The following is a 144,179-nucleotide window of genomic DNA, read 5'->3' as shown; positions in this document are numbered from 1 at the left end:
ATTTAACACTTTGACACCACTGCAAAAATCAGAGCATTGTAGAAACATAAATTCTGAATTGTTGCTAGATAGCAACATCTATTATTTTTTTGTTGCTTATTATAAAGTATAGTTTTTACTCTGATTTTTTAACAAATAAAAGCAACAAATTTTTGATTTGTTGCTATTGAAAAATAGTTATTTTAGTATTTGTTGCTAAATAGCATCATTTTATCAATTTCTTGCCATTTAACAACTACTACGACAACATATATTTTGTTGACATTAGAAACAATTAATTTTACTAATTGTTAGTAGATCATATTTCCAATTTGTTGCCATTTAGCAACAAATTACGACAATCAATATTTCATTCGTTGACATTACAAAATATTAATTTTATGATTTGTTGATTTCAAAGCTATACTACCTTTAGCTTGGCGTTTATCATATTTTCAATTTTTTGCCATTTAGAAATAAATATGAAAATAGATATTTGATTTGTTGTTGTTGGAAACAATATATCTTATTATTTGTTGCTAAAATAACGTCAGATTTTTCCTTAAAATGTGTCCCACTTCGAAAAAAGATTAGCCAAACTACCACCTCATATGCATGTTATGAAGTTTCATACACTATTATCAATTTCTATTAGTACCATTATGCAAATATCATTCATAATTCTAAGTGGACTGACTCTCCTTATGAATAGTGCATTAGTCAAAGATAACTCTATAACGATTAAAAGTTTGATTCTATTTTTAGCATCCAATGTCAATAACTTGTTGCAAATTTCTAGCAACACAAAAAATGTTTTAGATTTTGTAGCTAAAATCATATGCCAACAAGCCTTTTAGCACTAACTATTTTTTGTTTCCAATTTGTTGCTAACGTAAGTTACAACAAATTTCTCATGAATAGCAACAATTTTTTATTGTTGCTAAATCAATTTATTTTTGTAGTGCAATTTACAAACACCTACAAATACCTCTCTAGAAAACTCATACTATCAAACATATACATTCAAAAGACTTACCTTCCTCAAGCATCATGATTGCTCGTCTTGAAGGATGTCAATCTCTCATACCCAAGCCACTGTATAATTTGAGGTTACTAATTAAGAAGGATTTCTTGCCACGATATAGATAATTAATAAATAAACGTTCTTATTGTCAACCCCTTTTCTCTTATTGTTTATATATAATCTCCATGGTGTTATGATTGTCCTATGCATGATATTCATCATCTCATATGCTTATTTTTGCTAATCAAAGACTTATAGAACTGTTAATATTAATCAGATCAGATAATTTGAACATGTTAGGTTCGGTGTAATTTGATTGCATAATAACATGTCACTAAAAATAGTTTTTTTTTATGTGTTTCCTGAACCAACTTAGACTAATTATTTTTAGGGTGCATGAAAATTCTTTATGGTTATTCTTTGCATAAAACTTGAGATTAATCGATATTAAGTAGAGGCCAGCAATGGGCAAATGTGGTTTCTAACCGTGTTCGTACCCTGACCCCTGAACTCAATTTATGGTTCACTGACCATCTATGGAGTCAGGACGGAGAAATCCATATTGGATAAGTCCCTAATTTATGAGTCTTCCTTTAAAGACTTGTTGACGACTTCTTTCAATTCAAAATATTTTGAATACAAAACCTTTACAATGTGATAATCAAATATGCGCTCACCCCACGTAGGTAAAATAAAAACACGCATACAATAGCAAATTACTATATTTTGCTCAACCAACATTTTAGAGGAGGGGGGAGAGAGAGAGATAAAGGGTGAGCATGGTGGTTATGGAGGTAAGGAGGAAAGAAGGAGCGGAGGAGGTCTAGCTAGGTCAAGGAGAAAGAAGGCGGGTGGTTATTGAACAATAGTGGGCCGATAAAAAGATGGTGGTGGGTTAAGGTGAGAGAAGATAAAGAGGGTAAGAGAGGAGGAAGATGGTGGTTGAAGGGTTGTGGTTGAAGGGTGGTGGTTTAGTACATAAAATGGTGGTGGGTTGAGGGAGAGAAAGGGAGGGGATGAGGTTGAGGGGTAGTTGATCAGCTCAGGAAGATATAGGGTGGGTGATTAAACCTAATTTGAGTTAGGTGATTAAATTGTTGGGTTTATAAAATTAGTAATGACAATTTTATAATAAAAGCAAGATAATTTTTCTATTTTAAGCTATTTGTCACTTATTGTGTCATTGTCATTTATTAAAAAAACGGAGTAAGTTTTTTTAAAAAATTCAATTATTGGCATAAAAGTACGTGGAAATAATACTTAAACCTCATTCTTTTGGGCTGAACTAAGCTGAAACTGTAATAGAAAAGTAATTGAACTAAACTAAAATTGTGGCTAAAAGAATGGAGCTTGAATATTTGTTCTGATGGAATGCTTAGCTTGCAATGACTTGTAACTCTGTAAGAGTAATAAAGAAGTGAGGCATAGGAGTGAAGTTGTCAAGTTAGCATAACCGTGCACCTCATGAGCGTTTGCCATGTTTGTTTTCGCTGAATTAAGGGGAGCCATAAACTTGTCTACTTGTCCGTACTGCTGACTATCAAACATTCATGTTGGTCTGAAAGTTTGTTATCTCCACGGAAACTAACTTATTAATGTTGCCTTTGTTATTGCCCTAGTAAAAATACGATTAGTGGCTGTCTAAGAGAAATAGCTATTGAGTGATATTAAAGAGTTTTTTTTTTCTAAATCGTGGAACATCTTTGATTCCTAATTTCCTATTGCAATTTTTTTCTCTCCCATAATAGGCTTCCGCAAAATGTCCTTCTGCCTCTATTCTCTCCATTGTTTGCTTTGTTCTATCTTGTTGTTCAATGGTGCTTTAATTATGCCCTGCTAGATTGAGATAGTACTCAGATTAATAGGATTTACAAAAAGGCAACCACAAACCTGTAACCTCTAATTTGGATAAAACTACTAGACACAAGATATGTGGGTATCTCCCAGGCTAGCCGGTATTTAATTTAGGTATTGGAGGTGTAATGGAAATTAATACAAACAATATGTGTTTCTAAATCAGTAATACCTATAAGTGAGAAGATGAAACACTTATACTTCCTATATATATGCAACTATAATTTTTTCGTTCGTTTAAAAACTATCCGCTTTAATTTATTCTTATTATAGGTAAAGAAATATATACTTCGCTAATTCTTGCCTCACACTCTAATTATCTCTTCCACTATCTATCTCTATCTTCCTCAAGGTATAATAAACCCATACATTCTCTCCTAAATAAAAGAACTATCCCTAAAAAAACGAACTAAGTGGATCCAACTTTTTCCACTCTCTTTTCAGTTGCGTGTGCACCAATAACAGATTTACAAATGAATTGTCATTTAAACATGTTGTAAACATCATGATACTTCAAAGCTTAATTTTACAAATCTCAAGCGGAATAAACTTTTCGGGGACTCCAAAGATAGGCAACCTTCATGAGCGATAAATTATGTAATCTAAATGATGCCATCAATTATATTTTTCTGTCTCATTCATCAGGATTTTTTTAAGGTAAGATGAATATCCTTGCGCAAGTGGGCGAGAATTGGGGATTCTCACTTTGTAAGAAGGAAAAATCGAACCATATCACCAAATGGAAAGAGGACCTCTAACCAATTAAGCCAATCTTGATTCTTAACACATTCATAAGGATCATCATATGTCTGAGGGCCCACTGCCACCACAAGATTAATCCTAATATATTGTTGGGATGAGGATTCGAACCCTGGGCAATACCATGAAATTCGAGGTGGTATCCCATTGAGCTACCACCTCTCCCTAAGTCATGATGATGAAATTGGATTCTTTCCGTAAAAAGGAGAGTCACAAAGGTTAGAGACATAGTCTGCATCTACAAGACTTTAGCATTAAAGTAAGTCCCATTGATCAATACATCTAGTGTTTACAAAATAACAATTCTAACCATGTTAGGAATCCACATTATATAGGAATTATACAGAGATATCCTAAACCAATGAGAAAATATTATCTTAGATATATTCTCTATCACATCCCCACAGTCTTAGCAGGAGAAAGTCGGAAGCTCAGACTGCATCTGAATCATGCATCGGACGATGGAGGATAATATGATAACCCAAGATGAAAGGCAGAGCAACAATAACTTAATAATGACGAGGGAAGCAACAACCACAATCTACGCAGAGAAGAGCGCTGCTGACCAAAGGAGATGGGCACGCGTTGCGGAGCCAAATATATGGCTATCATCGAGGAGGCATTGCTGTTGTAGAAGAAACAAAAATAGAAACTGCCACTAATTATGTTTCTAATAGGAAACAACTAAAACACTAAATGTTCCACTTGAAAAAAAAACATGAAATATGAAATTTTGAAAAAACAGATCAAACCAACACAATTGGGAGAAGCTATCTTGCACAAACTTCAAATGACAAGCTTTGCGCTGATGAAGCTGCAAACTGGGGAACAACACGTTCAGATAACTCCATATAGTAGAGCACATAATTGAAAAACTCGTTGTTGCACCCACGATAACTTAAATATCTTGCACTCGCTTTAACTATTATAATGGGTTGAAGGACGGTCCAACAGTGGAGATGGGTGGGTCTTTTCTATGCAACATTGGTATAAATGGTGTGTTGGTGTTAATTTTTTAAAAAAAGATCAAGATTTTTAGAGGTGGAAAAAATAATGTGTTTTTATGATTGTGAATCCCGCTTGTGGGTTTGATCTGCAAACCTAAATTTCTCTGGATTATCCAATGATCTAACACGCTGTTGATACCAATGTTAGATAATGTAAAGTTTCCCCATCTTGGAGTATTTCCATTGATCAATATATATAGTGTTTACAGAACAATAAAGCTAACCATGTTAGGAATCGTACGTCCAAACTATATAGGGATTATACAGATATATCCTAAACCAATGAGAAATTATTATCGTAAATATACTTTATCAGTAAGCTTACCAACACTTAGCAAATTGTGCTGGTAACCAGTGGCAGATCCATGGTTATTTCACCCACGTGGGTTCGGAATCGATAAGTCGTTAAACAAAAAAGGACCAAATTAAATTGGTTAAAAAGATAAAATACTTCAATTCAATAACTAGGGGAACAACTTATTAGATTACATGAAAAAAAACTAAAAATCCATTCTACGAGTTTTTATACTTTGAAACCGTTCTAATACATTATCATCCCTAACTTGACCGAAACGATCTATCTTAAAAAATGTGACTAAACTAATAAGTAATAAAGAGGCGCATTAATACTCATTTACTCACATGTGGACCATTGAACCAACATTTATCTAACTGAACTATTACGTGCGATCTTTGTTTTAAGTAATTCTTAATTTAACTTCATTTTTCAGATTTTTTTTCTTCTTTTTTTTCAAAATTTCGTGGATTTAATTGAACCCATGCTAGATCCGCCCATGCTGGTAACCCAAAGGTATTATCAACAACAATGAGACTAACTTGAACATAACTACATGTCTACATTTATATTATTAGAAGTAATGTAGATTTTAAAATAGGAAGGACTAACTACAAAAAATAAAGCAATTCTTTTAACTACCTAATTACAAAAGAAAATCCCTTATAGAAAGGGAAGGGATCTTTCCAACAACAACAACAACAAACAAAGAGAAAAAAAAAAAAATGTTGCAGTTGATGAACCAATGTCAGTACAAGTTTAGGCCAGTTCAGGACCACTAGGCAGTTCTTCATAACCATCATGGGTTTTAGCTGGTGACCTAAGGTTGTCAACTGGGATACCTTTCAACAACACTGCTATTAGCAAACTTACTGCTCCAATGCCGATACTTAGCAGCCACAACCTCAAGTTTAGCGGAACTGTATCGGCAAACGTGCCTAGAAACTCCACAATGATCACCTGGAACATTACTGTGGAGGATAAGATTGCCAAGAACACCCAGTTTCCCAAAATTCCTTTAATCACATTTATCTTCTCCATGTCTCTGCTATTGATTTCATTGAATACCTGAAAGCAGTGTGACAAATTTATATATTGGTGTAGTGGAAATACAAAATTTTTGACATGACCTGGAATCGATCAAAATAATCTGACCAAGGTTGACACTCTCTGTCTCAATGGGTTTACAAGATTTGGCTTTCACGATCTCCAAAATACATATATAACCATTTACCAACTCATGTCTTTATTAGTTTACCCATTTCTTTTGTATCTATTTGATGAAAGTTAATCTAGAAAACTCTAGATAGGTCATGTAATGTAAGGAAAAATCTTATATGCATGTTTTAGATTTGTCTAGAAAAATCTTGTAAAATATCTATGTAAAAAATCTAAGTTTAGAATATTTTAATGTGTGTTAGAAATATCAAAGTCTAGAAAAATCTGATGATGTAATATTGGGTCTATAAATACCCAAGAGGTGATGTAACTCATTTTCAAGCAATGAATAAAAGAAACTATTTCATGAATTAGTCCACCACTCTTCCCTAATTTCTATCATGGTATCAGAGCCGGAACGTGATAACGCCAACATCCGAGTAGCAAGAAGAAGACAGAAGATGCAAATTATCAAGTTAAAGGTTGAAGCAAGATAAAAGAAGTTGAGAAATATTTGGTGACATGAGCACCAAAAATATTCACAAAAAGAGACAATTTCAAGGAGCAGAATTGCTGGTGACAGGAGCATCAGTAAAAAAGAGTAAGGAAGATGGTAACACGAGTACCGATAAGAAAAAATAATAAAGAAGGAAGACAAGCTAAAGTTGGTGACAAGAGTATCAACACAAAGACAAAAACAAAAATCAAGATTGGAGATCGTTGATGACAAGGGCATCAACGAAAGATTAATTTGAAGTACAAGAATTTTCAAGATTAAGGGGGAGTGATGAAAGTTAATCTAGAAAATTCTAGATAGGTCATGTAATGTAAGGAAAAATCTTAAATGCATGTCTTAGATTTGTCTAGAAAAATCTTGTAAAATATCTATGTAAAAAATCTAAGTTTAGAATATTTTAGTGTGTGTTAGAAATATTAAAGTCTAGAAAAATCTAAGTTAAATATCTAATTAGTGGAACTTAGTAGAAAAATCTAGATGATGTAACATTGAGTTTATAAATACCCAAGAGGTGATGTAACTCATTTTCAAGCAATGAATAAAAGAAACTATTTCATGAATTAGTCCACCACTCTTCCCTAATTTCTATCACTATTTTTGGAATAGGACCACTAACTTTCCATCACACATACATTCAACTTCAACATACAATAATAGTTTTTCTTTCCTTCTATGTCCCATAATATTGTTTCTCCTAAAACTTTGTGCAAAAGAAACGAATAAACTAATAAAGAGCGAAAGGAGTATATATGTATTTCTATGATAGGATGAAAATTCAAAATCAAATATCTGAGAATGCACATTGAAAGGTATCAAACAAGATTTTATATGATATTTTTTTGGGTTTTTTGTCCCAAACTACCTTTAACTTTTATGTTTTTGCGAGAAACTACCTTATAAAAAAATTGTTGTCCCAAACTACCTTACTTTTACCATTTTGTTGTTGACAACTACCTTAGGCCGATTTCCGACGTTGACTTTTTATTTTTTCCGCTTTTTTATTGTCACATTATATCACTTGACCTCTTCAAACCCTTTTTTTAATTTTCCCCATCCTAATTTCCTCATTTTCCGGTGTGCGCGCGCTCTCTCCCTCATATCTATGTGACACTTTATACCACCAATCCACCATTAAATTCCTCTTCTACTTAAACTAAAATTGAAACAATCACCCTCCTCAATTCCCACAAGGGTAATTTTGTTTTTCCCACAATTTTGAACTGAAAAAACAAAAGTCAACGCCGGAAACCGGCATAAGGTAGCTGTCAACAACAAAATTGTAAAGTAAGGTAGTTTAGGACAACAATTTTTTTATAAGGTAGTTTCTCGCAAAAACTTGAAAGTTAAAGGTAGTTTGGGACAAAAAATCCTATTTTTTTTTACATATTGTTGAAACTTATGGTTAAATTATGTGAAACATAGTAAATGACCGACGTAAACTCAACCCAACTTGCTCTGAATAGCATAAATTGCACCTAACTTGAGCACATGACCCAACCAATAAAAACCCTTCCAGATTCAAGTTTGAGGTGACTAATGCACACATTATATGAAATATGCCGGCTAATGTAGTTGACATCTATTGAAAAACTGATATTATAGAATCTTATTACCTGACAGAACACAAAGGTATTGAATATGAAGGTGTTGAGCGTTTTAGTGGCATCAGGCCCTGTGAGATTGAGGAGGTGTTTTCCGTCGAATTGGAGAACTCCAAGAGCTACCAATTGGTAGATGCTGTGACCGATGATGTTTCTCCACATAGTGTTGGTTATAAAATGGGCGTCTCTGCCAACAGGTGGCCGCTTCATTAGTTCATCATTAGGTGGTTCAGTGGCTAGTGCTAAGGCTCCTAAGGTGTCCATAATCATGTTCACCCAAAGCAACTGAACCGCTGTAAGAGGAGCTGAACCTGCAGTATTTTCAGAATTATGCACAAGATAAATAGCAATCAGAAGATAAATTCACAACCAGTGAAGCGAAAAATAAGTAAAAGAAAGGAATTGATGTAAAATGGACCTGAAATGCAAGCAGAGACAAAGTTGATCACCAGAGCAACTATGTTTACTGTTAGCTGGAACTGCACAAACTTCTGAATATTTACATAGACAGATCGACCCCAGCGAGTAACATTTAGTATGGTTGTGAAATTATCGTCCATGATGACAACATCAGCATTTTCTTTTGCAACCTGTGTGAAGAAGAAATGAAGAGCATATTATAAATTAAGGGAAAAGAATGAATCAAAGTGATCATATCTTAAGCACAAAATGGAGGGAAAGAATATGTAACAATATGAAACCTCAGTTCCTGCAATTCCCATAGCAAGTCCAATGTCTGCTTCATGCAAAGCTGGAGCATCATTAGTCCCATCCCCGGTTACTGCAACAATTTCTCTGAAATGTTGCCTCAATTGGGTCACTAGTGTGTGCTTGTCCAATGGCATTGAACGAGCCATCACCTGCAAATTCAATATGAACATTTCTATATGGTAAATCTGAATTTTATTTCTATTAATTATTTTATTGTTTGAGCTAGGGATTAGAATGGAGCTGCTAAGTGTCTAGATTCATATGAGCAACCCAAATGATCGGAGACTTTGCGTAATAAACTTTCTAGACATCGACAAGAGTACTAGAGTGATTCGCGTAGTTCTAGCTGAAACCCTGTTCTCTACACCTTATATTTACTGATTAAAATTGATTTTTATCTGTCAAAACCTGATTTTACTGATTATAACTATATTTTTTTGATGAAAAACTAATGTTTTATTGGTTACTGTTTATTTAAAGTTGAAGAGAACAGGACTTGATTGACAACTTAGGAAGAAAACTTGGTGCTTCTGTAGGAAGATATAGAAGGATTATATTGTGGTTTGATATGCCTTATACCTGCAAATTTGGTATAATGTCTTGCATTTCCTTAGGGCTTTTATTGCGAAACTCAGGCCCTTCGATTGCCAATCCATCACTAGTCAAGATCCCACATTCTCTAGCAATGGCTTTAGCCGTGTTAATATTATCCCCAGTAACCATCCTCACAGTGATCCCAGCAGCTAAACAAGTTTCTACAGCTTCCTTAACCCCAGGACGTACAGGATCCTTTATCCCAACAATTGCAATCAATGTAAGGTTGTCTTCAGGAATGTTGCTATCAGCACTAGCTTTCTCTCCGATATCTTTGTAAGCTATGCATAGTGTTCTCAATGCTTCCGAAGAAAACTTGTCTACAACCTCGGTAATCCTTAGTCTCAAATCTCCAGATAGTTTTACCGGCCTCCCATTAGGATCCAAAACCTGATCACACATCTGAAGTATAATTTCTGATGCACCTTTGCTAAAGGCTCGAACACCACCTGAAGGGAGAGCAACAAGAACCGACATCTTTTTCCTTGTAGAATTAAAAGGCTCAACCTTGATTATCTTCGATTCATTTTGTATAGTATCAAAATCGCCTCCTAGAAGCAAGCCAAATTCAAGGATCGCTCTTTCAGTGGGAGTGCCTAATATCTTTGGCTTCCCCTCGGCCTCTCCTTTAACCACTTCGGATCCTGTGTTGAGGAATATGGCATGTAAGAGTAAATCCAATACACTATTACATATCCATGATTTTACATCATCATCTTTCTCGCTACTTGTGCTTGAAATATCCTTTACTTTTCCATGTACCCATACTTTATTAACCACCATATGATTTGTCGTCAAAGTCCCTGTTTTATCAGTACAAATACAGCTTGCAGAACCCATTGTTTCACATGCTGAGAGATGTCTGACAAGCGCCCTGTCATGCATCAGTTTCTTCATCGCAAATGCAAGACTTAAAGTCACAGCTAATGGCAGTCCTTCAGGAACTGCAACTACAATTATGGTAACAGCAGTTGCAAAGTAGTTTAACAGCTTCAAAGCATCCATTGAAGTCCAATTCCTCATCTCATGGTAAACCATTTTCTGCACCATGAACCGACCTACCAAAACCAAAAATGTCACTACTGCAAAGACCAACCCGATCTTTCCAATAATAGTTGCTACCCCATTTAACTTAACTTGCAAGGGTGTCTCTTCTTCATCTCCCTCATTAAGTGTAGCCATCAGAGATCCCCACTCAGTCCTCATACCAACAGCCGTCACAAGCATTTTAGCTGAACCATCTTGTACTTTAGTACCCGAGAGAAGAAATGGTTTATCTTTTGTTACTTGAACAGGTTCACTCTCACCTGATAAGCTCGACTCATCAATCGATAAGTTATAGCCCGACATGAAAAGCCCATCTGCAGGAACTTGATCCCCTACAGATAAGTTGACAACATCTCCAACTACCAATTCATAAATCGAAATTTGCTGCCTTTTTCCATCTCTTGTAGCATGTACCATGATGTTTTTCTTTTCTTTATCCAAGTCTTTAAATTGCAAAGATTGCTTATAATCACTAATTGCTGTTACCATGACTACTAACATGATACTAAGTATTATTCCTGACCCATCATACATTCCTTTTGGCCAACCTTCAGTTGCTAAACCCACTCCTACAGAAACAACAGCACATACCATTAGAATAATTAAGGTCAAGTCTTGCAACGCATCCCAAACAAAGTTCCAAAAACTTTTAGAAGGTTTCTCAGCAAACTGATTAAACCCAAAGATGTCTTGTCGTTGCTTAATTAAATTCGAGTTGACACCATCTTTAAGGGATGCAGAAATCTTGCTCGCGATTCCCTCTAGTCCGCCATGAGCTTTGAGGTCACGTAAATTGTGACCACGTACAATGGATGCTAGCTCGTCTGCATGAATGGTAAATCCAGCTTGTTTTGCATCTTCTGGCACTATGTATTCATCTTTCTTAGCCGCTGTGCATAACAAATTAAAGTTTGAAGTATTAATGAATAGAAGAAGATGAAAGTTATTCAAATATGAAACTTCTACACATAAGTAGTTCTTGTACCGTCAATGAAATGTAAGGCGGCTTTTTGTACGTACAAAGCAACTCGTATTTTTTCCTGGATGATCAAAAGAGAAATAACAATCAAGTTATTAGATAACTTAATTTCCCTTGAAAATACGATCTAAAAAGCTGGATTATACTGATTGAATTACATTTTATATACTGAATTAGGGTCAATTGCATCTTACAACTACTTTGTAAAAACTGTGAGATGTAGGCTTAGATAAGGCAAAATTTGTCAATGGTTACGTTTTGAATGTGTCACGGAGCCTTTTTCAAAAGCATTATAAATTAGTTCCTTCAAAAAAAAAAGCATTTTAAATTAGGAAAAATTGTCAAAAACTGCTTATTAAAGACACTTTTTTTTTTAAAAAAAAACTACCTTCTATTATGTTTATTTTACAAAATTACTTCATAAGTGGAAAAACTTTAAAAAAACACTACCAAATTCAGAATTTACTAACCATGTTAACTATTCCATTCAATTAACCCTCTAATATAAAATTACTATAATACCCCCTTAAATTACCCTAATCCCTCTTTGTTTAATGTCTTTTTTATTTTTTAAACTAATTAGGTAGTTTCCTTTTTTATTTTTAAATTTTTTATTTTTTATTTTTTATTTTTTATTAAGGTAAGTAGTTAGAATAGAGATGTAATGAGGGTAAAATGAGGTTTTTAATAATTTGGTGTCCTACCCCTCTTCCCATATAGAATAGAGATAAATTACTACCTTTTTAAGCATACATTTTGGACATACCTATGTAAGTTTTTCACCATTTACCATCTCACGTTTCTATTTCGACCTGTTGGACCCAAACTTAGTTTTCCGGTAACTTTAACCACCCCACTAACCCAAGGTCGGACTTTTAAACTTTAAAAATTAATAAAAGCATTAAGCACCATATGAGGTCCCAAATAATGCAAATTCGAAAGGTTTAAGTCTAAAACATATACATAGTTTTTCTTACACTTATAAATTCAATATGAAAGTATTTAAATTGTCGCTATAGCTGATACATACCGAGTCTTGTGAATTGATGTAATTCATTCCGTTTAAACGAAAAAAAAAAAGAAGGCCTAATGTTTCATTCATACGTACTGCACAAATATACTTTGCTACGGAAAAGATAGAGACCTAAGCTAACTTAACTATTAAACAATGCAATTACTGAAGTATAGCAATAATAAAGGATAAACTACAGTTAAACGATTTGTTAGCTGTTAGCAAAATTAGCGGTTTTAGTAACTGTTAGCAGTTCTAGTAGCTGTTGGGAGTTGCAATAGTTGTTGGGGGTAGCTGCTAGCTGTCTACTAGTAGCTGTCAACGATTGGTGATTAAATTAGTTCTTCAACTACAAGTGTTTGACAAAAGTAGCTGTTGAAATTGTAAAAGAGAATAAATAAATGTTCCTTCAATAGTTCAATTCAAGATTTATTTTTTCAAAAAAGTTACACAAAATAGAGTATACAACTTTTTAGCTGCTCAAAGAAATGTATTAATTTAAGAAAATATTCAACCCTCGAAAAAACTATATTACCAATTATACTAAAATACTTGTAAATATCTTATTCTTAAAATAAATATTTAACTTACATCTTTGCTATTGTAAAATAAACATTGAATTGCCATAAAATAAAACAATTAATAAACTGTATAAGGAAAAAGAAATAAAAACACTGGTTAATAATTCTACCTTATGCTATTATATAGTGTTTATTTGTTTATTTGCTAGAACGCTACCTCTAAATCTCAAACGTTACTTGTAGTAACGTTCCACAACCGCTACTCATAATCTACCCCAACTAGGGGTGTTAATGAGCCAGGGTGGCTCGCAAACTGTTCGAGCTCGGCTCGGTCAAAGCTCGGCTCGAGAAGGCTCGACTCGAGTTCGAGATCGGCTCGCGACCTTAACAAGCCGAGCCAAGCCTAGTAGAGTTCGGCTCGAAAGCTCGCAAACATTTTCGAAAAATTTTAAAGTATAAATTTTTATATATTAATTTCTAACCCAACTTGAATTACAATTTGAAGTCCATTTTAAAAATATATACCAAATTAAAAGTTTTAGCCCAATTAAAAGATGTAAACTAAGGGCTTTTTTCTCAGCCCAATTAAAATTTAAAACAAACCAACAAGAAACACCAAAAACAAAAAAACTAAGCACTTCAAGTCATTCAGCCGTTTTGCGCTGCACTCCTTCAAGGGTATTCGAAAACCCTAAATCCCCAATCCCAGTTACTTAACGGCGGCGACCAGCATCTTCGGCGGCGAGCAGCGTCTTCGGCGGCGAGCAGCACTGCGGCGGCGAGCAGCATTTTGGCGTCGAGCAGGATGACAGGTCATGTACTAATGTTAATGGTTTTCGTTTTTTTTTTCGATTTAATCTGAATTCGAAATTACTATGTGCCATTGTATGATGAATTCGAAGTTTTTCTGTTTAATCTGAACAATTTTTTATACATTAATTTTAAATATGTTCGAAGTTTTTGTATGAACCGAAGTCATCTTCTTCATCCATTCTTTTAGTATGAATCGAAGTTTTTGTATGAATTGAAGTTTTCGAGCCGAACAGTTCGCGAACTTTTTCGAGCCGAGCCTCGAGCCGAGCCGAATTTTTTTTTTCGAACTCGAGCCGAGCCCAGATTTTCGAGCTCGACGAGCTTCGAGCTCGAGCCGAGCTCGGACCCTCACATTCTCGAGCCGAGCCGAGCCGAGCCCTGTTCGGTCTCGGTTCGGCTCGTTAACACCCCTAACCCCAACTACTACCCGCTACTATAACCACTACTTACCGAACACTCATAATTTTCTCAAGTAGTGTTTTAATCTTGTCAAACCACTAACCGCTACCTCAAGCGCTAGTTCCAAACACGGCCTAAGACTTGGATAAGAATTTACAATAAATCTTCCTCTTAAAAAAAACCAAGAATTCAAACAGATCAGCATCTTGCCAAGAGATATTTAACAAACAATATTTCCACGTAAAAGACTATCAATATATGTAATTATCAAATATCAGATATATTTTCATTTATTATTGCTACCTTTTGCCATTTTCAGTAGATTGATCTTTAGGCAAAAACCACAACTTTTTTGACATACATTAGGTTATCATTCTGAGAAAAATTGATTCACCGAAACTTTGGCAAACCGCAAATAGAACCAACTAATAAAGTGTTATATGACTTATTTTTTTGATAAATCTATAAGTTAGAATATGAACCACTGAAAAGCTAATGATTGTTATGAAGTGAAAATTTGTATTCCTTTTGTTATTAACAGAATTTTACGAGTTTTCCCCTTCATATCATGGTACAACGCTTCACATTCTCTATGTATCATCTAGCTTTTATATATGACTACGTACATGAGTATATATATAGGTAGATAATATGAGAAGGTGTAATACACTCGAGTGTAAGATGCAAATGCAAATTCTAAACTTCCGCAAATGGAAGAAGAATGATCTAATAAGTACAAGAAATAACCTGAATTTTAACGCGTTTACGAGCGGATTCTTGGCGCTTAGCTAGATCGGCGACCATACGAAACCGGCGCCGGGGATTTTTGACAAGCCAAACAGATGATCTCCATCTCCTTAAGGCTTCTTCTGAAGGTCTCTTTGGATCCACCTCAAAATTTTCTCTCAAATATTTCTCCATTTTATCAAATTTCCTTATTGCTTAGGAATGTGATAAAGACATACACAATCGAACAGTAAGTTAAGATCAATGTAATTTCTTATCTTATTCTAAATCTAAGTTTTACCTGAAAGAAGTGGCAAAACTAGTTGATGGTGCATGTGTTAGGCGCAAATAGAGGGAAAGGAAAGGTGAGACTTGAGAGGCTTAATAGCAAGGAAGAGTGACTTAAACATTCGAGTGTTGACATGTATATTTTAATTCTCCAACTGAAAGATCCGATTCTAAGGGGAAGATTAACTATTTCTTTTTTTGTTTTTTTCTCGAAGGGAACTATACATCTAAATTATTTATCAGTAAGTAAGACGGTACTTTACAATACGATGAAATTTTGGAAAATTGACCTACTGCTTTCAATTCAAAAAAAAAGAAAGAATCCTGTTTAATTCACTAATTTGTGAGAAGATACTAAGTTTTTTTATTTGAAAAATGTTTCAGGAAGAATCACTGAAGTCGATAGCTATTTATATTTATATAGTAATCCTTGATCATAATTTATGATATGAATACTATTGCCCAACACTAAACTTGTGATTAACAGTAAAACATCGATTCTTCGTTTGAGACTTAATTCTATCTTCATAGATTTCCCGACATATTTTCTTATGAAGCTTTGTTATACCATCTATAACAACTTCTGGATTAGGTGGACAACCCGACAAATAAACATCCACGGGAATTAGTTTATCCACCCCTCGAACAATACAATAAGAATCGGTACTGAACATCCCCCCTGTAATTGTACATGCTCCCATAACAATAACATATTTTGCTTTCATTTAATCGCACTAAAGAAGGGGTCATTTTCATTGTTACAACACCGGCTGTTAAAATTAGGTCATTTTCATTGTTGCAATAACGTTCTATTTTGTAGTTGGTTATAAATGGTGGTGATGAGAATGAATTTGTTCGTAGATTTGTGAAGAAAATCATTATTCATTTCTATGGTAATGCTAATTTATCCTGAAGTGTCTATATATTTTGCTTCTTAAATTTTCATTTTCATCCAATACCACTTTGTAGGTGCTAATAAGTTGTAATGAAAATTGCTCACCTTCGAGGAAAATACACAAGTTTAGGGGTGAGATTGTTTCTCCATGGTGAAAAGAATACAAACTCGAGAGTTGAAATTGTCTCTCACTCGAGATTTTGAGTGTGTTTCTCTTGTAATATTACACTTAAAATTCATTCCCCATTACTAATATATATCAATGACTAATAAACGAGCCGTCAAGGTCATAATGTGGTTGTTTTCCAACTAGAGTGTGATACATTTATCATACATTCGGGTGTCTCATGCACTCAAGGTTATTTTTTTGCTCATTTGGATATTCCCAAATGAGCATCATGACTAGTGAAAGCTCCAAATAAGTATTAAGTAGAAAAAATAGCGTTAACTGTATGGTACACTCGGACGTATGATAAAGATTATACTGGAGTGTATGTGTGAGAACAATAATACTATTGTATGGATGCTGTCAAAGTTCCCTACCGTTCCATGCAGATCGTCAAAGACCGTCATGGTAAAATCATCCAGATATTACCGAAGAACTAGGATAAGAATCTATATGATGCCGGTATGCCTGATATATATACCGGTCCTTATTGGGCACCCAACCGGTGCGTATTGTCTGGGCATCCTTGAGGAGCCTAGGCGTGATCCATTACTATCTTAGCAAGGCTCACGGTCGTAAAGGAAGCATGAAAAGATGATAGAATTGTATTCAACCATAGGAGAAGTATCCTACCTAGTTTGGGACACTACCGGCTCCAATAAATACCCCCTGATTAGAGCCATAAAGGTACGTTCACAATCATAATTAACAGTACTTGAGAGCTACTAGCTTTATCTTTACTGATTTAGGCATCGGAGGGATGTTACTCGGATCAACCCCCGAGGTTACTTTAATTTACGTGTTATGTACGTTACAGGTCCTCAAACCGGCTTACGTGATACCGGTTCATTCCCAAAACATTTATTTCATACCAGAACAGTTGGTGCTAAAAGGAGGGGAGAACCAGAGGTGGGCATGGGTCGGGTCAGCACGTGGGTCGGCCCGACGCGATTTGGGCCCGACCCGTTGTCCGCTACGTAGGCCGCGGGCCTGTCACAGTCAAGAAATTTTATTTCAGGCCCGCACGAGCCCACCTAGATGCCCCGTGGACCGGCATGCGGGCTAAACGCTCCTTTCCTTTGTTTTTTTTAACCTAGAACTGGCAAAAAAAAAAAAAAACAACATAAAACACAGGCCAGCCAGCAGGAGGAACGAGACCGGCTCGCGGGGTTGGGCCGAGCCGTGGACAAAATCTAAAAATTTCGGGCACGGCCCGACACGTCATTTCCTCAAGCCCGCGGGCCGAGCCCGTGAACAGGCTCGGCCCGGCCCATGCCCAAGTCTAGGGAGAACTATACCTTACATAACAGTATTAAGCCACAATCCTGCTTACCAATCAAACCCATGGATCCTAAGCAATTAGCAATAACCGGCAAAATATTCTCTGGTATGGAGGCAACGGAACCGAGAACAATAAGGTTCTTGAAGGAGGCCCTCTAGGCTTTAACACCCCCCACAACCGGTGGTTGGTTCGTCCAAACCGGTGATAGATAAGGGCAAGCCGCCCAAACGGTCAACGCCCCTCATCCCAACATCTTTGAACCCCTAAAACGTACATTCGAACAACTCCAGAGTGTTGCTAATGTATTTCAAGCCATGGCGAGTCATACTCCCCAGGCCGGTCGCGCTAGCAAGCGTCTCCTGAATAGGCCACACAATCCTGTCAAAAAGATAGGATCTTTCCTTAGTGGTCGACTGGGTGAACAAAGCCAGCGTGATCTAGATCATAAGAAGTACTCAAGAACCACCAGTGAGCAAATTGGAGCGAAGAAGATGATCCTAATGGTACTGAAATCCAAGAGTCATCTCATCCCAAAAGAAATAGCAAGGTTGGTTGTTGATCCTAATGGTACTGAAATCCAAGAGTCATCTCATCCCAAAAGAAATAGCAAGGTTGGTTGTTGCCAAGCACCGGTTTTACTTCGTTCTTCTCCTTTTTCTACTACCATGCTCCAAGAGCATGTGGAGAAGATTAAGATGCCGACATGTAAAACATTAACTTATGACTTTAACCTGAAACATTTAGGGAAACTGCCACCCACCAAGTGACAGACCACAAATGACAAAACAACATACACACACATCAGCAAAGCTGGGTACTAAACCCGTAAATATATTTAACACATGCTTTGGTGACTTTTACTTTGAAAACGACTCTCACACAATCACCATAAGTTCAACAATCACATCCATCACGGCATGCTTAGCAACAAATCTTGTTGAACATACATATTATATTATTATTCAATTATTTCTTATATAATATACCATTATTCACATCACAACAACGCAACCATGCGACTTCCAAGCATCACAAAAGAGGCATATTGCATATATAAAGAAATTTACTTAATCTTTCAAACATAACAATCTCTTTTTTAGAAATCTAAGTTTGCCAACTCCGATATATATAAATAATATACTTTATTACCTTTCATTGATTTCTTATCAGAAATCCAAACTTACGCTTTCACTCTCCATCAATCATTTTCTTATATTGTTATAAACAAACCGTTATCAAGTAATGAATAACATAACAACTTTTAGTATAACCACTTCTTTTTGGAAATCAAATAACAAGATACGATTCCTTACCAGGAATCCAATAACAAGATACGATTCCTTATCGGGAATCCAACATCAGTATAACTTAGCATGATGTATACTTCCTTATTTGGAAACCAATATCCATATTCTAAAACTGAAAAAATATTCATTATACTACCAGATATGATTCCTTGTCGGGAATCCAATATTGAAATTTACCATGATACGAATCCTTATCGGGAATCTAATATCCAAATAGCTTTCCACAATATGATTCCTTATAGGTAATCTAATATCTAAACAACTTATCACGATATCATTCCTTATCAGGAATCCAATATCAAAATAACTTTCATAATTTGAGATAACTTTCTTTTGACCAGGCGAAAGAGAACGCGGCGGAGGAGACAAAGCTTACACTCAGACAGTGGAGGCCTTCATCCAACCATTCGCTTTACTTTCGGCCAATAATTGCGACTAGTCCGAAGTTCATTTTTCACTGATCAAATCAGCAATCCACAAGTTTCGCACAGAGCAATGAGCAGGTTACTCTGTGAGGTCCCCAAGTTTCACAGTCCATATGGGGCACTATTCGTGTTACCTCATCCGTCGAATGAGACGAGACTACTTTCACCTTAGATTACATTTCATTATCGTTCATTACAACATCAAATCATTCTTGGAATTCATCCATAGTTATAATAATTCTTGAAAATCTTTGAACAATAAACCAATCAGGATACTTCATTCTTAGAGAGCTATAATTGCTTACGTTAAGGCTAATATAGTTATGCATCTAGATTCATTTCAATTACAATTATTAAACATACCTACCACAATGAGTAAATAATCATATTCCGTAAAATATTAACCACAGCGACAACAGATCTCTCACTTTGAATTAACTAACAAGAGTTACTAAACTAGTTGCATGGTATTCATACTCTTGCATATAAAACGTTATGCTCTTTGCACTTCATGATTATCAATTTAGATACATCTCAACAATAATATTCAAAGTGTTATGAAACAATCATAAAACTCACAATAGGTCTCTCAGCTACAATTAACTAGCGAGAGTTAACTCGAACTCTATAACTCAAGGCTCATTACACGAAGATTAATTCAAGGTAAGTAAAATACTGTTCATATTATATCATTGGTTGGATTCTAATTCACATAATCAATAATAAACCATTAGCGAACCAAACTCATAATTACATAGAGTGAGTCGAGCTCATATATAATAGGAACTACTCAAACTTATAATAGAGGCTTAATTAAAGCAATTATGAACTTACACTTACTTACATGTTCAAATTCATGACTACTTGTAATAGAATACTAATCAATCAATCTTACTTATACATTGAAATCCATGTTGAATACGACCTCAATAATCTAGTCCATAACTAACTAAACTGTAACCAAAGGTCTCAATATTAGCAATGATTGATTAATCTTTTTCCAATTTTTAGATGAAGAGACTAGTTAAGGTAGTTCTCTTTAACTCTAGTTGAATAATTCTTACTCAATCTAATATCTGAAAATTTTAATCAAATAATATACTCTTTTTAAAAAACTAATTCTTTTGGCTCTTGAATACACATTATTGTCGAGTTCTGTCTAATTAAACCTCTTAGAGGTGTATTAACCAATTTATGAAATCGTTTTAGTTTACTTGGAACGTCATCACATAATTCACTTTTTGTTATAACAAGCTTTCAATCCCCAACAACTCACAATTAACGCTCTTATTCTATATTATGTATACTACCGTTCCATAACTCTAGTGGTGTCAAAACAGGTTCTCAAACAGGTTCTGGGTCGAACACATTTGAACCATTGGATTTCCGGGTGCCGGACAGGTCTGAGCGTTCCATTTACACGTCGATCCATTCCCGGGCTATGATTGCCATTGACATTTTTTTTGCCGAGTTTGCGAAAGTCGTATTTAGTTTTCATGTACGGTTGAGTTAAATCAAATGCACTCGGGTTGAATTAGTAATGACCTTAGTTCGATCATTGTGAAACATCTGGTCCATTCGCTATTTAACGTCAATTCAACTTTGGGTAATTCCTAGTCGGGTCATCTCGATTTTGTTATGTATTTGGTAAACGAATCATATTAATAAAAGTATTAAGATCGATATATATATATATATATATATATATTATATATATTATATAATATATATATATATATATATATATTATATATATTATATATATATATATATATATTATATATATATATATATATATCGATCTTAATACTTTATTATATATATATATACGTATATATATATATATATATATAAAAGTATTAAGATCGATATATATACGTATATATATATATATATATACGTATATATATATATATAATTATACGTATATATATATATTATATATATTATATACGTATATATATATATATATATATATACGTATATATATAATATAATATATATAAATATACGTATATATATATATATATATTATATATATATATATATATATATATATATACGTACATATGTGTGTATGTGATAAATATAAGGATGACAATGAAAAACCAATAAAAACACTATATTGATTACCGTGATGTTTAGTGTATTGTCTAAGTCAACTCTTATTTCTAATAATCAACTGCGTAAAACGACTCTAATGAGTAAATGAGTAGAACGACTCTTCATATGTTTTAATATTATATATTATAACCAACGACAATAATAATGAGTAGACGATCGATTCCAAACTTTATATAAATGATTTATTATTATAAGCATTATGATTGATATATAAGTTTATAAATAACTATGATGGTAATGAGAATAATAATACAAATAAACACAAAACGAAAATGATAATAGGTAAAAAATACAAATAATAACAGTAATAGTAGCAATAGTAATACAAATAAGAACATGTAACAACCATAAGATAAGTAAAATAGTTAATCATAACTTATTAAAATAAGTCAACTGTTAACAAGTAACAACCATAAGTTAAATAAAATAGTTAACAAGTAGTAACTTGTTAACAACCATATAGTTTAGTACTAGTATAAGATTAACAACAATAACACTCCCTTATCTTTATAATGTAACATCCCATCCAAATCAAAGAAAAGTGGAGATCTATAGCAAAGAAAATGATACAAATAATGGCAGCGAAAATACCAATGAGACGGAGATGCTACTCTAAGGAGTAGAATATTAAACTATAAATAGGTAAAGCCTTCAAAGACATTAATCAAACTCCAAATCGTTTATATAAGAAGGGAAAATGAGGTCCCATACCCTCATTTCAACAATTCTCAAAATGTCATAAGATCACCATAAGAAACCTCAAATAGAGTAAATTCAAACCAAAAACTGAAATCCGTGGTTCAAAACATAAGACAAAACTAGAGGTAGCTACTTAAAACCAACTAAGTAACTAGTCTTAATTCCAGCTTCAAAGTGCTCGTCCACTATAACAAGCACCACTTTCTTGCTCACATGGTTATAACGCACAACCCCAGTCCAAACTGTGACAATTCTAAACAGCATCACCATCTGCACAATAATTCAACAACTTCGACAATCAGTGGGGAGTAACTAGCAGTTCTCCCAGCTCAAATAGAAACAGCTAAAGAACTTAAATAATTAGAAACAACATCAAAGAATACGTTATCAAGATACCATACTCACTACGAGGTACAATCGATCATAATAATAAATAAGGCAACCACTATCACAACAAATCCCCGTCAACCATGCAACAAATGCGGTCAACAAGCTCAAACACAACAGACCATGCCGCCTGTGAGTAGACTTATTGGACCATGCCGCCCAAGGCCTACGTTGCTTATTCGAGGAACCATACCGCCCTTTTCGAATAACCTGCATATTTGAGGAACCATACCGCCCTTTTCGAATAGCTAAATTTTACGGATCATACCACCCGTAAATTAAACCAATGGACCATACCGCCCAAGGTTAGTAACCAAATCCTAGGACCATACCGCCCTTAAGATAATCAAACATAAATTCCTAGGACCATGCCACCCTTAGGACAATCAAACTGAAGTTCCTAGAACCATACCGTTCTAAGGATCACCTGATAGAGACCTCTAAAACCATATCGTTCCGAGAATCACACTACTCAACAACGTACAAGTATACGTGTCAAGGTATACGCCAACTAATCCAAATTCAACTTTCAACGTATTTAAAACAAGTTATAAGAGCAAACCAAAACAATCTTACTCATCAAGGTTCCATCACGAGCTTACATAGCCAAGCACTAGCAACCGACCCATTTCAAGGCAAATAACCAAAAGCTACCCAACACAATTGGGCACATACCCTTAATGTAACACTTAAACCAACCAAAGTTTACTCTAACACCCTTAGTATACATACCTAAGACCAACCAAGCAAAGATACATAGGCTGTAAACCAAAAGGAATTTAAATCACAGTAGCACGACCTAGGGGACAGGCCCCTCGTCGCGGGTCGTGACACCCAGCCATCGCGAGTCGCGAGGGGGCTCGCGAGTCGCGAGCAGCTACTGTCATGGCCTGCGAGCTTCGCTCGTTCGCTCACTGAAAGCCCCACGAAATATGCACTAGCCTCCTACGTCAACTCCAACTCAACTCACGCCAACACACAACACCAAACACCTTCACATGTGTCTAAACTTCACCAATAACAACAACAACTCAAATCCAAGGCAAAATCAAAGAGAACCAATCAAATAAACTCAACCACAACCACCAAAAAGAAGACAACTAATTGACATGTCCTATCAATATGATCATAGTAGAAATCCAAAATATGAAAAGAACACCAACAACCATAAAAACCACATAATACTTTGTTCATACAATCCTCTAGTTCCACCTAGCATGATACTACATTCTCTAACGCATTTCTAACAACCTAAGTTCAAAATCTATACCCTACCGAACTAGAATAACGCTAGTGTCCTTTTCTTGCAGATAAACGTAGTAGAAAGCTTCAAATGTACTCTAAACACCTTGTGGAATATCACCACCTTCGACTCCTACGAACACAAACACAACGATCTCAACACGTGCTTGAAAACCGGTGCAAAAATAGCTTGAAATCAAGAAATGTGGACTGATTTTTGTGAGAAAATAGTGAATGAAGAACCAAGACTTTTCCTCTCCATTCTCTTTGGTTTAGGCGTGTGAAAATGAAATGACAAGGGGGGAAATTTTCTGATTTTATTTTCAGAAAATGAAGGTGAAAAGATGGTGATTAAAATGTGCATTAAGGGAGGTATATGAAGGGATAATCTCTTGATTATTGTAACGTTACAAGAATTCAAAATAAAGCTGTCCAAAGACTCTTCGTATACTATAAATAAAAAACAGAAATTTCGGACCTCCTAATACACACACAATGTACGACAGAAACACTAGTACAATGTAAATTTCAGTCACCAAGTAAAAACGTTCAAAAAATAATATGTATAAGTAAGTATTTTCAAAATTAAAAATTATAATTACTAACATAATGCAATTACGCACGCACTATACTATCACATTTTATACTCGGCACAGACACGAGCACCACATTGTCCGTTCGTATAAATAACGCAGATACAAACATTATACGACTAACAACAATGCCACACAAATAAAACACATTATAAACACATTGAACAATATCGATTAAAATAATGTAGATGTAAAAATATATATTTATACTTTCTAAAAATATATTAGTGAAATATAGTTTAACACTCAAATAATAATAATTAACGCGTGAAAATTTCAGAGATATTTCGGGGTGTTAACTGTTAACAAGTAACAACCATAAGTTAACTGTTAACAAGTAACAACCATAAGTTAAATACAATAGTTAACAAGTAGTAACTTGTTCATAACCATATAGTTTAGTACTAGTATAAGATTAACAACAATAACACTCCCTTATCTTTATAAGCTATAAGATTATTTAAGTTAATTGTTTTTATGTTATACTATAGTTTAATACTAGTATAGTATTTGTGATCTTGTCTTAACTTTGTATATATATGGAAACGAATCGTATTAATAAAAGTATTAAGATCAACATATATATGAATATGTGTGTGCAATTAATATATGGGTAATAACGAAAAACCAACAAAAACATTATATTGATTATCGTGATGTTTGTGTATTCTCTTAGTCAACTCTTATTTCGACAAGTCAACTGCGTAAAAGATTTATTATTATAGTAATACAAATACGAAGAGGAATAATAACAATAACAATAACAATAACAATAACAATAACGATAACGATAACGATAACGATAACAATAACAATAACAATAACAATAACAATAACAATAACAATAACAATAACAATAACAATAACAATAACAATAACAATAACAATAAATACAATACACATAAAATGATAATTACATCATAAAGATTTACAATCGACAGTTATATAAGCCTACAAGTTATAACGAGGGTTCATATATTGCACAGTACTACTAATAATAAATTATATCCCTAAATCATTATCCCATATAAAAGCTAACTATAACTTATTAAAAAGTAACATCAATAGGTTAATTGTTAACAAGTACTTACGAGTTACTAAATATAGTATTTATGGTATTCTCTTAACTTTGTATATATATGTGACTATAAAGAACCTATTTTATCAATAGGCTTAAATATATTAGGACGATTATAATATTGGAACCATTATAGCGAATACGTGATTGATTATTAACGAGTATGAGGAGCATCGACTCTTAATATGCTCTAACAATATAACTACCGATAATATAATGAGAATTATATATTAACTACAAGTATACGATCAATTCTAGATTTATATAAAATATAAATGAATCGATTAGGGTACGCATTACGATTTGAAATAATAATAATAAAATAACATGATAACAGCAACAACAATAATGATAATAATAATAATAATAATAATAATAATAATAATAACAATAATAATAATAATAATAATAATAATAATAATAATAATAATATTAATATAGCGTTAATTGGTTATTCAATATATTTTTTGCCATAATCGATAAATATTATCGTTACTCAAATCTCATTGGTCAAAAAATAAACACATGAATCCTAAATTATAGCCTTTGATTTGTAAAAGTGAATAATCTTGTTGATCCAATGGTCTAAAATGATCCAATGTCCCCTTTATTTTCAAAAATCCTAATCTCTCCTCTCTTTCTATCATAACCGTTAGATCTAATCCAACGGTTTAAAACGACCCTTTAAGCAACCTTCTATAAAAACCAAACCCTAAAATGAAAACCTATACCTAACTCTCATTTGTGATTTCTCTCACAAACAACGCGTCTCTCTCTGTCACAAACAACTCACTGCTCACTCTCTAGTCTCTTCTCTCTCTCATCATTCATCAACTAGCTTTCTCGCTGGAACTTCTTCATTAATTCACTCTCTTGCCTCATCCCATCTCTTCAATCGTTTATTCTTTCATTCTGTCTCATCAGCGACTCCTCTAACTTCTTCATTTATTCACTCTCTCGCCGGAAAACTTATATATCTCGTCAGAGAGCATGTTATGTTCTTGAGTTATCGCTGGTTTCGTCTCTTTCTCGCCAGAAAACTTGTATATCTCGCCAGAAAGCATTTTATCTTCTTGACTTCTCACTGGTTTCTTCTTTTTCTCGCCGAAAACTTTAAGATCTGGCGACAAACTTGTAGATCTCGCCAGAAAACGAAAAGATTTTGCTAAAAAGCGTAAAGATCTTGCCGGATAGCATTGGGATCTCACCAGAAAACACAAAAACCTTGCAGGCGTTTCTCTCTCCTCGTTCGACTGCTGCTGTTTCTAGCTTTGTATTGTTTCTGCTTGAAGCTTTTGGTTGTTACTGTTGGCTGCTTGCTGTTTATTAATTCATCAATTTGATTTTTGTAAATTCCTATGATAGTGACATAGGTATTCTATTTTTTGAATTAATTTATAATATTAGATTATCTCGATTCAATTGCCTAATTTTGTTCTTCAATCAAATAAGCTAAGTTCTTAATTATATGTTGCATAATAATTAAACTATAATATTTTATGGAAGCATTTACATTATGCAAAGCAACAAGTAAATTAATAAGACGACATTAGTAAGTACTAAGACACTAATAGCCAAAAAGGGATCAAATAATCCTATCCACAGTTACAAAACTGAGAAATACTAAATTACATCAATGATTTGGATAACCAAAAAAGATATGTACTAAAATTAAATCAAAGATTTGGATAAGCAAAAAATGTTAATATACTTTGTATATACATACATTATGCATGTTGACATTGTGACTTTAATAAGATGCATCAATAAATCTATACAAATATATTAAAAGGCGTGCGAAACAACGTCGATGTGCCACGTGGCATCCTCCTCCTGCCACTAGAAGTTTGCCACGTTTTTGTTAACCAACAAATGGGCTAGAACCCCAGACCTTATGTAATGATTTTCAAAGAATCACCATTTGATCTAACATCTCTTAGTGATCCATATCTCCGAAAAATTATAAATATGTGTTGTAATTAGTTAATGTTATTTAACATATCCCTTGCATCCTTAAAAATAAATAAATTTGCATGTTCATTAAAATTAATTATGTATGTATGATACCATATTTATTGTAATACTATAAACAAAATTTGATCATAAGTCTGTATTAAATACGGGCCTAGGCCGCATCCACGTCTAATATATTGAGAAGCATTCCTTAGAATGTATATGTGCCATGTGTCACCATCCCTTATTGAGTAACATTCTATCCACGTCTTTCTCATATAGTAAAAAAGAAGCATACGTGAACATTCGATCCCACAACCTCAAGTATAAAAGAAAGAGATACAACCATCACTCCACTATACTATTAATGCTTATTTAATCAAAACTAATGATGATGTTTGAAAAGAGAACTTTCGAAATCCGTATAATGAATGGCATAACTTTTTAAATGATTATGAGATGACTTATTTAACTACTATTAAATTGTAGCACAGATTAACCCCGAGGCATCGCCCGGGCCTAAACACTAGTGTCAAATTAAAACAAGAGAGTAATGTACATAAATAATTCAAAAATAAATAAAATAAAAATATAAACCAATACATAATATTGAAAGTGTAGCCCTTCAAATAGTCAAATTGAAGGTAATTTAATTTTTTATTTAATTAATTATTAAATGTAAGCAAATTTATAAATTAACATATTTAAATGATTTTGTAGATATAAAAAAATAATTGAATTTTAATAATATCTTGTTGATTACGGTCGGGTTCGAGTTTGAAAGCAGGTATGTCTGAACAGGTCTGGATATAATCTTGCCGGGTGCCGAGGTCAAGTTTCGGTCAGGTCTGGAGACTGACCTTCACAGGTCGAACTAGGTTCAAGTCAAGTCAGAATCAGGTTGACCCATCGATCAAATCTTTTTTTGACACCACTACTAACTCAATAAAACATCACTACATTATTCTGTCTGATATTTAAGTCATCTATAAATACTAACAAAAATCACTTATAACCATGAAGCAACATGACTCCAATTTAGGGGTTCAACCACTAATCAACACACCTCGACCTTCACATAATAAAGTCATTATCATCTCACGACTTCGCGTTCAATACTTTAATACTAGAATTTTTTGCACGCGATGCGTGCTTGAATTGTTTTTCGAAACAGAAAACTCGATTTTTTTCGACATAAGAGTTGAAAATTAGACATACGAAGTATAATTGTTTTTAGTTGCAAAATTTGATTAGTTTAGTTTCTGTCACTTTAGTCTCTCACCATTTTTTTTGTTTTTTTTTTTACTTTTCAAAGTTAAATTCTATGAACAAAATAGAAATTTTATTGAATTTATTTATGATTTCTAATATTATAATTTTTTAGTTGATTTTTGAATTAAGTACAATACTTCATAAATTGTAAAGAAAGTGGACACTTTGATTTCAAGTCAATTTTTTCAGAGGTAGTAGTTTGCGAGTGATTGTTATAATTATATTTTTGGTATTTTTGTTTGAAGCCCCATTTGATTTGTATGTGAATTTGTAATTTAGAATGGGAAGGGGGTAACATAGTCTCTTCATTTGGGAACACCATAGCTCCCCCCTTCTCTTATATAATAGATATATGTTGTACTTTAATTCTTGAATGATATTTTACATAAATCTTTTTACGTTGATAATTAATTGCTATTATATAATAGAAAAAGATAGGTCCAAATATATGTAGATTTTTTATTATATATAGGAAACACTATAAAAAAGTAAATAATTTTTTTTCTTGTCTAGCTTCTAATTCTGATTTTACTACAAATACAACTCTATTTTTTATCATGACCCATATTAATTGTGAATGGTTCTTGAGAATAGTGATTTGTAAGTAAATTTTTGTAAATGTTTTTGTATGTATTGACGTTCTAGGTTATTAGTTTTAGTTTGTATGTTAATTTTAAGTTTTGATAAAGTTTTCTGATTATTTGAGTGATTTGCGTGATTTTTTATAATGTGATTTTCTCAATTGTATGAGTGATTTGTAAAGTTCTTCAAATTTATGAGTGAGTGAGTGTTGTAAATTAATTTTCGGTAGTTTTTTTTTAGTGCCAATTTTGATTTTGACAATCCTTTTGTAATTTAGAAAGGGAAGGGGAAAAATAGGCATTTCAAAAGAGGACACCATTGCTCCCCCCTTCCCTTATATAATAGAGATTAAAGAAATAAGGAGTAGAATCATAATTCATATTATATACTAGCTATACTAATACATCTTTCTATTGTAATTCCATATTTATAACTATATATAACAATTCTAACTTTTTACAATTTACTTAACATCTACTAATGTAATTGAGACCTCTTTAATGAAATTGCCAACTTATATCTAATTTAGTAATTGAAATTCGCATATTAGTTAGTCTTAGTAAACATAAACTACTAGTCATATTTCAACATATAATATATTTAAAAATCTTTCTATTCATTCATACTTAATTAATTACAAAGTGATAACAAAGTCTTTCTAATGGAACTTATTACTTTCTAAAAGTTACTAACAAAGTAACTAACTCATGTCATCAATTCATTCCCAATAAGAAGCTATCAATTCATTACAACGGGATTCTTAGTTTATTGTTAATGTTCATACTCCTTAATTACCAACTATCTCTAAAAGTTAACTCAATAAATCAACTAACTAAATGCATACCATACACTAATTTTTAGTACTTCACTTATTTGCGTTAATAAGACAACTATTATCACACTAACATTAACAAGTTCATTAAATTAAGTTAAGACAACTATTATCACACTAACATTACATGTTTGCGTTAATGTTAGTGTCCTACCTATCTTGCGACACTATCGCCTCCTATAAATACCCATAAAAGTACGTTCACAATCATAATTACACAGTACTTGCCTTTATCTTTATTAGACTTAGGCGTCAGAGGAGTTTTCCTCGGATGAAATATGGACCAATTATAGCCCGGTTTATATGGTCTAGCCCAGATATCTTAGTCAGTCCAGATCTTGATTATTAACTACTAGTTTGTAAGCATTTTATCTTTTGTCCTCTAGTGTGAATCATCTTAGGGATTGCTGATGATATCACTATATAAATAGTAGGTGTGCTGTTGTCTAAACAGATTATTACCTGGAATGAAATCAACTTGAATGCACCGCAATTCTCTCTTGCTTACTGTCTTCTTCCTTGAGTAACCATGCCTTACTCAACATGGTATCAACGTTACTGGTTCGTCCAGTAATAAGAGAGAAATTGTAGGAGACCTTTCTCGTGTTCAGTTGTTATTCTTCAACCTCTTCTTTCAAAAAAAAATAAAAAAACCTCAAACTTTAAAACCTGGCAGAAATGGCTGGTGGAAAAGAAACAATTAGCCTTTCAGATATCCGACATCCACTCTATATCCATCCTTCTGATGACCCTAACTCAGTCTCTATAGAAAAATTGCAAGGTTCAGCTAACTACAGATCATGGAGAAGGTCTATGGAGATCAGTCTTGCATCTAAGAGGAAGTTGGGGTTTGTAACTGGGTTGGTTACAAGAGATAAAGAAGATACTCAAAAGCAAGAACAATGGGACACTTGTAACCACATTGTCATTGCTTGCATTCATGGTTCTATCTCTGAACAGATCAAAAAATCCATCTTTTATCTTTATACAGCTAGAGAAATATGGCTACACCTGGAGAGAAGCAACTGTCAGACAAATGGGTCTACCAAATATAGACTTAATAAAGGTGTATATGAAACAAAACAAAATGGTGGATTTGTGAATGACTATTACGCTAAGATGAAAGAAATGTGGGAAGAACTTGAGTCCCTAAATCAACTGCCAGCTATAACTAGTGTAATAGCTGAAATCACTGCCTTTGTTGAGGCTCTGCAAACTCACAAAGAAGAGCAACAACTGTTTCAATTCCTAAATGGGTTGGATGAATATTTTATAGCTCAAAGGTCTCAAATGCTTATGCAATCCCTCTTGACTTCTATAGAAACATCTTGTTCATCTCTGCAGCAAGAAGAGTCTCAGAGAGAGATCCTGAACATATCCAAACTCAACATTGAAACATTTGCAATGTACAACAATGGTGCAAGTCATGAAGGAGGATAATCTGTGTGCGGTGGAAAATATCACAATGATGAAGCTTGTTGGCATGTCATTGGATTTCCTAAAGGACATCCTAAGAACAAGAAGCAGAACAAATACAACAACAAAGAAGAAACATCCTTTGGAGCAAGTAGAAGGTGGAACAAGCCTAAAACCAACAAGATGGTGGTTAATGTTCAAAGCCAGAATGAAGCTGGACCTACTGTAATCAGCCAACATCAGCTTGAACAACTCCTAAAATTGCTCCCTTCAATCTCAAAGACTACAAAATCTGGTTCAGAAACTGAGGAAGAACTGGATACTACATTTGCAGGTATATGGTACCATGTTATTCAGCTTCTAGTAACATGAATGCATGGATTATTGATTCTAGAGCTTCAGCTCACATGACTTGTGCTTTGAGCTTGTTATCTGAGTTTGAAGAAACCAAAAATAAACCTAAAATAAACCTGCCAAATGGAAAGACTGTTGCCATCACACATATTAGTGCTGTGAGGCTGGAAAACAATCTGAAATTACATATTGTGTTGTGTGTCCCTAAGTTTAAGCACAACATGTTGTATGTGAACAAGCTTGTGCAGTAGGACATATGTAGAGTGATATTTTATCGTGCGTTTTGTATCATCCAGGACTCAGCTTCTCAGATCATTAAAGGAATTGGAAAGGCTCAAGGAGGGTTGTACTACCTGGTGAATACTCTATTGAAGAAGGTGTATGGTGAACTCGAGAAGTTAGCTTCTTCCTTAGCAGAGGCAGGGAAAGAAGATGAGAATAAAGTAGAAGTTAACATGATTACATAAATGGAATAGCAGATCTCAAATGTAAATCATGTAACTAGTAAAAGAAATGATTATGTCTTGTGGTATAAGAGATTAGGAGATGCACCAATGAACAAGTTAAAGTTAATTGAATGTATTGCAGATGCTTGTGCTAAATCTAATGATATTTGTCTAACCTGTCCAATGGCTAGATTTACAAAGTTGCCTTACTCTTTGAGTGACTCAATTGCTTGCTTACCTTTTAACCTTGTTCATATTGACATCTGGGGGGCCTTATAAGGTTTGTACTAGAGAAAGATACAGGTACTTTCTGACAATAGTAGATGATTATTCAAGAGCAACATGGGTTTATCTGCTAGCATTGAAGTCTGATGCATTGAGTGTGATATTGCTGTTTGATAAATTTGTTGAGAATCAATTTGGTGTGTCCATAAAGATTATAAGGTCAGACAATGCCTTAGAATTTAAAGAAGGAGAATGCAAGGAATTTTTTGGTGATCAAGGAATTATACACCAAACTTCTAGTGTGGACACCCCACAACAGAATGGAAGAGTAGAGAGAAAACACAGGAATGTGCTTGAAATGGCTAGGGCTTTGAATATGCAAGTTGGGTTACCTCTATCCTATTGGGGTGACTGTGTATTGACTGCAATGCATATTATAAACAAATTGACAAATTTAGTGCTTGGTAATGTCACTCCTTTTGAGAAATTATCTGACAAAAAGCCTACATATGACCATCTTAAGGCTTTTGGGTGCTTAACCATGGCCAATAACCCAACTAGAACTAGAGACAAACTGCAAGCAAGGGGGATTCCTTGTGTGTTTCTAGGATACCCTAGTAATTAGAGAGGTTACAAGCTGTTGAATCTGACAACCAACTAAACTTTCATCACCAGACATGTGAAATTCTATGAGCATATCTTCCAATGTAACAAACACAACCAAGCCCAAACACACTACCTTCAACCACAACCTATCTCTAAGACATCAGATAGCTTAGCCATTAAAAATAACACATACACTGAAACAGAAATAAACCTTAAACCTGAGCCTAATCTTGAACCAAACATTATACACCCACCACCTACTTAACTTGGTGATAATGAACCTGAACCACAACAACCACCATCACCTGCACAACCTGTAATTCATGAACCATCCTTGAGAAGATCTACTAGACAAACCAAACCACCAACATGGCTTGATGATTACACAACTAACCTGAAGAGTGGATATGCAACGACTGAGTCATCTACTCATGTTGCCAACATGGCTGAAATAAGAATTGATTCAAAGTTCTTTGCATTTCTAGCATAAACAGCTCAAGTCCAAGATCCTACCGATTTCAAAACTGCACTAGTGAAACAGAAGTGTGTGCAAGCAATTAACCAAGAGCTACAAGCCTTGGAAACTAGTGGTACATGGGAATTGACCACTATCCCCCTTGGGAAAAGAGCTATAGGATGCAAGTGGATTTTCAAAACCAAGTTTCATGCTGATAGGAGTGTAGAAGAGCACAAAGCTAGATTGGTGGTGCTGGGATGTAGACAAAGAGAAGGCATAGACTATGCTGAGACTTTTGCTCCAGTGGCAAAAATGACCACTGTGAGGTCCCTATTGGCAGTAACTGCAATAGAAGATTGGTGTGTACACCAAATGGATGTGAAGAATGCTTTTCTTCATGGAGATTTATTGGAAGATGTGTTTATGAAGGTACCTCCTGGGTACTCTGGTCCTAATGTACCCATTGTGGTTGGACAGGGGGAGAAAGTCTTTGTAGAAGCTCACCCCACCAAAGTGTGCAAACTGCAAAAGTCACTGTATGGACTCAAGCAGGCACCTAGGCAGTGGTTTACAAAGCTATCTGTTGCTCTCATCAATTTTTGCTTTGTACCATCCAAGGCAGATTATTCTCTCTTCATCAAGAGAAAACATACTCAAGTCATCACATTGTTATGCTATGTAGATGACCTGTTAATTGATGGAAACAACTCACAACTCATAAGTGAGGTCAAAGGCTTTCTTGCATATCAATTCCACATGAAAGACCTTGGTCCTCTTAGTTACTTCCTGTGAATTGATGTACATAGGTCCCATGATGGATTCTTCTTGTCCCAAAGGAAATATGTCATGGATTTGATCAAGGAATATCACCTGAGTGGCAGCAAACCTTTGAAGCTTCCTGTAGACCCTCACATGAAACTTACTCATGACATGGGGCCCTCTCTCTCACAACCTACTGACTACCAACATCTAGTAGGTAAACTCATCTACTTGACCATAACAAGACCAGACATAGCTTTTGCAGTACACAATCTGAGCCAATTCATGCAAAGGCCCACTTCAGTTCATATGCAGGCTGCAAAGAGAGTCTTAAGATACCTCCTAGGCAGCCCTGGACAAGGCATTCTACTAGCTGCAAGATCTTCTGCTCATCTCACAACTTATATTGACAGTGATTGGGCTGAATGTCCAATCTCTAGGAAATCCACCACTGGCTTTTGTATTTTACTTGCTGATTCACTTGTACCCTGGAAAAATAAAAAAACAACAGGTAGTTGCAAGATCCAGTGCTAAAGCTGAATATCTTCTCTATCAAATACATCAATTTGATTCTTATAAAAAAAAAAAGGAAAAATGGATCAGAATACCCCCAACTTTGGCCCGTCCGCTTTTAATACCCCCAACTATGAGTTATTTTTAAATACCCCCAACTATTGAGGAGGTCCACCAAAAATGCACCCAGATGACTTGTAACCTGTTAACCAGGTAATTTTTTTATTTCTCGTTTATTTTTAATTTCGACTCCTACCCACCACCACATCAACCACCCTCTCCCCACCCCAGACCCTCCCTCTCCCTCCCGGCTGCAAACCCTCTCCCCCCACCCCAGACCTCCCTCTCCCCCCACCCCAGACCCTCCCTCTCCCTCCCTGGCTGCAAACCCTCCCCCCACCCCAGACCCTCCCTCTCCCCTCGTCGGCTGCAAACCCTCTCCCCCCACCCCAGACCCTCCCTCGCCCCCCACTGCCCTAACCCCCGTCCCAACAGCACCCATTCCCACCCCATTCGACACCACAAGCATCCAGCCCACCCCCTTCGACCCACCACCACCCAAAACCTCGACCCAACCACCTGCACCAAAAACTCGCCTTAACCACCAGAAACCCTGACCAACCACCCACCACCCAAAACCCCGCCTTAACCACCCGAAACTCCATTTCAACCCACCCCAACCACTAAAAACCACTCAAAACCTCACCTCAACCCACCATTACCACAACCACCGACTCAAAATTTGAGCAAAAACACCCCCATGTTGGTGAGAATGGAGATTGTGGTGATGTTGCTGTGGTGAAAGTGGAGATGGTGCTGTGGTAGTGTAGGTGGAAGGTGTGGCGGTGTGGCGGTGTGGCGGTGTTGTGGTGCGTGGCAAGCAGTGGCATGGTGGGAGGTGGTGAGGTAGATGAGGAAAGAGGAGGGGGTGGTAGAGGAGAGAGAAAGGGTGGTATGGTGGTGGTAGAAGAGAGAGAAAGGGTGCAGGTAGATGAGGAGAGAGGAGGGGTGGTAGAGGAGAGAGAGAGATGAGCAGAGGGGGTGGTTTTTTGGTTTACCAGTTCATCCGGTCATAACAGGTAATGGTGCATTTTTGGCGGACCACCCCAAAGTTGGGGGTATTTAAAAATAATCCAAAGTTGGGGGTATTAAAAGCGGACCGCCCAAAGTTGGGGGTATTCTGATCCATTTTTCCAAAAAAAAAAGAAGTTCATCTATTTCATAATACTAGCTTGCATTATCAGACAAATTTTAGAGTAATGATGTTCGAAAAAACTCGTTCTATTTGCAGCCTTTCATATCATTCTTCTCATGAGTTGCTAAATGAGGTCCTATTTTTCCTAATAACACCCTAAATGCACCAAAATACATACATGGTGGTTGGAATTGGTCCTTCAAAGTTTCTTCCTAGAGTTTAGGAACGTGGGTATTGAAGTCAGTAGATTAGCATAGCATGCTTGGAGTTAGTGGTTAGTTAGTTTCTTTATTTTAAGGTTAGTGGTTCATGAGTTTGGTTTGTTGGTTAGTAGAGTAAAATGTGGGATTGCATTACCAATTAATTAGCTTAGTATCAACCTATATAATAGGCAAGTTACTAACATTGTATTTCATGAGAAAATATTGAGTTACGAGTTTGAGTTTATTTTTTTAGCTTCCTTTCATTATTCTTTTCTTTCCTCCTCCAAAATTAACATGGTATCAGAGCTAATCCAGGTTCGATCCAAAACATAAAAAAAATATAATAAGATTTATGTGAGTTTGAGTTGTGAGTTCTACGTTTTTTTTGAGTAAAAACTTTATGAGTGTGTTGTTTGATAACAATGGCAAGTTGTGGTGTTAACTCGTCGTCGCAACCCTTAATACCAATATTTAAGGGGGAGAATTACCATCTATGGAGTCTCAAGATGAGGATTTTGTTCAAGTCTCAAGAGTTATGGGATATTGTGAAGCAAGGGTATGAAGAACCAAAGGAGGTTTCGACTACACCCGATCAAAAGTTGCGAGAAAATCGAAAAAGATATGCAAAGGCTCTTTTGTTCATTCAATCGGCATTGGATTTCCGATGAATTTCCGATGCATCTACATCCAAGAAAGCATGGGAAATTATGAAGCAAGAATTTTTTGGTGATAAGAACGTAATTGTTGTTAAATTACAAACACTTCGTAGTAGTTTTGAGAGTATGGCAATGCAAGATAAAGAACCAGTTCAAAATTTCTTGTCTAGAGTATCAGGAGTTTTGAGTTAAATGAGAATATATGGTGATACTATCACCAATGAGACTATTGTCAGTAAGGTGTTGAGAAGTCTTAGTAAAGTAAAGAATTATAAGCATGTTGTGATTGCCATATTGGAGTCTAAGGACTTGGTAACTTATACATTTGATGAGTTGACGAGTTCCATGATGGCTCATGAAGAAAAAATTGATAAGGGTGATTAAGAAGTGGAAGAAAAAGCTTTTCAAGTGCAAGGAAAGTTTGAGAATAGTCGTGATTGAGATCGAGGTTGGGGTCACGGTCGTGGTTATGAATAAAGTGGTGGTCGTGGTCAATTCGAAGGACAAAGTTCATCCATGAGTAGCATCCAATGTTACTATTGCAAGAGGTATGGTCACAAAGAAGATAGGTGTTGGGATAATTAAAGGGATTAGCAAGTGAAAGAACAGACTAATTATGCTCAAAAGGTTGAAGAAGAAGAGAATGAGCTCTTCTAAACTTGTGTGTCGCGGGTGTGTCGTGAAAGTCGTGGTTGAGGTATCTTGAGTGTCGAGAATCAAAGTATGTCGAGTTCAAGTCAAGGGTTCGTCGTCGTGTGGTCGTGTTCGTGGTTGCAATCCAATTCAGATAAAAGTTATGAAAATTTTGAGTATCCATGGCGATATGGGTAATCAGTCTCGTTTTTTTTTATTATTATTGAACTCCCAAACTTTGAAGGAAGGGGTTGTGTTGGAATTGGTCCTTCAAAGTTTCTTCCTAGAGTTTAGGAACGTGGGTATTGAAGCCAGTAGATTAGCATAGCATGCTTGGAGTTAGTGATTAGTTAGTTTCCTTATTTTGAGGTTAGTGGTTCATGAGTTTGGTTTGTTGATAGTATAGTAAAACGTGGGATTGCATTTCCGATTAATTAGCGTAGTATCAGCCTATATAATAGGCAAGTTACTGTCATTGTATTTCATGAGAAAATATTGAGTTATGAGTTTGAGTTTCTAATTTCCAGCTTCCTTTCATTATTCTTTTCTTTCCTCCATGCATTTATACTCCTACTCCTATACCCTTTCACATCCCCTTTTTACATTCCCCCTCCATGCCTCCTTCTCACCTCTTCCATTTTCTTTCATCTGTCACACTCACTCTCTCTCATCACTTTCTTCCATTGGAGGGAGCTTGACATTCTCTCGCGAGTGTGACTCCTCTGGCGACACATCATCTTCTCCGGTAAGTGACATTATCGTCGACAACCGAAAAAATTGATTTTTTAAAAATATATGGGATTCTATAATAGACTCCCCACAGTAGGCTCAGGTGTCCATGGTAGGCGCCTACACCTATGGTGGGGCGTCTATAATAGGCACTCCACCACAAGTGCAGGCGCCTACCATGGATGTCTGAGCTTGTAGTGGGAATTGGGGCATCTACCATAGACGCCTCGCCATATTTTTAAAAAGACGATTTTTTTTCAATTTTTGGGATTTACTAGTGGAAGATGGAGAATGAAAAGGGTCCCACATCAAAATAATTCCATTATAGTTCTAAAAGCTTCAGCTAGGAAAGGTTTGATTTGGTTTGTCGTTGTTTTTGAAATGCAACATTCTAGAGGGAAATTGTGAGGTATGTTTGGTTTAAGGGAGAAAATTGAGGGATTTTGATTTTTGAGGAGTTGTGTTTTTTGGTTAGGAGTTATTTGGAAGGGGAAAATGTGGAAAGAAAGAGGTTGCGTTTGCACAATCATTTTTGCGAGAATTGAATTGGAAATTGAGGATGAGAATTTTAAGTTTACGTGGATAAGTATGAGATACAATCGTTGACATTTTGACAAATACTGAAATCTAGAAAAATAAAGGGAAAGGAAAAGGAGAATGAAGGAAAGAAATGTGTAAATATCTAAAATACAGGGTTATCATTGAAAAAGTTAAGGTGGCATTGAGCAAAATTCTTTTTTTCAATTCTTTTTTTCAGTTCATTACATGAACTTAACTTTTATATTTTAATGAATTCTATTTTCCATGGTATATCCTAATTACCTTTCGGTATTATTATGAATATAACCTTGTCCTTTTCAACTTATTTATGCTAATCTAAACTAATACTCCATCCGTTTCATTTTAATTGTTACACTTTGACATTTAACATTATTCACAAATTGCATTTTAACCATCGTTTGTGATTTATACGTGAATAAAAATATAGTCATGTGGTATCTTGTTAAATTTGACTTAGTATGTATTTTATTAATATGTACTTTTTATAATTTTTACAAATATAAAACTAAAGATATATATGTCCTCAAAGTTTTGCATTGACATGCGTGAAAAGTGAAAATGTGTAGATTAAAATGAAACGGATGGAGTATAAACTTATCTATATTTATGACACCTTATCTGAACTTGTTAAACTTTATATTTATGAATGTATAAAACCTTATTTTTACTAAACTAAATTATCTGAACTTACTAGATCTTATTAATCCTCGTTTAAACTTAATTTTTTTATGCGGACTACAAATAAACTGAACATAACCTGAGTCCAGACCTATATTGGGCAAGTCAATATTAATCAACCCTATTTTCCTTTTTGAACTTCTCAATGGAAAAAATCATTAGTCATTAATAAAATAAATTATAGAATATCTTTAAATAGTGACATACTGACATAAAATAAATACTCAAGTTGACAGTCAAATGTCAACTAATGATTTAACATTGGTAATAAAAAAACATAAATGAACCCGGACACACTAACTTAGTGTGCATCGGGTTGGTGATTGATATTAACTTCAATTCATTTCTTAGAGATATAGTAAACTTATATATAATATAGTTGATTTTATTAACGGAAAATATATAGTGAAATTATATGTGATATCTTAGAGGATATAATTTAATATTTTAACATGCCGAAGATAGAAGTTGTGTATTATATCGTGACATACACGTGCTTTAACATGTTAGATGTAGTTTCTGCATGATATAATGAGTGTCTAAGTGATTGGTGAGTTTCTAAATAATATAATGAGTTTCTACATATATAGTGAGTTTCTAAATGATATAGTGAGTTTCAAATGATATAGTGAGTGTCTGAATAATATCGGACATCGTTTATAAATGATGTAGTTTCTGCATGATATAATATGTTTTTAAATTATATACATAATGCGTTTTTGTGTGATATAGTGTGTTTCTCCATGATATAGTAGATCGTTCAAAAATAGTACGTGATTTTACCTTTGTGCACACCAATGTTAATGTGAACTAAATTCACACAAATTGAGTCATCCCATTTCACGCATGACCACATTCCATTTACATTTGGAAGTTCAACACTTCTAGATTTCCCATCATTTAGTGTTTCCATTATTTAAACAAACAGAATGAGTGAAATATACCTACACAATCAAATTGAACTAATTCATAGTTTAACCAATAGATTATAAATTTATAATACTCAAAAACATAGAAAAAAAAGACGATGATTAAGAATACGATGATTTGCTTTTTTACGTTTGGCGAGACGCATCTAAGAACGTTAATATCTATTATTGGATGTAAGTAAAAATTATAAAAATTTAATATTTGGAATCCTTGCATTGAGACGAAATCAACAAGACCCCACTTGACTATTTTTTTCTTACATAATGATGCGAGATAGTTTAACACAGTTGGTTGATGAATAGTGCAACAAAAGCAAATGTTTTAACTAAAAAAATACGGAGGTAGTATGAGTTGCAAAAGCGAATTTATCGAGGATATGATTGAAGAAAAGCAACTGAAAAAGAAGAAATTGGCGATGTGGGCTAGCTTATGAAATGGACGACATTTTCTTTATTCTAATAAGGTCTCATTCTTTTGGACTAGACTGAACTGAATCAAACTAAACTGAACTGAAATTAACTGAAATGAACTGAACTGAGTAGAGAGAAATTGAATTGAACTGAATGGAACGAAACAGAAATGAACTGAAATGAACGAAAATGAACTGAACTGAAAATAAGTCCAAAAGAAAAGGAGTCTCTTTGGTGTAATTTTTGGACATAATATTGTGACTTTGACTTATATAATAACAAATTTTATTTATTGTTTGAATTTTATGGCATTGATGAAGTATGTATACTCATGATAATTGAATATATTCATACAAATATTAATTCAATTGTCAATTGATGTTTTAATTTTCTCCTTATCTAATTATTATTGTTATTATAATAACTAGTTGATGTCCCAATCGATGCCATGGATCATTGTATATAATTTGATTGATTTTTTAAAAATTAAATTATGTGGAAATAGGAGGAAACACGTGGGAACTTACATCTTTTTTCCATGATTTTTTTATTATATAATATTAAATTATGTTGTTCATAATTTAATTATTCTCTTATACTTTTATTATTTAAAATTTTGACAAAGTGCAAGGATTCATAGTTAAAATTAGAATTTGGTTATATATTAGAAATGCAAATTGATATAAAGATCATAATATTTAAAATAATAGGTTAGTGATTTGAAACTTGTGCAAATATTTTGATCACGTTATTGAAGAATGCAATGTCAGCATGTGAACATCGTGTACGAGATGAAGTGAAGCCATGTCAACATATGAGTTGGAGCGACACATGAAGGCTTACAACTTCTCAACGCCTTTCAATGATATTTTAGTTGCTAGGCGCCGAAGATGTCCCTGCTTGTTATTTGATAAGGCACAAATATATATTTTTTGGGTTGACAATTTGTCACAAGTAGAATTTGCAGCTTGATAGCTAGATAATGACGCACATACATTGAGAAGTCAAGAGTTAATACCACTACAAATATTTATTTTAATTTAGGAGTAATACTAATTTTTTTTAAATAATTATTTCGCGAGATAATAACACACATTATAAGAATTTGAGTAAGAGGGCAACACACGATAATAATTTCTTGGATGGATTAGGCCCGCTCATACTTAATTATAGTAGATGTTCCGTCTATCTACGTCTCTATGGGCAAGTTCATGAATTCATGGCAATCGGTCTCTCTACCTACGTACCTTCCATCGTCAGGCAAATGTGCTCGCTTCTTGGCTTCGACTTCCGGATCTAGTATACTCCTGAATAAGTTTTGATTTCATCCAACCATTGTCCTAATTATTGAATACTTGACAATGTTATACATCATTATCTAACAAATAACTTCTATTCAAAAAAAAAAAATCTAACAAATAACTTATGGTTGGCTATAGTTAAGAAGTTTAAATAAAGATATTCCTTATTGATATAGTAATTTGGGGGTAATAGAATGAGGGTAATTAACCGTATGAATCAAAAAACCTAGCCTTTTTCTCTCTCTTTTTCTCTAAAATCCTAGCCTTCTCTACCCATTTTTCATCAGTTAGGGACTTCCATGGATGATTTCATCCATGGTAAGCCCCTTTTTTCCTTTTATTTTCAGTTTTTAGTTCATTTTCTTGTTTTGTTGAATAAATTAGTATCTCTCTATGAGATTTCTTCAAACCTTGTTATAGGGTTTTTAGTCTCTATTGTGGAGATCTCCTTCTCCCCTATGAGAGTTGTGATGTGATTTTTTTGTTTTTAGGTATGAGAAATTATTCTTATTGGTTGAAGTTCGAGACTCAACATGAAGATATTGGAATATCGGATGCATTTAACATGCCTTGATCAATAATGTTCTTCCCAAACTATGTCAGAATGATAGACTTCCTCATTAATAGCTGTTTGATTCAGCAAATACAAGGGGGCTGCATTGTATTGCTCGATTAGTTCATTATAGTTTCTTCGAAGGCGAATTTGATTTAACCTTATTTAATTGTATCTTGTTTTTCTTTAATATCTATCGTAGATATCGTTTGACCTTCAATTAATGAATTTTCTCTTTAAAAAAAAAGTATGAATCCAATAGTTTCAATCACAAATTCAAAAGACAAGAAAACAATATGAGTATAGGCTGTAATCTAGGGAGTGAATTACGGTGAATTTAAGTTACCAATACTGATTGCCTAAAACTTAATTTGTATTGGATTATAAAGTAGCATCCTACCGTTATTTGAGGTGCTCCAGCGGCACCTTCCAGTACGACTACCTTGTTACGACTAACTCCAGTCACTAGCCTTGTCTTCGGTCTCCCCCTCCTTGCGGTTAAGGTAGTCCAAAAGACCCATCACCCTAGAGTATAAGAGGGAGTGAAGGACAACTTCTCGGTATTATTTGATAGAGATGATGGAGCTTACTCGGCCATGGAGGATTTCGAAGACCCCCTCCTCTGCACGTTTGCCATGGACAATCTTATATAGTGAGCAGTATATGATGTTTCCTTGGGGTTTTTTGTGATCTTGGAATCAATATTGATATATTTAGGTTTACTTACAAATAAAGAGATGTGTTCTACAAATAAAGAAATGTGATTTGGTGGCATAATGACGAAACTCTCAACTAAAGAGCTAGGGGATTAAACTTGTTAAATAATTTTTAAAAAAAGATGAAAAGAAAGGTGACATATCATGCCTTACGCGAATCCATGTAAACATGTGGAGGTTGGTGACATGTGGCAGACTTCAACCATTCCTCACAAGTAGGGATAGCAATGGGGCGGTCTGGGTCGGGTCCACCTGGACCCAGATCCGTTTATTTTTTGCAGACCCAGACCCGCCCCAGATCCGTTGGGTCTAGATTTTTCAGACCCAGACCCGCTGGGTCTAGCGGGTCCATGGGTCTTTACTGGGTCCTAAATGGGTCCTTTTTAGTTTTAAGTTCTCATCACATTTTTGAATATATGTAATTAAAAAATTTCGCCTTAATATATATAGGTTCTTGTATCCATAGTTAAAGTATTATCTAAATAAAATTCTAATAATTAACTCATAAAATATTAAAATGTTACAACTTATAAAGTTACATGTCTTAGTGGAGTTACAACACTAACGAGTTCACAAAATCACAACTCATAAAATTTTAGAGTTTAGGTAAAAAAAAAAAAAAAATATGTAAATGGGTCCATGGGGCGGGTCTGGGTCTAGCATATGTGGACCCGAACCCAGACCCGACCCATGCTCTTCGGGACCCAGACCCAACCCAGACCCATTGGGTCTAAAAGTTTTGGACCCAGACCCTTATAAATGGGTCGGGTCCTAGCGGGTCTGGGTCGTGTCCAGGACCCATTGCCATCCCTACTCACACGTTTTAATAGTATAACTAGTGAGTGTCGTGAGAAATGTGTAACACCCCGAAATCTCGCTCCTAAATTTTAGCGTTATATTTTGCTTCGTTATTATTTTCCATTAAATCTAGAATATTATAATTCTTAAAACTATCATATATACAATTTTTTTTTCAACTCTTAAAATGTTAAATTACTAAATTTGACTGACCCAACTCGAATCCAAAAGGATAAATGACATTACAAACTCAACCCACCGATGACCTAAACCAATAAAAGGATAAATGACCCTATATGATACCAACCCAAACATCAACGAAACCAATAAAAAGATACAATGACCCAATGTGATCAAACCCGAACATGAACTAACCCATCGCTGGCATGAATACCCGAATTGACAACTCTATGCAAGCATCCCAATTTTAATAGACTTACTTGCAAATACTAGGCTACTTTCTAAAGCTTTACACTCAGCTATATTAAGCAATTACAATCTATCAATAAAAGCTTATTATTTAAATACGAAAGAAGCATTATTTACCGAGCGAAGGAGTACAAGCAATTTAGAACAAGCCATTAGTTCCGCTCACAATAAGCCTAAACAGGGGACACTGAGCAATTAATTGAAGCAGGGGAGAAATCTAGTGTACTATCTTGAGAAAATCTGTTGTGTCATCCACTAAACCTAGATAATATATAGCTATGATAGAACTTAGAAGTTGTCATCATCAGAAGAAGAAACAACAAACAGCCTACAAAGGGAGAAAGATAGCCTATGACTAAAAAAAAAAACAATAACAAAAAACGACAGGTCAAACATACAGCGATAGACCTCGAATTGATGAGTCCAGGTAGTGAAAACTTTCTTTAAGCTCCAGAGCATAAAATATCACCACATAAGAATAAAAGCTCAGAAACTTATATGGCATCACAAAGAAAACTTCCCATATACTATGCTTACGATGATCCTTGAGAATTTCTTCGAACAAAAAGCTTGTTGATATCTTCTGTGACAACATTGCTCCTGCATAATTTAACCAAACACTAAGCAAGGACTTCATGCAATGTATTGACGCTGATTATAGTATAAAAAACAAGGAAACAAGCACTCGATCTAGATATTTCAAGAGTCAGAACACCAAGAACCAGCAGTAAGGTAGTAAAACGCAATAATTCATTCACAACATAAGAGCAAAGCGAATAATCGTATTGAAATACAAATATCAACTGGAGCCTGGAGGGACTTCTACTATTTCCATATAAGAACCACATATTGAGGAAGTAATGAGTTTGACCTAAGCTCTCACATTTTAAAGCTTTAGAAATCAATCTTTATGAACAAAAGAAGTGTAAATCCCTCCCCTCTACTCATGCTCCTACATACTTCCTCTCTTCACTTTTACTTGCAACACTTCCCTTTCATGGCAACTAGTCTTATATGCACGCTATGCATGCGTGGAATGTAACGGTTGTGCAAGATTTTTTTTGGAATTTTTTTTCCTCCAAACTAGAGGACTTCAGTTTGTATATTCTGTTCTAAGTAGGGGTATATTGGCCAAAAAGGCTGGACTCCGAAGTTCTGAAGAGTTCCCTTATATAATAGAGATGTTAGATTACTTGCAACACTAGTACTTTTGGCATTGATTTCTCTCTATCTCTCTTTTCATCACATGGGTTCCACTTTTCATCTCTCTATATCTTTTTTCTCTCCTTGGTTCTTATGCCTTCCTCCATATTGCAAATAAAGTGAATACAGAAAGTATATATTGAATCATCCCTCATGGTCTGAAATTATTCATATTCATATTCATCTTCATGATTAACATAAATTATTCATTCTTATCTTTCCTACACAAAGTGGTTAAAAATGTGTGGAAGTACATCGAAAAGAGTGCCTAGTCACATGTCTTAAAAATAATGGCCATTGGTAACTAATATTAGATCTTTATACTTCCTCTGTTCTGTTTTAAATGAAATATTTTTTTTCATGCAACCCAATGCCCTTTTTTAATCATTAATATCTTTAGTTGTGCACACGTAAAAAAAAAAAAAAAAAGTCATAATTTGATAGTATGAATCGGGACGAATCTAACAAGATCTCACTTGACTATGTTTTTCTTTATATAATGGCATAAAATTTGGAGTTAAAATTGATGAATGAATAATGTCATTTCACACAATGTTTCATTTAAAACAGAACGGAGGAAGTATAAAAATAATAGCAGTTAGATATCCAAGTAGTCCAACTATCTATTAGCACGCTTTCTGGTGATGTATAAGCTAGTACACGACTTTCTTCATCAAACGATCAGTTTGTTGGTTGATCATCCCATGGCCGCCTATGTGCTACTGTAGACCAGTTTTCACTTATTCATCAAACAAGTTATTCAAACATCCCATGAATAATTGTTTTGTTCACGGGTAAAATTGGCCTAAGAACAACTCTCTAGAGTCATCTAAATGTATAGAGCCTAATTCATATTGTGGCAAAAAAAAAAAAAAAAAGCCTAGATATTCCACAATGACAAGTAGGTAATAGTACTATGGCTTTCAACCTAAATGGTTTCAATTCAACCTTATGGTTTAGGCATCAGATGTCCAAACATACAATTTGATGGTCAGAAGTCAAAACCTGTGGAATATTGAACATGATGACTTTACTGAGAAAACCTACTTGCCTCAGGTATCCAGCGACTGCACCACAACCTAACAAAACATCTCAGCTGACTTGCCAAATTGTATTGCTAATGTAATACAACTTCAGAGCCACATTCTTACAACTCCAAAGCTCCAATATAAGATAAATGCAGTCCTCCACTATCAGGTGGCCTTGATTAGTCCACCAACTACCAGAACATCTAAGCTGACTTGCTAAATCATCAAATGTGTTTCTAATGTAATCCAACTTGAGCGTAAATTTCTTACAACTCCAAAGCTCCATTATAAGATTAATGCTGTCCTCCATTGTTAAGTGGTCTATGAATAGTCCACCAACTAAATCTCAACAAAGTTTTTCAAAATAGCAGTAAACTCTGCCTCTGTATTCAGATTATTCACATAGGAGATACTTTCAAGCCCCATTCATGCAGTCATGCTATACCAGCATACTTGATGGAAATACTTTCTCAAGCCACACATGGTAAATCAACTAAACTCTACTCACTGCTTTATCGATCATGAGCACATTAACTCTATTTCTTGCTCTTTACAAAGCTTCAGTACAGGGTAACTTAAGCTGCCCCACTAAAGTTGAGTCACACTATACGTGCCACCTCATCCCATCAACAAAAGTTAACTCTGCCTCAGAAAGATCGATTTCTCTTACTATTCTTGTAAACAAGCAGAGTAATCCGTGTATGAAGGACAGAATAAGTGCATGCCATATAATAATAGACAAAATAGCCATCAATGACTCCTTAGACCAGGAAAAAAGGCATTCATGATCCAAATATAGGGTGATCATCTTTCTTACATATGGATGGATCATTTAGCTAATGTGAAATTAAACCAATGGCAGAGAGGAAGAACACAACATGTAAACAAAGAGCTTCCTCATTTCAACTCAAGAATATAATTGCTTTCTGAATCTCGGCAGCTAAAGAACAAGGAAACTCAATTATTTGGTATATCATATATCATAATGTTTTGGATTCAGGATACAATAAAAATATAGTTAATCACAGTATTGTCAACTAATACAGAGATTAATATGATTTCACATGAATTGAGAGCACGACAAAGAATGGAGCTACCTGTCTCAATCTGTAGGAGTTGATGAAGAAAATTAACATTGCTAAATGTTCATATTATTGTCAGATTCAACAAGCTATTTCTACAAGTTGCATGTTTAACTCTCGTACTTAATCTAGAGACAAAAATCAAAAAATATGTCAGAAGTATCTTTCTTGTACTGGCAAAACAAGACAGGAATTCGATTGAACAACATCTAAATCTCAGTTGTAGCTAGTTAAATCCAGAAAACATGCTAAAACTGTCAACCTCGTGATCTTGTTCAGCAAGAAACTATGGCAGATCCTACTTTCCTAGTGTTCTGTCTGACATTCTACTTGCGCCAAAAGTCTAGCCTATATCTCAAAATAACATGTTGGCTTAGAAGCATACAGTGAGTTTACTCATCTCAGCCACTAGAAGGAAGGAAACAGAATACATTCTCCTATAAGAAATTGCTGCACGCGTCAAGCATTTTTGTAATGGTTTTCCCCAATCCTTTTTAAGAGCAACGAATGAACCATTCAAGTCAAGCAAACTAATCAAGAACTAAAACATACCAAGCAATTTGATGTTCTAAAAATAATTCAGTGAGCTCACCAACAGAGACCACAAAGTTATGGCTAATGATAAGCACGAACTTTCAACAATAAGAAGTCAACAAAATCAGCAAACTAGAAAACTCACCTTCCAAGACGAAGTTGGGGAGGCATCAACAAACCGCTGCTAGTATCTGGAATATTCTTCGAATGAGGCAAAATCCCTTTTGGTATTTTTCCACGAATATATGAAGAATTTGAACCATTTGCTTCTCTCTTGCGTGACAGATTATCAGCCATAGCAGCTGCAACTCGAGAAGAGTGATCACTGCCAATTGGCTGCGATGATAAAGGAGAACTTAAGAGCAATGAAGCGTCAGGAAGCTTCTCAACTGGTGCAGATGACATAGGTGACACATGTTTTGATGCTTGATCTGATAATGATTTATTTGAACTGCAGAAACAAGGTCTGACATGGTCAAGCAATCCTCATATAACCTCAATCGATGGAATAACAACACTATTAGTTTCATGAACAATCAACAACCAATAACTCAAAAAAATACGAAATCAACAACTAAATAGAAAAATACAAACTAAAAGGTTAAATCTGACAGTACTTATCAGATACAACCCACAAAAATATTAACAAGCATATACACCAAAGAGCAAGGGGAGGAAAGGAATATAGCTGTTCAAGATACAGATAAAATCCTGCTACGTAAAAGTTAGAATGAAAATGTAAAAGTGGGGTTTTAATCACTGAAACAGGCAGTAAAACCTAATCCTTTACAGGATTATATTAGGCAATGAGAAGTCAAGCAGTAGTAGTGTGGCTTGTCGATGACTGTTGAGCTACTCAAAGCGAGGAAAGTCCATGTTATACATTTGTTTCATATATTTCTATATCTTAATTTTCACACTTTCGGCGTGTTAAACCACAGTCATAACAAAACCAAAAGGTTCTATAGTTGGATTGCTTCAAAAAAGGTGTCAAAACATTGAGTAAATCAGTATCGTAGTAAGGAAAATATTTCCAAAATCTAGGACTAAAAGATGGGCATTATGCCAAATCACAGAACTCCTCATTCTCGGAAGCTGGTATGTACACTGTAGATAAAGAAATGCAGTAACCACATCAGCTAGACTCTCCACAGCAAGCAATTAAAACCTCATCCTTACATCGAATTCCTTATTAACGCCTCTTAAGACAGAATTAGATCAATATATGACCCAATAAAGGAAACTCATAATTAATTAACAGTAACAGGAACTATATTTTGAAACAGAGGGAGTAATTCATTTGTCTATTTACTTGTAACCGCTTGACTTGCATGCTTGCCAATGCATGACTACAACAATTAATATCTTTTATTACTAATAATTAAAAATTATGAAAAAACAGATATTCAAAAAATATACATTGACACGAATCTAACACGATCCCATATGAATATATTTTTCTAGTATAAGCACATATACACACTTATATTTCATTAGTCTCTATTCAAAAATCCCTATTCTCCCCCAAGATTGTTCCCAAATCCGCGGTTATAACTTATAACAGTTAGGAATACGTTATAGCTCGACCTAATATGGCTTATAAGTTACAAGTTATAACTACATCAAAAACTCACAAAAAGTTTAACTAGCTCAGCAATGAAAAACTCAATCACATTTTGTCATCATATTCGCGCGTTCAACAACTGAAAAAGCAGTTCTTCAATCTCGAAAATATACGAAGTCAATAGAAAGCAACAGCAGCAACAAAAGTCTGTATCCAAAAGGATGAAAAAGAAAAGTACGCAATCTAGTGATACTAAGATATGAAACAATAAAAAAAAAAAATGATATTAAGCATAAAATTGGGTCAAAAAGAAATCCCTAATCGAAAGAATAATTTGAATTTTCTCTCTTAATTGAAATTTGCAAATGGAAAGAGAGGGGAATTACTGGAATTGACGGGGATTCTGTGAGTTGTGAGAAGTAGATGAGGTTTTTGAAGGTTGAGGAAGGTCGTGTGTGCGTTGTTTAATGGATGAGTCTTCATCTTCTTCGTCGGACGATGCGTAGTCTACTAGCGACATCTTTCTCTCTCCTCTTTTACAGTCTACCTCGCGCTCACCCGATTCTTGAGCTCAAACAAGACCCGCAAAAGTTGGGCTACATCCTACATGTGTAATTTTTTTATATTTCCTTGGGTTTTCTTAATATGCAACATTTGTCTATTTTTACGATGCTGCAAGTCAAAACGAACACGGGAATATTTATTAATTTTCGATAGATATTAAAATCTCTATTATAATATCATATACGGCAATAGAGAAAGACTTGGCGTGCATTTTAAATTACATAAGTATCCTTATAGAAAACAAATAATTCAATAAATTACTACATCATCTCAAACTTCTTTCTCTATCTCTAACTCCTTTCTCATCATTAATTGTTTTTCACTGAATTGTGTCCATATAAGACTAGTAACTGATACTCTATCTTTTACATGAGGCCAGCTTTAACTTTTTTTGTTGTCATCTGAATGAATTACGTTGCGACAAATGGTAAATTGAGCAAGTCCAAGAACATGGGGAGTGCAACTGAATTGGAGAGGTAGAAATATATTTAATGGGAGGTGAGGTGGAAACAGAAGTTGTGGAGCAAAAGAGAAGATAAAGTGGAGAAAGATGTGCACATGAGTCATGACTAAAAGATAAAGCATGTGTCATTTAGACACCTAGGTTAAATTTACTAACAATATGTGCAGCTCACATGTTATATATTACAATTCATTTACACTCTCTCTCAAGATGAGAGTGTGAAGAAGCTTGGACTCTCATCTTGCCTGGAAGTCTCTTGTGCTGATGAACATGTAAGGTTTTGGTTAGAACATCTGCTAATTGTTCTGAAGATGGAACATAGGATGGCTGAATAATGTCTAGATTAACTTTGTCTCAAATGAAATGGCAATCCATTTTTATGTGCTTCGTTCTTTCATGATACACAAGATTAGCTGCTTGGTTGTCACATTTCAATGCTGTTGCATTCATTTTCTTTAGCCCTAGATTTTTAAGTAAGGACATAAGCCAAGTCAACTCACAAGTGGTAAGTGCCATGGATCTATATTCAACTTTTGCTGATGATCTGGCAACCACACTTTGCTTTTTTACTTTTCCAAGATATAGGAGAAGTACCTAGAAGAATGATCTCCGAGAGTAAGGGCCTGATTGCCAATCTGAGTCACAGTAGGCAGTGAGCCTAGCTGCTGTATTGCTTGCCAGGAGTATACCTTGAGCAGGTATTTGTTTGATGTACCTAAGTACCCTGAATGTTGCTTGCATATGAATAGAAGTGGGAGCTTGCGTAAATTGGCTAAGCAACTGAACAGAGAAGGTAATATCATGCCTTGAAAGTGTCAAGTAGATCAGTTGACCCACTAGTCTTTTGTATGTCTCAGTATTAGGTAAAAGATTACCCTTTCGAGGCTCCAACTTGAGTTGAGTGTCTAATGGTAGTTAGAGAGCTTTTTGCTTGTCATCATCATATTCTCTCAAGTGCATATTTCCTTTGTGAAATGAAGATACCTTGAGAGGTGGTAGTAAACTCCATTCTTAGGAAATAGCTTAAATTTCCAAGGTCCTTCATAGAGAAAAGAAGTACTTAGAAATTGTTTAAGCTGGTTAGTGTCATGTTTACTATTGCCAATGATGATCAAGTCATCAACATATATTAGGATAGCTGTGAAGTTGCCATTTATCTCTTGTACAAGTAAAGAGTAATCTACATGAGATTGAACATGTCCAAAAGACACCAAGTGTAATCCCCCACAATTTTGAAGAATTTTCATAAATATATTAAAGTATTCATGTAATTATATTTAAATCCAAATGAGTTTGGAAAATGATTTGACTTTTAAAAAAGGTTGACTATTTTAAAAGTCAACTAAAAATAAAAATTGTAATGTTTTAATTAAGCATGTTTTAATAAGAGTTTTAATTATTAAAAGCATATTTGAAAAGAAAGCTTAATGGAATCGAAAGCCCAAAAGTGATAAAAAGGGAAAGGATTATTTGATGACTAAAGTCCTAATGAGCCCATCTTATTAGTCATCAAAGTTTTATTTATTAAATCTCTTTTCCTAAGCCCAAAAGGAAAACCTCTATTTAAATATCCTAAAAACCCAAATTTTACCCTCACACTTTATTTCTCTTTCCTCTTCCACGTGATTCTTTTTCTCCTCTCATCCGGCGCCTTCTTTTCTCTCTCTCCTTTGTGCGCCATCTTCGTTTCTTTCAAAATTGTTTCTTCTTCTTCAAGTAACGTTTCTTGTTGAACAAGAAACGTCACAAAACTTTTGATTGAGCCAAGAAACCGCCGCGCCGGTCCTGTGCTGCTGCTATGGCCGTCGGCTTCCTCTTCCTCCTTGTTGTGGTTGTTTATCTTTTCTTCTTCTCTAAGATTCCATTAAAGTATTAGTTTTTATATTATTTTATTATTTATTAGCATGTTTATAATTTAAATTATTGTTTTATATGCAATATATATTTCGGCTATCAATATATAAAATATAAATTTCAGATTTATTATTTAAGTATTTCAGTTTTTATTATGAAAGTTATAGTTTTTAGGGTTTTTAATCACTAAGAACTATATTTATAAATATAAATCATGAGATTTGGTTAGCATATATTTTATATGTATTAAATATATTTTCAGAAGATTTATAAAATTTTATAAGTGCTGTAATTTCAGAAAATATGTATTTTAAGGGTTTTAAATGATTTTTAATCACTAGAATAGTTGTACTATACTAGGGATTAAAAATAACGAAAGTTTGATACGTAAAAAGATTTTAAAACAGTTTAAGGAGTTTGGGTCGTTTTTAAAGTTGCTGTAAATTTTTAGTTCAAGGTATTTATTTCATTATTTTATTTTCTAGGCGGAGATTTCATAGTAGGAGACTTTTAGAGCATAAAAGTGGCCTACAGATTGTTTATACAAGGTACGTACATTGTCTACGTGCTATATGATTTAGAAACATGCTTTAAGGATGTTTTATTTATTAGTATCATGTATAGGACTCTGTTGTTCATATATATGATTTACTGGAATTGTTTTACATGTTATTTGCTGTGTGCTACATGTAAACTAGAAGTATTTATGAGTATAATGTTTGTATGGAAGTTTGATGCAAGCAGATAAGTCAGTTTATGTATTAATTCGTGAGTGAATTAATGTAAGTAAGATTGAATCATGTGTTACATGGATTCTTGAGTATTATTTATTTATCTTATAAGAATCGTGGATCTTATTTGGTAAGTAGTAGTTATACCTATATAAAGGTAAAGTTTACTGTTGGCTAGATTCAACAGGCAAGTTAGTAAAGTATAAAAAGAAGTTAAAGGAGTCTTGATTGATAAGTTGTGAACACTTGTTAATTCAAAGATAAAAAGGATTTATGTGATGATTATGTGATTATTAGTTATGTGTTATTTGCTTGGTTGGTGTCAACACAAGTATTAAATTTATCAACGTAAAGTGAAACGAGAATAGGTTATAGACTTTAGACTGGTGCACGTCTAGAGTTGGACACTAAGGGTTGGGTACATGGTGGTAGCCCTGCTTTTCAGGATTGGATTGATCACCTTTCCTCATTAGTTAAAGGTTCCTCGATATCGCAGGTCATTTGGATTACGGAGTCATGACCGTATTTCCTATTTTAGTATAGACAACTCGTCCAATAACTATTCCATTTAAAGAAAGAAATAAAGTGTAGAGTCTTGTTCAGTAAGAGTCATCTGTAGATTATTATATGTTTTATTATTTTTTATTCCTGCAAGTTATATTTTTGTAGTATCATGTTTAGGGTTATGTATGTCTGATATGTAGTACTCAGCTTTGCTGATTACGTGCTTGTCTGTGTTTGTGATCATGGCTTTGCCTATTGATCCTGTGGTGATCCTTCGGGGAGCAGAGTTCAGACGGCATTGACATTACAGGTTCGAAGATGCATATCATTGGGGAAATCTGGAATGGAGAGGCTCTTGTAATAATAGTTTATTTAAGTTGTTTTCTAAGAGTTTATGTTTTCAGACAATAGTTTAAGTTGGTGTGTTTAGTTTTGACATTGTCATTTGGTTTCGTAAGTTTCAATAAAGTTGTTTTTAGTAAATTGTTTTCCGCTGCAAAATTATGAGTAAGCCGAAACGTTATCACACGGGCGATAATGCCTGGGTAATTCTCTAAGGTTATTATAAAAGTATTTTCTAGAAAGAGAGAATTATCGGGGTGTTACAGCAAGACACTAGACAGTTTGGCAAACCACTATCTAGGGGCTTATTTCAGCCCATACAAGGCTTTCTTGAGTCTACACACTTGAGTTTGTTGCTCCCTCTGTCTTGCATACCCATAAGGAAGATTGTAACCCGATGGAATATGCATAAAGATTTCTTCTTTGAAATCGGCATGTAGGAAAGCGTTTTGCACATCCATTTAATAAATATCCCACTTGTTCATAGTTGCCACAACTAGCTGAGGCCGAATCATACTCATTTTTGCTATAAGTGCATAAGTTTCAGTGTACTCCACACCTTCCTTTTGGTTACAACCTTGTATAACCAGCCTTGCTTTCTTTCTTTCTATTATGCAATCAGCCTTGTACTTAGTCTTGTACATCCACCTACATCCAATGGCTTTCCTGCCAGGTGGGAGAGTAGTTATCTCCCAAGTTTCATTCCTTTCCAAGGCCTCAAGCTCTTGTGCGTTGCTACCACCCATCCAGGGTGAGTAGCTACTTCAAAGTAAGTTTTTGGTTCATCTACGTCAACAATTTTGTTGACCATGTTTGTAAAGTGTTCACCAGCACTAGCTGTTACAGCTAGTGAAGCCTCTCTTGCTTGTTCACTAGTACTTTTGTTCTGTGGAACAGTGACAAAGTCATTAAGCCATACAGGTTGCTTACAGACTCTTGTGGACTTTTTTGAAAGGTTTAGGTGAACGAGTAGGTTGTTCCGTGGTGATTATTAGTGGTTGTGAAGATTGTGGAGGCATAGGGGTTGATTCCGAAGATGTTATAGGAGAGGTAGGCTTAGTAGGTTCATTATGTATAATTGGATGTGAGGATTATGTGCTTGTCACACCTGATTCTTCATCAGTTGGTGTGTAATTAGGAAGGTTAATAGGCATAGGGTTCATGAATTTATGGATTGTGGGTTTACATAGGAAAGATATGTTCATAGAATTGAACATCTCTTGACACAAATTGCTTCTTAGAAAGAAGATTTTCAAGTTTATACCCCTTTTGAGTAGTTGGATAGCCCATGAACAAACATACTTTTGTGGTAAACTTATTTTTCTTTCTGTCAGGGTTATATGCCATAGCAAAGCATCCAAAACTCTTCAAGTGAGAATGATTAGGCTCTTTTCCAAACATTAACTCATAGGGTATTTTGTGTTTCAATACAGAGGAGGGAAACCTATTTATGATATGTGTTGTTGTAAGAACACCATCACCCCAATAAGCTAGGGACAAACCTGCTCTAAACCTCAAGGCTCTACTTATATCAAGTAGATGCCTATGTTTTCTTTCTACCACACCATTTTGATGTGGTCTATTAACACAGCTGGTCTGCTGAACTATACCTTGATCTGTGAACCAAGATACACATACTTGATCCTTGAATTCCAAGGCATTATCAGATCTAATGACCTTTATACTCCTGTCAAACTGAGTTTTAGCAAAAATACAGAAATTCTTGATATTAACTTGAGAATCTGATTTATTCTTTAGCAACTGAACCCAAGTAGCCCTTGTGTAGTCATGTACTGTGGTTAATAGAATATGTATTTCTCTTTGTAAGGAACTCTATAAGGTCCCCATACATCAATATGAATAATTAAGTCAAAAGGGTTTGCCACTGAGGTATTGCTCAAGGGAAAGCGCAATTTTGTGAGTTTAGCCATATATAGGACTACACATATCTCATTTTGTGATTCTTTTAGGTGTTCTTTTAGACAGGATACGTGTTGCAATTTCCTTGGAGGTGCATGACCAAGCCTAACATGCCAAAGAGAATGATCAAAAAAAAAAAAAAAATCATTGCAAACGTTAAAGTCATTACACACTTTGTTAGACAAAGCACATCTTGAAAAAAAAACAGGTTTCTCACAACCGTGAGTTACATTCACACTACTACAATGGCTATTGTTTTCCTTAGGTCTCTTAGAAGCATAGGTTAGTTGTTTTGCATGAGTTGATTTTTGTCTAAAACAGGTTCTTGAATCTTGGCTGGTGATGGTTTGATTTTAAAGATAATAGAGCCCCCCAATGGGAGTTCCTATATCCTTAATTCTTTTGTGTTGTGCAGTCCTGCAACACACAATAATCTTTATGAAACATCACAAAGCACTTGTCATTTTCACACAATTTTTGCACAAAAAGTAAGTTTTGTTTGAACTCAGGCACAAACAAGACCTCTTTAAGTTCAATCAATACATTTCCTATGTGAGTCACATATGCTACTTCTCCATTAGGAAGATTTATCTTGGGTCTATGCACCAACTGTCTCACATTGTGCAATTTCTCTAGTCTTGCAACCATATGATCTTATGCTCCTGAATCTATGATCTAGGCATCACTCATATTTTTTACGAAATGACAGTAAACCATACCTCCAAAATGATCATCTATTTCATCATCAGGGTCATCATTCTTCTGCTTACTTGCTAGGTTACTTGAGCTAGGACCCAGTTTCATCATTTCTTTCAGTTGCTGAGCAATAGCAGTTTCAAGGTCAGCATTTTCACCACTCATCTGAGCACTATAGCCACTTTTCTTCTTATAATTATGACCTCTAGCATTATGGCTTTGATTCTATCCTTTGCTATAACTACTTCTACTCTCTTGAGTACCTCAGATTGTCTGTTTCCTTGCTTGTTTTTGCTGTGATTGATAGAAAACCTATCTTAAACCAATACTTTTCTGCAGTGTGGTTGTTCTTCTTGCACACAGTGCATTAAATAATCTTGTTTTCATTTTTACTATAGAGACCTATACTAGCAATTTGTTCTTTTTCTTTTCCTGCAGTTTCATTTTGTGATTCTTCCTGCTGAATCATAGAGACAACACCTTCTACAGTAGGTAAGGTACTCATAAGCAGGATATGACTCTTCAAGGGTCCATATACGACAAGATTCAGACTATTAAGAAATTGAGAAAGTTTTTGTTCTTCCTTTTACTGATTAATAGCCTCTATGTATGCTGTAACTTCAGAAGTTACACTTGTAATTGCAAGGTAGTCATTCATTGACTATTTCTTCCCAAATCACTCTTAGATCTGTATAATAATACTCAGATACAGGTCTCTCATTTTGTTTTACCTCATAAGTGAGCTTGTTTAGTCTATACTTCCAACTCCTATTACTCACAGTGAATCCATGTTTAAGACTACTTAACTATATCTCCTTAAATGACTTCATGTAAATCACATACCTTCTTATGAACTATGTCATATTGTTGAGAAGCCAAGTTGTAACCATGCTATTATAGGCTTCCTAAGCTTCTTTCAACACAGAATCTGAGCTAGGCATTGTTAATACTTCGATAACAAAGCCTAGTTTTCTCTTGGTAGCAAGAGATATCTCCATGGATCTATTCCATGGTATGTAATCTGTAGCCCCTGTCAACTGACATTCCACCATCAAGGTGTTTGGACCATCAGAAGGGTGCAAATACATAGGGCTATTGCACTCTATGGTCATTTTTGAAGACTTTTTGTCAGTCATGATGCAAGAAGAGAAGATAAACAAGCAAAAGTTTTAATCTTTAGCAAGGAAAAATTCACTACTAACTCAGACTACTCAGTTGTACGCTAAGGAATCAGATTAATATAATTTCTACACTATATAAAAGCAATAAACTTTAACAGATTCCACTTACCTCTCTTAGCTCTAATACCATGTAAACTATATAAAGTGGAGAGTTTGATGAAATCAACTAAGTATAGTGTAGAAGAGGAAAGTTTAGATATGGTAGGTAGCTCAATGAAGGCTCCTTTTTCTATATTTATTTTGTTTGTTTACCTTTTACAACTGACTATAGCAGGCTTCAAATACTAGGAAATAATTAGGGTTGCAATCCCTAGAAAGATGCGCACATGACTAAAAGATAAAGCATTTGCCATTTAGACACAAAGGTTTTACTGATAACATGTGCAGTTCACATGTTATTTATTACATTAATTTACATTTACATTTAGAAGAGGAAAGCTGCAGTCCCAAACTGCTATCCTATCGCACTTAGCATTCACTTGGAGCAAAAACATAACTTATCACCCAATCTTGGACATGTGGATTATGGACCAATAATACAACAATCCAAGATATATACAACCTTTATTAAATTTATCTAACAAAATCTCCGAAAGAATACAATGATATACCATAAGAACTTTTTTCTTTACTATAACCCACATAGTCTTCAACATAGCCCACCCCAAAGACGATTGTCTTGTCACCCTTGTCAACTTTGATCACCTGTGGAGCTTGTCAACATATACTTCTTCTGTTTTTTCAGATGACCTATTTTGACTTTTGATACTATCTACATATGTGATTTTGACTATCTTTTGTGAGTTTTACTTAAGGAAAAATATGTTCATGTGGGATCTTGTTAGATTCGTCTCAATGTATATTTTTCAAATATCAACTTTTTGTAATTTTGCTTATTGAACATTAAAGATATAAATATTCAAAATAGTTCATTTGCATGTGTGTCCGGAGAAAATGGGTCAACTAAAAAAAAAGAGGAAGTACAAAATAACTAATAATGAACCCTACCCTCACCAAGACAAGTTTTAGGAACAAAATCAGTGAAACTAAATACACACCGTGTTTTCAAAAGCTCATTTTTGGTGGCTTAAAACTTATTTGTGTGGTTTAATAATTTCGATAAATCAACATCAGGGCTATCCTAAACAATTTGGAGGCCCTATGCTAATTTTAAAATTAGGCCCTAATAATCTATTTATAGAATTTTAAAAGTTTCTAATTATTTCCTCCATTTCATAATACTCACTACACTTTTCATTGTGAGAAGTATCACATTACGTGCTATACACTTCCTTTTTGGCAATAAACTCTCTCTATCTCTCTCCTCTCACATGGGTCCCTTTTCTTTTTATTCTCTACCTCTCTCTTCTCCAAAAATTGTCTAGGACGGAGTCCGTGAATTGAGAAATGTAGCGACTAATATGAAACGGGGAAAATATTATTTTTTAATGATACAAGTTATATGTAAATAAGTTTTAGTAAAAATTACACACTTTTGTTCTTATTGTATATTTGATAATCAGCATCCTCTATAATAGACGAGTTTCTAATTTTAACAAAATCACTTTTATGTCCAATCCCTTTTTGTTTATTATATTATTATTTTTTTTGAAAGAGAAATTTCATTAATTGAAGGCCAAACGACATCTACAATAGGTATTAAAGTAAAACAAGATACAATTAAACAAGACTAAATCAAATTCGTCTTCGAATAAACTACAATGAACCAGATTGAACAATACAGCACATCTCTCTTGTATTTGCTGAATCAAGCAGCTATTGATGAGGAAGTCTATCATTCTGATATAGTTTGGAAAGAACATTCTTGATCGAGTCAGGTTGACCGCATCCGAGATTCTAATACCTTCATGTTGAGTTTCGAACTTCAACCAATGAGAATAATTTCTCATACCTAAAAACAAAAGAACCATACTCACAACTCCCATAGGGGAGAAGGAGATTTCCAAACCAGAAACTAAAAACCCCATAACAGGGTTTGAGAAAATCTCATAAAGAGAGACTAATTTATTGAACAAAACAAGAAAATGAATTAAAAACTGGAAATAAAAGGGGAAAAGGGGCTTACCATGGATGAAAACATCCATGGTAGCCTCTTATTGAAGAAGAAGGGATAGGGGAGGCTAGGGTTTTTTGTTTATTATATTATTTCATTATATGGGTTTTTAGAGGAATTCACGTGAACACCAAAGTGCCCCATGAATTCTCTTATATAATACGGAATAGAGATTAGTGTTAATATTGGATGGAAAAAATATTGTGAGTTGATTCAATGAACAAAAGGGATATTAACTCCCATAGTAAATCAACTCACAAAAGGAAAATTCACTCACATATTAAATCATAACTTTTGAAACATACTCTGTAGATCTTTTGTAGTTGCTTTTAAGGATACAAAAAACAAGCCTTTAGGGAATCGAACCCCTAACACTTGATAGCATAGCAAGCACCTACGCGATGCATATCACCACTGAGCCACAACAGATTTTTTGCTACTTTAGTATAAGATATAATCTATATTAGTAAACAAAATTGGAGCCCCTTCTCCTAACGAGGCCTGTGCGGTAGGGCTGGTTGCACAACCTCATCACCGGCCCTGATCAACATATAATATTTAGGAAACAGAAAATCGAGACGAATTAGAGACGTACTTGAGAAGTACAATTAACGTACTCAAGAAATTCTTTACAACACCTTAGCAAGTATATTAAACTCTCAAAGTTAAATTAAACATACATTTTCAGGAAACATACGTATACCTACAAGCTCCCAAATCAATACAATATTCTTATGTTTACATACTAACTAGTATTTTAGCCCGGACAATGTCCCGGGTTAGTTACAATTATCAAATATATTACTATTTATAGATTTTATAATTGATTTTATTGACTTTTCTTTATATTTTATCTAGTGCAAAATTGGAAAATGGACGTTATGGCATATAATAAGTTGCTTAAAAAAACTTCTAAGGAATTGGGGATAAAAATAACAATTTCAATGGAATTTGGATAAAATAATGTTATTATTCAATAAAAGGGTTAAAGATCAAAAAAATTTATCTACATGTTTTTATAATTACATACAATTATTAGACTTTATATGTTTTACTTTGAAACATTAAGCATTGAAATTGTAATAGATTAGTGGTTAAACTCTCACGTTTCATTTCAAAGGTCATGTGTTCGAATCCTAATTACTACACATTGTTAATATTTTTGATTGAGCTTAAAAAACATGTGTATTAGAAAGAAGTTTGAAAGGAGTGCCCGAGGGGCATAAAATCATGTCTCTAGACTTTTGAGGGACGTCTCCCCATCTTTTCACATTCTGCTTGCACGGCTTTTAGGTTATGATCCTACACTAATGAGTATGTAATACCGCTCTATAATTCATAATGAGCAATACCCGCTCCGCGAATGTTGTTAATCATTGCATTCACAATTACTTCCCCCCATAAAACAAAGCTTATACTTATACTTAATTGATAATACTCAAATACTTATACTTAATTTATAACACCCAAAATACTTATACTCAATTCATAATATTTTAGTTAAACACATAATTTAATGTATTCAAAACTTATATCATATCCACAAACTCAATTCATAAGAAACTCGTAGCCATTGTTCTATAATAACTTGCATTAAAATCAATTGACAAATTAAATATATTTGAATCTTTATATTTACAATTCCAAATCCGAGTTCTCAATTTCCTCAAACACTATAGATTAAAGAAACAAAACTTATTCAAGTCAAACATACTCTGAAATCGAAACCCAAAATGTAACTAAGTTAACTCTAAGAGTTTTTAAAACAAAAGATTAAGTGTTCGTTTGGTTGAAAGGAATTTATGTACGTAATGAAAATTTCATGATTTTTTCATTTGAGAATTTGTTTGGTTGACGAGAACTTGAGAAAATGGGTGCAATAGAAATTCCTGGGAAAATTGAAAATTTCATAAAATGTGGGAATTTAATTACTCACTCCCCCCTTGGTCAATCAGAATTCCCATATGAATTGCGAATTTCATGATGTCAACCAAACAAATTCAGGCCATTTCCTAGTAATTACATAAGGGAAGTAATTTTCTAGAAAATAAAACTTCGTACAAGAATTAAATTCCCATGTATACCAAAGAAGCACTAAATACTTATAACTCAAAATGTTCGAATGATTTAATATAGCAATAATTAACTGCTTTTCTACCATGAAATGGATTAAGAAAAATTGACGTGAATAATTTCAACTTTCACCAGTCTTCTAAAAATAATCTCCACTTTTGATTATTTTAGTATAATTCCAACTTTAGGGAGTACCTTTTTAAAATAATCCGAACTATTAATTTTCTATATATCTATACAAATATATTAAAAGGCGTGTGTGAGAATGTATACACGCCACATGTCACCTCTGTTACTCCACTAGAACTGTCCAATGTCCAATGTGTAAATAAGTCATGTCAATTAACAAAAATAAAATTAGCTTGCAACAAGATTTAAACCCTTGACCTCTTGCTATTATATAGGACATGATTACCATCTCAACTAACTTTTAATCATGCTTTAAGTATCCACATGATTATATTTGTACCTTTTAAATGTTGAGTTTTCCTTAATATATTTTAATTGGAATTGAAAAAAATGCATATCAAGTTCGAAAAACAATACCAACCTGGGACAACGCTTGATCCCATGTACTAGTTATAGACCTAAAACGGATTAGTATAGGCAAGAAAAGGGATACTTTGGTTTATTTTGAGAAGATTTCCTCAAAGTTAGGATTATTTTGGAATAATCCAAAGTTGGGATTATTTTGAGAAGATAGTTGAAAGTTGGGATTATTCCTGTCAATTTTTCCTATTTACAATGTAATTTGTTTTGTATATATTGTATTTTTTTTTTACATGTGTTTGTATCTAATATTTACATATTAATGCAAAAATTCGATTGCGATTTTAAGTCATATTGTGGGAATTATTTGCATTTGGAATCATGTCTTGATTTACCCAGACATATATATAGTGAATCAAAACATGCAATACTGTGAGTTTGAGAGAAAAAGAAAAAGCTGAATTTTTTTTAAAAAAAAAAAATCAAATTTCACTCATTTGCGTCGCACCTAGTGCCACATGCGACACAAATTACTATTGCTAGCAGCTGCTGGTCTCCAATTTGTGTTGTATGTTGGGACATGTGCGACGCATATGATTAATCATCTGTGCCATGTGCTGGTCCGATGCAGATACTGTCTCTCTCATCTACGTCGAGACCTGTGACGTCGGACCTATGTCTGACGCAAATATGGGTCCTAGGTCCGACACAAATCGACCTTTCTCTACTAGTGTATGGGCGTTCCACCATTTTCAATCTCAACTAAAGATTATTTCTGAACAGTCCCAACTATGCATCATTTTTCCCAAAATTAATCCCAAGTGACTGATTATCTGTTTAACAGGTTAAATTGTTTAAAAAAATTTTCTTAAGTCGGTTTCTTCTTCCTTTTTCTTTTTCTTATCTCCTTCCTCCCCTGCCATCCTTCCCCCAGCCATCCCCTCCCCTGCCATCCCTGAAATCCATCCTATGCCACCCCTCCCCTCCCACCCATCCATCTCCCCAGCTAACCCCTAAAATCCCATCTCTCTCCCCTGCCATCCCTCTCCCACCCACCCCTTCCCCAGCCACCCCCGAAATCCATCCCCTCCCCTGCAACCCCTCCCCCTCCCACCCACCTCCTTAACTAACCCCCAAAATTTGCCAAAAGACCAACCCAAACACCCCCATAATTTACCCAAACACCCACAAAGATTAGCCAAGCACCCACATAATTTACCTAAACACCCACAAAGTAATTCAATCCATCATGAAACCACCTGATTTTCTCTCTATCTCAGATTCTTCGTGAGCTAAAATTGATGGGCAGATGGTTGCCTTTTGGGTGGTGCGTGGCCGGTAGTAGGGTAGAATCCGGGGTTAGCTGGTTTGTTTCGTAAGTGATGGTTGGATGGATTTCGAGTGGGTTAAGGTGGTTTCTGGCTTTTCGGGTGGTATATTTCTAGCGGTTTAAGGTTTGGGGGGAGGGGGGGGGGTTTCGGGGTTAGGTTTGATAGTTTTGGGGGTGGGTATGTAGTAGAGATGCCTTGTGGGTATGTGCAGCGGCGCTTTTCGGTGGTGTAAGTGCTTGATGAGTTGGCGTTGGTTCGTAGTGATATGATGAGAGAAGGAGATAAGAGAGTGGGTTGAGACTAGGAGGAAAGGGTGGTGGGGGTTCATGTTGTTGCTTAGTGGTGGTGGACCTGCCAGGAGGGTGGCACGTTTGGGGGTTGGGGAGGGGGTGTCGACCGGAAGACAAGTATGGGTTGAGATGGGGGTAGTAGTGGGGGTGAGAGTTCTGAAGGTGGGGATGATAGGGGTGGATGCCCACTAGATCGAGGAGAGAGAAAATGAAAGTTAGGGCAAAAAAATAAAAGGAAATTCGTTTTACCTGTTGTAGCAGGTCATTAACGTGTTGGGATCAAATTTGGCAAAAATGATGGATAGTTGGGAACACTCAGAAATAATATTTAGTTTGGACTGAAAATGGTGGAACACCCATAGTTGAGATTGTTCCTATAAATTTTTCCTTGTAAATATATAAAAGAATGTAAAATTAAAATTGAATCTAGTAAAGGAACATTGCAACGGCTGACATATTTCGATGAGCTCGAGGGAGACGGCTTCGAGAAGAACCCATTTCAGATTTGAAAGTTAAAAAGAAAATTCTATATCTGAAAATAAACCATAAAAATGCCAAAAAGTAAACAAAAAAAATTAGATATAAATATAAAAACGAAAGGATTAATGTTTTTTTATTTTTCGTTTGCATGAACTAAGTTTTTGTTTTTCAGATCTGAAAATGAAAAACGAATTTTCAGATTTGAAAACTAAAATAGAAAATCAGATCTAAAAATGAAAAAACATATTAGATTTAAAAATTAAAACAAATTCGAACCTGTCAAAGCGAGAGAGAAAACAGAAGAAAAAAATTTGTTCACCAATATATTCATTCGCCAAGATGAGAATTCGTTCACCAATATGTTTGCCGGAGTGTGTGAGAGTGAGAGTAAAAAAAGGGAAGATGATTTGATTCGTCGGAATGTGAGATGGCTCGACAGAGTGAGAGTGAGAGAGGAGAATTTGAGAGTGAGAGTGAGAGAGGAAAATTTGAGAGTGAGAGAATGTGAGAAGGGGCGTTGGAGATTTAGAGAGTGTTGAGAAGGGGTGTTGGAGATTTAGAGAGTGTTGACAAGGGGCGCTGGAGATTTCGAGAGATTTAGGTTAAATGTTTGGTTGGGCTAGTATAGTGGGCCGCAGATCTGTGTCGGATGGGCCATGAGGTCTGACGCAAATCGTTTGATAAAACCCAGTCATGTGCTAGTGTGCGAGAGAGAGAGAGAGAGAGAGAGAGAGAGAGAGAGAGAGAGAGAGAGAGAGAGAGAATCATCTGCGTTGGATGTGAGGGGGGCGGATGCGACGCTGATGACTATTTTGTGTCACACGTGGGCTTCGTGCGACACGCATAGGTCATCTTTTGCGTCGATTCCTTATTGCATGCGACGCAAATGAGTCATCTACGACGTTTGTCCTGTTGTGCGACGTAGATGGTGAGACGCAAATCGTCGTTTTTCTACAAGTGATAGTTGGGATTGTTCCTATCAAATTTCCCATTTTCTTAAACATTCATAACTTTTATAGAGTACTATACTCCCTCTGTTTTTTATCGTTCTCACTTATAATATTGACACTATTCATACTTAGAGAGAATCTTTTCAATTTTTCCCAAATTATAAGAATAAATATCAGGGTCGTCTTAAACATATAGAGGCCCTGTTCTAATCTTAAAAATTGGGCTCCTTATATTTAGAAAAATAAAATTTTCAAAATAAAAAAAGTATGTATTAAAAAATTTATCAACCTAGATATAATTATATTCTTACAAATTGAATATACAAAAACATAAACTACTTTATTTAACTTAAACTACTTTATTTAAATGGTAAATAAAATCTCAATACAGCTTAAAGCTATTATTAACTTCCTACTTTTTTTTAGGGGTATTAACTTCCTACTTAAAATCAGCTATTACTAACGCTTTTTGAAGCAAATTCATCAGCCTAAAAAATTAGTCAATTACTAACTAATAATTTCAACCTAAAAAATTAAGGGTCCGTTCGGTATTATTAGTTGCTCAATTGATGAAGAACATACTACATACACAAAACACAACTCCACTAACCCTTAAAATATTACATAATTTACATTACATCATTATCCATTAACAAATTACAATAGGAGAGTTATCTTACCAGTCAATTAGACAATTAACATTTACCACCTAACTCATGACTCATCTTCTTCTTCGATCTTTAATCGGTTCACAGTGGCCAACCTATCAAACATCCAAACTAAAAAAAATTAATGAAAAAACTGATTAATACAGTTGAACAGTATCAAACGAAGGTAATTTTCATTACTTTGTCTCTGCTTTCTTCTACCTTCGGTCTTCGTCAAATACTTAATTGCAAACTGTGAAGATTGAGAACGAAGTGCCGATCCAAGATTGACAAAAGTAGGAACAAAAGCGAAATTCTCCAAATTTCACCCTTCTAGTATCTCGTTCTTCTGGTGTCATCTTCCCAAATTCGCAAAAACCAAAAATTTAAGGTATGAATCTTAGTTTTTTTTGTTCCACAATTATTTGATAATTGATGAAAAATATATACCGGCTAGGCTAGAATTATATATAGAGTAGAAAATTTTAGTCGCTAATTGAAAATTTAATTGAGAAATCAAAATTGTTTTTCCATATTCTTCATAACCGTTGATGGAATGAATGAGAGAATTTTGGTTTTTAATAGAAATTGAAAAATTAAGAATATGCAAGATTTTCAAAAGATAACAAATTTTGGAAAATTGCGTGAGTCACTGATTGTTGGCAATGATATGGAGCGAGAAATTAGGGGAAGTTAGAGAGGAGTTGATGATGCCATTATTCCTGTATGTACGGTGGGAGAGAAGACATTTTTTTTTAAAAAAAAAGGCTGGGCTTTGATATTTTGTGCACTCAAAATTTCGGGTCCCTGTGCTAATGGTATGTTTGTACAGGTTATTGGTCGGCCCTGGTAAATATAGTCATGTGGGGTCTTCTTTGATTCATCTCAATTAATACATTATTAATATTCAATCGTTATAATTTTTACTAATATATAATGGAAGATATTTAAGTTCAAAGATGTGCATTGGGAGATGCGCACAAGAAAGTTAGAAAGATAGAAAAACATAGGGAGTACCATGGAATTCTTCTCTAATCACCACGATTCGATAATGCCTTACTTCGTATTCCGTATCATGAATCAATACTTCATCCGTTCCATAATAAGTGAAATACTTAGTACTATTTACAATGTCTCAAAATAATTGAAATATATATTAAATGGAAAAAAGAAAGTGACAAAATGACAAGAATACTCATCACAACCTTATGTGGTTTGCTTTTTTCTCTCCTCCTTTTAATAATATAAGGGGTATTTATGACATTTATTTGGCATTCGAAAGTGATGATTATTAAATCTTGTACCTAATTCCTATATTTCACTTACTACTATTATAGAACGGAGAAAGCATATAATAATCAAATTATTCGTTTGAACTTTTCTATTCTAGTTAAATAACCCTATAATTCAAATTAATGTTTAATTTATATCTCCATATTAATCAATCAATAACACTAATTACCAAGCGCTAGCTCCATTGTACAAGAACTACTCGTAAAGACTACACATACACCGGGTGTATATGGGCCACACGTACACTAGGTGTATGTATTACTAGTAAAATTTATACCTTGTGTTACTACTAAAATGCATGTTATTACTAAAAATATTACAAACTTACAATGTTTTAACAAATAATTTTGTTTTTGATGATTTATTTTTTTAATCTTTGTTTAAAATATCTATTTTATGAAATTTTCTTTGTTTAGATTTGTATGAATCCTTTGTTGAAAACAAAAAAAAGAATTGTAATTTTTTTTTTTCAGATTATTCATATATTAGCTTCATCTTATTCATCTTCACTAGTTTTTTACTATTGATTTCTACTAAATTTTTCTATCGATTTCAATTATTTAATTTCTTTGTAGAAAAATAATGTTATATTTTTATCCCTACCATGTATTAAAATTCAATTCGAATTATAGTATTTCAATAGTCTATATATTATGTAAATTCAAATACCGTTAAACAACAAAACATATTCAAATGATTGTAAGTTTGTAATTTTTTTAGTAACAGTAACATTTTAGTAGTAACACATGCATACAAAAGGTATATATTTTACTAGGAACACATACATCCAATGTATGTGTGACCCACATACACCGAATGTATGTGTATCATCTCCTACAAGATCTATACTTCCTGACTTCCCATTCTTTAATCAGACTTTTCCGATTAGAAAATGATACTTTAAATTCTTCTACTTTTCCCAGTTTGATATTTATAACATAACTTTCAATTTTTTTTTATTTTTTTTTTGGAGGGACATAACTTTCAAAATTAGTTATAACATCCACTAGTATAAAAAATACATTCAATTTAGTAGGTGTTTGGTATGGAAAATTTTGATGTAGGAAACGGATTCAAATAAGTGTTTCCATTTCTAATTGTTTGGTATGAGTGTTAAGTAACAAATACCGTTTCCAAGAGGAAACATAATCCCCCCATTTGTTACCCTTATCAAACTAGTGGAAACAAATCATGTTTCCTTCCTCAATCATAATCCTCTCAATTGTTTCCATTCCACTAAGATACTACCTCCGTTTCCTAAAGGTCTTCCTTATTACTGTTCCTACAAATACCAAGGAGGATCCATTGTGTGGGGGTGTGGGGTGGGTAAAGTAGGAGAGAGAAGGGGGTTAAGATAAATAAACAAATAAAAAGGGGTTAAAGTAGAAGAGAGAAAGGGAGTAAAATTGAATTAATAATGTAATGGTGGACCATATGATAGGGACATGAGAGGGTAAAAAGGAAAAAAAATCCAAATAAGGAATAAAGTAAAAGATGGATGATCTTTTGGAAACGCACTTAAACGGAAAGAAGGAAGATCTTTAGAAAACGGAGGGAGTACCAAACAACAATTAAAGGTAACGATTATTATTTCCATTTCCCCTCCTTATTCAAATCCTTTCCATTTCGTTTACGTTTTTCATACCAAACACCCTCTTAGTGGTGTACTGGTGTTAATACTCCTTCAACCATCAGTCCATCACTCAACTCTCGATCTCTATAAACTAATTATATGAAATTCACATATCTAAGTTTTCTTCTTAATATCTAATGTCTCTCATCCCCGATTTACTTGTTTAGTCATCTTACTTTGACGTTTGCATTCCAAGACTTTCAAACTTACAAATCTTAACTTCTTCAAATAACAAGTTGTGTACTTTTTAATATATATATATATACAGGGCCGGCCAATAGCCTGTACCAACAAACTATTAGCACAGGGCCCCAAAATTTTGAGGGCCCAAACTATCAAAGCCCAGCCTTTTTTTTAAAATAAAAACGTCTTCTCTCCCACCGTACATACAGGAACAATGGCATCAGCAACTCCTCTCTAACTTCCCCTAATTTCTTGCTCCATATCATTGCCAACAATCAGTGACTCACGCAATTTTCCAAAATTTGTTATCTTTTGAAAATCTTGCATATTCTTAATTTTTCAATTTCTATTAAAAACTTCCCAAAATTCTCTCATTCATTCCATCAACGATTATGAAGAATATGGAAAAACAATTTTGATTTCAAAATTAAATTTTCAATTAGCGACTTAAATTTTCTACTCTATATATAATTCTAGCCTTGCCGGTATATATTTTTCATCAATTATCAAATAATTGTGGAACAAAAAAATTAAGATTCACACCTAAAAAATTTCGGTTTTTGTGAAATTGGAAAGATGACACCAAAAGAACGAGATATTAGGAGGATGAAATTTGGATAATTTCGCTTTTGTTCCTACTTTTGTCAATCTTGGATCGGCACTTCGTTCTCAATCTTCACAGTTTGCAGTTGAGAATTTGACGAAGACCGAAGGTAGAAGAAAGCAGAGACAAAGTAATGTAAATTACCTTCGTTTGATATTGTTCAATTGTACTAATCAGTTTTTTCATTAATTTTTTTTGGTTTGGATGTTTGATAGGTTGGCCACTGTGAACCGATTAAAGATCGAAAGAAGAAGATGAGTCATGAGTTAGGTGGTAAATGTTAATTGTCTAATTGACTGGTAAGATAACTCTCCTATTGTAATTTGTTAATGAATAATGATGTAATGTAAATTATCTAATATTTTAAGGGTTAGTGGAGTCGTGTTTTGTGTATGCAGTATGTTCTTCATCAATTGAGCAACTAATAATACCGGATAGACCCTTAATTTTTTAGGTTGAAATTATTAGTTAGTAATTGATTAATTTTTTAGGTTGATGAATGTGCTTCAAAAGGCGTTAGGAATAGCTGATTTTAAGTAGGAAGTTAATACCCCTCAAAAAAAAGTAGGAAGTTAATAATAGCTTTAAGCTGTATTGAGATTTTATTTACCATTTAAGTAGGAAGTTAATACCCCTCAAAAAAAAAGTAGTAAGTTAATAATAGCTTTAAGCTGTATTGAGATTTTATTTACCATTTAAATAAAGTAGTTTAAGTTTTTGTATATTCAATTCGTAAGAATATAATTATATCTAGGTTGATAATTTTTTTAATACATACTTTTTTTTATTTTGAAAATTTCATTTTTCTAAATATAAGGGGCCCAATTTTTAAGATTAGAACAAGGCCTCTAAAATGTTTAAGACGGCCCTGTATATATATACTCAATCGACTATTTTACCAACAAAAATGCATTTATGGCTTCTCTAAATAATTATTCATACCTATTAGCATGGTTAAATCCCTAGCATGCCAATCTACTTATTCCTGTATAGAAATCCATGCTCTTAATTGAAATATTCAAATTCATCAAAATCCAACTCCCGTCGTGATCAATACATAGAAATCATAACAACTGCTAGTCATCCTAATCTAGTATTGTAATATTTACAATCAATTAAGCAACAACAATTAGACAATTAATTTGGGAATTTAAAGAAATAATCATGGATAAGGGTTAAAGTTCACTGTACGGTTTGGATTTCAATTTTCGAAACCAATTAGAGTTTGAGTCCAAACCAATCCAATCTGAATTTTGAGACATTAGATTGGATCCAATGCGAAATATCATTATAAACTCTATATATTTCATGAAATAATTTAGACACGAACATTGAAACAAAGCATTTGATGATACAAATTAATTCATACGATCCCATAAAAATTTAGTACTAACAAATTAATAATTCATACAAACCCATAAATCTGATTGAAAAAACTTAAGCCCAATCCCATATTATATATATATATATATATATAATACAAATCTTAAAACTTTTTTTTTGGTGAAGAAGGGCAACCAATAAACGCTTAGAGTTTTACAATATGAAATTAAAATTTGCATACAATAACTAGGGGGATCGAGAAAATCCTAGTTGCAATACATTCTAAAGTTGCACGAAGTTAGAGAATTTGTCACAATGATCGATTTGCTGAATGACATCCACTGCAATCCTGCAATCTGAATATATAATGGACCATGGGAGATTGTGGGCCTCTGTAATATAAAGAACCTCTAAAATTGAATTCCCAAATCTTGAGCCTCTATAGAATCATTATTGTAAATTTTTTTTTTTAACCAAAATCCAGAACCCAAGAACCCTCGTTATCCTTCACAATGCGCCCAAAGCCCACAATATCAAGAGGAACAATAAAGGAATCATATACGTGTATTATACCATATTCTCGCGGATGGACGAACCGAAGATTGCCAGGGTGAGGAATAGGGGGTTTTAGCGAAAAGGAATGCATAAGGTCACGAGCACACCCAATCACCTTAAAGACATGGATAGGGGAAGGATCAGAATTCCTTAATCATTTTTATCTTTCCAAGCCTCATGACAAACGTAGGGGAAGATAAAACATCATTCAAGGCCACAAAAGGACTCATTGCACATCATATTTTCTTTGAGCCAAGATCAAAAGTCATTAGAAGGAAAAGTGGGGCAATCAGGGAGGTTCAAATTAGCGAGCTTTTAGGGCATAACCTAATCAAATGATTCGAGTCCTTAGAGACTAGGGAGCAGCAAGGGCACACATGATCCTGTGTAAGACGACGAATATAAAGGAGTTTTTTATGAGGAAATTTGTCATGCCCAAGAAGCCACGTGAAGAATTTGATCTTGGGTTCAACTATCCCCTTTCAAATCCAAGAAAGGTCCTCCAACACCGGGTAGGAGGAATTTGTCCTGTATAAGGCAGCCCTAGCGAAAATCCCTGATACATAACAAAGCTAGGGATCATGCGATCATCCCTTGCATGACTAGGAGGGGGGCTACTCAAAATACGATGTAAGCTAATGGATGGAAATAGATAGACGACTCAGATCCACTTGGTCCCCATCTACAAGGCTATCTACTTTTTTTCTATGGCTCTCTTCAGCAGTACGCGGCCGATGGACCCATCCATGAATAGGTCCAAGACTTACCGAATTATCACGCCAAAATTAATAGTCGGGCTATTACCTAAGCTCCAAGCACTATACAAAGCTTATTTGTTATATTTTACAGAGAGAGAATCTCTGGCTTCTCTCTAGGAATGGAACAGTAACCTTGACATTCACACTCACATTTCTTTTCAATACCTTAAGTATTGTAGCAATAACGAAGAAAGAGAGTGGCAGTGGGCAAGGTAGTAAGCACAAAAATATGATAGTGAAATCAAAACCGAAGGGTCCAACGTCAGACTCCAAAGCTCTAAGAACAAGATCAGTGGAGGAGGTTCTAGGCATTGAGGCGTTGGATTTTGGATTAGGAATTGGATAACCTATGACACCAGAATCATCAATCCAGGAGTTGAGACAACAGTCTGAAATCCGTTGTACTTTCAATGAATTGCTTCAATCCATTCATCGAAGCTTAGAGACATAGAGAACACAAACTTTTTGTGGAAATGCAACATTGGAAGGTAATGATGTTCCTATTTTATAGCAATGTAATGATGTGATTAATGTTGAGCAAATTAATATTGATTTGCCTCAAATTGAGGATGAGAATCTGAATGAGCATGATAGGAGTAAGATCCAAAGTGAACCAGTAGTTATAGACATGGAGGATATACAGGATGAAGTAGATTATTAGAATTCATCCCTAATTTGCTACGTACTAGGAGCAAATCCACATGTGCAAGTCATGGAAGGTTATTTTAGGCGAATATGGAAGAATCAAGGAGTGGATAAAGTAGCTATGGTGAAAAGGGGAAGTTCCTAGTGAGGTTTAAGGCAATGGATGCAAGGGATCATGTCTTAACGGGACATTACTTCTTTGACAAGAAACCTCTGATTATGAAATAGTGGCACTCAGATATGGATTTTGAGAAAGATGACCTTAAAACTGTTCCAATTTGGGTATAGTTGAAGATGAATTTGTAATATTGGGGAGAGAAGTTAGTGCACAAGATAGCTGCTCAGATTGGAGATCCCATTAAGCGTGATGAAACCACTAGAAATCGTGACAAACTACAATTTGCGCGTATCTTAATTGAGGTTGAGATAGATCAACAATTAGCTGATAATGTTCATTTTTGGAATGAGAAAGGGGAACTTACAGAGGTACATGTGACATTTAAATGGCTTCCTAAGCATTGTTTATATTGCAAAGGATTTGGCCATAGTGTATCTGAGTGTAGACTGAAAAAGGTTAAGTAGGTCTGGAAAACAAAGGAAAGAGGTCCAACTACAATTGTTGAGCAGCCAGTGAATGAAGCAACACTAGTAGCAGAGAAAGTAGGTTAGGTGGAGATGGATCCAAATGGTTTCCAAAGAGCTTTGAAGCCTATTAAAGTAAGGAGTTATGTAAGTGCAGTTACCAGCATACATATATCCAATCCAAGCTTTAATAGAAGAAGAGGGAGGATTGGTGAATGTGCAGAATGCAGGGACTGTATTAGAATGGGGAGGGGGGAGCGTCCCATTTTAAATGGATAAAATCCTATGCTGGAATGTAAGGGGTATCAGTAGCATCAGGAAATAGCTGGATGTGAAGCAATATATTTAATCCACTGTTGGTGTTATTGGCCTCTTAGAAACCAAGGTTAAATCCAAAAACCTTCGAATGTTATACCAAAGGATGTTTTCTGGATGGTGCTTTACATCTAAATCATCCTTGATTGATAAAGGTAGAATTCTGCTAGCCTGGAAAGCTACTAGTTTTCATCTAAATGTTTGTCAATGTTCAGAGCAGTATATCCATTGTTTCTTGAGACATGTGAATGCAGATAAGGGGTTCTATGTGACCTTCATCTATGCTTATAATGAAAGAAGCAAGAGATTGAAGTTATGGAGGACTTGAAGAAGCTTAACATAACCGAGCCTTGGTTGTTATGTGGTGACGTTAATAGCATAATGAGCACTGAAGAAAGGATAGGGGAACCAGTTAGAGAAGCTGAAATGGTGGATCTTGCAAATTGTATGTTGGCTTGTGGTTACAGGATACCAAAGCTTCAGGGAACTTTTATACTTGGAACAACAAGCAAGAAGGTGTGCATAGAGTTTTCTCTAAAATAGACAGAATGGTGGCGAATCAAGCTTGGCAGGATAGTTATCCTTCTGCTGAAGCTTCTTTTCACAATGAGGGAGAGTTTGATCACACTCCTGTTATATTGACTATTCATCCTGATAATCATGGGGGGGGGGAATTCTTTCAAATACTTTACCATGTGGAGAACTTCCCCTAAGTTCCTGGAAATAGTTGGAAGAATTTGGAGTAAAGAAATTCACGGAACAAAAATGTCCTAAGTGATACAGAAACTAAAAGCTATTAAGATGGAGTTAAAAGTCTTGAATAAAGAAGGGTATTATGATATTCAAGCTGCTGATATCCAAGCATATAAGCTCATGATGAGTGCTCATTAACAACTACATGCTGACCCTAGGAACATGGGATACATTGAAGAGGAGATTCTGGCAACTCAAGATTATAAGGTGAAGCATAGAGCTTATATGGAGTTTTTATCACAGAAAGCCAAAACAAACTGGATCAAGGAAGGTGATGAAAATACCTCCTTGTTCCATCAAAGCATCAAAGCTAGGAAGATGCAAAACATGATATACAACATTTATGATGAAAAGGGAGTTTGGTGTGACAACCCATAATCAGCATCTCATGCCTTTTTATCATATTATCAGGCTTTGCTGGGTGGAAATGTATCATCTAGGAAGGTGGTATTGCAACAGCTAGTTCAGGAGGGTCCAGTTATTACACCTGAACATAGAACCATTCTCACATCCCCATATACTAGAGAAGAGGTGAAGAAGGCTCTATTTGACATACCAGGCTCCAAGGATCCAGGACCAGATGGTTTTGGCACTTAATTTTACAGAGATGCATGGACTATAATTGAAGATGATGTTATTGATGCAGTTATGGATACACTCCACCATGGCAGAATCTTGAAGAAGGTAAACACCACTGTCATTACTCTCATACCTAAAACAAAATGTCCTAAAAATGTTACATAATTTAGGCCTATATCATGCTGTAACACATTATATAAGGGTATTACAAAAGTCATATATAATAGGATAAGGCAGGTATTACCTGATTTAATTATGGAAAATCAGGGGAGTTTTGTTCAAGGGAGGAATATCATTCATAATATCATGGTAATTCAAGATTTAGCTAAACACTATTATAGGAAACAAGCAAAGCCTATTGTTTACTAAAAATTGACTTACAAAAAGCATATGATACAATTAATTGGAGCTTTTTATCAGAGCTGCTAATGAGTGAGAATTTGGTCTCACTCATATGCATATTTTGGCAAGATTTACATGATAATTTTGAATCCAAATGCACTTTTTCCCCTTAATTTCATCATTTTTCATCCTCTAACGATGCATGTTAGGTAGATGAAATTTCATGGTTCTTTCCCCTCTCCTTTGACCACTAACTATTGTTGATGTGTTTGTTTATGAGGAAAAAGGCAAAAAGGAAAACGGAGCGGGCGCTCCTTGTAAAAGAGGAGCGGGTGCTCCTGCACGTCCCCGTACATGACAAAGGAAACCAGAAAGTTGGAGCTAGGAGGGAGCTACCAAGGAGCTGGAGCTCCTAGCATGAGGAGCAAAGGAGCGGGCGCTCTCAAGGAAACAGGAGCGGGAGCTCCTTTATGCATTGAGGATGGCAAAGGAGGGCAGAAACTTTGGAGCTACCAAGGAGCTCCCATTGAGTAAGCGCTCCTTGGAGCACATTATACAAGGAGCGTGCGCTCCTTTATATTGAGGAGCGCGCTCCTCACCTGCTGGGCAGCCACTTTGTTTGGTAGAAACTTTGGAGCGACCCAGGAGCTACCAAAGAGCTCCCGCTCCATCGCCTCATTTTGTTAGGAGCGGGCGCTCCTGTTTTACAAGGAGCGGGCGCTCCTTGTTATTTTCGCGATATTTTTATGTTAAATGCTGATTTTAGCCTCGTTTTTGTGGGGATATAAATACCTTTTTCACTTAATGACGAATTAACTTTAATTCCAGTAAATCATTTTTAGAGAGTTCTTAGCTTAATCTAGTGAGAAAAGTAAGGTTCTAGAGAGAGAAAGTAGATTTCCATGGTTTTGTAGCTTGGATTATGACAAAAATTATGGTTTTTATGCAAGATCTTTATTCTTCTTCATGGTTTAAGTAATATCTCCTCTTCTCTCTACTTCTTATACTCTTATCTTTTTGTTTATTTAAGTTTTGTCTAAAATTAGTTTAACCCATGTTTAGATTTTAGTTTTTATCTTAATCTTGATTTAGTTGGTGTGTTGATTGTTTAGTTGTTCATGTTTGATTCATTTTCTCCTTCTATTAGTATTATTATAATGACTATAATGATTATTGAGTAGTTAATTAGTTGGGGATTGGGGTGAAAACCCAACCATGATTGATTTTGGTATTTGAATAAGAAGATAGGGGTTCTTTGGGTTTCTTAATCGATCAATAGCATAACTATTATCTACTTGCATTCTAGAATTAGGATTTTTGTTGATTTATGCTTTAGTCAAGTTGAGAGAGGAGACTAGAGTTGATGCTTATGTTATTTTCTTACTCAATTGCTCATGAGAGTGAGAATTGAGTGAGGGTTTGTTATTTGATCCTTCCCCCTACACTTCGCATTTCTTACTTCCTAAATCATGATTGGATGGTGTTTATCCCCTTCTCCCAATGTTTTTATCAATCAATTTCTTGTCTAATCATTTAGCATTTTCTTAAGACCTTAGTTGATTACTTAATCTAGTTCTTAGTTTAACAAACCAAAATCTTCGTCTTAGCTTGCAACAATTAGCAACATTAGTGTTTTTCTTGCTATTCCCTGCGGATTCGACCCTTTCTTATCACTTTACTTAGTCTAGTGATTTAGTTAGGTTTGTTTGATTTTAGGAAGCTAGTGACGACCTAGTTTTTCCTTTATCAAAATGGCGCCGTTGCCGGGGAATAGCGTCTAGCATTAAAACGTTGTAAAGTTGTGTGAGTCTAAGTCTTTTACTATTTTCATTTCATCTTGTTGCTTGTTGTCTTGTTATTGCTAACTCTTTGCTTAGCTTTATATGCCAAGTGGACGTGCCTTTCCTTTGACTCCATATAATCCAGAGTTGGAGAGGACAGTCAAGGCCATACGACGAGGGCTTAGAGCCGCACGACGAACCCATCAAGCATCATCTTCCACTCCGGTCAATATTGAGGACTTTGTACACGAAGAAGAAGTTACCACTCCAAGATCTTCTCAAGGAAGTTCTCCTCACTCTTCTAGATCATCAAGTCCTACTACTAGTGATCGCTCAATGGCGGATCCCCCTAGATACTTGAGAAGCTATGGTGTTTCGGGTCCTTTTGAGTCAAGAAGCGCCATAACTCAACCCACTACCCAAGCCAATGACTTTGAGCTTCGCCCCGCTTTGATTGGCTTGATAGAAAGGAATCAATTTAGTGGAGCAAAGGATGAGGATCCACAAGCTCATTTGCAAACATTCACGGACTATTGTTCTACGGTCAAACACAATGGTGTCTCTCAAGACTACTGGTCGGTCTTAAATGTACCTTAAAATACCGCAAGTGTACGGGTCAATTAAAATAAATATAGGGTAAGCAAGATATCGTTTCCCACAAGGAGGTATAATCAACTACCAAATTAAGAGATACTAATATTATCTAGACGATCTGAAAATAGTGATTGGTGGTGATAAACTAGACTAATAAAATAGACAATAGGTATAAATCAAGTATAAGAAATGGTTCTAGGACTTAGATTTCGCCAATTAACTTCTACAATGAAATTAAACTAATTGTAGGATAAAATAATTAGATCACAATGGTCGAATTCCTAATGTATATTAACCCCTCTTCCAAGGCGGAAAACGTATATTTGAATACTAAACTTATGGCTACTTCCGTGGTCATAAAATTTAGAACAAACTCATTAAGAATAAGAATTCATATAAAAGACCACCCTAAGAATATAACTATTCCTAAAATTATACTTCTTAGCGTTTAATAATCTCACGGACTAATATTGAACTTTCACTTCCGCTAATAATCCAATACCTTAAACATACAATTGATAGGGCCCTTATCAAAAGTAAGCAATTGAACTCAAGATTATCAAATTGCAATTAAAATTAAACTAACCCAACAATTATTCAATTCATTGACAGAAAATTAAAAGACTACATCTAGTCCTAGAACATGGAAATTTAACTAGACATAACAACTAAATCAACCCAACTAAATATCCATGGGCAATCAGAATTTGACATGATAATCTAACAAAGTATAACAATTGAGTCAAAATAGACAAGAGAAACAGAAGAACTCCCAAAGTAGATGAATTTTTGACTTCCGTCAATGGCCACTGCAGCCGTGGTGGAGTCGCGTGTTGGCGAGCCTCCGTCTTCTTGTTCGTCGTCTGTTCCTCGTCGCCTCTTTTCTGCGTCTCTGTTGTGCTCCCCTCTTATGCTGCGTACTCCTCTTGTAATCTTAGGTTTTCTTTTTTTTTTTTTTTAACTCTTTTCTTTGCTGCGTGCTTTTGTTTCACTAATGGATTTTGGCCCATCTTCCTTTACTCCGTTCGCTTGACTTCACAAGAGTCTTGAATGAGACTTCTTTTTCTTTTATTTGTTTTTTTTTCAATTTTCCTACAAAACAAATACATAGTAATAACTAAATGGGTTCTAAAGCAAAATATTTCCATAGTAAAAATATACTACTATTATAAATATTAAAGTAACCAAATTAGCATATATAAGTAGTAGTAGAATCAAGTAAGTAATTTATTTGCATAATTTTCCATATTTTAAATCAACTTTATTACATAAGTAACTTAACTCTTAAAACGTTAAATAACAATAAGAAAACCTATTATAAGTCTCAGAACTTATACAAAAGAGTAATAAAACAGGCAGAAATCATATATAAAATAGAGCCTTATCAACTACATTCGCCTAAGTCTCTTCAAATTCTCTTTAGCCGGCAAAGCAAAGCAATGGTTGAAGAAACTTGAGAATGACTCTTTGGTTACATGGGCTCAAGTCACTCAAGCTTTCATTGGCAAATACTTTCCTCCGGATAAGACAGACGATATGCGCTCTCAAATTATGACATTCAAGCAAGAGAGTGATGAAACATTACAAGAAGCTTGGGAGAGGTTCAAAGAGTTATTGAGGATATGCCCTCATCATGGTTTCAATGAAGGTTTTACACTCCATTGTTTCTACCATGGTCTCATAAAAGCCTCTAAGACAAGTCTTGATGCGGGTGCCGGTGGTCCAATCATGAAGAAGCCTCTAGCGGGTATATCCGATATTATTGATGATGTGGTGCAAAATGATTCGGATTGGGTACATGATCGCAATGAACGAAGGGGTGGAAGGTACGATGTGGAGCCCATCAATATGCTCTCTACAAAGCTTGATGCCTTGGTCACTCAATTACAAAGGTCAAATATGCTTTCCTCTTCCTCTTCTACATCTCATCCCCTCCCAAATCTCCTAATGCACCCATGCATGCTCATAATGTCTCACATGTCAATTCTATGCCGATGGATATTATGTTTTGTGATTTGTGTGGTTCATATGAACCTTATGCTAATAAATGCTATTTGATTGAGACCTCATCTCCTACTTCCCCTCAAATGGAACAAATGAATGCCTTTCAAAACTATTCCAATCCTAGAAGGGACCCCTACTCTAATACTTTTAACCCGGGTTGGAAAGATAATCCTAACTTTATTTATCGGGGAAACCAAGGGCAAGGACCTAGCAACCACTACTACCAAAATCAAGGCCAAGCCCCTTCCCACATGCATAACCAAAGACCCCCGGGTAACTACCAAAGTAATAGACCTCCCTTCAATCCACCTCCCGGTTTCCAACCTAAGCAACCCCCTCCTGAAAAGTCTAACATGAAGTTGATGATGGAAACTTTTATGGCCCAACAAAGTGAAGCAATGAAACAAGTAGCTCAATTGTCACAAAAAGTGGATTCCCTTAGCACTCACAACAAGATGCTAGAGACCCAAGTTGCCCAATTAGCTACTTCTTTTCCTAGAAATTTCGGATCTTTGCCTAGCCAAGGAGTGCCACCTAAAGACCAATGCAATGCCATAGTTACTAGGAGTGGAAAACAACTTGGGGAGGTGGTGGATACAAGAGTTGAGAAAGAGCATGAAATTGAAAGTGAAAATGAAAAAGCCATTGATATTGAAGATGATACAAGCCCCAAGGCTAGTGAAAAGGGCAAGAACTTAGAAGAGAACCTTAGGATTGTTGAGGAAGCCAAGAGTTACCTCCACCCTACACACCTAAGCTTCCCTTTCCCTCTAGGTTTGCCGGTTCAAAGCTTGATGATCAATTTGCCAAGTTCCTTGATGTCTTGAAGAAGCTCTACATTAACATCCCTTTCACCGAAGCCATTAAGCAAATGCCTACCTATGCCAAGTTTTTGAAAGATGTTTTGAGCAAAAAGAGGGCCTTAGATTGTGTGGAAACCATTAATCTCATGGAAAATTATAGTACAATCATCCAAAATAAGTTACCCACCAACCTTAAGGACCCCGGAAGCTTTTCCATCCCTTGTGCTATAGGAGACATGGTTATTGACAAGGCTTTGTGTGATTTAGGTGCTAGTGTGAGTCTTATGCCCTACTCGGTTTGCAAGAGATTGAACCTAGGAGACCTTAAACCTACTCATATCTCCCTTCAATTGGCCGATAGATTGGTAAAAATGCCTATTGGAAAGCTTGAAGATATCCCTCTTAGGGTTGGGAAGTTCTACATTCCCGTTGACTTTGTTGTCTTAGAAATGGAAGATGACCCTAATGTGCCAATAATTTTGGGTAGACCATTTCTAGCTACGGCGGGGGCTATCATTGATGTGAAAAATGGCAAGCTAACTTTTGAGGTAGGTGATGAACATGTAGCTTTTAGCTTCACTCAAATTATGAAATGCCCTTATTATATGGATGATTGCATGCGAATTGATATACTTGAACATGTTATCCATGAAAGTCGGAACATGCATTTGCATAATACTCATGATCCTCTTGAGTTTGCTTTGTTGAATGTCAAGGACTATGATGAAGAAAAAGTGTTACATATGGTTCAAGCTTTGGATGTGATGGAACATAAGAGTTTGAATACTCAAGGTGAAGACTTGGAGAATGAATCCACCAAGGAGGTACATAAACTTGATCTTAAACCCCTCCCTCATCTCAAATATGTGTTCTTGGATGAATCTAGTCCGGTTATTGTTAATGCTAACCTCAATGATGATCAACTCTCAAAACTCCTCACGGTTTTAAGAGCTCACAAAAAATCCATTGGGTATAGCATTGATGATCTAAAAGGGATAAGCCCGGACTTTTGCATGCATCGCATTGCCCTTGAGGAGGGTCACAAGCCTTCTATTGAGGCTCAATGAAGGTTGAACCCCAATATGAAGGAAGTGGTGAAGAAAGAGGTCATGAAACTACTTGATGCGGGGATCATTTACCCCATTTCAGATAGTAAATGGGTTTCCCCGGTTCAAGTAGTTCCTAAGAAAGGTGGAACAACGGTTGTTAAAAATGATTCAAATGAGTTGATTCCAACCCGAGTTGTTACCGGGTGGCGTATGTGCATTGACTATAGGAGACTAAATACCGCCACCCGGAAAGACCACTTCCCTCTTCCCTTCACAGATCAAATGTTGGAACGTTTAGCCAAGCACAAATTCTTTTGCTACCTTGATGGATACTCCGGATTTTTCCAAATCCCAATCCATCCGGACGACCAAGAGAAAACTACTTTCACATGCCCTTTTGGTACCTTCGCATATCGAAGGATGCCTTTTGGGTTATGTAATGCTCCGGCTACGTTTCAACGGTGTATGATGGCCATATTTTCTGAATTTCTTGAGAACATAATGGAAGTCTTCATGGATGACTTTAGTGTTTATGGTCAAGACTATGATTCATGTTTGGCTCACCTTGCACAAGTTTAAAAAAGATGTGAAGAAGTTAATTTGGTGTTGAATTGGGAAAAGTGTCATTTCATGGTACAAGAAGGTGTTGTTTTGGGTCATGTTATTTCCCAAAGGGGTATTCAAGTTGACAAGGCGAAAGTTGAGGTTATTGAGACCTTCCCCCTCCCACAAATGTCAAAGGGGTGCGGAGTTTTCTTGGTCATGCAGGGTTTTACCGCCGTTTTATCAAGGATTTCTCCAAGATTGCCAAACCTCTTACTCATCTCCTTGTCAAGGATGCCCCATTCTTGTTTACTGATGATTGTCTTGAAGCTTTTTGCAAGATTAAACAAGCAATTGTCTCGGATCCAATTATTCAACCTCCGAATTGGGACTTGCCATTTGAGATCATGTGTGATGCGAGCGACAATGCCATAGGGGCGGTTTTGGGACAAAGAAGTGACAAAGCCCTTCATGCCATCTACTACACTAGCAAGACTCTTGATGGGGCACAAGTGAACTATGCCACCACCGAGAAAGAGCTTCTTGCCATAGTGTATGCCTTGGAAAAATTTCGTCCCTACCTCCTTGGCTCAAAAGTAGTGGTGTACACCGACCATTCGGCTCTCAAGAATCTTCTAACCAAGAAGGAAGCCAAGCCTCGCCTTATCCGTTGGATACTACTTTTGCAAGAATTTGATTTGGAAATCCGGGATAAGAAGGGGGCCGAAAACTTAGTGGCCGATCATTTATCAAGACTTCGAGTTGAAAAGGGAGTGGGAAATGTTTTTGACCCTCCTATTGATGATTCATTTCCGGATGACCACTTGTTTTCCATTGAGAGTAAGAAGCTTCCTTGGTATGCGGATCTTGTAAACTATCTTGCTTGTAGTGTTTTTCCCCCGAATTCTACAACTCAACAAAAAAGGAAATTGAAGCATGATGCTAAGAGATACATATGGGATGAGCCTATCTTGTATAAAAGAGGGGTGGATGGCCTCCTTAGAAGATGTGTGCCGGATGAGGAGGTGTCTAGTGTCCTCCAAATGTGTCATTCCTCACCATGTGGAGGTCACATGAGTGCTAACAAAACGGTAGCTAAGATCCTTCAAAGTGGATTCTTTTGGCCCACACTATTCAAGGATGCTTGGGTCCATGTTAAGACTTGTGATAGGTGTCAACGCACTGGAAATATTTCACGAAGAGATGAAATGCCTCAAAACCCCATACTTGAGTTAGAAGTCTTTGATGTTTGGGCCATAGACTTTATGGGGCCATTTCCTTCTTCATATGGCAACAAATACATCTTGGTGGCGGTTGATTATGTGTCCAAATGGATTGAAGCTATAGCATCCCCAACCAATGATGCCAAAGTGGTGATGAAGTTGTTTAAAAAGACTATTCTCCCCCGATTTGGAGTTCCTAGGGCCATAATTAGTGATGGTGGTTCCCACTTTGCGCTTTTGGCCAAGTATGGGGTGCACCACAAGGTGGGTTTGTCATACCATCCCCAAACTAGTGGTCAAGCGGAAATTTCTAACCGTGAATTGAAGCTCATTCTTGAGAAAACCGTTGAGAGGCATAGGAAAGATTGGTCTATTAAGTTGGACGATGCCTTGTGGGCCTATAGGACGGCTTTCAAAACTCCTATAGGTACCACTCCCTACAAATTGGTGTATGGAAAATCTTGCCACTTACCGGTTGAGATGGAGCATAGGGCGCTATGGGCAATCAAGACTCTCAACTTTGATTTGGCTAGTGCGGGTGAAAAACGTCTATTGGAATTGCATGAGTTAGAAGAGTTAAGGATGAATGCTTATGATTGCGCTAGTGTCTACAAAGCAAGAACCAAGGATTGGCATGACAAACATATCAACAAGAAAGAATTTCATGAAGGCGACAAGGTATTACTCTACAATTCAAGATTGAAGCTTTTTCCGGGCAAACTCAAGTCTAGATGGAGTGGCCCTTTTGAGGTGAAAAAGGTTTTTCCACATGGTACGGTTGAGGTTTGTGGCAAGGACTTGGAATCTTTCAAAGTGAATGGCCAACGCCTCAAGATCTACTATGAGCGTGACACACTTGGAAAAGTCTTATCCCTTGAACTCAAGGAGTTCACGTCTCCACCATCCACTTGATTGCAAGGTAAAGTCAAGCTAATGACTTAAAACTAAGCGCTTACGGGAGGTAACCCGAATTCTTTCCCTTTTTCATTTCACTATTTATTTCTTTCTTTTTCGAGCATCTTCATGTCTTTATTAGTTTTTATGCACTAACCTTTTTGTGTTATATTTCTTACCAAAAAAAAAAAAAAAAAAAAAATTCAAAAACGCTGCACAAAAAAAAAAAAAGGAGCGGGCGCTCCTTGAAAAAAAAAATAAAAAAATTTGGGTCTGTAGAAAACAGAAGGTAGGCAGAGAAGTTGGAGCTCCCAAGGAGCTCTCAAAGAGCGAGCGCTCAAGGAGGAGCGGGGGCGCATACTTAGAAAGGAGCGGGCGCTCCTTACAAAAAAAACCCTGCAAAATATAAAAACAGAAGGTGGCAGAAAAGTTAGAGCGCCCCAAGAGCTCCCAAAGAGTGAGCGCTCTCAAAGGAGCGAGCGCTCTCAAAGGAGCGGGCGCTCCTGAATCCGAAGGAGCCGGCGCTCCTTACAAAAAAACCTGCAGTTTGACAAAAACAGAAGCAAGGCAGAAAAGTTGGAGCGCTCAAGGAGCGACCAAGGAGCGGGCGCTCTTTGGCCCAGCAACTTAGGAGCGGGCGCTCCTTATTTACACGGAGCGGGCGCTCCCTTCATTTTTTCCGCCCCTTCTAACTTTTTTCGGTCTCTCTCTCCTCTCATTTCCTTTCTTCCATCTCAAACCCTAACATTTTCTCCCTTCTCTCTCCTTCCTCCTACCTTCTAATCTCTCCCAACTCCATTAAAATCACAATCTCCTCCATTTTTCTTCATCTCTTCTCTTCAAATACATCTTCTACTTTCTTTTTCTCCACAAAAATCTCACACATCTCCCACAAACTCTTCTCTCACTCGCAATTTGGGTTTTGCTTGAAGAAATTGGGCACATATCAAGATTTGGAGTACATTTGTCAACTACATTCAAGTAAAATCATTCTCTTCCTTCTTCTTTTCTTATTTTTCGCATTTTATTTTTATTTTTCTGTTTTTTTTAGTTTTTCTCTTTTATTTTACTTCTACATAGTTAGTTTCTTTTTCTTTTTGCTTGTGATTGTGGGATTAGCTGGTTTTAGATAGTTTTTTTTTATTTCTTAGGTTTTTGTAACTTTTGTGATTTTTGTGATTTTTTGTGTTTTTTGTGTTTTTGTGATTTGTGTGTTCTTGTGTGTAATTTCCTTTTTAGTTTTATTTCATAGTTTATGTTGTGATTGTTGGAATTGTTATTAAGAAGCACCTTTGGGACCTCCCTAGGATCATTTGAGTTGTTGGAATTTTGTTGGTGGATATAGAGATTTTGACTTTGTTGAAATTTGGAGATTGCATTGTTTATTTGTGATTGTTTAAGTGTGTGCATAGTGGTTGAGCATTCTCTTTAAACTCCACAACATGACTTCACGCACTAAGAAAAATAAAAACCTCATAAATGCCAATCCCTCCCCAAATGACTCTATCCATATTCCTAACCTTCGGTTTGACCCCGATTCTAATCATAAAAAGGTTTATGACATGCTCAAACACCGAAAAATTAACCCAACCAAATTCTATCATGGCCCTACGCTAGAGGCACTTGGCATTCGCCAAGATGTTATAGCGTGCCTAACGGACCTAGGTTGGAATCGTTTTTCATCTATGCATGCCTTAACATATGAGCGGGTCACCCTTGAGTTCCTCGCCTCCCTTGAGCGAACTCTAAACGGGGAGGAAGAATTTGACATTTCATTCCAACTCTTCAACACTAAATTTCGAATGACCCTAGCGGAGTTGAATGGGGTTTTTGGTTGGCCCTCGGAGGCGAGAATTTATCACCCTCACCTCCAAAACTTTCCCAACTACAACCAAGAAGCCTTTTGGAGGCTCATTTCGCGCCTTTCCAACTTTCAATCTCGGTCCGTCTCCTCTATGGCCATTGTCTCTTCTATCCTTCGGTACACCCATCGACTTCTCGTTAAATGTGTTTTTACTAAGCAAGAGCTTAGTAAAATGACCAAGGAAGACCTCATCGTTCTTTATATGGACACCGAGACCCCCGACCGCTTAGGGGGTATGCTAAACTCGGGTTTTCACTTCTTAGAACGATATGTAGAGATCAAAAAGGGGGAACTCTATAAGGGAGACATAAACATTGGTGGCATGATTTCCTTGATAGCCATCAACAAGGGTTTTGGGGAGCATCTAAAGCAACTCAAGGCCATTGATAATAACCCTTTCCTTGACCTTGATGCCTTGCAACGGATGCAATAGATCCGTCCTACCCATGACCCGGAACGTTGGAGTTGGTTTGTTAAGGGTCACCACCATTGTTTTCTCCCCAACCCTGAGGCCACTAGGATCGACCGAGAGGCTAGAAATGTTTGGGATGTAGCTAGTGAGCCCGAAAATGAAGATCCCCCACCCCGTGTCGAGCATGTTGTCCCCCCTCCCCACGGTTGCTCCACTACACAACTTTCTTCCTCCTCTTCTTCCTTCGATCTTGAACATGCCATTACATCTCTGTCCCTCACTCAAAATCGTATGCTTTCTATGATGGAAGGCATACGGAGTGACTATGATGGCATGATGGTGCAAACCAACCAAATCTACAACTACCATGTAGAACGCGGTGATTTTGCACCATACATGAATTACCCCCATTGGCCCCCTCAACATGGGCCGGTCCATGGTTGGCAAAACAACCAACCCACCTACCCCTACCACCCCCACCGTGATCCACCTTATGATTATAGGGAACCCGGTGGCACAAACCCGGTTGGTGATCCCAGCTATCCTTTTGTGCCTCCTCCCGATAACGGTGGTGGTAATAGTAGTAGTGGTATTCCCCCACCCCCTTACTATGGGTACCCTCCCGGATACTCCGGCGGTTGGGACCCTCATCCGATGCCTCCCTATGGCAACTATGGCGATCCTCGCCCGCGGATGGACTAGACCCATGGTCTAGTCATTGCCCTTCCCCCCGTCCCTCATTGTTTGTTTATGTTTTATGCACTAGGGACTAGTGCAAATGCTAAGCTTGGGGGGGTGTTTTGATTTGAATTTGAATTAAGGGATTTGTATGCATGAGGGGTGGTGGTGAATAGTTTGGGGGGTAGTCAAGTTTTGAAGGAGTGGTCTTGTTGAGGAAATAGGAAGATTAGTGGTAGTGAGGTGGGTGATCTATGCTTCTTGGTTTGTATGAAAGTTGTCCCACCAAGAGACAATGGATTGTTAACAATGATACGTACATATTTTTATTTTTGTCAAACTAACAATTTATTGTCTCTTTGATCCTTCTAATGATGATTCAACAATCCTTCATGGTAAGCTTCTCCCACTTCTATCTTGTAAATAGTTTAAATTGCTTTCATAGACTAGTTGCTTGAAAAACATTTGCATAAAAACAAAAACAAATCAAAAAAATAAAAAAAAAGGAAAAAAAATAGAAAAAAATTTGGTTCTTGCCCAAGAATAACTTTCGAGAATGAGTCATTTGGTTCCCTCTCTTTGAAGTTAGAGTGCATGAATAGAGGTTTGCTCTAGAAGAATGTGGGCATGGGTTAAGTCATCTAGGAATTGCTTAATCATGATTGCATTAGAGTATACTAAATGAAGCTAATGAACGCTCAATTGCTCGTCTAGTCTTGAATTTTGACTAAGTTGCTCATGCTTGGGTATTCTTGCTTCTACTTTGCGGTCCCATGTGTCCTTGAATGCACTCCTTGTGTCCCGAAATAAAACTCTACAAGAAACTTAAGCTTAATTTTTGTCATTTGTAATAAGTGGCACAAAAGCCACAAGTGCTTATAGTCTTCTATGCAAAGTTAGTCTCATATTTGTGTAATGAAGTCCCATAATAAGGGAACAAAAGAAAAAGCCAAAAACAGTTAAAAAAGGCGTGAAAAAGAAAAAAAAAGTGCAAAATGAAAAGCACAAAAAGAATAGAAAAGTTCAATAAAAGAGGTCAATTTGTGGATGCCTCCCACACTTAGTTTCTTTTTCTTAAGTTTTGAGTAGAGTGGAGTCTAAGGCTCAATTGCGTGTTTAAGGAAAGTGGACTAGCATTTGGAATATTTTTGCCTTTGAAGAGCCCTTGTCTTTAGAATAGTTAGAAGTGTCTCTAATGAGCTAGTAACAAGCCTAAGAAAGTGTCCTAATTGCAATCTTGTTTAGTCTTTTCCTCCACCATAACCTTTGAGCACATTTGGAATGAAATGATCTTAAAAATTTGCTCTTTGTTCTTTGATTGTGGACCATTTTCTCATTACTCGATTTGGGCGAAACCGTAAAAAGTACTTTGGTTTTTTATAGCTCTTTATCATGTATCCCTTGCCCTCTCTTACATGTATCCCTTCTCTAGTTGATTGCTTCAGGACAAGCAATTGGCAAGCTTGGGGGAATTTTGATGAGTGAGAATTTGGTCTCACTCATATGCATATTTTGGTAAGATTTACATGATAATTTTGAATCCAAATGCACTTTTTTCCCTTAATTTCATCATTTTTCATCCTCTAACGATGCATGCTAGGTAGATGAAATTTCATGGTTCTTTCCCCTCTCCTTTGACCACTAACTATTGTTGATGTGTTTGTTTATGAGGAAAAAGGCAAAAAGGAAAACGGAGCGGGCGCTCCTTGTAAAAGAGGAGCGGGTGCTCCTGCACGTCCCCGTACATGACAAAGCAAACCAGAAAGTTGGAGCTAGGAGGGAGCTACCAAGGAGCTGGAGCTCCTAGCATGAGGAGCAAAGGAGCGGGAGCTCTCAAGGAAACAGGAGCGGGAGCTCCTTTATGCATTGAGGATGGCAAAGGAGGGCAGAAACTTTGGAGCTACCAAGGAGCTCCCATTGAGCAAGCGCTCCTTGGAGCACATTATACAAGGAGCGGGCGCTCCTTTATATTGAGGAGCGCGCTCCTCACCTGCTGGGCAGCCACTTTTGTTGGTAGAAACTTTGGAGCGACCCAGGAGCTACCAAAGAGCTCCCGCTCCATCGCCTCATTTTGTTAGGAGCGGGCGCTCCTGTTTTACAAGGAGCGGGCGCTCCTTGTTATTTTCGCGATATTTTTATGTTAAATGCTGATTTTAGCCTCGTTTTTGTGGGGATATAAATACCTTTTTCACTTAATGACGAATTAACTTTAATTCCAGTAAATCATTTTTAGAGAGTTCTTAGCTTAATCTAGTGAGAGAAAGTAAGGTTCTAGAGAGAGAAAGTAGATTTCCATGGTTTTGTAGCTTGGATTATGACAAAAATTATGGTTTTTATGCAAGATCTTTATTTCTTCTTCATGGTTTAAGTAATATCTCCTCTTCTCTCTACTTCTTATACTCTTATCTTTTTGTTTATTTAAGTTTTGTCTAAAATTAGTTTAACCCATGTTTAGATTTTAGTTTTTATCTTAATCTTGATTTAGTTGGTGTGTTGATTGTTTAGTTGTTCATGTTTGATTCATTTTCTCCTTCTATTAGTATTATTATGATGACTATAATGATTATTGAGTAGTTAATTAGTTGGGGATTGGGGTGAAAACCCAACCATGATTGATTTTGGTATTTGAATAAGAAGATAGGGGTTCTTTGGGTTTCTTAATTGATCAATAGCATAACTATTATCTACTTGCATTCTAGAATTAGGATTTTTGTTGATTTATGCTTTAGTCAAGTTGAGAGAGGAGAGTAGAGTTGATGTTTATGTTATTTTCTTACTTAATTGCTCATGAGAGTGAGAATTGAGTGAGGGTTTGTTATTTGATCCTTCCCCCTACACTTCGCATTTCTTACTTCCTAAATCATGATTGGATGGTGTTTATCCCCTTCTCCCAATATTTTTATCAATCAATTTCTTGTCTAATCATTTAGCATTTTCTTAAGACCTTAGTTGATTACTTAATCTAGTTCTTAGTTTAACAAACCAAACCTTTTGCTAAATCTTCGTCTTAGCTTGCAACAATTAGCAACATTAGTGTTCTTCTTGCTATTCCATGCGGATTCGACCCTTACTTATCACTTTACTTAGTCTAGTGATTTAGTTAGGTTTGTTTGATTTTAGGAAGCTAGTGACGACCTAGTTTTTCCTTTATCAAAATGGCGCCGTTGCCGGGGAATAACGTCTAGCATTAAAACGTTGTAAAGTTGTGTGAGTCTAATATTTTCATTTCATCTTGTTGCTTGTTGTCTTGTTATTGCTAACTCTTTGCTTAGCTTTGTATGCCAAGTGGACGTGCCTTTCCTTTGACTCCATATAATCCAGAGTTGGAGAGGACAGTCAAGGCCATACGACGAGGGCTTAGAGCCGCACGACGAACCCAACAAGCATCATCTTCCACTCCGGTCAATATTGAGGACTTTGTACACGAAGAAGAAGTTACCACTCCAAGATCTTCTCAAGGAAGTTCTCCTCACTCTTCTAGATCGTCAAGTCCTACTACTAGTGATCGCTCAATGGCGGATCCCCCTAGATACTTGAGAAGCTATGGTGTTTCGGGTCCTTTTGAGTCAAGAAGCGCCATAACTCAACCCACTACCCAAGCCAATGACTTTGAGCTTCGCCCCGCTTTGATTGGCTTGATAGAAAGGAATCAATTTTGTGGAGCAAAGGATGAGGATCCACAAGCTCATTTGCAAACATTCACGGACTATTGTTCTACGGTCAAACACAATGGTGTCTCTCAAGACTACATTCGCCTAAGTCTCTTCAAATTCTCTTTAGCCGGCAAAGCAAAGCAATGGTTGAAGAAACTTGAGAATGACTCTTTGGTTACATGGGCTCAAGTCACTCAAGCTTTCATTGGCAAATACTTTCCTTCGGATAAGACCGCCGATATGCGCTCTCAAATTATGACATTCAAGCAAGAGAGTGATGAAACATTACAAGAAGCTTGGGAGAGGTTCACAGAGTTATTGAGGATATGCCCTCATCATGGTTTGAATGAAGGTCTTACACTCCATTGTTTCTACCATGGTCTCACAAAAGCCTCTAAGACAAGTCTTGATGCGGGTGCCGGTGGTCCAATCCTGAAGAAGCCTCTAGCGGGTATATCCGATATTATTGATGATGTGGTGCAAAATGATTCGTATTGGGGTCATGATCGCAATGAACGAAGGGGTGGAAGGTACGATGTGGAGCCCATCAATATGCTCTCTACAAAGCTTGATGCCTTGGTCACTCAATTACAAAGGTCAAATATGCTTTCCTCTTCCTCTTCTACATCTCATCCCCTTCCCAAATCTCCTAATGCACCCATGCATGCTCATAATGTCTCACATGTCAATTCTATGCCGATGGATATTATGTTTTGTGATTTGTGTGGTTCATATGAACATTGTGCTGTGGAGTTCAAGGAACTTGTCATATACAACCAGAACTCATCTAGTCCTATCAGTATTATTGAGTATACATCAATACACTAGTAGAACAAATGGTATTTGCTGCGGTGATATTGCTGCGGTTTTACCTATACGCAGCAATATAACACGCAAAAAGAAAAGAAAAACTGAAAATAACAATATTGCTGCGGTTCCCGCCCAAAACCGCAGCAATATTGTTCAACAGATACATTTTTAAAAATTAAAGGGGCCTGGAGAGACTAATATCGCTGCGATTTTGGGCGGGAAACCGCATCAATATAATAAAAAATATTTTTAAAATATATTGCTGCGATTTCCCGCCCAAAACCGCAGCAATATTGTCTGCTCTAAAAAAAATGGACGCGGCCCAATTAGGGTTTATTTGTTCTTCCTTTACAACTCCTCCAGCTGTTTTTTCTAAACCTTCACTTTCTCTCCTCTCTCTCTCCTCACTCTCTCCCTCTCTCTCCTCATATCTGGTTCTTTGTCATTTTTTGTTCTTCGTTTTCATTTTCGGTCGTCATATCTGGTTTGTAGAACTCCTCCAACCGTTTATTTCTTCTTCGTCGTTCGTCATTTTTTGTTCTTCGTCGTCATATCTGGTTCGTTCGTTCTCTCTCTCTCCTTCTCTCTCCTCATATCTGGTTCGTCATTTTTTGTTCTTCGTTTTCGTTTTCGATCGTCATATGAGGTTCGTACAACTCCTCCAGCCGTTCATTTCTTCTTCGTCGTCATATCTGGTTCGTTCGTACAACAATTTTTTCTTCTTCGTCGTCACATCAACAATTGAGTCTTCGTTCGTTTTCGTTCGTACAACAATTGATGAATAGCGAAGCTGATATGCATTCGTTCGAGCCACGATTTTTCATATGCGTTCGTCGTTCGAGCTTCTTCATATGAAACCAGTCGTTCGTCGTTCTTCATATGCGTTCGTTCGAGCCACGATTTTTCAGATCTGGTTCATTTGAGCTCGACTCTGGATTTCGGCTTGGTTGCTAAGATGATATCTGTGCTCCTTATAATGTAGCTGGATGTGATTATTTTCTACTAGAAAGTCATAATTTTTTTTTCGTGTAATTTTTATTTTCGCCAGATCTGTATTTTATGTGTAATTTTTTTTGTAATTCGTCTTTTATTTCTGTTTTGTTTAATTACCGGATCTAGATTTTTTTAGTTATTTCATATTCTTTCTTTTTGTCAACTTTGTTGTTGATTATAAGATTCTGTGAATTAGGTGATGGTGGATGGATTAATTGCCTGATTTTAATTCAAATTTGATAGCAAAATGCAAAAAGAAATTTTTTTTTTTGTTACCAAGACCTATTGCTGCGGTTTTTGGGCCAAAACCGCAGCAATAGTTTAACATATTGCTGCGGTTTTGGCCCAAAACCGCAGCAATACTCTCTGTTAAATATATAATAGATAAAAATATTATTCCGGTTTGGCCTAAAAACCGCAGCAATATTTGTAGATATTGCTGCGGTTTAAAACCGCAGCAATATAATTAATACCTATTGCTGCCCCCTTAATTGCTGCGCGCCCAAAACCGCAGCAATAGGGCACTTTTTAACCGCAACAAATAACATTTATTCTACTAGTGATATTGGGCTCAAGTATTTGTTCTACCTCAGCAGGTGCTCAAGAAGATAACACAAATATGTATAGCTCTCTTGTGGAGTGGGCAATACTTCACACTCGAAGCAGGGTACATGGCATGGGAGAAAGTTTGCACTCCTAAGAATCAAGAAGGTCTAGGTTTCAGAGATGTGAATAAGTGGAACCTTGCCTGTCTTGGCAAGTATGTCTGGGTTATCTCTACAAAACAGGATAGTGTATGGCTTAAATGGATTCACTCAGTTTATCTAAGAGGGGATGATTGGTGGATATATAGACCTAGAGCAAACTCAAGCTGGTACTGGAGGAAAATTTGTCAAGTGAAGGAACAACTAAAACAAAGCTTTAGTGAAGCTGATTTGAAAAATATGATACAATACTCAGTCAGAAAGGTATATGATAAACTGGTTGGAGAACAACCAAGAGTTTACTGGGATAGAATAGTTTGGAATAGGCTGAATCTTCCCAAACATAGATTAATAACTTGGTTGGCTTTTTAGGAGAGACTACAAACTACAGCAAGGTTAGCAGCCATTGGTATCCGCAATCATGATAACTGCCTTCTGTGTGCACTGCAGAGAGAGGATCACCAGCATCTCTTCTTTAGTTGTCCATTTAGCAATGCATGTCTTATGGTTTTAATGGAGTGGATGAGATTTACTACCTCAACAACTAACTTGAAGCTTCTGATCAGGTGGATACAGAACAACAGAAGATCCAAATTTCAGAAACAAGTCACGTTTGCTAGACTTGCTGGTCTTGTATATATAATATGGCAGAGTAGAAATAAGGTATATTGGGAGTTATGTGCTCCTAGTGTAGATTCTACTTGTAAGCAACTGAAAAATGTTGTGAAAACTAGAGTGAGAGTTGTTTTACCACAAAAGATCACTAGGAAGGATCAAGATTGCTTCCTTAGCCTTCAACTTGCTATAGTTTAGTGAGTTAGTACTTGAGCTTATTCAAGAGTAAGGGGGTCCAACCTAGTTGGTTTGCCTTCTCTTGTTAGCTTGGATTATTATAGAATGTGTTGTAAGCTGCTGCTTTGTTTGTGCTTTTCCTTGGGTTGGAGATCCAACCTGGTTGGTTCGCCTTCCCTTAGTTTAGCTTTGGTTATAAAATTGTGGTTATATATATACAACTCTCACTTGCTTAGCAAAAAAAAAAAGCTTATTTGTTGTTTGGTTATTTTAGATTTTTGGATCCAATCACCCTCAATCCAGGCCAATCCCAAAATCTAAAATTTTAGAAAAACTCAATCCGAATCAAATGTGAACATGGTTCAAGTCCCAATCTAAATTACTAATTCGATTCGGTTCAGATTGGATTGGATTTTTGTTTTTATCCGACCAACTTTCAACCCTAGTCGTCGTAGATTAATTCATATTAGGGTTCAACTTAAGTATAGATTATGGAACTACTCAAGCATAATTGGAATTAATAAACAAGCTAAAGAAGAATAATGAAAATTCTAAAGGTGATCAAGGTGAACCCAAACAGAAAATGGGTGGGTTTTGGGCACGATTTTTTTCCGACCCGATTTTTTGGGCAAAAGTTCCGGGCCACGGGGAACGTAGATTTGGAAAAACAGGCTAAATTTTGGTCTAACCTGAAAATGGCGCAAAAAACCCGCCAGGCCCAGCCATAATGGGCTTTGGCACGATTTTTTTTCCGAACCTTGGCCCAGCCCGCGACTTTGGCCCAAAACTGGCTACTTTTTTTGGCCAACGCCTGGTCCGACCCGGCCCATGACTACCTCTATAAAATTCATAATAGAAAACAAAGAGAAAAGAAGGAGAAAATATATACTTTAATTAATAGAAGCAATGTAGAGTCTTGGAGAACAATGAAGATTTATAAGTTTCTCTTTCTAACTTCTTTCTAGAAACCGTAAAAAATATATAAAAATTCCATCAAAAACTAATAAAGGAGTATTTATAGCTTCTCAAAATCGACAAAATAAGTCGTACGACGGATCAGACCAACACGAACTTGTTGACCTGGAACCATATCAACTATTATACGGACATAAGCTATTGCCTCCAAGAAATCAAGGCAACATGAACTTGTCAAAAGTGACACGGACGTGTTGGCTTGTAATGGTCATATCTGCAACTCAACTTCGAGCAGCTATAACTCTTGATCTGGAGCTTTATTTTACACATGTAATACGTCGTTGGAAAGACCTTGAAGTTTAATTTCCACCTAGTTGAAATAAGCTCGTTTTTATTTTTGTGTCAAAAATTATAAAAAAATCATTTTTGTGTCAAAGGTCATGATCAAAATAGTAAAGATATGTCATATTTCGCACAACTATGCAAATTCGTTTGTATCTTCTTCATTTCCAATCTGTTTTGAGCACATGATATATCATTTTGAAGATCATCCAAATTCCTTAATGATTATGTCCTTAAATAGGAGTATGAAATACTAAGATTACAACAAAAAACCAAACAACCAGTGGAAGTACCGTAGCTTATAAAAAGAAACCCCAATATGCACAAATGTAATGTAAATGCTCTAATACTACATGAAAATGGACCCTAATATGCAACTAAATGATGTATGTTAAAAATATGCGTGCACTTATCAATTCCCAACACTAATTACAAATTTGTACAATAGACCATCAATACGATGCATCTTTACAATAAATCAAAAAATTAAAATCAAACTTTAAACTCTCACTACGAAAGACTTATTGATCAAACTTTAAACTTTCACTAGAGGAGACAAAGAACACAATAATAGGACAAAAAGCCTCCAACAGAGAGAAAAGAGGATTATTATTAACAAAAACTAGAAAAAAATAACTGTATGAAAGTATACTACAAAAAGGCATAGAGAGACCCCCTAAAATTCTATTAGAGACCACCCAAGAGGCGGAATCTAGCTCAATGGTCTCTTTGTATAAGAGACCATTTTCTAGAGGTGATATTTTAGGTAAAAAAAAGAGATCAAATTTAAGATAAGTGATCACTTAGGTGCTGGTTCTACCAAGAAAGCACTTAGGCAAATAAGTGGTCTTTTTATTCCACCTTATAAAGAAATCATTTAGGCAAATAAGTGGTCTTTTTGTTCCACCTTATAAAAATTGTTGACAAAACCGACAAAATAAATCATACGACGGAGCAGACAATCTTGAAGGTAAGAAACAAAAAAGGTTGCAAGCAATGCAAGCACATTATTTTGGCATGGCATTTGGGTCGGTGATCAACCTTTAAAAACCCATTGTCCAAGACTCTTTCTCTTACTACCTTCCCCAGATGCTATGGTATCCTCATTAGGGTTTTGGGATGTTACTATTGGAGATGGATTTTATCTTGGTAGAGGGCTATAAGACCGCATGATATATTGGAGGAACAAGCTCTTATGGCTATACTCAACCGAGCTATCCTTTTCATGGATCCCCAAATTCTTTCATTTGGACTTTTCTTAAATCTAGAGAATTTTCTATCAAGTAATTCGCAATGTAACTAGCAAAAAATTTAGCTTGGGAGTGTAATATCAAAGGGTTGTGGCTGGACTCATTCCTTACCGGATCGAACTATTAACATGGTTTATTATCCTTGGCAAACTCAACGCTAAATTGAAACTCATCTCCCTGGGAATTATACCAAGCTCGGATCATTTGTGTATTCTTTGCAATGTATTTCCCTAAAATTATGATATTCTTATACTACAATGTAGTTTCTCATGGAACCTATGGTGTTAGTGGCTCAAAGCTTGGGGGCCGGGTTAAATTGGGTTGTTCCGACGTCCCTCCACCTTGCGTGAGACCTATGTTCAATGACTCTCTCCTTCTCATCGAGAATTCTTCAAAAAAATATGAGCCGTGGAATTTTTTCATTATGGCATGGACTATTTGGAAAGAGCAAAACTCTAGAATTTTTTCCAACACCTTCTCATCATTGACTCAATAGTCCACACCAAATTCTTTCCAAATAGTCCACATCATAACGAAAAAGTTTGGTCGACACTTCTAAAATATTTGGTAGTTTGTTCATTGCAATAGCTTCCGCCGTTAATGATTTTAACGATAATGTTCGTCGTTACTTTTTAACGATGAGATAAGAATGTGTCGTTACTTATCAACGACGATATACCAACTTGTCGTTAAATAATAATGACAAGATTTATATTCGTCGTTGTCTATTACACGTCCAACAATGTGTTGTCGTTATTAGATACTAAAGAATGGCAAACTTATAGGTAATAACAACCATATATATTGTCGTTAATAATATTATAACATCAAAGCAAATATAATAAATTTCGCATTCAACAACAAAAATTTCATCATTAATTGAATTAAAATCACTATCGAAAAACTCTCACATATTTGAGATATTGCAATAATATGAAATCAAATACAAAAATAGCATAAAAAAAATACAAAAAAGAAATGTATCTTTAATAGATAAATAAGATAAAATGTAACAACATATCTAAATTGAAAATTGATCTAATTACAAGTCAAAGATGATATTATTTAATTGTATCTAACAACTCCAATATAGTCTAGTTCTAGAGCATTAAAATAGTCCTCGTACTAAAAAGAAAATAAATATTCCAATCCAATCAGCATTTGACGAGCATTAAGCTTCTAATCTTCACACCCCTAAAAGAAAAATAGATATCAATCAGTACACTTAAAATGAAAGAAACTTCAACCTTCCTAACATAAATCATAAGTTACACTACAACAAACCTGATGTGCCTAACTCATTTTCTAGAGTGAAAGAAACTTTGAATTGATTCATCAACATAACTTGAAACTTTTTCATTTGTGCTTCCACTGAACCCATACAACTCTTAAGTTCTTTATTTTCATCTTGCATTTCTTCCATAAGAACTTCATTTTGTTTTTTGGTAGCATTTAGTTCAGCTTTAAGTTCTTCTCTACTAAGCTGTGGTCCATTTATATCTTTAAGTTTTAATCCTCCACCAAATCCCACAACCGATCTCCAGATCTAGATTAAAAAACCCGTTGTGTAACCTATACATATATATGAGAAAATAAAATACGTGTAAATGAATAGGTGTTAATCTAATAAATTCCTTAGCATCATGGGAGAGACTAATGTCATTGTATTGTGGATATAAATCTCTTAGCATATCAAACGTGTCATCTTGACTTTCATTATCTACTAAATTGTTATCACCATGAGCGGACACATGTTGAGGCTTATCCAACCTTTTCCCACGATGATACCAAAAGGTGTACCTTTTAACTATTCCATAAACTAAGAGATGATCTTGCACACTTTGTCACGATTTCCAGATTCTATATTAAGGCATTTGGAACAAGGTAGCGAATTTATGTGATACCCAACTTTTGAAAAGCAAAATCTAAAAAACTATTAACTCCGACTTTATTTATATGTTTCATCATTAATATAATCTTCGATGGCCATTCAATCTTTACTAGGAGTCATTTTTCTACAAGAAAAAAACATATTTATATTTATAAGATTGACTATAATATAGCTAAAAAGATGCAAAAAAAACCAATACACAATAATCAATATTACTTCTTAAAGTAAATAATCAATATTAATTACTTCTTAAATTAAATAATCAGTATTCCTTCTTAAAGTAAATAATCAATATTACTTCTCACTTTCTTAAACTACTGAGAAGCATACAATTTGCTTGTCTTAATTTTCAATAAGTACCTAATCACACGTTGAGAATAATGGACCACAAGCTCAAACTAAGACATAAAATACATACAATGTGGATTTGAGTGTCTCTGCTATAAAATTTGCGATCCGTCTCGTCATCAGTCATCAAATTATTTTCTTGTACGTTCTATTTTATTTTGAGATCATTTTTCTCCTATACAAGTGAATAGTGCTGGAGTAATGCCTATTATATTCTCAACATCACCATTAGCCCTTCCAGCTACACTTAGCACGCTTCACTAGTTTAAATGTCCTTAAGAAAGCTGTTGTTGCTTTGACCCCTGGAGGTAATACCTGGTCAACTCTGGGATGTTGACTGATTATATTGCTCAAACGTGGTGTTTAAGTTTTCAATAAGTAGATGGTGGACAGAGGTGTAGGATGAGTATCCTACACCTTGTCCAAAACTACGTCGTTTTGATGGTTTTAGGGGAGCCAAAATTTGGCAGGCTTTTGACAGTATTTATGAAAGTGGGCCAGCTCTTTCTCTCTCATCACTCACTCATTCCCTCCCTTTCTCTCTCATTTATTTTTCAAGAACCATTTCAATTCTCTCTCTCATTTATTTTGTTCTTCATTTATTTCTCCCTTATTTTCATTCATTTGTATTATAAATTTCCAAATGTTGATATTTGATTTTATTTTTGTTTTGCATTTTTAAAACTTTTTTTAATGTACAAATGCATATGGTTTGATTTACAATAATATACGAGTGTGCATTTGGGTATTTTCAGTGATCAAAGTAATGACCATCAGTGTACATTGTGATTTATCCTTATTTACGTTGGTTGCGGTACCTTTTTTTATTATTATTAGCTCCACCTACAGTTGCATGTACATGCACGTACCTAGCATGTACACTTTGTTGACATTCATGTACATTAACTGGGTTAACGTTACAATCATGTTGTTATGTGTTGACCTTTTGTTTTAATACTCGTATTGAGTTTTTTTTTGTTTTGTTTGTGTCTATATCACGTTGTACTTGATGTCTATTATTATTCATTGTGTGTTATTGACGATTTTATGGGGGGATGTCATTGTACATATTGATTTTGTTAATGAACAACCACGAAGCCAAGAATGTACAAAGAAATATAATATAATAGAATAAAAGTAACCGAATTCCTAAAGCTGATGTCAAGTGAGTAATTTGCAATCTTTGTACACTGGTGTGTTGATGTTTGTTCGCTAATGAAATTCAATATGTACAATTACAGTCCTATACCTCATAGTGCTCCAGGTGCCACAAAAAAAACTCAATATGGGTATTAAAACAAAAGGTCAATACATAACAACATGATTGTAACCCAGTTAATGTACATGAATGTCAACAAAGTGTACATGCAAGGTATGTGCATGTACATGCAACTGTATGTGGAGCTAATAATAAAAAAAGGTACCGCAACCAACGTAAATAAGGTAAATCACAATGTACACTGATGGTCATTACTTTGATCACTGAAAATAAGGATACATTATTGTTTGATTGAATGTTCACTGGATATGACTCAATGTACAATATTCTAGCAAGATTGTTCAATTATTAAGCCTGAATGTACAATGTTGTTATGACTGAATGTTCAAGTTATTTTATAGAGTGACTTTGTTCTGTGTACATTAAAGTTGCGTTAATGATCATTGTGTATGACTAAATATACATTAGCTTCACTAACATGCATGCATAACATATTCTATAGACACAAACAAAAAAAAAAAAAAACTCAATATGGGTACTAGATTAAAAGGTCAACACATAACAACATGATTGTAACCCAGTTAATGTACATGAATGTCAACAAAGTGTACATGCAAGGTACGTGCATGTACATGCAACTGTAGGTGGAGCTAATAATAAAAAAAAGGTTCCGCAACCAACGTAAATAAGGATAAATCACAATGTACACTGATGGTCAATACTTTGATCACTGAAAATCCCCAAATGTACACTCGTATATTATTGTACATCAAACCATATGCATTTGTACATTAAAAAAAGTTTTAAAAATGCAAAACAGAATATAAAATCAAATATCAACATTTGGAAATTTAAAATAGAAATGAATGAAAATAAGGGAGAAATAAATGAAGAACAAAATAAATGAGAGAGAGAATTGAAATGGTTCTTGAAAAATAAATGAGAGAGAAAGAGAGGAATGAGTGAGTGATGAGAGAGAAAGAGCTGTCCCACTTTCAAAAATTCTGCCAAAAGCCTGCCAAATTTTGGCCCTCCTAAAAGCATCAAAACTACGTAGTTTTGGCCAAGGTGTAGGATGCTCATCCTACACCTCGATGCAGAATCTAAATTGTGTTAAGTTTTGGGTATTGGTAGTTTGGTGCTTATATGAGTGGCTGAGATTCGAAAATTCGGACAAGGGAACCTGTTATAATTGAAGTCAGGTGTGACAACATGGTATATATGAAACTTATTCCTGGTTCTAATATATATACACACTCATATATTTACCTGTTATCTGATTCTGGTTGAATTATAAATCTAAATGTCGCTTTTAATTTATTGATTAAAATGGATTGTAATGGAAAGCAAGTCAAAAAGCAAATTGCATTTTGGGAAACTAATAAATAGATGGTTTTATTTGTAAAATTGATGATATGAAATTAGCAACTTGACCTTACAACCTCAGACTTCTATGTGGTAATATACTCCTCAAAGAAAAGGAAAGTAGTATAATGTTATGAATAATCTCCCTGCTATAGAGGTTTAGAATAGGAAAAGAATAAAAAGTTGCGACAAAAACATTCAGCTTTATATTTCAAAATCAAACAGAGAAGTAATTTTTTTTGCTTAACGGACTAAATTAACAAACAAGAGAACCCAATTCTGCAACAAACAATGGCAACTCAAGAAGCAATAATAAAACGATTCAAGAAGCAACAATCAACAAAAACCATGAGCAAAGTATTTTATCAAAGAAAAAACAACACGAGTAAAGTAGAATGGAAAATTCAGAAACATACTTCGACAATTTGGCAATCAAAATTATACGACTTGCTTCAATCAAATAGCAAATCTGCAAAATCCTCAAATTGCTTTAAACGAATGAGAGTAATTGGGAGAAGGAAAATTGAAATTGGAGGATCAATTTTGGATAAAGCATCAGAAAAAGAGTAAAGGAGAATAATAAAATCATAATTCACAAACATACCTTGACAATCGACAACACAAATATGCGAAATTAAGGAATTTGGATTGCTTGAAATAAAGTGCTAATTGCTTCAATACTAGAATTGCGAGTTTAAGGGTTTAGGAATTTGATAGAAGGACACTGATGAAGAAGAATTTGGGAGTTTAATTACGAATTTGAGAAATTCAGATCACATACCGCTTAAATTTGACTATGAGGGTTTGAGCGCTTAATTTGAGAAATTTCATATACTGCTTAATTGCTTTTGTTTATCTAATAATGGCGGCACATTCTTTTTTAGCATTTATGTTTTTTTCCAGAGCTTTTAACGAAATACAATAATAAGTTACATATGCTGGGTAATATTCTACGACGACTAAGTCGGAAAATTCTTGTTCTAAGTGATTCTTAGTTTAAGGATTGCCCTATAATTTGTGGTCATTGATTATTTTATTACTTCCTCACTATTATCAAACGGTGTAGCTTAGCTTATACTGATTTCTTAGCTATTGAACAATATTGATCCGAAGGTGAAATCACTAGTGGACCAGATTGCTTGATTTTTGGTTGGTTCATCCTGCTTGTTGTTGTAGACCTGTTGTACAAGCGAGTTTTTTTAATAAAATTTATAACCCCCAAAACTGATGCGGTTTGCAAGAAAACCTTATCATTTAATCTTGATTAACCGATCCGATTTGGGACCGAATCAGTAAATATTTTGGATCTCTTGCGAGCCCACCCGATGCGTACCAAAACAGGATCAGTAAGCCCGATTTTGACCGCGTGACGCTAAGAAATTGTGAGATTAGTTAAAGAGTCATTATATGGGATAAGATTGTTCAACAATAAATTAAACTCGTTATTTTAACCTAACTCATAACTGTTATATGTTATTTAATTTTTATTTTTTGATTAGGAAATTAAGTCAGAGCAAGGGCTAACCCCTACAAGGCTACTAGCCTGTGGGAAACACCAACACATTGGCTGGTAAGGCATGAATAACATGTCAAGGAAATTCCCAAGCATAATGTTGGGGGTAAGGATCGAACCCCTGACCTCAGGGCCAAGGGGGAGCTACCCACTTGAGCTAACTCATATCCTTATAACTTTTATATGTTATAACATACACAAACACTCGCATACGACTTACGAGAGCATTAATTGTACACCTTTTGGTGTACCATGTACATGCTACACCAAGGCTTTTTTTCATTTCAACCTCTCCATATCTATGCTAATACTCCCTCCGTTTCCTAAAGATCTTCCCACTTACTGTTCCTACAGATACCAAGGAAAATCAAGTTGTGTGGGGCATGGTGTGAGTAAAGTAGGAGAGAGAAAGGGGTTAAGATAAATAAACAAATAAAAAGGGGTTAAAGTAGGAGAGAGAAAGGGAGTAAAATTGAATTAATAATGTAATGGTGGACCATATGATAGTGACATGAGAGGGTAAATAGGGAAATTTGTTTTGCCAAATAAGGAATAAAGCAAAAGTGGGAAGATCTTTTGGAAACACCCTTAAACGGAACGGTGGCACGTGGCGCTCTCCCTAAGGAGTTTTAGTTCATGTAAAAAACATGTATGATAAAAAAAATCAGAAATTGCATAGTATAAGTTTTGATTTCATGACCTCAAGTTCATGTACTAATGTTTTAACCACTAGACCAAGTTGTATTTAGTATTATCATATAAAAGTACAATATTAATAAATGAAAATTTTCTTACCCGGGGCATAACCCGGACCTAATAACTACTATATTGTGCGAATTTTGCTCACTTGAAGATTTCAAATGAGCAATAAGTAAAAAAAGAGTTTTAGGTGTACCGTGATCATGATACACCCGGGTGTATAATAAAAGTTGTACTCACATATCTAACTCTCTTTCTAAAACGCCCTCTTATTTTCCCCAATTTTCTTCCCAAAATCATTTATTATAACTGATACCAGTTAGGAATACGTTATAGCTCCCCAAAAAGCCGAGAAGTCATCTAAGCTATTCACTAGTTTACTTTCTCAGAACAGCCTTGTTTCCCTTTCTTCCCCTCAATGAGTAGATATCATGATCCATAGTACAAACTTGCCATATTTGTGATCCTTCTGATAATGAAGAATAAGGGCATAATCTTCTTTTTCTTTTTCAGTTTTAATCTTTTGGAGAAAGAAAGATTTGCTGTTTCCACTGGGATAAGATATGCCAGCAGAATATGCCACTGTCGTGCAAAGAACTGACACTTCCTGTGCTGGCTTTCCACGAACTTATCATGTTGTACGCAGAATAAAGATCTCGAAAGCATCACTTAATTAGTTTGCTTAATAAATCAGTGTCATTTTTCGTGATTATTATTTGGGTTATTGAGCAACATACGAGTAAATTGGTTCTATCATTTGAATCGCCAAATAAGAGTTAACATGATAAGAACACTTGAGCTATAAGCTAATTTTTTTTTTTTTGGAGTTCATCAATTGAAAGCATTCGACATCTACAATAAAAAAAATTACGAGATTATCAAAAGAAAAAGAATCTTATATTTTCAGATAATAAAACTGAATATGAACACTAGTGCATACCTCAGCTACACTGTTTTATAATAAAGTATAGTATTCCACGAGGAGATGAATCGATTTGACATAGTTTTGACACATAGCTGCTTCTGTTTGTCTAACAAAATCATGCCATTTGCAACCCAACTACTATTTCATGCCATTAATCATATCTTTCAACAGTAATTAAACTGATTATATGCCAAACCGACATATTTGGGGTTTCTCTTTTCAATATCTTTTCCTGCTTTTGTTTGGCACTTAAGCAGCATGAGTGACATTCCTTGGCTTGTCAGAAAGACCATTTGCTACCCAACCTTTTACTATATTCCAAAGTAAAGGTTCTTATTTACTTAGCCAATGAATCTTCACTTTATTGGATGAGTATAGGTTTACTTGAACATCTAATTAGGTGGGTCAACCGATTTTTGTGAACAAGTTTAGAATCCTGAGTTTATTCATTGTCCATTTGTCCTAGCCTTTGCGTTTGTGTTGCAAAATTTGCTACCAAAGGGTTCCAACTGTTGACAATTTTTTTGGAAAAGGACCAATTAAAATAGGGTTTTTGTGGAGAAACACCACTTAAATTTTTTTTGGAGAAAAGACCAATTAAAATACATTTATTGGCAATTAAATATGACATTATTATTTTCAGCCAAAATTGTCAACTTCGAAACCACCATAATCCAATAGGGTGGGGGAATCTTGCTGCAAAACGTCCTAATTGATCCCACAATAAACAAAATCCTAATTTACAAGAACTCTACGAAAACCAGTGGCATGATGAAATTCATTTCATTATAATGAAATTTAGAACTAATCTTGGTAAGAAATGGCTTCAATGGTTGAGTATCCTATTCGAGGATGAGAGGTTCAGCGTTAATGGTGAGGAATTAAGGATAATTGGAAAATTAGGAATTTAAATAGTAAGAAGAGTGTATTCACCTGAAAAATAAATAAATAAAGAAAACGAGGTTTTGGAGGGAAAATAATTGTCAATGTCCGAAAGTTGACAATTTCGCCTGAAAATCATAGTGTCAACTGATGTATTTCAATTGGTGCTTCCCTCTAATTTTCTTTTTTGAAGTGGTGCTTCCCTACAAAACTCTATTTTAATTGGCCCTTCCCCACAAAAAGTCCTAATAGTTATATAATACTCCATCCGTTCCAAAATATAGTTCTCATTTCATTTTGCACAGTCTCCAAGATGTACCCTTGACCTACGATATCTTTTATTTCTTATTAGTAAAAAAATATAAAAAGTTGATATTACGAATTTACACATTGAGATGAATATAACAAGACCCCTCATGAATATCTTTCTTTTTTTGTATACATTAGTAAGAATATTTGGTCAAAATTTGACTCCCAAAAATAGAAATGAGAACTTTATTTTGGGACGGAGGGAGTACATGCTATAGCTCAATGTTGCTATTTTTTTTAATTTGGTAAGGTGAATAACTTTTGGGATGCCCTCGTACAGGGTCCAACCCAGAGGCCCATGCATTTGGAAGGAGGGGGAGCTGTAAGGGAAATTCTCTTCCAAGTACCCCTCACTTGATAGGATTCGAACCCCTGACCTTTAGGTTATGAGGTGGAATTGCTACCAAGTAAACCAAGTTAAGTTTGATAGCTCAATGTTACTAATTAACTTTACCTTTTCTTTTTTTGGATGTATACGTTTCCATGTGTAGGAATACCTTTACGATCTGTTTGGTAGTCGTTAATAAATTGCGGTAATGAGAATGAATTTTAAGTGTAATGTTATTAGGGAAGCACCCTTAAAATCTCTATGGGGAGACATTTTTTCTCTATGGGCAAGCAATCTCACCCCTAAACTTGTGTTTTTGTCTCCAAGGGGAATCAATTTTCATTACCGCTCATTACCACCTACAAGCTGGTATTGGATGGGAATGAAATTTCAAAAAGAAAAGTAGACACTTTAGGATAAATTAACATTACCATGAAAATGAACAATGATATTCTATACACAAATTCATTCTCGTTACTACCATTTATAACCAACTGTTAAAGTAGGCACTACTACTACTTTACTGCATCATAGTACATCAGTACTGGCAGTCTTCAGCTGTTGTGAGCACTACCTAGTATGCTGCAATCCCAAGGAGGATTTTCTCTCTGGCGTCTGTGCCAATCATTAGCTTTTTTGTCATTTTGTTTGCTGGCAATTGTGCCGTTATTTCAGCACTTTCCTAGGAAACTTCTGGTTTTCTCTAGTCTATAAAAGACTAAGTTGTAAGCTGTTTACATAACACAGTTGAATGAATGAAAAGAGAGAAAGTAGTGAAGAAAATTAATGTCTTGTTCTAAATGTTTTCATGGTATCAGAGCTTAGGCTCGAAAATCACTACATTTCTTATGTTTTTCTGCTAAAAATCCTTCCCTAAACACATCTAACCTACTCTCAAAATAGCTAGAAAAAAAAATCTGTCATGACTAATACCACTATAGAGGTAACTAGTCCTCTTTATCTCCATCCATCAGATGGAAATAATTTTCTGGAATAGAAAAACTACAAGGGTCTGCTAACTACAGATCTTGGAAGAGATCAATGGAGATTGGTCTTGCATCAAAAAGAAAACAGGTTTTGTGACAGAGTGGTAAGAAGAGATGAAAAGATGCTGTTAAAGGAGAAGCCTGGGATACATGTAACAGTATGATTATCTCTTGGATTCTGGGTTCTGTAAATGAATCCATTAAGAGGTCTGTAATGTTTGTGAGCAATGCACACCAGATATGGATGCAATTAGAGAAAAGATTCTCTCTCACAAATGGTCAAGAAAATATAAACTGAACAAAGAATTATATGAAGCAAAACAGCAAGGTAAACAGGTGAGTGAGTATTACACTATGATGAAGTGTCACTGGGAGGAACTGGACTCTCTAAATACTCTACCTCCTATTACCTCTGTAACAGCAGAGATAACAAGCTTCATTGAAGCTCTACTCAGCAGCAAGATGAACATAAGTTGTTCCAGTTCTTGAATGGACTTGATGAAGTCTATGGAACACAGAGAAGCAACATTCTCATGATGTCTCCTCTTCCAACAGTGAAACTGCTTGTAGCTTTCTTGAACAAGAAGAAGCTCAAGAGAGCTGTTGAGTCAAGTGAAAGAAGAAACAGAAACTTGGCTATGTTCAGTAAAGGGATAGGGGGAGCCTCTACTAGCACACCTTCCACTACTCAATGCACTGTGTGTAGTAAAACTGGACACACAAAGGAAAGTTGCTGGTTTGTAGTAGGGTTTCCCAAGAACAAAGCCAGAACTCAGGGACTTCCATACAACAAAGGGAAGGCAAAATAATTATGGTCAGCAAAAATGGAGTAAAGGGAAGCCATCTGGTGTGAAAGTAGCAGCAAATGTTCAAAATCAGAGTGACAACATGTCAGTTTCAAGTAACAACACCACCATTACTGCTCAACAACTTGAACAGCTTCTCAGACTCTTGCCTACTCCATCTAAAGGTGAGGATACTGAAGATGAGATGGACATACATTACTCAGGTATGGTGTCATGTTACTTTGCTGATTCTGTAAACATGGATACATGGATTCTGGATTCTGGTGCCTCAGATCATATGACTGGGAATTTTGTATATAAAAACATGTTGTGTCATGCAAAGATAACTCATTGATCAATTTACCTACTGGTCAGACTTCTAAAGTCACTCATACTGGTACTGTGATATTAGAGAGTAACATAAAGTTAAGAAATGTTCTGTACATTCCTACCTTTAAACATAATCTCTTGTCTGTGAACAAGTTGTGTGAAGATCTAAAATGTAAGGCAACATTCCTTGATGAATATTGTCTGATCATTGACTGTGTGAATGAAGAAATAAAAGGTGTAGGAAAAAGTGCTAATGGTCTTTACTATCTGATAAATGAGCCAGTTGAGAAAACTCTTTGTAGAATTAAAGAAGAGACCAGTAGTGTAATTCAAAGAAACAAGAAAAGGGTGGCTATGAATGCTCAAAATTACACTGAATTTCCTAGTGTGATTAGTGATGTACCAAAGTTAGCAAAGAAACACTGTGGCATCATAGATTGGGGCATGCTCCAATGAAGAAACTTGCTATGATAGACTCTATTGATGTGAAGGGTGGATGTCAGGATGTTTGTATTACATGTCCTTTAGCAAAATTCACAAAGTTACCTTTTAAAAGGAGTGAGTCAAGGGCAGGAGAGTTGTTAGAAATGGTCACATGGATACCTGGGGGCCTTATAAGGTGAACTATAAGGGAAAATATAGGTATTTTTTCACTTTGGTAGATGACTACTCAAGACTAACATGGGTGCATCTACTGAAATTGAAGCTGATGCTTTTGGTGCTTTGGAAAATTTTGTCAATATGGCAAGGACACAGTTTGGGAAGAGCATAAAGGTCATAAGATCAGATAATGCTTTAGAATTTGATGACAGTAAGTGTAGACCATACTTTGAGAACTTGGGATAATTCACCAAACATCATGTCCTGATAGGCCTCAGCAAAATGGAGAGTAGAAAGGAGCACAGGAATGTTCTTGAAATGGCAAGGGCCATAAGGTTTCAGAGTGGATCCACTTCATTTCTGGGGGACTGTGTGATGACAGCAACCTATATTACTAACAGGTTGCCCAGTCAGTTCATCAGGGAAAGAGCCCTTATGAAGTTGCTATGGAAAGAAACCAAATTACAGCATGATGAAATGCTTTGGTTGCTTAGCTATGGCATATAATCCTGATAGAAGGAAAGATAAGTTTGGTGCAAGAGGTATACCTTGTATCTTTATTGGATACTCAATTACTCAGAAGGGGTACAAGCTTCATAATCTTGTTAGTGGAGTGTCATTTGTGAGTAGGGATGTAAAGTTTCATGAAAATGTATATCCTATCACATCTTTCATACTACATCTCATAAGAAGGTGGACATTTGTGAGGCTCCTAAACAAAACATTGTATGGAGTGAGGTGAATGATGAAGAAACACAACAAGAAACACTGAGAGGGGTGATGGTGATGCAGAAATAGGTGAGATGTGGATGTAGAAACTGATGTGGAGGTATCTCCAAGAAGATCCAGAAGAGAACACAAGCTCCAACTTGGCATATGACTATGAAGTGAGAGCAAATCTTGTTCAAAGTGACTAACATTCAAGTCACTAAGCAATACACATCTCTCCCGAGTACAATAGAGAGAGCACCTGATCCCAAGTTCTTTAAAGAAGCAGTGAAACACAAGCAGTGGTTGAAAGCTATGAATGAAGAATTGGAGGCTCTAGAAAGCAACAACACATGGGAAATTACAGAGTTACCCACAGGGAAGCATGCATTGGTTGCAAATGGATCTACACAACCAAAATTGATCCACAAAGGCAAGACCTGAGTACAAGTCTAGACTTGTTGTGCTGGGAAATAGACAAAATTGGTCTGGACTATGGTGAAACATTTGCACCTGTTGCAAAATTGACTACAGTAAGGTCAATACTAGCTGTTGCAGCTATTCAAGGCTGGCATACACATCAAATGGATGTGAAAAATGCCTTTTTGCATGGAGAACTTGAAGAAACTGTGTATATGAAGTTGCCACCAGGTACACAAAGCAAGGGTTCAGATTTAATGTTGATAAGCCAGAGAAGCTGTGCCACCACTGAAAGTAAGCTCAAGGTATGTAAGCTATTAAAATCACTGTATGGGCTTAAACAAGCACCCAGACAGTGGTTTACTAAGCTAAGTACTGTATTGAAGAGTAATGGATTTCTCAATCTAATGCTGATTACTCTCTGTTTGTGAAGCAAGAAGGATCTACATTTACAGCTATCTTAGCTTAGTAGATGACTTATACTCACTGGAAACAATATGAGCAGTATTATTCAAGCAAAACAGTTTCTGAGCACTGAATTCAAAATGAAAGACCTAGGTGAGTTGAAATATTTCCTAGGTATTGAAGTTGATAGGAATGATCAAGGTATTTTCTTATCTCAAAGAAAATATGTTGCAGATCTTCTTGAAGATTATGGGCTAATGGACTGCAAACCCCTGAAATTGCCCATGGACACTCATGTGAAGCTTCTTACAAGCTCAGGAGACATACTACCTAATCCTGAGTTGTATCAAAGGCTGATAGGAAAGCTTATCTACCTGACCATCACAAGACCAGACATTGCATACACTGTGCATGTCTTAAGTCAATTCATGCATGCTCCCACTACAGTGCACTTTCAAGCTGCAAAAAGGGTACTTAGATACCTAGCTGGTTCCAGAGAACAGGGCATTCTTCTAGCCAGTAAATCTGCAGCAAAACTACAAGCTTACTGTGATAGTGACTGGGGAGGTTGTCCTAATACAAGAAGATCAACAACTGGCTTTTGTATCATGCTTGGGAACTCACCTCTCACATGGAAATCTAAGAAAAAATCTGTGGTGGCTAGGTCTACAGCAGAAGCAGAGTGTAGGGCTCTTGCCATGACTGTATGTGAAGTCATTTGGATCAAACAGCTTCTTAAAGATCTTGGGTTGAAAAATTTGAACACTACACCTATTTTTTGTGACAATCAGGCAGCATTAGCCATAGCTTCTAACCCAGTACACCATGAGAAGACCAAGCATGTAGGGATTGATTGTCACTTCATCAGAGATCAAGTGGGTTCAGGAGGTGTTCTTCCTACATATGTACCTAGTGCACAGCAATTAGCTGATGTACTCGCTAAAATTTTAACAACTGAGCAACATCAGACCCTTCTATTCAAGCTGGGAGTTCTACAATCCTCTCCACTCTCAGCTTGAGGGGGAGTGTTAAAGTAGGCACTACTACTACTTTACTGCATCATAGTACATCAGTACTGGCAGTCTTCAGCTGTTGTGAGCACTACCTAGTATGCTGCAATCCCAAGGAGGATTTTTCTCTCTGGCGTCTGTGCCAATCATTTTTTTTTTGTCATTTTGTGTTGCTGGCAATTGTGCCGTTATTTCAGCACCTTCCTAGGAAACTTCTGGGTTTTCTCTAGTCTATAAAAGACTAAGTGTAAGCTGTTTACATTAACACAGTGATATGAATGAAAAGAGAGAAAGTAGTGAAGAAAATTAATGTCTTGTTCTAAATGTTTTCACCAACTACCAAATGGACCGTTATAGTATGACTTTAGGTTGAATTTGGTTGGAACTACAATATTTCATGTGATGACTAGAGGTTATTCTAGGAACAACGACGACGACTACAAAGCCTTAGTCACAAAATGATTTGGGGTTGGTTAACAACTTAACATGAGTCGTCATATAATCTTTGAAATTTTTTGTTTTGTAACAAAAACACATTTTGATATGAAATTACCTTACCATTAATATTGACTTGAGACTTTCTTTACAAAATTACATAGTAATGGTTGTTCGACCGTTTTTTCCCTGCCTTGCCCTTGGTGAAGTATGATTCTCTAGGAACCTCCTTTAGTGTGATTTTACGGTACTTTGAACAAACTTTCATACACAATTGTTGTCGAAGTATTAGAAAGCTAGCACGTTTTCTGTAAGGAATCTTTCCTTTTTATCCGAGTTCTTGTTTTTTAAAAAGATCTTGTGGAATGTCCAAGAGAAAAACGTGGAAGAACAATGACTTCGGTGAATTTTACGGATAGGTCTAAGGAACTATGCTGATGTCCTTGAATTAAAGCAAGAAGGCAAATGGACAAATGGTGTATAACTTTTTCCAAGCATCTAGTCACTAGATAATAAAAATGCCTTCAATGAGTTTTATTTGACAGATTCGCACATCATATTTATGAATTGTGCTTGTAGGTTGTGTTTCTCAAACTGTTACCTCAATTACTACATGTATCCAGTATTCGAAAATAACAATTGATTTTCTACCAATAATATGGAACTTTTCATCCGATTTGCAACTCCCACATGAATAGCCGAGTCCAAGTAACATAATTTGCAAATTGTTTATACTTTCCACAATAATATAGTTTTACCGTTTATTACAGATATGAGGAAAAATATCCGATATATAGGGGTTCTTATACCACATGAAAGAGCGAATATTTTGACTATGATGTAATTGATGTTCTTCAAAATATTTTTGTTACATAAAAGACATACTTGGAGGTTAATCATCATTGTATTGGCAATTTGAAAGATCATATATGGATTTATTACTATTGACACAATTTATTACTTACAACCAAACGGGCATGCCGGCACAACCACTACATACATGTGCGTTTGGAGGATGTTGTCAGTCTAAGAATGAAGAATTAATCTTTGTTAATATTCGAAATTTGTACTATACATCGTTGAATGAAGTTGAAACTAGCTTGTCATAATCATTAGTATGGCCTTAAACTTTATGTATATTGTGGCTATTACAGTTCCTTGAAAGGAAAATTTGAACCACTAATTACACTGTCACTCTCATAATTACAGTTTTCTGAGGTGACAAAACAATACTATATTGCTTCTAGTAGCATATTTTGAAGCTGGTAGTAATAAACATTATGCACTTATGTGTCATGAGAAAGATATAGACTTTTGAAAAATTCTATGACCTGGTGCAAGAATTCCCAAAGGATCATAAGTAGATTTCCTTTGTTTGAAAACTTCCCACTTTGGACCAAAGTGAGATTTCCACTCTTCCTGTGTGCTGTAGTGGGCCAGATACTGCTTCACACCCAGATTACTTGATTCACAGAAATCTAGAATCTTTTTATTCTGACTTAAGATATGGTCTAAGCCATCACTTCCTGTTGAAGAAGGAACTGCTGAGGATAGGAATCCCACTAAATAAAAAATATCCTCTTCTGGAATAACCACTGAAGTTTTGTTGTCCCACCTAGGCAAAACAAAAATAATTTTTAGTAACCAACCACTTGGTCAATCCTATTTATACGTAGGCCCTGTTCACTTCACGTTATAAAAATATTATTCAACTAGTAATGTTGAATACACTAACTAGAAATCGACAAAAATCCGTCATATTTATATGTAGGCCCTGTTTACTTCACGTTAAAAAAATATTATTCAAGTAGTAGTGTTGAATAAACTAGCTAGAAATCGATAGAAATCAGTCATATTTAAATGTAGGCCTTGTTCACTTCACGTTAAAATAATATTATTCAAGTAGTAGTGTTGAATAAACTAGCTAGAAATCGATAGAAATGAGTCATATTTATAAGTAGGCCTTGTTCACTTCACGTTAAAAAAATATTATTCAAGAAGCAGTGTTGAATACACAAGCTAGAGATCCACATAAATCAGTTTTGATCAGTAAAAATAATATAACTTGGATAAAAATAAGGTGAATTAAACAGAGTATTTAAGAAAGTGATTTAGAGTGTAGTACTTTGATTTGTTGACTGGGTAGATGAGAATGGGTCCATTGCTTGTGTCCTTAAGAATGTTGCCAAAGACTCGTTCCGCAAATTTGTGAATGCTGCTTTTTGGGACCAGAAGATTAAGCCATGGGTGTGGTACTTCCCATAATCCTTTTGATCTTAGTTTGATTTCGGAGACATGAACTCGATCCAAGAAATCGATATAGGAGACTTCTGCTATGAATAGAGTCGATGATATGTAGCTTAATTGTGAAAGCAACATCTTGATCTCCTGCATCAACATAAACAATTAGAATTGAATTTTGCTCTACATACAGTCTACATCATACTATATATAGCACATTTAATATTTGACTAGCTTGGTTTTAGTTACCTGGTCTGCAAGATTAACCTCCTCATGTTTAAAGTATTTTGCTAATTCTAAACAGAAAAGTGTTTTCCCATCTGAACTGAATTGACTAGCTTGAACTGGATCTTGTGGGCTGAAAGATGTTCTCCAGTTATTTAGGAGGCCTGTTCTGTTTATTATCACAAAACCTTCAATGTAATCAAATGTCGCCTGTTCTGATGATATGAGCTGTTCTTGATCTCTAACGAACGTGTCGAAATCTGAATACAAAACTCTGATCCATTTCACCTGTTTAAGAACATGTTCTGTTAGATACATATTCAAGGGAAAAAAGGTATCATTTTTCAGAATATAATACTACCGCGTTTTTTAGTTGCAACGTTTTGACTTAACTACTATTACGAACTTTTTCAACATTTCAAAACAATATACTCTGAACTTTCCCATATTTCCCTTAACGTTAGACAGAGTAATTTAAAACATTAGTTTTACCGTTTTAGGTGCGGATTCAAGAGAAATTCTTGCTCGAGTAATGATCCCAAATTGTCCAAGTCCTCCAAGAACACTGTGAAAGAGTTCTGCATTTTGCTTCTTGGAACAGTTAAGTGATTCTCCTTTACCTGCATTAAATAGTCAGCTTTCAGTATAAAATATCTATATTAGTGGGGTGCTTGTTTCTATTTATAGATAACATGGTCAAGCTAAAAGAAGAGGTTATGATTAAAAGGTATATATAAATCTTTAATTTGAGTCAAATTTTAGTAAACTACAAAATTATCATGTATGATAAAGTTGAAACAAATTATCTTATGTGTCTGCCATTATTTTTCTTACAAATGTTGAATGTGTGACCTATAATTCACAGCACTTTAATCTTAACCACCCGGCCAAGACATCCTTAGTATGAAAACAACTGTTGTTAAGCGTTTTGAAATCTTTTTTTAGGCTTCATTAGAACAAAAACATTTTGAAATTGTGAAAACTTCATTGATTCCAACTTTTTTTTTTATACTTCATTAGCACGAAAACGACTAGGGTTTCAGGAATGAAAACGTATCAATAAAAAATTGTGTATTTCGCATTTTTCCACTCTTTAATGTTGTTTATATGATGGATTAAGAGATTTAATAACTAACCTGTAACAACCTCCAATTGGTGAACATTGCTGATTTGCGGGCCATGGAGAAAAGCTTGTCCACTAATCCCAGCATTAGACAAAGTACCTCCAACAGATAGGTGCAAATAATCAGTCCAAGACTTTGGTGTCAGCCCATATTTGAGACACTTATGCAGGATGTTTATCCATAATTCACCTCCAGAAACATCAACATAAGGATGGACTACACCAGTTTGGACTACTTTGATCGGATATGCCCGAAGAGAGCCCATGTCAATTACAATACCTTGATGGGCTTGGGCCTGTCCATGAAGAGAATGACCAGAGCCTCTTGCTGCAACTGTAAGTTCAGAACTCAGGCCCATTTGCCATATATGCCTAATGGTTTTTGTTATATCAGAAACTGATTTTGGATGAAGAACTGCCAATGGATGGAGTTGATATTGGTTGCCAAAATCGCGCGCTGCATGGTGTAGTTCTTCGAAGGTAAATCGACCTTCGATAGGAAGATTTTGGAGTGGTAGAGGAAGAATTTGAGTGGCTATAGTAGTGATTATGAACATGATCATGTAGGCTTTGTTAAGGTATACTACTACATGATTATAATTAGAAGGTTGAGGCTTCATTATAGAAGTATTAATTTGTTGTTTAGGTTTCTTACTTGTATAAACTACTTACTGTTTATGGTTTGTTTGGAGATTGCTAGGAGATGAAAGGTGTTTTTGTAGTAAGGTTTAAAGTGAGAGAGATTCTAAGGAAAATGAAGAGAATTTAAAGGTGATGTTGGGTGCCTCAGTCAACCTCTCTGTGTCTTATACACGGGGTAAGAAATCGTATGGCGACTGCCAACTTTGGTGGGAAGAATTCTTTCTATTATTTTTCTTTGTGATTTTTCCCTTTTTCTTTGTTTGTGTTTTATGTTACCCCAGAGAGGGAAAATGCCACAACCAAAAATAAGATTTCACCAAATCTGTTTTTAACACTTTTCCCCACAGTAGCCAGCACAAAGACCATCCTTTTCTTGTCACTCAATAACATCCACCTTTTTGTGTGTATATTATTCACATAATGGGTATGCATGTCTAAACATTGTTATTGTTAGAATGTAATCAAAATTCCTAGGGTTTAGCATGGATTTAGAAATCCAAACACTGATATCGGACATGGTACGTGATAGGCCGATACCCAATTTAATTAACACATGCTCCATCTATCAGGGCCGTCTTAAAATATTTGGGGACCCTGTGCTATTTATAAAATCAGATTTAACAGCTTTGAGATATTTGCATCTTTTTTTTCATAATCAAGCAACCTTTTTTTAATACTCCTTATTTTATAATTAGACAATCAAAGAAGTTTAGATGTTTTACATATTGGAAAATAATGAACCAAGCAAAGTTTGGCCTAGTGGTAAAGGTTTGACCTCATGAGATCAAATCTCACTAGGGGCTTTTTGGGGGTGAGGTTTCCCTTAAATAAAAAAAAATTGGAAAACAATGAAAAAAATAATATACAAAATTTACAGTTTTCTATAGACTTGTAATAAAGGTGTAGAATGTAGATGACTTATGGTTTTATTTGAATGGAATTTTCATTTCATAAAGAAAAGGGGGTTTTTCCAACAAAATAGAGAAGAGATTTAGATGCAGGATAAAACATAGAGGATGAACTCAGCTAAAAATGCAGATGAAAAATCACGACACAGGAGTTCGAACACGCAACCTAGAGGTCTACAACACAGGAGATTTTTACCACTGCTCCAAGCATTCAATATATGATTATTGCTACGTCCCTTTTCTTTTTGTCTCTATTTGGGGCCCCTCTAATGTATTGGGCCCTGTGCTGAGGGCCAGCTTGCACAGGCCCTTAACCGGCCTTGCCATCTATCTAAAGATACATAATTTTTATTTCACTTTTTATGGTCAAACTTTAGATTCTTTGACTATATATTCTCATTGATATATACAAAAAACACACTAATGTAGGATCTTGTTAAATTCGTTTCAATATGTAGTTTTATCAATATGTAACTAAATATATTGATTGTCAAAGATATATATTGGACACCATTAAAAGAAAAATGGGAATTATATTTGGACCGGAGGTAGTAATTAAAATTGAATTGGCAATACAAAGACTATTAGAGGCATAGGTTCATCCTGCTTATATAATAGACAAACAGGACTACAGGAGTGCATGTCTCATTTTGTCTTTATTTAGCAGTAGTTTTCCGTTTATGATATACAGGGAGGAACCTACCTATAGGTAGACATACCAAACAGGGTCATTTGGTTCAGGTTCAGGTTCGAAAAAATTCAGCTTTTTCCTACATATGGTTCGTAGAAAATCAATTTGGGTTTTGAGTTTGATTCAGCTCCAAGAATGATCAAATTAGAGCTGATCATGGGCCGGGCCGGGCCGCGGCCAAAAAAATTTGCCCATTGGCCGGGCCAGGCCTAAATTCGGGCCGAATTTTTGTGTCCAAAGCCCGCTATTTCGGGCCGGGCTTTTGCGGGCCAAAACGGGCCGGACCAAAAAATAGACTAAAAAGTCGTTTTTAGCTTGCCCAAAGCCCGCCCAAAAACAAAAAAAACGATCGGGCCGGGCCGGGCCGAAAAATTCTGCCCAAAACCCGGCCCAAAAACGGGCCGGGCCGGGCCAAAATGATCACCTCTAGATCAAATTGCGTATTAGGTCTCACGTGGTTTTTGCATCAGACTCACTTTACTCAGGAATAATACACAATTATATTTTCGAGTGTAGCAATACATAAGCGGAATAAAGCACAAGGATTTTTTAATCATTTTTATGTTGATTCAACATAATATGAAAATGATAAAAGTTTGGGTCATTTCAGATCAATTATTAGGTAATATTAGATTGGTATTCAATTTAAATCGGATCAAAATCACTATATCCAAGTTGATTTCAGCACGAGTTATTTTCCGACTTCAGGTGGAATCCAATTAGAATCACTTTGATTCTAGTTAATTCAAGGTATTGAGTATGATCAATTCAAGTTAATTTTAAGTCGAGCTTGATTCAATATATTTTTAGATTTTAAAGTGAGTTTGGAACGACGTATTTTGGTCTAAAATGAATATCAAATCGAGTCATTTGGATTTTATCAATTTTACCAAGTCAACTATAGTACTATAGGTAGGCCCAACCTTCGAATGGACAATTTTTTTTACTAAAAAAGATAATTGATCCGAAAACCAACCTCTGTTAGGCCACTAGCTTGTATGGCACCAACTCATAGGCTGGGTACAAGACTAAACAGCCCAAAAGTAAATACCTTGAGAACTCGAACCCCTAGGTAATTTCCTGAAATTTGGGGTGGCATTTCACTAAGCTACCACCACTCCTTCACTTTCGAATGGGCAATAGCATTACTTAATGCTCATTTTGAAAAAAAAAAAAAAAAACTAGTACTTGGTTAACTTGGACAATATGATGGAGCCAAAAGAGACCTTGTACCTTGTTTCTTTGTGTAAGCGTGATTATTAATAGAAATTGTGCACTGTACCAATCTCATAGAGTGAAGCTGGAATAATTCCGAAAAAAAATCCTTTACAAAAGTCAGGTAGTATAAGTTTGAAATCAGATGTCAAACCAAGGTGGTACTCCCTCTGTTTTTTTATTGTTCTCACTTAGAATCTTGGCACTATTCATACTTAGAGAGAATCTTCTCAATTTTTTTCAATTTATAAGAAAAAATATAGTCATGTGGGATCTTGTTTGATTCGTCTCAATTAGTACATTATTAATATTCAATCGTTGTAATTTTTACTAATATATAATGAAAGATATTTAAGCTCAAAAATGTGCGTTGGGAGATGTGCACAGGAAAGTGAGAAAGATAAAGAAAAACAGAGGGAGTATAAGATTAGAATTTGGTTCCTAATACTTAGTATTTGGTTTGAATCTTGTTGGAATTAGAAATTAAGTCAAAATTTTATATATATATATATATATATATATATATATATATATATATATATATAGGGTTGGGTTCTAATGAGAACCCTCTTATGGTGAGAACCGTGAGAACCACTTAAAATGAGCAAAAATTTCCGATCCTAAAATGAGCAAAAAAAATTAACAAATGAGCATAAATATAAAATGAATAGAAAACATTAAGTTATCAAAAACGTAAAATGAACAAAAATGTAAAATAAGATAAACGTAAAATGAGCATAAAAAAGTTCAATGAGAAAAAAAGTAAAATGAGCAAAACGTGAAATGAGCAAAAACGTTGATAAATGAGTATAAAATTGTTAAATGAGCAAAACCATAAAATAAGTGAAATAAAAAATGAGCAAAAATATTATGAAATGATCAAAATCTTCGTAAAATGAGGAAAAATGAGTGGTTCTCACCATAAGGGTGGTTCTCATATGAACTTAAACTATATATATATATATATATATATATATATATATATATATATATATATATATATATAACAAATCACTAGTAATATCGTAATATTTCTATTGTTACTTTCTTCTTTATATTTTTTCTAGGAATCAATTTTAACAATAATTATGACCACCCATACTAGTGGCAAGTATAACAAATTAAAAGAAAATAAAAATAGAAATACAAATTGCATTGCAAAAAGAAACACTAACTCTGAAGGAAACAATGAAGACGATAGATCAACACAACAATGATCAACGAGAACAACGAACTAAAACTTGAAATATAGAAAAGAAAACAATTGTGCGGTAATGATGCTGGAGAAAACAATGGAGAAAACAAATTTGCAAGCATCAACACAACAATGGTCAAGGAGTACAACAACTAATAACATATAGAAATTTATTCTTAAAGAAATGGAAAAGATAAGTAGAAAACAAGTGTCTACTCCTTTTTTCTTCCAACAGTATCTTTCTCTTATTTTTTAAATAAATAATTGATACTTGAAGGTTGGTATAAATCAAACCCAACTCCCCCAAGAGTTTCTAAACCCACACTGCTTCATGGGTTGAAGGTATTGTTTTTAAAAGTAGAATTTCACTATTTAGTATGGGTTTATCTCATACGTTCTACCTATATTTTGCAAACCAAACAACACTTAGTAATATTTTTTTCATTTTATATTAATCGATGGAGTTTTGACCGGCACAAAGCTTTAGGTATTTTGTTTGACTTCGTTTTAGTTGTAACTTTTTTTATATTGTAATTAGTAGATTGTGGGGATATCAAGTGATTAATGACACTCTGAATCTATTCTGCATTTTTTTTTCTAAATTAATAGATATTTTTATATTATAGAATATGAAATTTTCTCTAAATTTAAATTTAGAATATATAATGACAAATACTACCTCCATTTCTTTTTAATTGTTACGGTTTCCTTTTTAGACCGTTTCTTTTTAATTGTTACACTCTTACTTTTTCTACATAAGGTAAGTTTGCAATCATTGTTACCCACTATTGGTCCCCTTGTTTCTTTACCCTCTCTCCTACTTTAATTGTTAGTTGATTACTTTTTCCCCAAAACTATCCCATGTGTTGATTATTTCTCTCTCCTCCATAATTTTTTATTGTTCTTTTGTACTTGTCTCTTCCTACTTTTCAGAATTTTTAACCCCCTTTTTCCTACTTTTCACCTTTTGCCTTGGTTTTAATGGAAAGCAAAGTGCAACAATTAAAAAGAAACGGAGGTAGTATATATTATATGAGTAGGAAAAAAGAGAAGAATTCTTGTGAATTCATTTCAAGTTGAAAAAAGAATCAAATATTCACTCCATAGTCTAATAGATCGTTGGAAGAACTAATTAATCGGATAATTTCTGATCAACGATAGAACAAGATCCATTTTGCATCATATCTAAGAGATTCATTAGTTCGGGCCGAACAAACAATTTCACACGATCATTCTGACTGCAATTTTTTATGTCCGTGAGGATCCCACCAGAGCACCTTCTGCTTTTAATAGGCCATACTTGTTCATGGCTTAAAATTGAGCCACGGATCCTAGCTGCGAAACCAAAATACTCACATTGATAGCGGGTCTGTTCCAGCACTAAATAGATCAACCAATAATAATATTTTCCCATTTGTAATGGAAATTTACGGAGTCGAATTTGTTGATTCTAGAATATGAAGGTATGGCGGCTCTGATGACACTTTTGCTAGAATAGGCAAAACCTTTTACATGAATCTTTCAGAAAATTCTAATTTAATATTATCAACTAATTAAAATGGTTCATCAATAGACCATGTATTTGTATACTCTTTCATATATATGGTGTAACCCAAGTGTAACCGTTGCAAGTTTTTAGTTTCTTACCCCCATTTGAAGTAGAATTGAACAATAACAAGCCCATTTTGTTACTAAGAGTAGCTTGATAGCCTACAAAAGAAGGCATTCGACCCAATAAGGCAGACAAATTAAAGAGGATACGTATTCAAATGACACGTGAATACAAATAAATCTGTAAGATGGGGTTACACATATCTTCAACTTTTTGATGTGTGAACGCGGGTTGATTTTTTTTTTTTTGAGGGGAAGAATGTGGGTCGATGATTCTTTATTATTATTTGGTTTCTCATGAAAAGGGAAAAACAATGTTGAATTTGTGGGACCTTGTCATTTTAGGAAGTGTATTAATTGATGTGGGATTGACGACAATAAGTTGTGTATCAATTAGTATGAAATAGAAGAGTAGTTTTGTGTACGTTAAGCCTAGTAATCACTTAATTTAAGTAAGGACTTATTTTTCTCAAAATTCAATAAAAACGAGAACAACTCTAATAAAGCACCTATAAGAGATCTTAATTTAATACTATGGTTCTTCTCGGTGATACTAAATACTCCCTCCGCTTTTATTTATTTGCTACATTTTGATTTACACAAGAATTTAGGAAATGTCATTTTCATTTTTTTTAGTGTACTTTTTGACCCCTTTAGCATTAAATAGGGTGGGAAAAGGGAAAAAAGTAGTACTTTTTGGTGGAAAAAGAGGGGAAACAAATATAATACTACTCCCTCTGTTTCAAAATATAAGGCATTCACGCTTTACGAAAATTTGCTTTGACCACATATATCTCTCAATTATGATAAATAAAAATTATAAAAATTATACTGTTGGATTCGTCTTGAAAAATACTATAATAATATTATTTTTAAAAATTTTCTATCAACACAAATTGAGAGTAATTAAATGTCAAAGTTCGACCTCGAACATCGTGCGTGCCTTATATTGTGAAACGGAGGGAGTATTACTTTTTGGTGGGCCAAGTCTCCTAATAAGGAAATGTAGCAAATAAAAAAAAGCAACCCTTTTTGGAAAATGTAGCAAATAAATAAAAGCAGAGGGAGTATATAATTGTGGTTCATGAAAACTTTTGGAACTTGAAATAACTTGTTTTCATTTCCAAAATCAAATATATTTTTGAATAACCGAAGCCTGAAATTGTACATAACACGAGGTTTTATCATTTCTGAAACATATATATGTTCGGAATCCTAGTGTTTTCATGATACATGTTTTATGTATGGTTGGAATATATGGAACGGTGGGAAATTCCGAAACCCTTAAATTTAAAATTTAAAATAAAAATAGAAAACGCTGAATTTTTTACATTGTACCTTTTGAAAAACTCATAAGAGAGTCCACTCCCACGGTAATGTGACTTTCACATCAAAATTAATCATTATATGATTTTCTTGTTCCGTCCCTTGTTATATGTCTACACAATGTTGCAGTTATGTTATTTTCTAGAGCAAATAGCGTTGGCGTGGAAAATTTATCTACCTAGTGGATGATCAACCCAATATCCACTGAACTTTTATCATCAATAGAGTTCAATATAAATAATGTCAATAATTGCTTTATTGTTTTTTTTAGTGGGTAGCTTGTCGAGTGAATAGAGGTACCAATTTCCATGTCGACGTTATGTTTGCATGAAGATTTACAACATGAATTAATTTGAGTAGAATATGTGAGTATTGGATATCCGGTCAACAAATGTTAATAGATTTGATGGCAACAGATTTATTAAGAGTATAGTACCTCCTTGATCGATGTTTGTTTGATGAGAAATAGCAATCGAGGAGGTACAAATTGGGTCCATGGGACATGTGAAGATCAAATGGGCTAGTGCTAAAAGGGAAGTGGGGAGTCAAAAGCATGCCTTTGATGATCCTTGTGGACCTCGTATAAGGCCAGTTTGATGTAGCGCATAGAGAGAAGGATGGGACAGTATTTGGAGATATATAGCTAAATTGTGAGTGTCATCTGTCTAGCTATTAAATTGATTTGAAGCCTTAAGAGTTCCGTCCCAACAACTAGACAAAATCAGGTATGATTTTCTTTCATAATGCAACTTCTTTGCTCAAATTTAATGCAGCACCTGTTTTGCAATCTTTTGTCATTACCTCATGGCTCTTGATCATGGTTATATAGGCCATATAACCCTCCGCGTGTCACTGCATTAATATTGTCATGTTTACACGACACAATTAATTAGATTTCACAATTCAAAAGTATTTCCCTCATCATTAATTAATAATTTGTCTTGTTACATTAAATTGTAGCGAATATAGTTAGGTATTTCTCGTACAGGGAAAGTTAAAACAAGGTCCACATCACATAAATATAAAGACGGGGATGTGAGAAAAATTGTTGGATTGTATTAGTGTTATTATTGCTGAAACAAATTTGACACAAGCTAAGTTTTCTCCCATCTTCTCCCTAAACCTAACTCTCTTCTCCCCATCCCCCTCTTCTTGCCGCCCCCTCTTCTTCATTTTTGATGTGACATATTTATATATAGTTTTTATGTGTATTTAGGTTGCATTTTAGAGTATATAGATTCATATTTAGGTTCATGTTGCATTATATTTTTAAGTTATGCTATTCCACTCCTATTTGATATATTTTCGTATTTTTTTATTAGTTTCAGGTATGAGAACGTATATGGAGTATAATTAGCTAGTCTTGGTATTAGGAGCGAAGAAAAGGTATTACATTGCATAGGATCGTTATAGATATCTTTAAGTAAGGACGAAAATAAAGTGGAAAATCATTAGAAAAAATGTGAAGAAGAGTTGTGACTACTCTTCTGACCACAACTTTTAATGTGTTTATGAGCATTGAATAATGTTAGTGGATTTAAAAAATAGACTTAAAGAGATTTTCAACAATAGGTGGTACATCCCGAGGAGACTCGAGTCAAGAAGTTATGTCTTTTAGACAACTATTTCTGCTCAAATATGTTATTATACGTGCAGATCACTAAATCCGCCCACTTAATGACTATTCGACTTTCCTTGTCTTGTAACTTACTTTCCTAGTTATATTAGGTTACTTAATCTTATATATATGAGAAATAATAACTTGCGAAGGAGAAGTCTTTCTCTCATTATTTTTAGTTATAGTTATAGTTTTCTTCTTAATTTTCTCTCAAACTTTTTAATTAAGTTTTTGTTCATAGATGTAGATTTTATTCTTTATTTCATGATTGAATAGTCTTATTTCTAGGTTTGAGAATTCATGTTTATATGCTGTTTTTAATTAATTAGGCTTATTTTGTTAATATTGCAATCTGATCAACCGTTTGATTAAATCTTGCTAATATACAGTTATTTATCGAGAGATAATACTCCGTAGGGGATTATCTACAGTTAGCAAATGTGATTATGTGAGATATCTTACTGCATATGTTGATTCGAGAGCTTTAAGACCCTACTGTAGGATTGACGTATGCTCTAGATATTAGACAAATTGAATTATCGATGGTGTTTTCGATAGATTTTGAATTATAAACATATTGAACCATTGCCTAAGATTTTTTTTTTTAATTTCATATATTATCTTTTTTTTTTTACATTGAGTAAAACAAGATATACATCATTTCAAGTACAAAGTTTTGTCATACTTTAGGTAGAACAGTTTCTCATTTTTTTCACGAAACCCTAAAACTCTCTGTCTTCTCTCTACCCCACCCACGAAACCTTAGCCTCCCTCCACTAAATTCCACCGCAGCAGGCTCACTGGTGGCCGAAAGTTGCCGTCGGCGGATTTTCGTTTCATCCGTTTTTTCAGTCGCGGTTTTGGTGGCTTCCTGCGTTCGTATCATCGGCTCGCCGCCGTGTAGGTTTATGTCGCCGCCAGTAAGGGTCTTTCCCTTCCCTCCTCCCCAGTCGCGTCAGTTGCATTTCCCTCCCGGTTTTCCTTCGCCGGTCGGTTCCTCTCTATGCCCTGTTCCTTTGTTTCCCTGGTCGGTTTCCCTCTTCCCTTCCCCTGTTTTAGTTAATCGGGCTTCCCCTCCCCTTTCCCCCCCTTTGTTCGCGTGGTTCAGTCCTGATGTCACCCCATCCCCTGTACAATGGTTCGGTCGACTCCCCCTCCCCCAGTTGTGGTTTGGTTTTGTTCGGGCCTCCCCTTCCCTTACCCCCAGTAGTTGGGCTTCCCTTTCCCCGTTTCCCCTAGTTGTGTCAGTTATCAATTCTGAGGCTTTTTTCTCCGTAGGTATGCTAAGTTGTTTCGATGATATTAATCGGGTCGTCCGAGTTGATCAGAATTTAGTTTGTTGTTGGGTCTGGCTTCTAAAACTCATTTGCCAGTGTCATACGGGATGGTGGTGTAAGATTGTAGTAGTTTTTTTTGTAGTTTATTTGAACTGTTTTTTGAAGGAATGGGTATATTTCATGGATGAGAAATGTGAGTATGGTCGAGGCGTTGTTCGGTATTCATGGTTGGACGTTAAGTTTTCCGGTCTTCCAAACAGGTGGTGTGTTCGAGAGCTTAACATGTTGAGCTCTCCTTTTCGCTTGGCAATGATCTTCATGTTCTTTGCCTTGAAAAATCAAAATCTGCAGGCATCCCCCCAGTTTCATCTGGTGGTTTTCAGCTCCCCCCGTTTCTCCTACTTTCAGGAGAGTCATGATGTATGTACTCTCGCGAGAGAGTCATGAGTCACCTAGGAATGTGACTCTTCCACAGTTCATGAGCCTAGAATCCCACGTGTCGGAAGTTCGTTGGGATCGCTCATGCGGCAAGATGCAACTCTTGCCTTTGGTTCGTTGTCTAGATCGTGATCGACATTTGCTTCTCCTACCGCATCCATCAGTCATATGCGTTTTGCTTCCACCAGCACATTCATCGACCAACGGCGCACTACCTCATTGGCGACTCATTATTAGCCTTGTCTATTTGTGTTTTCTAGGACTTGTAAGAGCTCATATAGCTCCTTTAGGTTTTTTTTTGTTTTTTGTGTGGTTGTTTTAGTAATATGTTGTATTTTGTTTTTTCATCAATGCACATTTTCTTGATGTAAAAAAAAAAAAATTACAAAGGTTTCCTATTATATACCTATACAAAATTTTATTCCCCTCCCTTCATATATTCTAATGCTACCTTATGACCATCTTTTACATAGTTTTTTTTTCTACCTTTTGTATGTTTACATATGAACATAGTGATGACCAAAATTTTATGTCATCAATCAAATCCTTTGCATTTGTAATTGTGTCGTGCTCATTCATAAGGAAGGTAATTGCCATTTGTGCACTGGTGGATAATTGTATGATTGGTCCTTTTTTCATATATTATTAGTTTAATCTTTTTTCATATATTATTAGTTTAACATGTTCTCTTAACCTTGTGATCTTGTTCAGATTCTCCATACTTTAGAAGTTAGATTAAAATAACAATCTCTCTATGGATTCGATCCTACTTATGCTAGGTACTACATTGTTAGGAGGTTTTGATAGCAATTTTTTTGACAGTTGTACAACAACCTATCACCTTTCCGCTCTTCATTAGTTAGGGGATGGCGGGCTGCCATGGATGTTTTCATCCATGGAAACCCCTTTTCATCTCTTGTTTTGGGTTTCTAATTTTGTTCTCTTATTTTGTTCAATTAGCTAGTCTCTCTTTATAAGAGTTTCTCATGCGCTGCTATGAGAAATTTTGTTATTGTGGAGATCTCCTATTCCCCTATGGGAGTCTCAAAGTCTAGTTTGTTTAGTTTGTTTAGTTATTTTGGCAGGTATGGGGCATTGTTCTCGTTGGTTGAAGTTCAAGACTATTAGCATGAAGGTATTGGAAGTTCAAATACAGTCTACATGGTCAGAACAAAAATATTCTTCTCCAAATTAATTATGTCAGAATGATAGGCGATTTCATTGATAATGGTTTGATTAAGCAAATATAAGGTGCCTACACCACATTATTCAATATGATTCAGTGTAGTTTCATTAAAGATGAAGTTGATTCGATCTTGTTTATATGTATTTTATTTTTCTTCAATTCTTTGTCATTTGACTTTTAATTAATGAAAATTCTCTTTCAAAACAGAAAAAGAAAAACAAATTTGACTCAGATGATGAATTGAGTTGGTTGTGTTTTGGCCGAACTCCCTAGTGAAAACCTCTTCTAGCATGTAGCAATATATTGTTATTGTAACCCACCAGATTTTGAAAGGTGATTGTTAGTAGTTGCATGATAGCATTGGAAAGTAATCAAGGATAGCCGTTCAAAAGGAGATGGAAGCATTCTCTTGGAACCACTAGAGGAGCTATCCCTTGGGGCCTTGTGCTCCAACTTGCTTAATTTCCCCACATTGATGTTTAAGATTGTATTGATTCCATTATATGGACTAGAGGCTATAACTTTTATTTGCGTAACATATAAGTTAACAACTTATTCCTGTTTATCTCATAAAATAGGGTTTGACTCATCATTTGGGATAATTTCTATTCTAACGTTATATTGTCAAGTTCTTGTTAAAAGTGGATTAGTCCCAATCAAAGGGCCGTTGCTTGTCCGAGGTTACACTCAAGAGCAGATTCTTCTGAATAATAGTATTTTTTTTCAAACTAAAGTAGTTAACTAGCTTACCAGGTAATAAAATGAATAAGAAAAGCTATAACTCCTTCGCAAATTAATATGCATATGATATGAAAATTTGATGTGCGATGTTTGCAAGAAAATCAATAATATTACTAGCTTGATAGTAAACAAGAGCTATACTAAGGATTTTTTTTTTTAGGATTTTTTGTCCACAACTATCTTACTTATGTTATTTTTTGTGAGAAACTAACTTATTTACAAAATATTGTACAAAACTATCTTTGTTACGTTATTGTTTATTGAACACTACCTAAACACTTTTTCCAACATTGACTGTAGTTTTTAAATGAATAAAACCTATTTGTAAGTCACGTAACTTGTTATTTTCCTTAGCTTATTTTATTTTCACTTCTATTTTTCCATCTCTTTTTCTAAACTAACACACTTTCTGCTTAACTAACTAAGGATATGCACTCTCTCTCCTTACCTAAGGATATGCACTCCTATCCTTACTGAACTAAGGATATGCACATGGGTTTTGTAAAAAATAAAAGGGGCAATAAAATAAGGAAAATAGCAAGTCAACCATGACCTGCACATGATTTTACTTATCGGAAAACTACAGTCAACATTGGAAAAAGCTTTTAGGTAGTGGTCAACAAATAATAACGTAACAAATGTAATTTTGTACAAAATTTTATGAATAAGACAGTTTCTCACAAAAAAGAGTATGAGTAAGTTATTTATGGACAAAAAATCCTTTATTTTACAAGTATCGTAGACTAGAGTACTTATATAAGGCAGGGCCCAACCCAAATTTAGGACTACTCCCCCATGCTAAGGATGTTGTTACAAGATATCACAAAACTTTTAAGATGTTTTCAACCAAAATGAGCCTAGGCGGGAAATGCGGCCACTTAGGTCCTAGGCTAGGTAGGGGGCCCAAACGAAATTGGTAAAGGCTTACAAGCAAGATCTTTAGAGAAGTGAATTTTTTTTGCTAGTAAAGATAGGTTTCCATGGCTGTACGGGGTCGAATGCGGAATGTAACAAAGGAGGTTTGTTCCTTTGCTGGACTAAGAATGTTGTAATGTCCATCCTCCTAACCACAAAAAACTATATTTGCTGTAAGATAGCCGATGCGGCTGCTAATGAATATTATATTATGTTTGTTTACGGGTCGCCTTACATTTCCGATAGAACTGATATCTGGGACAACATTTCAAACATAATGGAAAATACTAAAGGACAATGGTTGTTGATAGGAGACTTTAATCAAGTGGAAAACAAGGACCAAAAGCTAGGAGGATCAAAAATCATAAAAGGGGCATCCAATTTTCTTGACTGGAAACTCAAGACTAGCCTATTGGATATTCCTTACCAAGGTGTGAACTTCACCTGGACGAACAATAGACAGAAACAAGATGCAATATACGAGAGAATTGACAAAGCATTATGCAACAGCGATTGGAAGGGTAGATTCCCAGAAGCAGAGCTATGGAATCTCCCAATTTTATTGTCTGATCATAGCCCTATAGTCCTACATCTGCATCCAAAACAAAACCCTAAAAAGAGGAGACCATACAGATTGGACGCATGGAGCCTGAACCATGAAGAAGTGGGAGATATTATCAAAGAAGAATGGGAATTGAGGTACGAAGGATCACCCTCTTTTGTCCTACAACGGAAGATTCAGAACAGCTTAAGAAAGATAAGAGAGTGGTGTCTCAAGTTCAAGAATCACAACAGGATTGACTGGAAGGATATTAACAATGAATTATCAATACAACAAAGAGAAATCCAGGATGTCTCTCACGCGGAAAACGACCAAGAAAATAGAAGTCGGGTACTAAGATCCTTAGATGAGAAAACAGTCTATTGGAAGCAACGAGCAAAATCCAAATGGGATGAATTAGGAGACAAGACATCAGCGTTTTACTACAAAAGTGTAAAGGGTAGATCAATGAGAAATGAGATTAAGGTTATCAAAAACTCAGAGGGAAACTGGATCTCAGACCAACCTAGCATCAAGGCGCTCTTTCTACACAACTTCAAAGAACTTTACCAGGTGGGCAATACAATAGACGATAAGATCAATCAAGAGGACTTGATTTTCTCTCCAATAACTAAGCTCTTTCAAAGCCACATAGAGCACCTGAACGCTCCATTCACAAGCAAGGAAATCCGGGATGCTTGTTTCAGCTCAAAACCCCTTAAATCTCCAGGGCCAGACGGTACGCCCCCAATCTTCTTCCAAGACAATTGGAACACAGTGGGTCCTGATGTGATTAGGAGTGTCCTCTCTTTCCTAAACTCCGGTTTCATGCTCAGAGAGCAAAATAAAACCTTTATTACTCTGATTCCGAAGAAGGATAGGCCCCAAGAAGTGAAAGACTTCAGACCAATCAGTCTCTGTAACACCTCCTACAAGATCATCTCAAAGACACTAGTAAACAGACTCAAAAGCATAATGGGAGATCTGGTAGACAAGTACCAGAATGCATTTGTTCCCGGAAGACAGATGGCTGACAATTGCTTAATTTCGCATGAAATCACTAACTGGGTTAGGAAGAGGAAAAAAGGCAGTAGCTTCGCGGGAATTCTGAAGGTTGACTTGAGTAAAGCCTACGACAGAATAAGGTGGGATTTTGTTGAAGCTATGATAAAAAAATGCAATTCCCGGGAAATTGGATAAACTGGATTATGCAATGCATAACAACAGTTTCATACGCTATCTTAGTTAATGGGGAACCCTCAAGCAACTTTATCGCCACTGCAGGTTTAAGACAAGGAGCCCCCTATCATCCTACATATTTATTCTTTGTATGGAGGTCCTCTCAAAAAACCTCTCCCACCTCCAAGAAACTAAAGAGTTGGAAGGCATCAAAATTGCAAGAAATGCTCCGGAAGTGTCCCACCTTTTCTTTGCGGATGATGCCCTATTCTTCTTCAAAGCCAAACCAAAAAATTGTTGGGCGATCAAATCAGCCCTCTCTTCCTTCTGCGAGAAATCTGGAGAAAAAATCAATTTTGAAAAATCACACGTAATCTTTAGTCCTAATACACCCCAAAAGTTCATGAAAATCATGAGAAGGCCCCTAGGTGTCACAAACAAGGAGAAAATTGGCTCATATCTCGGATGCCCAATGGAGGTAGATGGCCGATCCACTTCCATTTTCAATGATATAGTTACCAAAACCACAAACAGGATACTTACGTGGAAGTTCAGCAATCTATCTCAACCAGGAAAACTAATACTAATAAACACAATACTCACCACCCTAGCCTCTCATATCATGACAGTTTACCTCCTCCCTCAAAAAATCACAAAAAAACACTCTTCGATCCTTCTCAGATTCTGGTGGTCTTCGTCAATGGGGAAAACTCCAATTTATTGGAGGAAGAAAGAACTTCTTCACAAGCACAAATCTCAAGGAGGCCTAGGTATGAGAAACTTAGCGCAAGTCAACAAGGCTGTCCTCTTCAATCAGGCTTGGAGAATTCATAAGAATAAAGAGTCTCTTATTCACCAAATTTACGTAGCCAAGTACAAAAAAGATCCTATTCAAATGGCCATGGATGATGAAGTCCCAAGAAATAGTTCATATGCCTTCTGTAGCCTGCTCAGAGCCGGGTGCGCTCTCAAGAAAGATCTGTACAAAAAGCTAGGCAACGGGAAGCAAATTAGAATAGATAGGGACAAATGGCACCTGAGTAAGCTTTTCAACCCAAAGATGCTAGAAAACCATGCGGATAGAGTTAATATCATAATGGTTGATGACCTGATAAGCACCAACAAGGAATGGAAAGCAAACATTATTTGGAAGATCTTTCCACCGGAAGAAGCAAAGGAAATCTTTGCTATGCACATCCCGCGCGAGGAGTGTGAGGATAGATTAGGTTGGAGTCACACAAAATCGGGTAGATATTCGATCAAATCGGGGTATTGGCTTCTTCATCAAGAAGCTAACATACAAGACGATAAAGCAACTTTCTGGAAATATTTCTGGAAGTCAGATATTTTCCCAAAGTGGAAACACTTCATATGGAAAATCCTAAACAACGCTATACCATCAGCGGACAACCTCATCAAAAGGCAGAATAGAGGGATAAATCCAACTTGCTGCCTGTGCAAGACGGAAATGGAATCAACAGCGCACCTGCTTAGGGATTGTAGCATCGCGCAGAGAATTTGGAGCTCCTCGATGGGAATAGTAGCTTCACAGGGATCTCATTTACCGATTCATTCCTGGATAAGAAACTTTTTGAACCTCCTCAAAAAGAAGAAAGGTGAAGAAGCCCTCGAGATGGAAATAAGATTTATATCCACTCTATGGGGAATTTGGGTGCATAGGAATGAAGTTATTTTCAAGGAATCGTCAGTAAATCCAGGGAGAATAATAGATTTCATCAACGACCCTTCCAAAATGTAAAAATGTCAGCTAGTATCTTACAATTAGGAGACAGGCACGCTACTATGAAGGCAACATCACTAGTTTGCTAGGTCATGTGCAACTTTTACCTGGTCCCTTGCCACCTTCTCTACCTGACACCACTTTAGAGATCCGGTAATTTGCTTGATAGCACGTACCGTCCAGCTAATGACAATATCTGGCGCTTTTGAGGAACGTAGATAACTTACCAAAAGAACAGATGCTACTCTGATAAGGACTTGTGTGTACCCTTGACTGGAGGCCCATTTTAGTGCGTGATAGCAAGCCATGGCTTCTATTTGTAGTGCCGAGGTTGCATGCTGAAAGTCCCTTGTCCCTTTACATGTGTTCATATCCCATCCTGTAATATCCATGCATATCCCCGTATCTGGGACGCATATTCCTAAGAACCATCCGTCTACAGAGTGACCTCGGGGATACCATGTAGGTGTTGACCTATGTTGGCAAGCAGGAACCTTAGTGGGGAAAGGGGGCTAAGTAGAGCAGTTAGAGGCGCTCTTAGAGGTATAAGTGTGTTGTGTTTGGAGGCCATCCAAAATGAGTCGTTGAAGTTCAGTGGGTGTGATATTTTGGTCTCAAAAAATACTATTATTCCTCAAACACCATATTCCCCATAATATAGCTATGTTTGTTGACATTCTAGCCCATCTTCTTTTCGAAAATACCTTAGCCAAGCTATAAGCCATTAGGTAATTGGATGCTCGGGAGTTGAGTTGAGGCATTCACTCAAGAGACCATTTGTCCAGGCCGAGATTGTCCGTGGGCAGCAACTAAACAGATGATCCAAATCTTCCTTGCCCGAATGACATAAGAGACATTGATTAGTGGTTCTGATATTTGTTCTGAAAATATTGTCTGTTACCGCAAGGCTGTTATGTAGTATTTTCCAGAGGAAGAGTTTCCACTTTGGCATGATATCCAAACTCTAGAGGTGTCTGAAGAAAGACAGTTCCTCCGGAGATTTCATGCTACAAATTTCTTTTTTCTTCCAAGAGGATGTGGTAATAAGATTTAGTGTTGTACTTACCGGAAATGGTGAAAGGCCAGTAGGTTTAGTCAGAGGTGTCCTCAATTAGAGGGAGCTCCATCCCCAATATTGCTTTAACACTGTGGGAGGAAAAGAAGTGGTAGATCATATTGAAGTTTCACGTTTGCTTAGTGGGGAGATAAGTTGGCTAACTCTAAGTGAAGTTGCTTGAGTCAAAGTAGCATCATCCTTTATGATATGCACTCTGCCATTGACCCACTTACGTTAGGAAACCAAGATGTGGTGTTCATTCCCCACTTTCGACACATTCAAATATCTGAGGAGGTTTTCAGCCATGAGGATCGGAGGCCTCTAGAACCCCACGAGTTGTGGCTTGAATGTCGAAAAATTTATGGACCTAAGGAAGTATATTTACCAAAGACTCTAGCAAGTAGCAAGTAGACTCCTGTGATTACTGTAGGTACGGACCACTCTTTTCATCAACAAGGCCTTGTTAAATATACCCACATTTCGGATCGGGAGACCACATGCACCTTTAGGGAGGTGGAGGAGATCTTTGGACCACCATGCTATTCCGCTCCCCTGGTTATTAGACCAGAAGAAGTGCACAATCATGCTGTCGAGCTTGTTGGTGATAGATGTGGGAATGTGAAAAACTCCTAGAATGTGAGATAGGAGGCCACTAGCACAAAATTGATAAGGATGAGTTTACGCATCTTAGAGAGTGATTTCAAATTCCAGTTGGAGATCATAGTGGAAATTTATTCAGAAGGAGTGTGAACTGGCACTTTGGAGAAGATTGGAAGTCGGTCTGGTCCCTAGATAGGTACCCACTAAAATCCTTGTGTCCATGCGCATGAATGCTTTATAAGAGTCTTGTGACACTAAGGGAATATTAGGACTGAACTTGAGGAAAGATTTTTGCAAATTCACTATTTGACCTGAAATATCACAAAACCTGGATACAAGAGCAGACATGTGCTGGCAGGCGGGCGGGGATGCTTTGAAGAAGAATAAAGCATCATCCCCAAAGAATAGGTGAGAGACTTTGGGGACTCCTCTCCTGGTAGGTATCCCTTCAAATAACTGGATATCACTAGCTAAATCAGTCATGCGGGAGAGAATGTCCTACCTTGCCGTAGGCCACACTTCGATTGGAAAGGCGCAATCAGTTCGCTATTACAATAATTTGGTAAGATACCGTGAAGATGCATTGGTACAGTTGGATCTAGTGATCTGGAAAACAATATGCTTTTAGTATTTTTTTCGCTAAGTAAGATAGTATGATATAAAATCACCGAAACAATTTACAACCTATAGACATCTTCAGAATTAAGTAGCCCAACTAGGTTGGCCCCCTCATAAACTGAAGTGCTTAATCAAAACTGATTTCTATATATTTTCCAACTTCCTATCTATCCACATTTGATCTCTAGTGCTGATTTTCTTTGGAAGAACAAGCCTAATTCTTAGCTGTACAATATTTTTCAACTTCTTAAATACTACCTCAGGCCTCCAGACTACTTGGTTACAGATTGCTTCATTTCTCACCCACCATATCTGGTACACCAGATCACTGAACACAGCTGCAATAAACTTCTTTTGCACCCCTGTTCTTTTACTCTTTTGTATGTAGTGAATCTGCCTTTGAAAGGTCTTGTGAACAACAGATAAGCTCAACCAATTCTCCATACATATTACAAAGAGAAGAGGTGATATGGGATCACCCTGTCTCAATCCTCATTTAGAGCTGAAATATCCATGGATAACACCATTCACCATAAGAGAGAATTTTGGGGTCCTAACACAAGTCATGATTAACTTTTTACACTTTTGTGGGAACTTTAGAGTTGTTAACATTTCTTCCGGAAAGTCCCATTCTATTGTGTCATAAGCTTTTTTTAGATCTAGCTTCATGATGCAACTAGGTTTTACATTCTTCCTACCATAGTGTCTCACTAGATCTTGACAAACCATGATATTATGGGCAATGTATCTCTCTTTAACAAATGCTCCCTGATTCTCTGCTATGTTTTCAGGTAGAATCATATTTTAGTCTATTACAGATCATCTTTGTAATACACTTATACATGGTATTACAACATGCAATAGGTCTGAACTCACTCACTAAACTAGGACAACTCACCTTAGGAATGAGTGTTAAAATTGTGGCATTCAGTTCAGTTAGAAGCTTACCACTATGTACAACATCCAGTATTGCCTGGGTGACTTCTGCTCCAAGTATATCCCATGCATCTCGAAAGAAGTGTGTCCCATATCCATCAGGCCATGGACTCTTGTCACCTGGGATGGAAAAAAGAGCCTCCTTGAACTCCTGTGCTGTGTAAGGTCTTTCAAGTAAGTGAATGTGCTCCCTTGTCAATTATGGCCCCTTCTCAATCACCACTATCTTCACCTTTGTTCTATTCACCATAGGAGAACCCAGAAGTTGCTTGTAATAAGCTAAGAATTCCTGGTTTACATCCTGAAGATTGTCTTGCCAATGTCCGATCCATTCATATCATTTATAGCATATATTGTGTTCTGGAGCTTCCTAGCCTTGATTGATTCATGAAACAAGGCTGTGTTTTCATCACAATCTTTGCACCATCTCATCTTTGCCTTTTGAGATAGAAAAGCAAGATAACTTTTGTGAATAAGCCTATAACTCATGCAAGCTTGATATTCTTCACTCCTTAAAACTTCATCATGAGGACTCCTTTGCAACTCTTCTTGACAGGTGATCATTTTATGATAAGCTGCTATATCCTTACTCTGAATCTCAGAAAACCCTGCTGCATTTAGCTTCTTCAAAGCTTGTTTTGTGTGCTTCAAGTTCTGAACCACTTTGAACATAAGAGTTCCTTACACCGTTATTCCCCAGTTATCTCTCACCAGCTCAGTAAAATTTGGTGCTGAACTCCACATCTTAAAATACTCGAAGGGGTGTTTCCTTATCACCAGATTAGGGTATATCATAATCACAACAGGACTATGATCAAATTGCCCTTTAGGGAGGAAATGAGTCATAGCTGTAGGGAAGTACTCTAGCCACTCCTGGTTTATCATTGCTCTGTCAAGCTTACAAAACACACGATTTTCACTAAAATGCTTATTATTCGAAGTATACTTATTACCAGTGCTAGCCATGTCCTGCAGACCATACCTTTGTACACACCTCTGTAGTCTATCTGTTTCTTGATGTCTAATTATGGAACCAATTCTCTCATCTGGATTAAGAACACAGTTGTAGTCTCCTGCTACTACCCATGATATCTGTATACCATTTCCAATGCTCTCCAAATCATGCCATAATATATACTTCTCTTTCTTTTGCATCATTGCTAGCATAAACAATTGTACAATGAACCATTTGAAGGCCACTCACAGGTTTGAGCAGACAGTGTATCACCTGACTAGTGCACATAAGAATATTAACCTGAAAGCTTTTACGATTCCAAGCCAAAACAATTCTTCCTCCTCCATGATAAGAAGAATTAAAAGTGAAGCACCACCCCTTAAACAAACTTAGGTAAATCTCACCCATTTTGTGAGCCTTCACCTTTGTTTCAAGGAGCCTAACTAAGCCAACTTTCTGGCTATTAATCACCAGATTTACATCTTTTTTCTCCTGTTGGCTGTTGAGATCCATCACATTCCATATTAAGATCTTATCCATTTGCTTCAGGAGGTCTTCCCCCTCTTGATAGCCCTCCTGATCCACATTCAACTTGTCCCACCAACACTGCATCTCCCTTAGAAATCTCCACTCCTTGTCCTGACCTTTCAATATCTACTTGTGCTTCCACCTCCACATTCCTTTCTTCATTCACAACTTCTAGAGCTGCAAGAGTATTATGTGTTTCAGCACCCTTCTTACTAGCTAGACTTCTTCTTATTGGCTTTCTAGCTATTTAGAACTCTTGTGCTCTAGGGGATTCACCCCTTATCAATTGTTGTCCTCCTTCTACTGGCATACCCTGTACTTTCTGTCTCCATACTTTCCTCACCAGGGGTTTAGTAGAATGGATTGCCTCATGTCCCATCAGCTTACATGATTCACATTGCGTTGGCTTCCATTCATAATGAATGGGCACCTCCATCATCTTGTTTCTCTCATTGATGAAATGCAATTTTTCAGGAAAAACTTGCGCAGTTCTCACTTCTAACATTATTCGAGTATACATCAACTTATCTCTCCCACTCGTAGCTTGATCTAGCTTCAATAATCTACCTATGGGCCTCACAATTTTCTCCAGGCAAGATTCCCCTAGTATTTGAAATCAAGTTTAAGATGAACCCAGATAGGCATAACACTTACATCCTCCTTATACATATCAACTTCCGCAGACCATGGCTTCACCACCATAGGTTTACTATAAATAAAAAAAAGAACATTTCCAGCTAGAACCTGGTCCCTCTATTCCATTGTGGTAAACCTAATCACATATATTCCTTTTTTTGCATTCGCTATTTTATCTATTCCCATATTCCTCCACATCCTCCGAAAAAAACCTTCTATGACATGAAGAGCAGGGTTTGCACCAATAACATAGCAATATATTGTTGAGTTCCAGTAGTCAATCTCCTTTTGAACATCATCCAGTTCAATTTACACAACATTTACATTCTCACTTTAAGGGGAAAATAAAATCAGAACAGGAGCAGTGTTACCTTTAAAACATCGACTCTGATCCTGGTTGATCTTCTCTCCCGATTTCTGAATGGTCTCCAGCCAATCAGAAAAGTCTTTTCTCAACATTGTTTGCTGTTGTAGAGACTTCAACGATGATCTAGGGGATAGGATTTCATCTTGAGATTCCTTCACAGATTCATCCTTAATCTCCAGTTCATCAATACCCATAACTTCATCGATTAATTGAACTTTTTTAGCTTGTGATTCAGTTGGCCCCTTCCCTTTTATAGTAGTCAAGTTTGCCTGGATTGCCTTCTGCTTAGCTTTGGACTTCCTTGCCATGGCTCCTACAAAAGAGTTACGCAGAGAGAAAACCAAGAGAGAGAAGCGCGCAAACTTTTTTACATTACATGACTTTTTAGCAATGAACTAGTTATATCATAACCTTTGTTCATGTCTAGTTTGAGTATGACCAAATGTCATTCACTAGTAGAATAATTGCTTATTGCGGCGATCATTAGGTGGCTTATTGTTGCGGTTTTATACGCGCCGTAATAAAGGGCCCAACAATAGGTTTTTAACTGCAACAATACGTTGGCCTATTGCCGCGGTTTTGTCCCAAAATCGCAGCAATACGTTGACCTATTGCTTCGATTTTTTTCCAAAACAGCAACAATAGGTTCACCTGTTCTTAAAAAATATTTTTTTTAAAAAAATTTAAATCTTTATATTTTTTTCAGCATCAAAATGCAATAAAACCAAAACTAAATGAAAAAATTAGTACAATATTACAATGAAAAGGACTGATTTCATATATTGATAATAAAATAAAAAATAATGAAAACTAAAAATTACAATATCTAAACGATGAAAATAAAAATATTAGATAACCTAATGAAACTAGAACTAAAGAAAAAATTTAAACCAATTACATAAAAATGGAAAAAACAAAAAGCAGACTTCAGAATTGATTCGAGCCACGAGTGACCCACGACAGTAAGGAGAGTGATATTAAGGAGCCACGAACGACAGCGACGGTGATCCACAACTGATTCGAGCGACGTCGACCTCACTACTAATTCGAGCGACGACAACCCACGACTGATTTGAGCGACGAGGATGGCGATCCACGACTCACGAGCGACAGAAGACAAGGATGAGAGTCTTGGCCACCAACGACAATTAAAGGAGGAGATAGGAGAAAAGTTGTGAGGAGAGAGAGGAGAGAGAGCGGCTGTGAGGGGAGACAGCGAAGGAGGTCGAGGAGGATAGAGTTTGGCCACCGACGACAATTAAAGAAGACAAAGGAGAGAGTTGGACCCTGTTGACCGGTGAAGGAGAAGATCTAAAGGAGGAGCTCGAGGATTTTGAAGGAGGAGAGGTAAAGGAGTGAAATTATGGAAAGAAGCGCATGAGATTTGAAGGAAGAGAGAGAAATCTGAGAACGGCTGAAGACCAAGGGTGAAGTCCAACCCTAGCGACTTTAAATAAAATGATATATTATTCTGGTTCTCCCACAAAATGCAGCAATAGATTAATATTTATTAAAAATAAAAATATTTTAATCTATTGCTACGGTTGTGCCTGAGAACCGCAGCAATAGATATGGTCAAATAGTCATTGAAATTTGAAAATTTTTCCCATTGACACATATTGCTACGGTTTCCAGCCACAATCGCAGCAATATGTTTAATTCGATTATTTCTCTCTTTTTTCGTGGTTTATTGTTGTGTACGCGTAAAACCGCATCAATACCACCATAGCATCAAGCAAAAATTCTACTAGTGGTTGACCCCTTTTTTGCCAGTTGATGACGTTAAGTAGTTCATGACTGATCATGACGTTATCATCCATATGCCTTCCAGGAACAAAGGCATTTTGGGAGTCATTAACGAGGGAGGCTAGAGGGATTTCATTCGATTATCTAGGCATTTATACGTACACTTGTAAATCGTATTGCATAGACTGGTAAGGCGCAACTGGTTAACTTCCTCCGAACTTGCAATTTTTGGGATTAGTACCAAAATAGTACGGTTCCATTCCTTGAGGAGGTAACTTGAGGAAAGGAAGTGATTGGCAGTTTTAAAGGTGGCCCAGACTGTCATAGTGAGCTTTGAAGAATTTGGAGGGCAAACCATCCATCCCCGAGGATTTCATATCATCAATCGCAAACATTGCTAGTTGCATATCCTTACGGGAGGTGCATTTCGCGGAAGACCAAATCAATGCTTTCATCCCTTTGTGGTGTATCAGGCGAGTAGAAAGCTTGGGCTTGGTAAATGTCTTGGAAATAAGATTGGATGACTTTAGAATTGTGGATTTGTGAGTCCACCCAGCCCCCCTCTTGATTGCGTAGCATGTAAATTTTTTTATGCTTTTGCCTTTTTTAAGTTTATTGAAAAAATACCTTGTAGGTAGATCGCCATTTTGAATCATGTGGTCCTTAATCCGTTAGGACTAATACGCAAGTCCTAGATTAATGTCATTAGTGACTTGGCGACATTGATTCATAAATTCATTAGCATCATCTAGAGAACAAATATCCATGCTGGAGTTTTTAAGTGGTCGGAAATTTTTGTCCAATCGAGCCCTCCGAATTTTCAGTTATCAAGGCACCATTTCTTCAAAGTTGACCGAATGATTTTCGGTTTGCGATCAAGTTGGTACATATGTAGGTGATTATGATATGTAGGACTTTCGAGAAATTACGGCACCAATGTTCAATTTGATATGGACGTTTTTGTGGGTGGTTATGAGCTGCAGTCTGGAGTAGAATCGGGCCATGATCATATTGTAGTAAGGGGAAGTTACGGACCCTAGTAAATGGAAATTAATTCTCCCATTGTGGATCCATATATTATCGATCCAATCGTTCCATAATAAGATCTTGTCCTTCCCGGCCATTTGTCCAGGTAAATCGGGGTCCGAAAAAGGGAACGTCAGTTAAAAGGAGCGTATGTTTCCAATTTTTTATGTCATCCAATCCACGGATGAGTCGTGAACCCCCTAACTTTTCTTGGTGTTGGTCTAGTTGGTTGATAACCCTCATGATTAGGTAATTCTAACGTTGCCAAGTAGGGCGATGAGATCTTGCCATAATGTTGAGCAAAATTGATGACGCGATAAAAAACATAACTTACTTTCCGAGTGGTAGTTTCTATTTTACAAAGTACAAAATGACGACATGTGCTAACAGTTGTAACTACAAAGGGGGGACAACAAAAAAACAACTATTCCAACCTTAGTACCTTCTGCATCAACCCCTAGAACACTGGTAGGATTATTATTAGCTGACATGGTATGTAAATCATCAACTTTCATCTTAGTATCGTGCAAACACAAAAAAGTAGGTTGAAACTTAGACACGAGCTAGGAGATATATGGAAAAGTAGAGGTATCTCTTACATTCTAGCCTCGACAATTCCATGATATGATATTCATTGGGGGGGGGGGGGGTTGGTGCTTGATTTAGGTCAATTACAACCATAATGGTGTCATCCTCTAAAGAAACCTTGAGTGCAAAGTGTAGTTCTGTTTGCTCGTTCGGGTCTTCTTCCATCGAAAGTTTGCTTCGCTTGTGTCCTTGCCCCGGTAGTAGGTGTCTGAGTATTGACTTGGTACTTCCTTTAAATCAATGAAGTGACTTCCTTGCCAACCTCCATTCTCATGTTTTGAGCCATAGACAAATCAGTCAGGGCCTTGGCTCGAAATGAGTGGGATGGAAAGCTAGGTCGTAGATTGAAAGCGCCTTTGTCTTCCCAATGTTCTATTGCACATTGTTTCTTTTTGTGACGCTTGTGTCCTTGCCCCGGTAGTAGGTGTCTGAGTATTGACTTGGTACTTCCTTTAAATCAATGAAGTGACTTCCTTGCCAACCTCCATTCTCATGTTTTGAGCCATAGACAAATCAGTCAGGGCCTTGGCTCGAAATGAGTGGGATGGAAAGCTAGGTCGTAGATTGAAAGCGCCTTTGTCTTCCCAATGTTCTATTGCACATTGTTTCTTTTTGTGACGAGAGAAATCATGTCCATGGTCAAACTCAAAGAGCCCAGCGAAGATGCTTCGTTTGTGGGATTCTCTTTTTGTTTCCCCTTTGCAGACGAGTGAAATATACTTCCTGGACGGAATCAGGCCCATGGCTCAGTTACGAATTTGTGGTTGGCCTTGGGTTTGTGTTTGGTGGTGAACCGGCCTGATCAGGATGGAGTGGGCTTCATATTTTGTTGCGGGTAATGGCTGGGCCCCAAATGAAGAATCGGGTTCAGCGGGATCCGCGTGAAGGGGGGGGGGGAAGAGGAAGATGCGATAGCGGTCTCCCATTGTTGTTGGATATGGGAAGGGGACCCTAGGTGATGCATGCCTCGTTCCAGTTTGCCCGTTTGCATGGTAGGTTTGGATGGGTAGGCTCATTATAATGGGAGGGAGGTTGGGTGGGGGGTGGGTTTGTTCCATCCCGTAACTCGACCATGCTTTATCGGGTCGAGGAACATGTGACCCATGTCAGGCTTGATTTACCACATCCTCTAGGGTATGTGTGTTGTTGGTGGGTGAAGAGCAAAACCCTACTACTTTACAAAGTTATTTATGGGCCCATGATTTTATTTCTAGGGAGTGAAGAAGGCCACGATATTGGGTTTGGGGTTGGGCAACTCTACATTATTCACCGCTAGGGTGAGAGTGAGAAAAGTTTACATAGGGGGTGGATTCTCTATGAGTTGGTGTTGGTGAGTGAACTCGGCCCACCCGTTGAGGGGGAGGTACCAAATTGGTGCCCTGGAGAGGAGGAAATGAGGGTGTGGCGGCGGGAAACTGATGGAGGGAGGGAGGAGCTGTTGGAGAAGTCCACGGGTGGATTTGTATGGTTTTCTTGGTCATTGAAGGAAAAGCCAGGAGACTCATGTCCCTTAGGTGGGTGGTGGAATTCAGGTTCCCAAAATTCCACCTCTTCTTCATTTGGGTCCAAAAATTCTCTATGAGTTGGTGTTGG

At 35.9% G+C, this 144,179-nt stretch overlaps 7 protein-coding genes and 2 pseudogenes across 9 annotated transcripts; 3 read left to right on the top strand and 6 right to left on the bottom strand.

Annotated features, from left to right (window-relative positions):
• Positions 1-5,460: 5,460 nt before the first annotated feature.
• On the bottom strand, positions 5,461-15,191 carry LOC104887443 (putative calcium-transporting ATPase 11, plasma membrane-type). Its single transcript, XM_010672069.2, has 7 exons — positions 15,018-15,191; positions 11,532-11,586; positions 9,485-11,436; positions 8,896-9,054; positions 8,613-8,784; positions 8,207-8,505; positions 5,461-5,986 (listed from the first exon to the last, which is right to left on the bottom strand). The coding sequence occupies exons 1-7, from the start codon at positions 15,189-15,191 to the stop codon at positions 5,678-5,680; spliced, it is 3,120 nt and encodes a 1,039-aa protein (XP_010670371.2). The 3' UTR covers positions 5,461-5,677.
• Positions 15,192-34,471: 19,280 nt separating this feature from the next.
• Positions 34,472-34,918, top strand: LOC109134451 (uncharacterized mitochondrial protein AtMg00240-like). The gene has a single exon (XM_019248192.1). The coding sequence runs from the start codon at positions 34,472-34,474 to the stop codon at positions 34,916-34,918; it is 447 nt and encodes a 148-aa protein (XP_019103737.1).
• Positions 34,919-44,760: 9,842 nt separating this feature from the next.
• LOC104887444 (hypothetical protein) lies at positions 44,761-50,733 on the bottom strand. Of its 2 annotated transcripts, XM_010672072.4 has the most exons (4): positions 50,487-50,733; positions 48,682-48,987; positions 48,018-48,130; positions 44,761-45,289 (listed from the first exon to the last, which is right to left on the bottom strand). In XM_010672072.4, the coding sequence occupies exons 1-3, from the start codon at positions 50,618-50,620 to the stop codon at positions 48,067-48,069; spliced, it is 504 nt and encodes a 167-aa protein (XP_010670374.1). In that variant the 5' UTR covers positions 50,621-50,733; the 3' UTR covers positions 44,761-45,289; positions 48,018-48,066. The 2 variants fall into 2 exon arrangements, with proteins under 2 accessions (XP_010670374.1, XP_010670373.1); XM_010672071.4 differs by lacking the exon at positions 48,018-48,130 and having other exon boundaries at positions 50,487-50,728.
• A 29,436-nt stretch (positions 50,734-80,169) lies between these two features.
• On the bottom strand, positions 80,170-80,269 carry LOC125495280 (small nucleolar RNA R71; annotated as a pseudogene).
• A 9,342-nt stretch (positions 80,270-89,611) lies between these two features.
• On the top strand, positions 89,612-95,290 carry LOC104887445 (uncharacterized). 2 transcript variants are annotated; one of them, XM_048638266.2, is made up of 2 exons: positions 89,612-92,348; positions 94,149-95,290. In XM_048638266.2, exons 1-2 carry the CDS (start codon positions 91,378-91,380, stop codon positions 94,165-94,167), a joined length of 990 nt encoding a protein of 329 aa, XP_048494223.1. In that variant the 5' UTR covers positions 89,612-91,377; the 3' UTR covers positions 94,168-95,290. The 2 variants fall into 2 exon arrangements, with proteins under 2 accessions (XP_048494223.1, XP_048494224.1); XM_048638267.2 differs by having other exon boundaries at positions 94,152-95,288.
• Positions 91,997-92,096, bottom strand: LOC125495301 (small nucleolar RNA R71; annotated as a pseudogene).
• Positions 95,291-111,363: 16,073 nt separating the features above from the next.
• LOC130590432 (uncharacterized mitochondrial protein AtMg00810-like) lies at positions 111,364-112,290 on the top strand. The gene has a single exon (XM_057392866.1). The coding sequence runs from the start codon at positions 111,364-111,366 to the stop codon at positions 112,288-112,290; it is 927 nt and encodes a 308-aa protein (XP_057248849.1).
• Positions 112,291-113,800: 1,510 nt separating this feature from the next.
• Positions 113,801-117,227, bottom strand: LOC104887446 (cytokinin dehydrogenase 6). Its single transcript, XM_010672075.4, has 5 exons — positions 116,319-117,227; positions 115,675-115,802; positions 115,207-115,470; positions 114,842-115,104; positions 113,801-114,331 (listed from the first exon to the last, which is right to left on the bottom strand). Exons 1-5 carry the CDS (start codon positions 116,923-116,925, stop codon positions 114,010-114,012), a joined length of 1,584 nt encoding a protein of 527 aa, XP_010670377.1. The 5' UTR covers positions 116,926-117,227; the 3' UTR covers positions 113,801-114,009.
• An 18,721-nt stretch (positions 117,228-135,948) lies between these two features.
• Positions 135,949-137,898, bottom strand: LOC104887478 (uncharacterized). The gene is made up of 4 exons (XM_010672109.1): positions 137,452-137,898; positions 137,058-137,394; positions 136,703-136,896; positions 135,949-136,284 (listed from the first exon to the last, which is right to left on the bottom strand). The coding sequence occupies exons 1-4, from the start codon at positions 137,896-137,898 to the stop codon at positions 135,949-135,951; spliced, it is 1,314 nt and encodes a 437-aa protein (XP_010670411.1).
• Positions 137,899-144,179: the final 6,281 nt, after the last annotated feature.

This window comes from Beta vulgaris, chromosome 2, assembly GCF_026745355.1.
Source record: "Beta vulgaris subsp. vulgaris cultivar EL10 chromosome 2, EL10.2, whole genome shotgun sequence".
Lineage (NCBI taxonomy): Eukaryota > Viridiplantae > Streptophyta > Magnoliopsida > Caryophyllales > Amaranthaceae > Beta > Beta vulgaris.
The sequence above is the reverse complement of the archived record's forward strand: the minus strand, read 5'-3'. Positions and strand labels throughout refer to the sequence as shown.

Bases quoted from the DNA above. Each gene is read 5' to 3' on its own strand.
- LOC104887443 (XM_010672069.2), bottom strand. From the start codon at position 15,191: ATGGAGAAATATTTGAGAGAAAATTTTGAGGTGGATCCAAAGAGACCT. The intron at 8,785-8,895 runs GTTTCATATTGT...TTCTTCACACAG, and splicing joins TGGGAATTGCAGGAACTGAG to GTTGCAAAAGAAAATGCTGA. The intron at 8,506-8,612 runs GTCCATTTTACA...AAAATACTGCAG, and splicing joins TGTCTCTGCTTGCATTTCAG to GTTCAGCTCCTCTTACAGCG.
- LOC109134451 (XM_019248192.1), top strand. From the start codon at position 34,472: ATGGATTTGATCAAGGAATATCACCTGAGTGGCAGCAAACCTTTGAAG.
- LOC104887444 (XM_010672071.4), bottom strand. From the start codon at position 50,620: ATGTCGCTAGTAGACTACGCATCGTCCGACGAAGAAGATGAAGACTCA. The intron at 48,988-50,486 runs GTAATTCCCCTC...TTGTTTCTGCAG, and splicing joins CAGAATCCCCGTCAATTCCA to TTCAAATAAATCATTATCAG. The intron at 45,290-48,681 runs GTGAGTTTTCTA...TAAATTATGCAG, and splicing joins CCCCAACTTCGTCTTGGAAG to GAGCAATGTTGTCACAGAAG.
- LOC104887445 (XM_048638266.2), top strand. From the start codon at position 91,378: ATGCCAAGTGGACGTGCCTTTCCTTTGACTCCATATAATCCAGAGTTG.
- LOC130590432 (XM_057392866.1), top strand. From the start codon at position 111,364: ATGAGCAGTATTATTCAAGCAAAACAGTTTCTGAGCACTGAATTCAAA.
- LOC104887446 (XM_010672075.4), bottom strand. From the start codon at position 116,925: ATGAAGCCTCAACCTTCTAATTATAATCATGTAGTAGTATACCTTAAC. The intron at 115,471-115,674 runs GTAAAACTAATG...GTTCTTAAACAG, and splicing joins TTGAATCCGCACCTAAAACG to GTGAAATGGATCAGAGTTTT. The intron at 115,105-115,206 runs GTAACTAAAACC...ATGTTGATGCAG, and splicing joins AGGTTAATCTTGCAGACCAG to GAGATCAAGATGTTGCTTTC.
- LOC104887478 (XM_010672109.1), bottom strand. From the start codon at position 137,898: ATGATGCAAAAGAAAGAGAAGTATATATTATGGCATGATTTGGAGAGC. The intron at 137,395-137,451 runs GTGAGAGATAAC...AAAGTGGTTCAG, and splicing joins CACCAAATTTTACTGAGCTG to AACTTGAAGCACACAAAACA. The intron at 136,897-137,057 runs GCAAGACAATCT...GACCTTACACAG, and splicing joins TATGAATGGATCGGACATTG to CACAGGAGTTCAAGGAGGCT.